Here is a 144,179-nt window from a genome sequence, read left to right as displayed (position 1 = left end):
ATCCACCTGTTAGAATGAAGCAATAGCTAATATCTAATCTACAATTTGATTTGCTAAATGAGATTCATCTAAGTGTACAAATCACCTTGCTATGATAGATGAATATTTGCTACTCCTCATACTATTGTAGCCTTTGTAATTTGTATTTCAGCTCTTTTCTTATGATTACATTACTTTCTCTTTGATTACATACATATATTGGATGTGATACAATACATTACATATATATCAATCCAATTACATAATTACAAATTTGACCACAATACAAGTTTACACAAAATATTACAAAGTCGACTAAAGTATAGAAAATCAGGCTTTGAAGATTGACTCAATGAGGTTCTGATACTTGGCATCCACTATCACTACTTTGCATCATCATGTACTTGGTATACATAGAAGCTCGATCCATACTAATCACTTCCAAGTAGTCTTGAACTTAGTCTACACTGGTGACTCAGTGAATATTGTAAAACTCATCATATAAACTAAATCACTTGGTTACCACTACATAGCTTGAAAACCACTATCACCTCAAGCTTGGTATAGACTAAATCTCTTGGTTAACACTAAGTAGCTTGGTCAATACTGGACTCGCATCACATCAACTTTCAAACTTGGTAAGCACTAAACAACTTGGTTTGCACTAGTAAATTTGACATATACTAAGATGCTTGATTTACATTCTTGATCTTCACAATAGTTGTATCTACTCAACATACACTGGAACTAGTCTAACGGAGTTGGTAGCAAACTGTAGAACTTGGTAACAATTGAAATGCTTGGTTAACACTGCTAACTATAGAATAATATTGGTATGAACTCACAATCTAAATAAGTGTATGTCACTAATAACAAACATGACTAGAATGTCAACGATCTCCCCCTTTGGCACTAGTGACAAAACACTTATCAATCAAAACTGAATGATCCATCACCTTATATCTCCAACTTGGTAGAGTATACTATTTTTGAGATTTTTCAAAATTATTTTTTTAAGATATATTCTTGTACATGGTAATGCTATATTGTATACTATACACATAATATTTATTTACACTTTCTTACAATTTTCTCCACCTATCATTTTTTACATCTTTCTCCTCTTTATATCATCTTATATCTTCTCCTTTTTATCTCCTTATAACTTCTCCAATATATTCTCTCCCTTTTTGACATTAATGCCAAAGAATTATGCTATAAGTATTAACATAAAAATGTGAAAATGAGAGAAGAACTCTGAATGAACCTTCAATATGATTGCCAAAGTCTTGTCCCAGTTCTCTTGCAAGATTTTGCATGTGTGCAATGCCACCTGCAATTTTTTTGAAAGTTCAATCATATGGTCTACAATAGAGAAATTGTTATCATGGATGAGAGTTTTTGATAAAATAATATGCTTCTACAGTGCATCCATGTTTTTGATTAAGTAAAAATAGGTTTTTAAAGGACCCAAAACCTTTACAATAATAGAAGTATAGAGATAAACAAAATAATAGAGCAACAATGAAAAGTATCCAACAAAAACATGAAAAAAAACTCCAAAAACAAAATCCAAGAGGTCACAAAACATAGAGCTAGAAAAAAATAGAAAAAGTACAGCAAAGGGACAACAACCGACCAGCTAAGAAGTATTTATTAGGTCAACAGCCTAATCCATAAGAGTTTGCATATTTTTAATAGTAGATTTCACCTCATCCTTCTTACTAATCTCGTCACATTCTTCTTAGAGTGAGTGTGGATATGTTTACTTGGTACCTATGAGTCAGCCATTGGATGGGAATCTTGACCCTTATCAGGCTCATTCCTTTTCAAGAGAATACTCACATTATTGACCAGTTTTTTGACCAATTTCTCCATGTTACCTATCCTATTATCTAGCTTGGACACCTTCCCCTAAATGCTACTAATGTCCTTATCCATGATCCTTTGTTTAGCTTTGATCATTGGGACCTTATGCATGAGATTTTTCACTTCTTTAGCATTCCCTATAACTTCTGAAAGCTTGTCAATATGTTGGCCTAGAGTCCGCTCCACTCTGGAAGTTTTGCTTAATTTTTCCATTTCCTTACCTAGCAGCTGCATTTGCTACTTGAAGATACCAATCTCCTTTAGAATAGAACCTGGGTTGCTGAATAAACCATTGAAAGACCCTCTCCCACCTTTAGCTTTATCACCCAAGTCTAACATATGCCCTTGTTCTCAATCATCCTGATTGTCTAGATCCCCATTCTTCTTTGTTTTACTAACCTCTTGTCACCTTAAGGATTTTCTTTTCCTCTCCATTTGTTGAGCTAGAGGCTCATCATTAGAAGGATCAGAGGTCTACTCATCTTGACAACCTTTTCCTTTTCCTTTACCGCCACTCTTCTTTTTGTAATAGTCTTTGTATATTTCCTCCACAAAATCACTTTCTCGATCATGATCAGAATCAACATCCTCAATAGTCTTTTTCTTCCTTTTTGAACTTCCACCCGAACCCTTTTTTGAACTAACCATACCCCCTTCAGATTTTTCTTGCATCTCAAAATCATAGCCCTTTTCCTCAATGCTCCCTTTTGTATCCTAATCGGCCCCTTACAAAGTCTTAGGTTAATAACTTTTTTGGATTTTAAAAAATTCATGATCAAAACTATGAGACCCACATGGTAGACATGCTCTCCATTTGGGTCATTTTGAATGGCCTATGTAGAAACACTTAGAAACTGCATGAGATAAAAAGAAAAATTGACCTTAATATCATGTCAAAAATGATTTGCCAACATAAAGTGATAACCATACAATTTTGTGAATCTCCCATCCAGAGTCAAATATTCCATAATCACAAAGAGAAGAAAATTCCAAGGTCAAGAAATAGAGGCCAAGTTATAATATGAGTTATCTAATTTAATCAGTCGATTCCTCTCCTATTCTATCCCCACATAGTCATCAATGGCCTTATTCGAGAGCTTTCTTTCCCTATAAAAATTAATCCCATCCATATCTAACCTTTTTGCCTCTGCAATGACCTCTTCAGTGACCTCCATGTGCTAGTTCCCAACCATCATAGAGCCATCCTTCCATGATTTAACAAACTAGTGTGTAATTGCAGGGTTATTTCCTCTGAGCCTATCCATGTAAATAGTGAAGTTGTCACACCTTAGAATGTCCCACACCTCTAATTTATTCTTCCACTCCACATAACTAGGTGGCTCCACCCTTTTCCTTCCCCCCCCCCATCCTTGCAAAGCCAAGAACATTGGTATTTTTTCTCTATAAACCCTAAAATTCTCTATGCACACCACTATCGAAAAGAGGAAGGAAATAAAAAGCCAGAATCCATGTGAGCTACCCACCTTTCTCAAAATTATAACCCACCCCACACCAAATGATTCATTCTCATAATTTGTTGATAGCATCATAATTAAAGGCTTTTTACTGAGATCTCCATTTATCATTATTGACATGATTGTAGTCACCTGGAGGTGGAGTATTATATGACTCCCAAATGATAATGTGATCATTTAAACATGCCACATTTGAAGCTCAGTCAGCTAAGCCATTAGCTTCTCTATAGTTATGAGTTATAAAGTAGTTTTGGAATGAATTAATAATGTTAAATGCCTTGGAAATAATATTACTAATAGTCCACAAAGGTGGATTAATTTTATTTAAACAATTAATGATATTAAGGGAGTCACCTTCTATCCAAATATTCTAAAAATTCATACCTTTGGCATAAATAAGACCATGAAGAGTAGTAGAAGCTTTAGCAATGTGATTAGTTTGATTCCCTAAAGGTTTATCCATACCACCAATAAAATCAACATTAGAATTTCTAATAACAACTCTGCATCCTACATTGACTGGGTTCCCTTTCAAGGCCCCATCAAAATTAATCTTAAACCAATTTAGCAGAGGACAATCCCACCTACCATTATCCCTAGGATTAGGATCCTTTATTCTCTGCAAAGAACACATTGATTAACAATAATGAAGCCTCTCTTCTTAAGATTGTCAAGAGTTAATATTTTATTTTGCAAAAGAATCAAAAAGAAGATATTAACTTTGGGAGTCAAACCTTTCACCCAATTCCTAGCCCAATAAGGTTCATCATGGTCATCAAAAGAGTTAGCAAACGTAGAGGCAATAGAGAACATACCACTGGGATCAGATTTCTAGATTAGAACATCCTCATCATAGTTAAGAAAGCAAGAATTTAGGCACATAGAAAGCTTAGCCAAATTATGATCCACCCTTAGAAGATTCACCCACAAATCATCCTTCCAATAATCACTCACAAAGGATCCATACTAATTCTTACACTACTCCATATACCCATTCCACTTTTGATCATCACAAAGAGGGTAATCCAAGATCCAAATGTCTTCCCAAAAAAGAACTTTCCTTCCATTACCCACCTTCCATTTAACCCCTCTCCTTAAAATATGTTTATATTTTTGAGCATTTTTCCATATCAAAGAACCTCCTTGGTCAACATTAGAAGAAGGTGTTGAAAATCAAAGTGGTCCCTATTATATTTATTAGCCCAAATATTCCTCCATTCCCCCTCTTCCTTGTGCCATCTTCAAATTAATTTAGCTAGTAAAAGTTCATTCATAGCTGAAATCCTATGCAAGTCAAGCCCTCCCTTACCCCTAGGCATATACACATTCTCCCAAGCAATAAGAGGAAGTCTATTTTTAGTCTCCATACCAATCCACAAGAAATTCTTCTAAATTTTCTCAATAGCAAGGGAAAACTTTCTCAGAATTTTAAAAACACTCAAAGCATAAAGTGGGACACTTTGAAGGATAGATTTCAAAACAATAACCTTCCTAGCTTGACTGAGAAGAGAACCCTTCTAACCAACAAGTTTCAAGTGAATTTTATCAATCAATGAATTCCAAAAGCTATTAGGAGGAGATAAAACCAAATAGGTTCCTAGAAAGAATCTTCTTTCACAACCAATAATCCTTTTAATCTTTAATTGTCTTGCCTCTCTGACATTGATAAAGTAAATCACACTTTTATTTTAGTTTATAGTTTGACCAATAGCCATACCATAATTAGTCAACACCTTCTTTATGTTCCTATCATTTCTCATTGAAGACTCCCCCAAAACAATAGAATCATCAACAAATTTTTGGTCTGAACACACAAGAGAAAAGTAAAAAAGGTTGAGGCGAACAAAGTCCCCTTTCACTACCATATTATTCACAAATCTCCCTAAGAATTCAGCCAAGATAACAAAAAGAATATGAGAGATCAGATCCCCCTATCTAAGGCCCCTAGAAGCCTTAAAGAAAGAAGTAGGGGATCCATTTACAAGCACCAAGAAAGAAGCCAAGGAAACTAACATGAAGATAAGGTCCCTGAATCTGTAATTAAAACCAAACACTTCCAAGCACATGTGAATGAAATTCCAGTCCACTTTTTCATAGGCTTTAGGGAGATCCAACTTAAGAAGAAACCCTTCCTTCTTAGACACCATAAGAGAATGTATATTTTCATGAACTGAGATAATGGAGTCCAAAATCTATCTACCTGGCACAAACCCATTTTGCTACCTAGAGATGATGGCTAGAAGAAGAGAAAGACCCATTTTGCTACCTAGGGATGATGGCCATAAGAAGAGTAAGAACTTTGAAAATAATCTTATAAAAAGAATTACACATACTAATAGGCCTAAACTAATCCAAGCTTTAGCACCTAAATTCTTAGGAATAAGGCTAATAAAGATCCCATTTAATTATCTTAGGATATTTCTAGTGTCAAAAAATTCCTTCACACCATTACAAACATTAGTCCCAATGACATGCCAATATTTATGAAAGAACAAAAGAAGAAACCCATCCAGACCAGGGGCTTTATCACCCTCAAAGGAGAAAGAAGACTTAGAAATCTCATTCGAAGAAGGGATGGAAGTAAGGGATAATTTTTGGGCCTCTTAGATATAGGAAGGAATGCATTCTAGAAACATATTTTTCTTTTCTAAGATCAAATCAGGGTCACATTGTAGCAATGTATCAAAGAACTCCATAGCCTCCCTTTTGAAAATCTCTTCATTATTAGTCAAACCTTCATCCATATTGAGTTTGGAGATCTTGTTAGCCATCCTATGCTTTAAGGTAGTAAGATGAAAGAACTTAGTGTTCTGATCACCTTCCTTCAAAAAGACCTTTTGGGAACGTTGTCTCCAAAAAATCTCCTCCTTGGTAATAATATCATGAAATTCAACTAGTTTTCTACTTTCCTCTTCCCTACAGACCACCTCATAACCATCAGCCTGAATCCTATCTTGAATATCTTTAAGCTCCTCCACAATCTTCTTTTTTTTCTAAAAAATGTTGCCAAATGTATTTTTATTCCATATCTTAATATTCCTCTTGATATTTTTCAGTTTGGCAGCTACTCTAAACATAGTTGTACCCTCAACTTTGATACCCCACCACTCCTTATTGAGGCTCTCCAAATTAGGATGAAGAGTCCACATTTTTTCAAATCTAAAAGGAATTTTTTTTGAAAATTAACTTTCTTAGCAGCAAAGAAAATAGGATACTAATCAGATCCCACACAAACTTGAGCATTAAGTGCACACTTATAATTTAGAAACCAATCATTACTGATAAGGGCATGATCCAAATTGACTTGAATAAGATCCTTACTAGCTCTTCTATTCATACATGTGTACTCAATCCCATGTAAATCAAGGTCATGGAGAAGATGAAGATCAATAAAGTTCAAAAGATCTAATCTATTGTCTAGATTGGTCTAATTACCTCCCCATTTTTTAGACTACTTTAAAGGGGTATTGAAATCCCCTATAATCAACCAATTATATTCAGCAAAAAGCTTTCTCTAATTAGAAATATCTTCCCACAAAACCTTCCTTCCCCATTTGGAATTGGGAGCATAAACATTTGTAGGGACCCAACTAAAATTATATTTAGAATTTAAAAAATGAGTATTCATCATATTTATACTTTGAGAATTGAGATCCCCCTGAATCCATTTGCTAGACCAAAAAATTTCCATACCACCTAACACTCCATTAGAATCACTACCAATAATATTTCCTCCCTTAATAATAGAAATGCATTCCACTTTATCCTTCAACATCTTAGTTTCTTGAATAACAAAAATGTCCAGCCTATTATCCCTAATCATATTTTTTAGAATGTTATCTTTATGAGGGTTATTGAGGCCTTGAATATTCCAAGAAATTATCTTCATAATTTAAGAAAATGTTTTGATTCAAGGATGGTTCTTTGACTACCATCAATAATGCTCCTATTAGCCTCAGCTATTGTTTTGTGCAGATTGGAAGGCCTTCCAATAGAAGATGGAGACAACCCAACATCACCTTTTTTGTGATTAACTCTAGCATTCTTAGATGAGGAACTAGTTGGGGAGTATCATATTTTAAATATCTACCAATGTAGACCTGATTATTGCTTCTTCTTTAAGCAACTTAGCCTGCATATCTATCAAAAATCTAATCTTCTTGAAATGTACAAAGCTTACACTTGGGTCAAGCTATAATTGCTAAGCACTTGCTTTGAGATCTTAATCAATCTTGGACAATTTATCCTTTATTTCTGTAGTAAATTTTGAAATGTCACATAATTTACCCAAAAGTAAAGTTACATTTGTACAAGAAGTTTCCAGAGATCCCAAAATAATAGATAACTCTACTTGGTAAATGGAAATTTGTTGAGCAATGTGCTCTAACACTTTATTTTTGAAACTTTTTCTTTGTCTTTAGTAGTAATTTATCTTGTCTATCTATATCCTCATTATGCTTCTCAACTTCTTCTACAAATTGAAACAAAACTAGCTAAGAAGAATCAATCTCTATGTCTATAGCCTCTACCAAAATATTCTTGGCATCCCCAATGATTTTAAATTCTTTATCTCTTTCTTCTCTTAGTCTCTGCCACTTGGCTTTCTTTTGGAGTAATTCTCCAAATGTTTTTATGTGATCAAGAGTGAGTTTTGAAATATCCCAATTTGGAATCACAATTTCCTCATCAAGATCAACATCCTCCTCCTTTTATTTTCCCTTTCCTAAAAATTTTGTGCTCAATTGAGGCTTGGTCTTAAATTTTCTTGCACTTATTACTTTTGTACTTGGAATGAAAACAATAGTAGCAATAGTGGAGCTTGCTACAAAAATTGATATTGCACTTATTGTAGAGATACTAGTAGAAGTACCTATTAAAGCCAAAATTGATGTACCCAAAGTTATTGAAGATGGAAGATTTTGTAGCTCAGTAAATGAAGTAGTTGATACTTTAGTCAATGATGTGTTGAGCAATATTGGTGCAAAGATTGATTGGTTGGTTGTTATCAAAGTTTTGGATACAACCAATCCTATAGAAGTTTTCTCTATGCTTGATGTTGTCAATACTTTTCTTGGAGAATGAGGAAGTGAGGCTATAACTACTACAACAATCTTAACTAGGTTAGTTTCCTCTATATCCCAAGCTTCTTCCTTGGTAGCCTCTTTCTGCCATTCTTCTTCATTATCAATGTTATCAAAATGTGTTGTCTCTTCATCATTTTCCTCTTCATCTTTTTCTTCTTTATCATCATCACCATCATCTTTGTCACTTATGCTGATTGAAAAATCACCTAGTTTATGAAGAAGATATATATTCTTCCATGTATTTGTTGCATTCTTCACAAAATGCTCTATGTTTCTCATCAATACAAGGAAAGTATTAAATTTTAAGGTTATTTTTTCTTCATTCTTATTCATGGATTCCTTCACCTCCTTATCAGTTAGAGTTGGCCTAAGTTACCTCAAAGTTTTCTCATATATATCTTTAGCAGTTTTATTTGCAAATTCCCGTCTTGGCTCAATCTTATCCATCAAAACACAAGGAATTCAAAGTGTTAGCTGATCGGGTGAGTATTTCCACTTACCCATTTTATCCATCACCAAAATTTTAGTATGCTTGTATTCTACTTTAGTCTTGATCTCATATTTCAATGCCTTGAAGTTGGTTATGCAAGCCCTTGACTACAAATCCTTCAATCCATCCCAGAAGATAGGTGGAGGATTCCTAAATATTATGTCTTCTACTTCCTCATTTGATTTCTTCCTGGAGGATCTCCTTATGAACACTATAGTGGATGGCTTAGTAGGCTTGGTGATGATTATGTTTCCCATTTTCTTTAGTGGCTCTTCCTTCTATGATTTTTCCTCATCCTGTATTTCTTCATCATCACCTTTTCCTTTGGTTAACAAAAGAGTTGAACTTGTTTTCAACTTGGAAATTTTCTTCTTGCTTTTATTTATCACTTAAGGGATTTTGATCTCTCTTTCTATCCTACCCTTGTCTTTATCATATGTACCAAAATAGGCTTCATTAGGATCAACTAGTTCATTAATCAATGCCTCAATAATATCTTTTGTTTCATCAATATTGTCCTCATATCCAAGAGATTTCACCCATGCAATTTTAGGCCTAACTACCTAAATGTATACTTTATCACTATCTACCATAAAACATATAGCATCCTTGTAATCCTCAAATAGTTTCTTGGGGATTTAGAATCTATTATTCATTTTCTCCTTGAATGCATCAAAATAATTATCCATAATACTATTATGATTTTCACCCATCTCAACAATGTACTCATTAATTTGATAGAGTATAGGCACATATTTTCTCCATATAGTAGTGCCTTTTGAAGGAAAGAATTTCTAAACATAAAAGAATAAGCATCTCAAAAAAGAGCTAAGCTTACATGGATTGTTCTTTTATGTTCTTATTTGCTCCATGTTCTTGTTGAATTGTTTCAATAGTAGCTTGGCAAGGTCAAAGGAAAGGTTGTTCTTGACTATCTTGTATGTCAAGTTTATTGCCTTGCATGGCACACCATTCAACCTATGAACTATAGATATTGTGTGCAATGATATGGATGCCAAACTTTAATTCCATATTAGTTACATTTCTTACTTTCATACCTCTTCCATCCCACTCTGCCAGGGTTTTCTTTTCTAGTTCAACCCAACCTAGGGTTTTGGTCATCTTAGCTTTTTCCAACATGGGGAGACCAATAATCTTATGAATCATCTTCTTTGTGATCAAAATTGGTTGCTCCAACCATAGCTATCTATTGTGCATCTGACTGAGAATAAACCTAATCCATTTCACTTGGAATTCATAGGGCATGTGAGGAATATGGATTAATCCTATAGCCCCGAGATGTTGATGTTCGAGTTACAAAATTCCATTCACACATAAGCTTTCTATGGTTTTGTCTATTTCTAGCATACCAATTTCTTGAATTGCATATTTGAAATGAGAATAAATGTCATTAATTAATAGTACCTTGGAAGGGATTTGAGACTGTACCCCACTCAGGTCTAGGGTTTTAGTGATTGTAGGAGTGAGCTTGAAGCCTAGTGCCTTCCATTATACACCATGAGCCAACATGTTTGAACCTCACTTTTCCCTACTACTACTGGATATCATCTTCACTTGGTAGGGTTTTGAGAGATTTCAAAAAACTTTTGGTGACAATTTGCTCAAATCACTTGAATAGCCTTGAAGATCACACTATGCAATAGTTCTTTAAAATTCACAGTAAAAATGACTTTTATTTCATTTCTTTTATCAAATTTCACCATAAATTATTGGTATGAATGTTAGATCAAATTGATAGAATGTCATCCACTTCCTTTTATTGAACACTCAATGAAGTCTTTGTGACTTGGTAACCATATGCATCTTGATTAATCTAAACCTTGCTTTGTAGAATCTGTAACCCATCCTTGCTTGGTAAGATAGTAACTTGACCTTGCTTGGTGATAAATTTCATTTTTTACTTGGTGATCTTGTTGGGACTCAAACTTGAAGCCTCGATTTGGAGTACCATTGAGAAAATTAAGCCCTATAAATGCTTTTTGATGCATGTGAACTTGACTATCCATTTGGAGCCTATGAGGTGTTTAATGTCTCTATCACCTTTCATTTAGTGTTTCTATGTGTTTCATGATGATAAATTCACATTCTGAGCTATTCTGTGGAGTCCCATTTTGAGCATTTATCAAATCTGCATTTTTGCTTAAGTGTCAAATAACGACAGGAGGCCTTGTTTGCATGTGAATATCTCATACCCAATACCTTTTCATGACTCACCACTTTGGTAGTGTTTATCATCCATATCAAAGAGCCTATGTTTCAGATTCCAAGTCATTTTGAATCAATTTGACTAGGTTTTCAATCCCTCAAAGTTGGTCATTAATTGATGTCATGCTGATGTGAATTGTTTTGAATTCTGGGAAGCCCTATTTGACTTGTTATAACTTCAACCCAGATGATCGAGATGATGAAATTTATTTTGCATTGCATTCTAGAGTTAGAGACTTGCTATGTTTTAATTTTGAGCTTATGACAAATCTGTTTGATCAATTTTTGAATGCGATTCCAAATGTAACTTGTAACTTTTCACTAGTGTCAAGAAATGTAGATTGATTAGTACCCTTGTTCATGTTGTCATATCTTGAAACCATGATAGATGAGATCAAATGGAATATGTCATTTTTTTTTCCTCAGAAAATACTTCAAGTGTGCCAATTTTCAAGTCTTGACAAATCCGTCTACACACTTTTCAAGTGTGTAGAACAAAGAATCAATGTCAACTATTTTTGCTAGGATTGACAAATTTCAAGGTAAATAGGGGGTGTTTTAAAAGGGAAAATTTGTGCACAATTAAATAAGAGGAAAGAACTTATATAAAAAGGGGCAATGTAAGGTATCCATTCTCTGAATTTCATGATATTATTACGAATTTTTAATTAATCATTCAATATCGACCTTCAGTACATCAACTTGTGTGGTCTCATCTTATTATGGAACAATATAGCTATCCACCAATAGATTATTTTCCACAAGTAAATTCCACAATATACAATACGTATAAAGGAAATTTGAAAAGGAATTTCCCTTAGAGTTAGTAGTGAATTCAAAAATATATAATGCATAATGCTCAATTACAAGCCATGGTACATCTGCTTCTAAACCTACTGATCCCATACACTTAGCCCATGATGATCCAGTGGCATCATCTTTAACCCATGATAGAAGAAGTTTGTTCAATTAATGACTCCATTTTCTGAATGTTGCCATGCAAATTAAATTAGAATTGTAGCTTGGAAAATTAGCAAAGCAAAAGTAAGGAAATTTTAAAAATTAGCAAGAGGCATCATTTTCCTTGTTGAATCCATAGTGATAGGAGAGGAGACATGTGAATTGGGAAATCCATGAGTAAAGGAGGAGGTCTCCACACAAAAGGAAAAATCACTTGCCATGGATCACACTCTCTTCTCAAGCTCTCTCCAAATCAAAACAAGATCATATTTTACATTTTTTATCTCACCCATTACAAGGAGGAGGACAAGGGATAATAGTTTCTCATGGAGATGCAATCAAATGAGATGTCAAGTAATCACTCTCCCAATTGACTTCTACTAGATATTGGGAGCTGAGACCCCTTTTTTTGGGTGATAGGATTAGATTAGCTTATAAAGCTAAATTAAGAGATGTTCCTCATGATGACTATACTAATAAAGCAATGATGGGTCATAGATAGATTCTACAAACTACTTGTGATATGTTGATATGAACACATGCCAAACTAGCATCTAAAGGCTTAGTAAAGGCAATGAAACTTATGATATCATATATTACATGAAGAATAAGAGGCATCGACATTTAGAGGAAGTTTCTAGGGTGTATATGGTAGGCACATTAAAAGTAGTCCATGCTAAAGAATAAAGCAAGCACTCCATGATAAGAAGAAGAACCACATAGTGTAGGTAGCCTGCACTAGTAGAGCAAGTCAAGGCAGCCCACATTTGAAGTTAATTTTTCATCCATGTTGCAAGGAATGGCTTACAAGAACATCAAAGTAGAGGTAGACTGTGTAAAGAGCAGAGTCCATGCATGAGAAAGAAGAGTAAGCAACTACTTAGGAAGAAAACAATGTCCATATCCAAAGGAAAATGCAAGGGAGTAGCTTTACATAATTGAGGAAGCCCATAATAGAAAAAGCCAAACCATGCTTAAAGAGGGGTAGCTTATAAGAAAGGCATGGCTCATAACAAAATAGAGCATTAACCCATGCTAAAGGGAGGAGGCCATAGTTTAAAGTAGGTGTCATCAAAGGAAACATCCATAGTAAGACAAGATTTCTACATTAAAATAAGGGTTCTCCATGTTGTTTTATAGAGTATGTTGGGGTGGTAGCATAAAGGATAAGACCCTTCACACCCACAACAAGTGGATGGAGGCAAATCCCATGAAAAACAGAGACCATCCAAATGTGGAAAGCCAACCAGCTTCTATAGCTAAGAGCAGACATTGTATGCTAAGTACCAAGGGAATTGTCTTCTTCCCTCTATACAAAGTACATTATTTTGTTGATGGACATATCCAAAAGTATTTTGTTTCCATTTTGAAGTGCTTGGGGTAGAAAAGTCTACTACCTTTTATCCCACATTGGGGGTGTTGGAGGGTTTTATTGTGTTTATATTCAAATACACTCAATATGCACAATGTCTAAAGGATGTGGGATTTTTTAAGCCATAGGCTTGTAGTGGACCTAATCCTTAAATAGCCAGCTCGTGCCTAGATGAAAATATTTTAACTGAAGTAAAAAAAAATTCTAGAAAAGTTGCATCACCGAGAAAGTTGTGAAAAAAGTGGAGATTTCTGGTGGTCGCCATGTCGCAACTGAAAAATGACAAGATTTTTTGACAAGAAACATGGTGACTTGCCAAAAAATTAAATAATCTTGCCCTAAAATGCAAAATTTTGGCAAAGTGTGAAATGCAATGAGCAAACTGATGACTTGGCATAGTGATGTGGACCTGAGAGCTAGTCACACAATGACATGTGGCAAGAGTTGGACCAAATATAATAGTTAGTGTGTAGTGATGTGGTGATCAAATTTTAGAGAGAACCAAATGGTGACATGTGGTGCATCTAACAGCTATCATCCTATCACCAAAGCAAATATGCACATTGGTTAACATAGTCACGTGGTGACTAGCCAAGTAGTGGTGAAGTATCAAGGCAAGGTGGCACTGACGTGTCATGTTGAGGTGGACTAGTGACATGGTAGGTGCATCCAAGGTGATGACATGGTAGTTCGGTGGCAATCAAGGAACCAATGAGATGCTAACACATGGCACCTCAGTCAAACAAGTTTGACCCAAATTAGAAAACAAAGCGAAGAAAATCAAACTCACAAAATTAATTACTTTTATATTCTGGTTGAACATGCTCTCAAACTTTTAAATTAAGTTTGAATTATTACATAGTTTTAAACTATAGAAGAAGTTAAATTTTTCCAATAATAAAGTGCTATGCAAATCCATGAATAGGAACTTGGATTTTTAGAGGGGCATAATTGGGGCAATTTGTATCTGAAATATGGACTTCAATATACTATTGGAACTAAGAAGAAATGAACTTTCCAAATATGGAGTTAGTTTTTGCACAATTATTCATCAGTTTAGTCTATAAGTAAATTTATAAATTCTGGGGCATTCTCAATAGAATGGGCAGTTGTCACCATTGAGCATCAAAATTGGTTAGAGGATAGATGTAAAGGCTTGTTGAAGTCCGAATGTGGAGAAAATTGACTTTAAATGGTTTTCTTGCATTCTAGAGGCCATTTAACTAATTTTTTCCTTTGCCTTGATTTGGGATCTGCCATCAAAAGCAGTTATTTTTCCATCAAAATTTTTAATCACTTTATGCTTTTGGGAGGAAAAATAATTAAGGATTTGAAATATAGTTGTAGAGAGAGATTAGAGAGATTCTTTTCACTGCTAGGAGAGGGAATTTCAAGTGGACACATGTCATCTTTAGATCAGATCTAGGAATTCAGTTCTTCCTATATCATTCTCTTTCTTTATTATTATATAGGTTCTAGTTTTTGGGGGAAGAACTAGTTTCATTGCTATAATACCATTAAGGGTTCCAATTTTTGCACTGTGAGACCATTGGTTCCAGTATTTTGATATGTTCTCATTGCAGTGACAGAACATTCTTCAGCATAATTATCTTATATGAATAGTAGTACTGAAGATAACATAGAAATTTTAGATCTATTAGGTGTTTTTATGTTTTTATTTCATGCATTTAAATGTATTGTTTCAAAGAAATGAATAAAAATTAGCAATAATGTCATTAGTTTCATTCTAATTCTCATCTCCTATCTTAGTAATTTGTAGTCTTATGTGGTCTAGGAACAAAGAGCTAAAATCCATTTGATTCCCTAAGGTTGTATGTCAGATATGTTTCGCTATTGGACCAAAGAGCCAAGAAAATGTTTGATGTGTTTGACAGGGTTGTTGGTTATTTGAGAAGGATATTTCATGAGAATGAGGTCTCAATGAATACCACTGTCTGATTCACAAAGTGATAGGATAGATCTGATGTCTTGATGTATGAAATATATCATTAATATCACAAATGCATGCATTAGATTCATGGAATTTCCCAATAGATAAGGCACTGATTAGTTATAATATCAATTTATTCTTAATGTTGCATATTTGGGTTATGTTGATAATCAACATCATTAATCGATTGTATTTCCCTTTTATGTTGATAAGCTATAATAGAATGCCTTCACTCAACTTGTGAATATCATAGAATTGCAATTTGTTACTATATATTTGTGTTATTGCATAAGTATTAGGAGATATAAGGGTTAAATCTACTTATTAGATTCAAGAATATGTTTTGCACTGGTACCATATTAATTGAATCTAAGATCCACTTGCCTAGGTTTTGTAGGGCTTGAAGTAGAAGAAGGGTCTAGCCTTATAGTTGGCCTGGTGTTTGAAATGACATGTTAAGGATGGGAGTTAGCTGCCCCTAGATGTGTCTTGTTCTCATCAAGGTAATTTTAAATCCATAACATTTCAAAACACCAATAGATACCTTTTGCATCTTGAATGCTAGTTTGGATCTTTTGCCCTACTGACTAGAATTGATATCTGATGTCTCATTTAGTATCACTATTCTAGCACTCATTTGAGAGATCAAGTAGAGATGGTGGAGTCACTCAATTCTTGAGTGACTTGATCATCATTTCTTAGACTTGTATTCTTGGTAGACTGTGGAACCCATTGTTATCTTACCTATTTTCTAATGTTATCAGCCTTTACCTTCTTTTCATCTTCAATTCTTTTAGTATTCATGTAGTTCTTAGAAAGATGACCAATTTTAGTAAAAATGAAATATCTTTTAATAGTATCTCTTTTCCTTAAATGATGCTTTACACAATTCATTCTAGTCTATGCAAATTCTCCATAGTAATGACATCTTCACTAGGTGTTGTAGTCTCAACGAAATATAGCTTTCACAATTTTTCTATTGGATTTAATATCTTGGTTTTGCATTTCAATGACTTGTGCCCATGCTTCTTACATTTGTGACATTTTCCTTCAAATTTTGGTTTTTCTTTGCATTCTTTAGCCTTAAGACCATGCCGATTGCAATTGTATAACTTTCCATTAAACTTTTCCTTCCCATTGCTCTAACATTTGTTTGATGTATGACCTATCTCATCATAGTGATTGTGAGTGCATTTTTGGTTCCTTTGAGCTCCTTGCTTGGATGATTCGCCTTCTTCTGTATATCCAATTCCTACCTTTGCCTTTTGTCTATAGATATTTTTCTGATTCAATTGATTCATGTATGCTTGGGATTTCATCATTATTTCATTGTTTTTCCTTTCAAAGTCTAGATCATTCTACAATCTTTCATTCTTTGAACTTAGATGTACAAGATTTCTTCATTTGCAATGGTGAAATAATTTATGAAGTCATCTTGCTAAAGGGATAAATGTTGAATCTCATTTTCTTTTCCTTCCATTTCTTCTTCTTCTTCTTTTTTTCTCTTCCATAACTTCACATAGTCTTACTAACTAAATTTCTTGTTCTCTTCTTAATTTTCTTACTTCTTGCAGTGAACCATTCTTTTCTAGGAGTTCCTTGATTGCTTCATTGGTTTCATTTGGGCTACTTGAATGGAGTTCTTTAATTCTCTCTTCAATCTAGAGATGATCATTTATTTAAATTGCAAGACCTTTTCTTCTTTTCAAGGATTGAGAGAGTTTCTCCTTTGCTTTTTTGAGTTGGGCAATAGCCATTTCTAAATCTAGCTTATCATTTTTGATAGCCTTGTCAAGTCTGAATATCTCCATGGCCTTTGATCTTTGATCAAACTTGTTAAACTTTTCTCTATGAACCACAATTCTCTAATACCAATTGTTGGAAATATTATGACAAGCTAAGTTACAAAGAGGGGAGGGGTAAATCAGTAACTTCTAAAGAATTCATCACAATTAGCAATTAATCCTTTTTATGAATTCTAATTTAACTCCATGCATGAGAAAATAAAAACATGAAAGCATACATAACACTTTGACACATATATTTGGTGAGCTAGAAACCTTCCACATAGAAAGTAAAATTGGGGTGGGGATGATACCCACAAGTTTTAGTATTGTAGTATAAAATTGGCTAGTTAAGGCTTACATTGATCATTTCTAATGATTTTCCCTATTAGGAGAAATAAGGACTACAAGGTCCACCTTATGAAAGGTTTTACAAACATACAATGAAGTATGCACTTGTAGGTAAAGAGATTTACATAAGACTATTAGGTCTACCTCATTAAAGGATTTGATGAATCCACCTATTAGGATGAAGTAGTAGCTAATCTCTAATCTACAACTTGATTTGTTGAATGAGATTCCTCTAAGTGTAAAAATTACCTTTTTGTGATAGATGAATCATTGCTGGTCCTTATACTATTGTAGCCTTTTTAATTCACACTTTCTGCTCTTTTCTAATGATAACATTACTTTCTCTTAAATTCCATACATACATTGGATGTGATACAATACATCACATATATATCAATCCAATTACATAATTACAAATTCAATCATAATACAAGTTTACACAAATTATTACAAAGTCAACCAAAATGTAGAAACTCATGCTTTGACAATTGAATTAGTGAGGTTTTGATACTCAACATCCATTGTCACTACTTGACAGCATCATGCACTAGGTAGACAAAGAAGCTTAGTCCATACTAATCACTTCCAAGTAGTCTTGAAGTCACTCTACATTGGTGACTTTATGAATACTATGAAACTCATCATATAAATTGAATCACTTGGTTACCACTACATAGCTCGATAAACACTATCACCTCAAGCTTGGTATAAATGAGTCACTTGGTTAACACTAAGTAGCTTCATCAACACTGGATGCACATCACATCAACTTGTGAACTTAGTAAGCACTACACAACTTGGTTTGCACTAGTAAACTCGGCATACATTGAGATGCTCAGTTTGCACTGCTAATCTTCACAATAGATGTATTTACTCAGCATATACTAGAACTTTTCCAAAGGACTTGGTAGCAATTGTAGAAATTGGTAACAACTGAAATGCTTGGTTAACACTATTAACTATACAATAAGCTTGGTATAAACTCACAATCTAAATAAGTGTATGTCATTAATATCAAACACGATTGGAATGTCAACATTGTAATATTCATATTCTTCTACATGTTTAGCTTTATTTACTTATGTATATTCATCAAATTTCACATTGTCACTTTCCACAACTTTTTTAGTGTTAGTATTTAAACACTTGTAAGCTTTTCTCCTTGTGGAATAGCCTAGGAATATACCTTCTTCCCTTTTAACATCAAGTTTTCCATTCCTATGATCTTTGAGTATATAAAACTTGATTCCAAATACCTTAAAATATTTTACATTGGGTGACTATCCATAACTTAATTCAAAATGTTTAGCATGAGTACATTTCTTGACTTGTACACGATTTAGGACATATATAGTTGTACTTACAACTTCTCTCTAGTATTTCAAATAAATATTCTTTTCCATCATAAGTGTTCTAGCACAATCCATCACAAACCTATTTCTTCTTTCAATAATTCCATTCTTTTGAGGAGTTCTAGGTGTAAATGTTTGTCTTTTGATTCCTTTGTCATTACAAAACATCTCAAATTCATTTGATATAAATTCTCCACTTTTTTTAGATCTTAGACTCTAACCAAGTACCACTAAGATATTTGAAATGCATTAGATTTTTTCTTTGAAAACATAATTGTCATCATCCTAGAATAGTCATCAACAAATAGAATAATGTATTTGTCACCTTTATAACTTTTCACATTGATTGGTCCACATAAATTAGTATGAACTAGATCAAGTATCCCTTTTGAGGTGTAAGTCTTACTTTTAAAACTTGATTTAGCCATCTTGCCTAATTGACATTGTTTTCATATCACATTCTTTGGTTTCTTTAGTTTTTGAAAACCTCTTACTTTCTTCATCTTATTGATATTGACTAAATTATCAAAATTAACATGACATAATTTTTTATACCATATCCATACATCATCAAATTAAAAAACTAGACAAGTAGCATCATTCATAGCAAGATAGAAGAGATTACCTCTAGTCTGATCACCATTACCAATTAAACCTCCATTAGCATCATAGATCTTGTTTTTCATACTTTCAAGTTCACCCTTACAACCAACACTATTCAGTTGTGATACACTTAGAAAATTATAATTCAATCCTTCAACATAATAAGAATTATCATAAATGATCTTATCTTTCAACTTAATTGATGCTTTTCCTTTGATAAGACATGGTGCATCATTCCCAAATCTAGCACTATTTCCATCATAATGTACTAGGGAATCAAATTTACTTTTATTTCCAATCATATGATAGGAACATCCACTATCAATGATCCATCTATCACTCTTATTCACATATGATACAAATGTAGTTGTCTCATCTTAATCAAATTCATCTTTCATTGCAACATAGACAACTTTATCCTCATGATCATTAGATTCTCCATTTTTTCCTTCTCCAGCAACATAGGAGGATTTCTTTCCTTTGTCCTTGTAGTCTTTGTTGTTCTCATCTCTTCTACTTTTGAATTTATCAAATTTATCTCCACTACTATGGTTCTTCTCTAGACATCTAGTATCAATATGACCAACTTCATTGTAGTTAAAACATATGCTAAGCATCTTACCTTTGTATTTTCCTTTTCCTATGTGTAATATCCTAGTCAACAATGCTTCGAGCTAGTCCATATCTTCCTCATTTGTATGACTATCACTAGAAATATATTTTACCTTTTTCTTCTTCATCACACTAGATTCTTTCAGTGACAACTTACCTTTAAAAGTATATTTAACATTTTCATATTTGAAATTATAAAAATTAGAGAGTTCAGAAGTAGTAAGCCTACCCACCAAATCTTCAAGAATTAGGTCATTTTCAGGTATACATCTCAGTTCTTGTATAACAAGAAATCTAATAGCATAGATGGGTAGCAATGTCCTCAATACTTTACTCAATATAGTATCATTCTCAATCTTACCATTAGATACACTTATGGCATTTACAACTTCTTTTATTCTAAAACTATATTGAGCTAAGTTCTCACCTTCTTCCATTCTCATATTATTAAACTTACCTCAGATAGTTTTAGATTTGGCTCTCAAAATATTTTTGTCTCCTATATAGATGGTCTGAAGAGCATCCCACATCTTATTTTTAGTGTCATATTTTGATGTCATCAAATTTTGAATAACTTAGGGTAGATTCGATCTCCAACATTGCCTAGTTGTGTTCTTTCTTGTTTTCCAAATCTTCAATAGTGAGGGTTGCAATAGGCTCAATATGTTCAACAATAATGGTAGTCTATGTATGATCTCCAAGTCCTCCTAGGTGTAACTTCATCAAACTCTTCCATCTAGGAAAGTTCCCCTTGTTGAGCTTGGGTAGCTCTCTCTTAGGCATCTTTATCTTTTACTTATAGTACCTTGAAACTATCTCTCACAAGAAACTAGGCTCTGATACCAATTGTTGAAATATTTTAGATTAATTGAGAGGGGGGTGAATCAATTACCCAAGGTCCAAAAACTCCCAATGAAACTTATCAGTGCTTAACAAAATTTATGCATATATCATCTTCTCATAAAACTTGCATGCATCCATTAGATCATTAAAAATATAAACTTGCAGGTAACTGTCCTAGGTCTAAATCACTTTGTAGAAATGTAAACATGAAACATAAAAAAATCATTCACGCATATGACACAAGGATTTTAGGTGGAAACCCCATTGGGGAAAAACCACCAGTAATATGCTACTAATTCTCACTCTTCTAAAGTGATCCCCTATGAAAGGCCCACCCTATTAAAGGTTATAATACATACTATTAAATGTGACCTAGTTAAAAGATTTACAACTGACTACTAAGTCAACCTTAATCATAAGAAATTTACCTAAACTAATACAATTATTAGAGTGTAATAGTAAGGCTTGATTCGATAAAAAAATACAACTCGCTATGTAGATTACAAATCTTTATTCAGTCCTCCATTCTGCTTAGCTTCATTCACTTTAGCTCTAATAGCTTGTTCACCCTTCAAGCATTCATCTCTTAATTCTTCTTATTGTGCATGCCAAATCCAAACTCTTTCTTTAGGCCACTGTGTGAAACAACACAATAGACCTCTTGTCCTCCTCGGGTTCTCACACATGCCAACTATTTTATCTAGCATTGCATTCTCATATAAAGAGAATATAGATCTTTTGCCACTTTATCCTAATAATCCATTCCATGGTTAGGTATGATTCATTGAATCTAACCATATTTCTATTTTTATCCCTATAGAGGTTTCCTTAAGAATCCTCTTTGAATTCATCTCAAAATATTTTACCTTGAATTTTGTGCCACTAGTTCATTAAGCTTATCTTCCATGTAGTTTGCATAATTCAAGAAATTAACCTTTTCAGCTTAGATTTATCTAATTCTCAATCAAACTCATAATCCTATCACTTGGAATCAACTAACATCTTGATGCTTGGAAAATACTATCCTACTCAACATCCACTAGAAAATCACTCGGCACATACTAAAGTTTACTGACACTAGACATCAACTAAACTTAAATTGGCTTCCACTAAGAGTTCAACTTTTCTTGGCACAATCTACAATTCACTTGGCATACACTAAAATTCAACTTTTCTTGACTCTAATAGAATTTTTTCTTGACTTACACTAACATTTCTTAGTACCTACTATGCAGATTATTTTTGATAAGATAAACAAGTTTTATAGGGACCCTCAAACCCAAAAGTAGTTACATAACCATGGTTGATAATAAGCAATTAAAGCCCAATCAAAAAAGATAGGTCTCATGGTTGATAATAAGAAAAAATCCCAGCCAAAAATAAAGGCCAATAAAAAGGCTAGAAAAAAATCCAGTCAAAAAGCCAAGACAAGAAAAAGCTAACAAAAAATACCAACATCAATCAACAAAAGACAGAACAAGAAAATTACTCTTCTATCTTTTGCTCAAGCTCCTGCATAGTTTGAGCAACTTCATAGGCTTTGTGAGTCTCCTCTACAATCTACTCATCAGTCTTCTGCACATCTTGATCCATAGTAGTGAAATTAATATCAATTTCCATATCCTCATCAGTTCTAGCTCTTCCTGTATCCTTGTCATTATCCACATCCAGCATACCTCTGGCTTTTAACACACTAGTCAAGGATAGAATATTGTTGTTGATTGAGTTAAGAATGGAGATCATTTGATTCACCAGGCTATCATTGTAGCTTTCTATATTTTGAATTCTCCACTCAGCCAAGCTAAATCTACCCTCTTGGTCCTTCTGATTATCCTAACCTAGCTCTTTCTTGTTTCTTTCCATATGCCCAATCTTCTCCCTGAAGTTATTGATCATGTTGTTACGAGCATTATTCAATAAATTCATACATATCTCCCTTGCATTATTAGTTATTGCCATAATTACAAGATCAATAAGGTCTCCAAACTAGGGTTGGTCTTGATTTTCAACTAGAATCTAAGGATTCATAATCTTTCTTACAACTCCCATTTTTGCAGTTCTAACTTTGAAGTTCTTCTAAGATTTTCACCTTTCCTTCACTATCACTTCACCACCCTCACCCCTAATATCCTCCTTATTCTGTTCCTTGGGTTGAAACTGGGGATGGACAAGGGAAAGTGGAATAGATGACACATCTGGCCCCTGGCTCAAAACTCTCTCTTCATCCATACCAATTTCCTTCTTCCATTTTTCCCTACAAGATCTTTTGATTTGTTAACCTTTTCCTCCTTTCCCTCTTCATTAGAAACCATGTCCTCCCTTTCCCCATTATAATCATTTTCATCCTGACCTAAACAAAATTTTGCATGTTGTCTAGGATTCTTCCTTCTAGGTATGGAAGAAGGTGACTTCATTTCCTTACCTTTAACTCTCTTACCTAAGGAAGTGTTTTCCTCCCCCATTGAGCTAAACTCTGGATGTCATCAAAATAGAAAGAAAAACTAGAGTTGGCAATTTCTTCAGTAGCATCTGCATCATGCGAAGGGTTATTGCTAATTATTTGAGCTTTGAAGAATTCATGAATTAACAATAATAATCCCCCATGCAGAGCAAGATTCACTAAGGGTTTCTTCTTAAAACTAGAAATAGCCTTGTAGATGTAAATAAATAGAATGGAATGGAAAATTTAATGTCATGGTAGAAGTGATTAAGAAGAATACAATGATAAGTTCTCACTCAATCAAATCTAGTATCCATTGTAATGTACTCAATAATATCTCGTAAGACATACCTCCAAAGTTTCTTGATGAGGTCCATTTCATAGTACATCTCACATTTTACTAGATCATTCTTCTCCTCTAAGCTCTTTACAAAATCCTTCACCACATTCATTGATAACTTATTGTCTCTGAAGAATTTGAAACCCTCTATTAGGATTTCAAACACTACAACAACAACTTTCTCTATGAGCTAAAAAGAAATGCCATTCACTTTCACCTTCCCATACTTCCATGAATTCACCATGCTATTTATTACATCTAGGTCAAAACCATGGAGTTTTGCAATGTAATTTGTAATACATCCCTTCTACAATTTTTCCCAAACTTTACCCCTATTTTTCCATTTTTCCACTTCCCCCACGAGCTCCTTCCTACTTCATTCACCCGCTATCTCTTCACTCTCAATTCCAACAATTCTCATAAATTCTAATCTCTACAGACCCTTCTTAGACCTATGGAAAATCTAGTTGTTGTTCCTCTAAAAAGTGCTAATTTATTTTGCATTACCCCATAAAAAGTAGCAAAATAAAATATTGACCCACAATACATTTCAAAATGACACAGATAACCTCAACTAGTTGTAGTTTCCATAAATGTCTTTATTACTCGAACTCATTCCCCAATATCCATAAATAATCATAATTGCAATTAGATCTCCACTGTACACCCCTATATTTTTTCTAGTTTGATGAGACTCTTGGCTTCTACTAGAATATTCCTTCCTAAAAGCCATGTCAACAACTTGTCTATCCTAACACCTTCATTGGTAAACCAAATTGCCATAGGGTTAGCCTCCTTAAACACATGTGTGATGTGGATACTTTCAAATTTATGAAGGAGCATGGGTCTCTTCTAATAAATTGGCAATAGACCAAGAAGGTTGAGAAATATGATTAATACAATTTATGATATTTTTAGAGTCTGCTTCTAATCAAATTTTTCTTATACCCATATCAAAGGCTAGCTTGATAGATTGGCAAGCTACACTAGCTTCAGCAAAATGATTGGTTTGGACTCCCAAAGCAAGAGAAAAAGCTACCATGTCTTCACCAAAATTATTCCTTATAACTCCTCCTCAACTCAAAGGTCTAGGGTTACCTTTAGAAGCTCCATTGAAGTTTGCTTTATGCCATCCCTCTAGAGGAAGAAGCCATTTAACTTCCTATCTTTTTGTCCTCTTGTCCTTATCTTTCTCCTTCTTTTTACCTCCATTTTCTATATCTCCCCCCTTCCTTACTTATTAATTTTCCTTGATACTCCTATAAATCTATTCCCCAATAATAAAGGTAGGATCCTCTCATTCTCTAAAAATTATATTGTTCCTTTCCTTCCATATTCCCTAGTAAAAACGAGGAAAAATCTAGATACCAAATTGCTACAAAGTAGAAAATTTGAAGATACTTTTCCACTGACTGAAGAAATCCAAAAGATTTTTTGACATGCACTAGCTAATCCCTAGGTCCTTAGTTAAAAAATCCCAAACCTCCCTTGAAAAAGGATAATGGATGAACAAGTGATTACCCATTTCCATCTAGTTTTTACATAAGATACATCTATTAGGCTTAATATGCCCTCTTTTTATTAAGTTATCCTGGGTAAGAATTTTGTTCTGAAGAGCCAATCAATAAAAGATATTGATCTTAGGTATAAGACCAAGTATCTAGGCATTCCCCCATGGGGATTTCTCCTTTAATCTCCAAAGAGAATTATAGCCCAAAGCAATAGAATAACAACCATTAGGATTATCCCCCCAAATAACCTCATCTTTTCTGTTGCTTAAAACCATGGAATTTAACATTGTCACAATTGGTTTAAGATCCTTTGAAATGAGATAAAGATCTCTCCATCCCTAGCCAACTCTATAATTAGTAACTTTTAAACTGAATTTCCTTATACAAACATTTTCCCGAATTCAAAAATAGGATTATTAATAAGGGGTCCTTGAAATAACCAATTATCATTGGAGAATTGGATATCCTCCCCATTGCCCAATTTCTAGATAACCCTAGCCTTAGCCACATCCTTGGCCTTCTGAATACCATTCCATATGACTAATCCTTTTGGAATATCCTCGTTATGAAGTACAAACTAAAGAGAAGGTCTTCTAATGTATTTATTAACCAAGATATCTCTACGTTCTCTAGTACTATTAAAAATGTGCCAAATCTGCTTTGCTAGGAGGGCCTTATTAAGATGGGTTAATTTCTTGATACCCAAGCCACCATAACACTTTGGAAGACAAACATTATCCCAAGAAACAAGAGGATACCATTTTCTCCCTTCAAGACCTATCCATAAAAAAGTCCCTCTGAATTTTTTCCATTTTCTCAACAAATTTAACTGGTATCTCAAAAAGACTCAAAGCATATGTAGGCAAGTTTTGAAGAGTAGATTTAACTAGTTGGTATTTTCAAGCATGACGAAGCAAAGCTCCTTTCCAACCCACCAGATTTTTGTTGAACCTATCAATGATCCCATTCTTGAAAGAGTTAGGAGGTTTTGTTCCCAAAGATAGCCCAAGATAAGTGGAAGGAAGCTTTCCCACTCCACAACCAAGGATCCTCGTAATTTTTCTTTGTTTTTCCTTAGGGGTTTTTAAAAAGAAGATCAAGCTCTTATCCTAATTAATTAGCTATCTCAAACCCCTTGTATACAAATCAAGGATCTTCTTCATAACCTTTTCCTCTTTAACAAAGGCCTCCCCTCCCATAATTGTATCATCCAAAAATTGTTGATGGCAAAAAGGATCACACCTAGAGGAAGGTTTTAGCCCTTTTAACCTTCCTTCATACTTATTTTTCTCAATTAACCTTCCAATACATTTAGCCATAATAATGAAAAGAATTGGTGAGAGGGGATCTCCCTATCTAAGGCCTCTTGAGGGTTTAAAAAAATTTGAAGGAGCACCATTAGCCAAAATAGCAAGAGAAGAAGTAGATATAAGCTAGGAAATAATCTTATAAACTTTCTAATCAAAACCAAAAGCCTAGAGCACCAAACGTAGAAAAGACCAGTCAACCCAATCATAGGCTTTTGAGAGATCCAGTTTTAGTAGCATACCTTCTCGTTTACTAGCTTCCAAAGAATGTATTAGTTCATGCACCATCATGATGAAGTCCAATATTTGTCTTCCAGGAACAAAGCTAGCTTGCTATTGAGAAATAATCAATGGGAGAATTTTCAGCATCCTGGAAGTAAGCTCCTTTGAAATAATCTTCTAAAAGGAATTGCATAGACTGATAGGTCTAACTTTATCCAAAGAATCAACCCCAGGAGATTTAGGAATGAGGACCAAAAAAATGAAATTTATCTCCTTCAGAACACTTTTGGCTCCAAAGAATTCCTGAATGGCCTTCACCACATCATCCATAACCAGCTACCAATAAAATTGGAAAAAGAAAGTAGGAAACCCATCTGGGCCTGGGGATTTATTAGCAAGCAAAGAGAAAATAGCTTCCCTTAGTTCCTAAACATTAGGGATTGCCTAAAGCATTTTGTTGTGATGGGATTGGATAATTTGACGAATACAAGACACAACATCATTTTGATCCATCTTAGATAACAAGGAATCCCAAGACAAAAGAGATGAGAAAAAGGAAACTACCACAATTGAGATATCTTTCTGTTGAGTCAACAAATCCTGCCCCTGCTTAATTCCTAAAATTTTGTTATTAGCTCTATGTTTGAGAGTGGATAGGTGGAAAATTTTAGTATTTTGATCCCCTTCCATTAGCCAATTAATTCTTGATCTTTGCCTCCAGAACTTCGCTTCCTTACTAATGATATTGTGCAAGTTAGATAAAATAGATAGCTCAGCCTCCTTGTTTAAATCATTATATCCTTCCTGCTAAATATTGTCTTGAGTTGAAGAAATTTTAATAGATAGATCCTCCTTTTCATGAAAATATGACCAAAATTTGTTTTATTCCATACTTAATCATTCTCTTCACATTACTCAACTTTCTAGAAACTCTAAACATAGTGGTACCTTCCACATCTATGCCCCACCAAAATGTCACTTTATTTGATAATTCAGGGTGAGAGGTCCACATCTTTTCAAACCTAAAAGGAAAATTCCTTCTTGGTTTAATAAGAGAAACTAAAAGGGAAATAGGTGAGTGATCAGAGCCAACTCTAAGGAGTAGAGATAACTTACAAGAGAAGGATTGCAACTAGTCAAGGGAGATTAAAGCTCTATCCAATCTGACCTGAATACATTCCTAACCTATTCTTTTATTTGACCAAGTAAAAGTTCCTCTTGAAAGATCCAGATCCAAAAAAGCCAAGCTATTTATAAAACTGGAGAGATTTTTTTTACTTTCCCAATCAGGTGCTAAACCTCCCATCTTCTCCTCATCCACTAATAGAGTACTAAAATCCTCCATGATAATAACTTTCTTTAAGTTACTAGTCTACACCAGCTCCCCAACTTTAGACTAGTAATTCCTCCTTTCTCTTTTATTGTTGGGAGCATATACATTCAAAAAAAACCAACTTTCATTGGAATACATATGAAACACCCTACATAAAAGTATATTGCCATCATTATATACACTATTGACTCTAAACTGCTTATTGTTGTACAAGGTTAACAGGCCCCTAGATGCACCCTCTAAATCTGAGGCTTCCCAATTCATGATATTACTAAATTTTATTTTCCCCAAACTCTCTTTCTTCATCTTAGTTTCTTGAACCAACATTATATCAGTTCTCTAATCTCTAATCATGTTCTTAATGATTTATTTTTTATGGGCACCATTAAGGCCCCTAATATTCCATGAGATTGACTTCATTTTTCACTTGCAATACATTCCAAAAGAGTCTTTTGGCACCCATCTGCCAAACTTCTTTTGGTCTCCTCCTCTCTAGCTTTTTTTTTAGATCTTTTACCTCTTCTAAATGATAGTCCCACATCTGGTTTGCTACTGCTTCTTATCTCAACTGGAAAAGCCATAGATGGCTCCCTATAGCTTTTCTTTCTTGGCTTTGGTGATAAAGAAGCTTCCCTCTCCAATTCTATATCTAGAGAGTGAGATACAGCTAAGCCTTTCCTTGGGGTCATAAGAATATCCAATGGCTCCACTTGTTTTTCCTTCACTGACTCTTCATCTATGATAGATTAAAGATCCCCCCCATCCCTTGATTGATTCTTAGTCACTGAGTCCTATAGGTTCCCAAACATTTCTATCTTGTCCTCAATATTCTCATTTGAAACCAAGACTACACCTTCTCTAGAAAAAAACATCTATGCCTTCTGAGATGCCAAGATAGATGACAAGTTCTTTCTCCCCTCTTTCAGTCTCATCTTCTTTAGTTTCAAAAACTGGCTCCTTTCCATCATCAGCAGTAGCCACTATCACTTACTTAACTGACTGGAGGGTAGCTTTCCCATCATCATCTATTAATACCACTCTCTTTAGAATCTCCATTGTCTTTGTTGGAACTAAAACCACATTTGGCTTTGGAAGAAGATCCCCCTGATCATTGATCTTTGGTCCAGACAAGACATCATTGTCTTTCCTAATAGAGGTAGTAGATGGTTTTTTATTTTCTATCATTGGGTCTTTTTGAACCCCCTCCTTCTAAGCACTCTTGATATTCTTCCTTTTCTAGATCAATTTATTCCTCTATTGAGAAGAAGAAGGAAACTTCTTCATATCCTTTTTAACCTTTGGACATTGATATGCCTTGTGCCCTATTTTTAGACAGTGAAATTAGACAAAGGGGATACTTTTGTAATCCATCTTTTGAATATGAGTACCCAACTTTGAGTGGAAACATACCACTTTTGGCATGTTATTCACTTCCCTGACACTGATGTAGATCCTTGTATAAGTTAATCTAATTTTTTAATCTATAATTGGATCAATAGATAAAAGTTCCCCAAAATAATTTGTCTCTCCTATAAAAACATCCTCATTCTAGAACTCCAATGGTAGCTCCAGAAGTCTAACCCATACTAGTGCTTGCTAAAAGAAAGATTTATTGAGATTCAGATTTGATGACCATTTCTAAAGCACCAAGGTAGATTGACCTATACTCCAAGGTCCTTTACATAGAATGTTAGCTAGGTCCTCTTTGTAGGAAAAATCAAAAGACAGAAATCCTTTTCCCACTGCCATAATGTTGACCTGGCCTTTAAGATGTCATTTCATCATTCCATAAGCCCTCACCACATATATATTTGGTCTTTTCATAATGAACTTCCCAACTAGAGTAGAGGCCATAGAAGCAATACTATAATCAACAAGCTCATTTGAAATAGCAATCGTACATAACCCCTTTTCAAAACTAGACAAGATCTTGACCGAAGGGAAAGAAGACTTACCAGATGGTTTGATACCAAAATGGGAAGACCATTTCTTCTTCAAAAGATTTCCTAACCTATCCACCTTGGATGTCGGAAGTGGCTTATCTATTCCTCTTCCATTTTCACGTGGGTTCCCATCCCCATTCTTTGCCATATCTCCACACCCTACTAGATTATCCTTCTTCGAACCTAGTTTTTGATTTCCCTCTCCCTATAGATTCTAGCCCAAGACTAGATCCAAAATTTGAATGGGTACACCCTATACTCTTCCCTAACCACTCCCACTCCCTCTCCCCATTCCAAAATATCTTAGATGACTCAATTCATTTTACGTGTTCTTCTAGACTTAATTAGTGTATCCATCTTTTACAACCTTAAGTACATAATCAATCCACTATATCATGACTGTCTCAACTAATATTTGTACTTCTTTTACATATCATAACTCAACATTTCCTCTAGCTACTCGTGTTACCTCATTTGATCTTAATCAAACAAATGATAGTACTCTAATCATCCATGCAATTTTCTTTCCAACAAATAGAAGGTTTGACATCAATGAAAAAATAATGGTTTCAAACATATTCTCAAACTTGTATCAATCTTTGATCAATAATCTCCCTATTTAGCATTGATGGAAAACCATTACCAACAACACTACCAAAAAGAGATTAATTCTTGGTGCATAAAAGAATCTCCCTCTTTTTTAAATCTCTTAACCAAGTGCATACGTCACTATATATTTGTAAATCCTTTAACTAGGTGGACCTTATAGTCCTTATTGCTCCTAACATGGCAGTCTTAGAATATATAGTCTACTGATAAATTTGAGAGGGGAGGGGTGAATTAGTTATCCAAATATTATCACAATCATCAACCTTAATAAGATTTAACCATGTGAATAATATAAACTAAAACTACAATAAGAAATTCATACATAATTAAAACAAGATATGTTAACTAGGGAAACCCTTGATCAAAGGTGAAACCCTAGTGGGGATGGTATCCATAAAATGATGTACTAATATAAATATTCCTTATTAGAGGATAGACCTTATTAGGAGTTTGTTACAAAATTCAGTACATATGAGTCCTTGTTAGGAGACTTTGAATCCTTGTTAGGAGATTACAACCCTATTAGGAGTTGTGGAAGATAGTTGGATCCACTGCCCAAATAGCTTCAAGGTTAAGACCATTGAACCCAATGTCCAAATGATCTCTTTATTATTCCTTGCAAAATAATATAATTGAATTATACTTCTTCCTCTATCTATTTCCTATCAATCAAGCTTCTTCTCCTTTAGATCTAGTAACCAGATCTAATATTGTGCATCATATGATCCCTTTAATTGCTTACAAGCATTTAATAAGCATTCTACTCCTTCTCTCTCACTGCACTAATACTTTGCATCCCACTTGGTCCTCTAATTCAAGTTACATTATTAACAAGGAAAATAACTTTCCTTTATATCATATCTTTATAACAGTTCCTTGAGTGAGCCTTAAGGATTTCCCAATTAATTAAATCACAATTACAATAGCACTGGCAGCTCACAGTCTATACAAAACTTCACACGTGTGACTCTAGGTCTTGTGCACCTATTAAATCATCACCTAACTATCTTCTATCACTAGTTGACTATGCACCACCTCATTATATCTTGGATAAAAGATATAATGCAAACATCATAACCTGCCAAATAGATGATCTATTTCTTTGATGTTCTTAATAAATCAACTATAACTTTCATACAACTTTAATTAACACTTAGTCATCTTAAGAACATCATTAGGAAAACCAAGCAAGAATATGTCCTCCACTACACGTCATCTAACTCTTCCTCAAATTCTATGCTTCATAAGATTACTAACTATTATTCTTCTAGTATCTATTAAAAACCATACTATGTGGTCATTAATGACAAACACAATCATGACTGCAACATATCAATGTTCTCCAATTCTTAGGATACTCCTGTTACAAGCTAGAGTTGATGTTGCACCAAAAGATTGACATCTTAATGGTTGATACAGCTACTAGACTTATAGAACACAAGAGGTAGTTAAGCCATTTCATGAATCCTAAAGGGGAAGGCTAGTGGTTAGTCCAACAATTCCCCCCTTAGCATTACCTAAGGAGATTCAAACCTATGACCAAACTCTGATACCACTTGTTACAAGCTAGAGTTGTTGTTGCACCAAAAGATTGACCTATTAATGCCCAATGCAACTAATATACTTATAGAAATAGGAGTTGGTTAAGCCATGTCACGAATCCAAAGGGGAAGGCTAGTGGTTAGTCCAACAACTTGCCCAATGTAGTATCATTAGCACTCATGCTAATAGGATGATCACCAAAAGTTGTCAATTGTAAGACTTAATAGTTTTACTTTATACTACAACACTAAAGCTTTTGGGTACCATCCCATCCCAATTTCACTTTCTAATTTGAAGTTTTTTGGGTCACTATATCTTGTGTCAAAGTGTTATGAATGCTTTACTACTCTTATTCTTTCATAAAACTAGATTAGATTATGTGATGATATTTTAATTGGTAAATTAAGTAGGATAGAGTTTTATTGGCTCCTAATTCACTTCTCTCCTCTTAGTAACCCTATCTTCATTATATTTCCAACAATTAGTATCAGAGCTTTTTTTTGTTCTCACATCATAATTTTAGCAGTTTGAGAAAATATCAAAGGAAATGGAGGTATATAAGCTATATAGGGCTATTGAGAATGAAAAATTAGATCCTGAATAGCCATTGGATAACTCAAGAAAGAAAAGGAGCAACTATTGCAATCATTAAAAAGAAGGAAAGATCTTGCAGTACAAATGAATGCCAATCTCTACACTAAAGAAAGAATTGAATACATATATTGAAAAAGAAATTAAGATGAAGTTGATGAAATAGTCAAAGACCTATTGGAAAAGAATTCCAATCTTCAAGAAGAAGTCACAAAGATAAAGAGAGATAAAGAAATACAATCATTAAGGATGTGTGAAATCTTGGAACAAAAGAATAAAGCAATTAAGGAGAAAATATTTATGTCTAAGAAGATAGAAAAAAGTCTAATGAAATCCATAAACTATCTCTTTAGTGAGAAAACTTCATTGATCAACTCACTAATATAAACAAAGAGGTTATGAATCTAAGATTAGAAAATGAAAGACTGGAAAATGATCTCAACATTGAAAAGAAAATCAATTTAAGAATGATGAAATATCAAGAAAGCATGAATCAATTGAATGAACAAAGTCAGTATAGACACAAAGGAAAAGTTGGAATAGGATACATAGAAAGAGGTGAATCATCTCAGCAAGGAGCTCAAAAAAATCAAAGACCTACTTGTAATCATTTTTGTAAGATAGGTCATACATCAAACAAGTTTTGGAGTAATGGTAAAGAGAAATTCAATGGAAAGTGGTATAGTTGCAATAAGCATGGTCATAGAGCAAGTGAATGTAAAGAGAAACCTGTGTTTGAAGGCAAATATCACTATTGTAAGAAACAAGGTCAGAAATCTTTAGATTGCAAAACCAAGAAGTGGAACCCAATAGAAAAAATTATGAAAGCAATATTTGGATGGGATTACAATACATGATGTAGATATCACTATTGTGGTGAATTTGGGCACATTGGAGAAAACTAAATGAAAGATCATATGAAGGAAAAGAGATACTAGAAAAAGATGTTTTATTTTTATAGAACTTGGACATCTTATCAAGAACTACATGAATATAGGTAGAATTAAAGATGAAAAGAAAGAAAAATCTGATCTATCAGAAAGAAAATGAGCAAAAATGGGTACAAAAATCTCCAAAGAATGATAACAAGGATCATGAAGTGAATGATACCTGAGTTAATGAGTTGGATTATTAAATCATTTCAACTTAGGTCCTTATGGAGATCACTAGAGTTGGGATTTAGAAGAAGCAATCCAACATCAGTTCCAACTAGCAAGAAGAAATATCCACATCAATATTCAAGATGCATAAGGATCACCAAGCATAATGGAAAGTAGAAGACCTTACTAAGCAAGGGCAGGTCACAAGACCTTACTGAGAAAGATCGGGATGTGTATTGTTGTAGATACAACTTAGTAGTTCCTACCAAGTGATGGTGATACTACTAAGCTGTAGATGTCTCTCAAGCATTAAAGAATAATCTAAGTGAAGGATAGTCTATCACTAAATGAGTATGAAGTATGAAGCATTAATGTAAATCAAATAGGGAAATTCCTTAAAAGGAAGAAAATGAAGCCGTTATTTCACCATGAATTTTTTGAGCTATTTATGAAGAGAGAATTCAAATCCCTTGATAGATCTAAGTATTTGTTGTTGAATAATTCTTGAAGTTATCATAAACCCTACTGAGCATAGAATCTTCAAGTATTAAAGTAAAGAAAGATTATAAAATGTTGACTCATGGAGTCAACTACAAGGCACCAAATTTCAAGTTGATTCTAGTGATTGTAGAGGCACTTGACCTAGCTAGTGCACAATCTCAAATTTTTCCCAAGGTATTACTTATGCATGAAATTTTTTCCTTTTATCACTATTCTATTCAACAACTCAAAACCCTAGAGATAAATGAGGCATTTAGGGAATTGTGTAAGGATGATGCATTAAAACCTAAACATCAACATTTTGGAAACCAAGGGCTTGACACGTATTACTCATATGCCAAAAAAATTCAAGTGTGTTGAGATAATGGGTGTTGTACACATTGCATAATATTGTTTTATTGTATTATTTTATTTTATGATGTAATTTTGTATCTAGGAGCACCTAGATGGACGTGCAATATTCAAAGATATTTGTGGGATATACTTGATGAGTTGTATTGTAACACTGTGATAATATTTGATGTAATTATTTAATATTAGAGAAAGGAAATTAAATTTCCAATATTAAATGCGGGGTCAATGGGTTAGGTAGCACATGGTTTATGTAATACCACTTTTTGGTTTTGTGGGACTTCTTACTATATAAGTGGCCACAAAGGTAGTTTTTATATGAGAAGGTGAGAAGAGGAAAAGAGAAAAAAAGGCAAGAGTCAAGTAGGAAAAGGCTTGACATGTTAACAAAGGGAGAGTTTGTGAAGGTTGGAAGCATGGCATGGGATGTGTGGGTTCGTGCTTGTTCACATAGATTTTTTGGTTGCAGCTATGGCTTTGAAGGCTTCCATAGGTGTATTGTAATGTTGATTTTTCTGAATAATAAATGATGATGGATACTTTTGGAGGCTAGGTATGTCGTCTATTCTCTTGCATGTAGATTTCAATTGCATATTTATTTTAGATCTATTATGGGTTATGTGGAAATGGTTATATTCTTTGTTGAAAGTTTCCTTACAAAGTGAAATGGATTAGATATATTCTAAGTTGTGTACACAATGGGCAAGTATGGTTGGACAAACCCATTCAAATTTTGAAGAAAATGATTTGTAGAATCATTAGGCTTCCAATGCTAAACAAATCCAAGACAACCAAAACCCTAAGTTAGGTCGAATTGGAAAAGAAGACTCTTTCCAAGTGGGATGAAAAAGGTATGATTATAAGTGGAGTAACAGACATGGAGCTGAAGTTTGGCATTCATATAATTGCATACAATATTTATAGATCTAGTTAGTTAACATACCATGCAAAGCTATTGACCTTGGATACAAGGTTGTGAACAATAACCTATCCTTCAAACTTGTCGAGTTGTTGTTGAACCAATTCAATGAAAACATGGAAAGAATTAGAGGATCAAAGAATAATCCATGTAAGTTTGGATATATTTTGACATGTTTATTCTTCTTTGTTAAGAAAATTTTCCCTTCCATGGTACAATAGTATGGAGGAAAGATGTTCTTGTGTTATATCAAATTAATGAGTATATAGCAGAGATGGGTGAAAATGTTGACAAAATGTTGGATAATTATTTTGAAACATTCAAAGAGAAGATGAATAATAGATGAATAATAGATTTAGGATCCCTAAGAAAATTGTAGAAGATTACAAGGATGATTTTTTTTCATGGTGGACTATGATAAAGTATACATTTAGGCATTCATACCTAGAGTGGCATGGGTTAAGCCTCTAATGTATGAGGTTAACATTGATGACACCAAGGATATCATAGAGGCTCTCTTGAAGGATCTTGTGGATCCTAAATCCACATACTTTAGAATGTATGATGAGGAAAAGAAAAGAATAGGGCTTGAGATTAAACTATCTCAGGTAGTAAATAAAGGAAGGAAAATAGTACAAAAGTTACTAAAAAGCACAAAGAAAGAAAACTCTCTTCTAATACTTACCAAGGGAAAATGTGATGATTTAGAAGATGATGATTTAGAGGATGAAGAATAATAATCCAAATCTAAGGAAGAAGAGCCTCTAATGAAGAAAGGTAAGGTTATCATAACTAGAGCTACTAAGTCATCCACTATTGTATTCATAAGAAGGCCAACCAAGTCAAGGAAGAAATTGATGTTCGGTGAAGACGAAGCCAAGAAGATTATTTTCAAGAGACTTACACCTAGACTTCAAGAAAGATTGAAAAAAATGGAAGAAGGAACTAGCATTTCATGTTTCAAATTTCTTGATTATGAAACAAAGATTGCAAAAGAGAAAAGGTAGATTGAAGATACCATTATGACCAAATTGGGAAAATGTAAGTAATTTCCAGATGATCTTACATTGAAAATACCTAATGCACTTATGAAGGAAATAAAGCCTAGATGAGACCATTCAAGGAAGAATACCAAGGAAATCTTTGAATAGACCTTGAAGCAAGTCATGCCAAATATTAGTAAGAAGGATGTAAAGGAATCCTTGAAGAAAAATGAAAAGAAGTTCACTTTCAAGATGAACACGTGTATGATACTACTTAAGGACATTGAATATGTAGTGAAGGAAGCTACAAATACATGGAAGAACATCTATAAGTTGCATCAACCTAGTGACTTTGTTGTTCATGTTGATGACAATGATAACGAAGATGAGGAAGAGGATTTAGAAATAAAAGATGATGAGCTAGATGATAAGGAAAATGAATAAGAAGCTACAAGAGGAAGTCTTTTAGAGGTGCAAGGTATTGAGGAAACTAATATAGAGAAAATTGTAGCAGGTAGTCATGGTCTCATTCCGTCACTCTCTGAGAAAAGTCTTAGTGCAACTTGACTTAGAGATAGCTTCTACCAAGTTGGCTGTGGATACAACTTCTATACTAAGCACGCAACCAATCTCTAAATCTATTCATCTAAAAGTTACACTGACTAAAGTTCCCAACACTTCATCTACTGAGTAATGAGGTCCTCCATCATCAAGCTTGACCAAGCAACAAAAAGGTATTATTATTTCTAGTGCCATTTCAACATTTGTTTCTTGTCCATCAATTTCTATACTTGTTTCCTTTCCAAATTTATCCATAGCTAGTAGAATGACAATTGAAAACTAGTCTCAACTAAGTACCAAAGTCCGAGACAAGGGAAAGCAAACTATTTCTACTATTTTGAAAGAAAAGGATACTGAAGAATAAATTTATATAGATGAGGAAATAGTTATTCCAAATTGGGACATCTCTACCCTCACCCCTAATCAAATGAACACCCTAGGAGAATTATTGCATTAGAAAGCTAAGAAATAGAATCTTAGAGAAGAAAAGAGAAAGAAAACTCAAGTTCTTGAAGACATAAAAGATATATTTGTAAATGTATTGAGTATTGAGGCTGATAGTACAAAACCTATTCTTGATTAGCTCACTAAGATTGTCTAGAAATTAAATGAAGTTTTGAATGGATGGGATAGGCTACTGTAAAGAGTAGAGAGGAAATTTGAAAATAGGGTATTGGAACAAGTGGTATAGAAAATCACAATAAACCAATTAGTAGAATTGTCTACTATTCCTGTTTCATTGGAAACATCTGTTAATAATGTCATTTCATTATTTGTTAAGTTGTCTGACACATCTATCTTCACTCAAGGAATCAAAGATAAATTCTTAAAGATAGATGAAGATATGAAGGCAAGTGCACACTAGCTATCACTTGACCCAAGCTATAGTTTTGCACATTATTCAAAGATTAGACATATGACAAATTTGTAGAAAGAATTATTAAAGGAAGAAACTAGGATCAGAGCCACACTTGCAAAAATCCAAGACGTGATCCTTCCAAACATGGATGCATTGTAGAAACACATTGCACATGCAAAGACACTTGTCCATGATAACAACTTCTCCATATCTGATTACATGATGGAATTATCAGTAGAAGTTCATATTGCATTGCATGCAAGCAAGGTACTATCATAAAATTAAGACAAGACAATGGTACTTATTCTAAAAGTACATTATGATTTCTTGTCACATTTTGGTATTAACATATAGATATTATACACCTTTGGCATTTATGTCAAAAAGGGGGAGAAGTGAATATGTAGTAATATGTAAATGAGATGAGTATGGGGAGATGTAAATTATAAAGGAGATAAGTATACTATGCTCCATTTTGTATGTATATAGAAAAGATATATGTATGGGGGAGTAGTATGAATAAGAAAAAAAATACCTTTACAAAAGGAATTTTGAAAAAAAATTAAAAAATAGAGTATGTTACCAAACCATAGCAGATAGTCAAAATTGAGTTAAAGACACAGAATAATGACAAAGGAAGTTTTCACCTATTATTTTGAATCATCATATTTTTATGTTGATAAGTGTCTTTGTTAGTAATGCAAAATAGGGAGATTGTTGAGATTAAGTTCAATATGTCTATCAGTGACTCAACACTTAGTTAATTAGTTACATTGCTACCAAGCTCTATAGTTGCTACCAAGCTTATCATTCAATTTGTAGTGTTAACTAAGTGATTTAGTTGTTCCCAAGCCAAGTAGTTAGAATATAGTGTCTATCAAGTACCTCAATTAGTTTGTAGTGTTTTCTAAGCTACAAAGTGTTTACTGAGGTTCAATGACAAGGTTCAGTGCAAACTTAGCATAGTAGAGGCTACTAAGATAGTCAATAGAAAAGAAGAAGATAATAGTGTTAACTATGGTATGGTATGTTAACCAAGTTATACTATGTCTACTAATCTCACAATGTAAGTAAAGTGGATGTAGTGTTGACTGAGTCATGTAGTGTTAGCTGAATATTCCAATTGCTACTAATTTTCTTAGTATTTATTGATTCATGCAGTATTGACTGAGTTCAAGCTACTTGGAAGTATGGACCATGCTTCAAGTTCAACCGAGTGAAAAACATTTTTGAGTGTTGATAGTGTTTTCCATGTATCAGAATATCATTGAGTTTTTCTTTAGAACCCAAATTATAGCAGTTGGACTGACTTTTTGAATTATGATGAAATGGTATTTTAGCTTACTCCAATAAGTTGTGTTTTGAATTGGTATATATGTAATGTATTATATCATATCTCTATGTGTGTGTGTGTGTGTGTGTGTGTGTGTGTGTGTGTGTGTGTGTGTGTGTGTGTGTGTGTGATGAGAAGAAATGTGAATTAAGAAGGCTACAAGAAGTATGAGGGATGACATAGATTTATCTATCACAGTTAGGTGACCATTACAATACAAGGAATCTCAAAAACATATCAAAGTTCTAGATAAGATATTAGCCACTAATTCATCATAGCAACTGCATCAATCAAATCCTTTAATAGGGTAGACTTAAGAGTCTTTGCTAAATCTCTTAACTGAGTGCATACTTCACTATAAATCCTCTAACAAGGTGGACCTCATAGTCCTTATTGCTTCTAATAGGGTAGATCACTAGAAGTGGTCAATTATAGCCTTAAAAGGTTAACTTTATACTACAATACTAAAGATTGTGGGTATTATCCCCACCCTAGTTTTACTTTCCAATTGGAAGGTTTTTGGGTCACCATATCTTGTGTAAAGTTTTATGAATGTTTACTACTTTCATTCTTTCATACAACTATACTAGATTATGCGATGATAGTTTAATTGGTGAATTAAGTGAGATAGAGTTGTATTTTCTCCTGTTTCACCTTTCCCTTCTTAGTAACCCTTTCTACATTATATTTCCAACACCTAGAACTCGGTATGAAAGGTTGGACAAAATTTTGGCAAAGCTTGGATTTGCTAAAGGTATGGTAGATAGTAATTTGTATCTGAAAGCGATAGGGAATGGTTTTTTGATAATAGTAATATTTGTTGATGACATTATATTTGGAGGTAATGACAAAGCTAGTGATGAACTTTTTGATGAGATGAAGAATGAGTTTGAAATGAGCATGAAAGGAGAAATACAAATTTTTCCAGTATTATAGATTGTGTAAAATAGTAATAGTATTTTCATTTCAAAAGCTAAGTATCTAAAATACTTGTTGAAGAGGTTAGAATTAGAAAGATGTAAACATGTTGGTACAACTATTATAATTTGTCATGAGTTATCCAAGGATGAGACACCTACAGTTGAGAAAAGGAAGTACAAATCCATGATTGGAGGTTTGTAGTATTTGACTCACACCACACTAGATATAGAAAATGTAGTTGGGATTATAGCTAGATTCCAAGCTGATCCTAAGGAGTATCATTATGCAACAAAAGAGGATATTCAAATATTTGAAGGGAACATCTAATTATTGAATTTGATATGATAGATCAAGTGATTTCACTTTATGTGCATATAATTTTATGGATTGGGTAGGTAGTATGAATGAAAGAAAGAAAAATAGTGGTGAATAATTCTTTCTTGGAGGAATATTGGTTTCTTGGCTACATAAGATACAAGATTGCATCTCTCAAAGTAGAATTAAGGAAAGTATGTTGTAGTAGGAAATAACTATAAGCAAGGGTAAAAGCAAAAACCTGTGTCACCTTTTATAAAGAAAAGTGATATCAGAATGTGACAGTTCAACATTAATGACAAAAAAAATGGTATTTGCATTTAAAATATGAAGATGATGTAAACTGATGAAATGTGTAGAATTGTATGAATTTTATGCCTATAATTTTTATTTTTATTTTGACTAAGAATTTATTCATTTTATTTTATTTTGAAGTCCCTTTTTTAACTTAAAAAAATATAGGATGTAGTTCCCGTCAAACAAGTATGTGCAAATCATCTTTTTTTGTTATGATTTGAAAATATTTTATAGATGACATCTATAGCTAGTGCACAAAAAAAGAAATAATTATTTTTTATGTATATTTTCTTTGTTATAAGTACTCAAGTTCGACCTTGTCAAAATCCAACAGTTTTTTTTTCCCGTCAAAACTTCCCTATCAAATCTATACCTTCTTGAAAAAATTTACATAGTCATGAAGAGGATTCTCTCCTCTAGTGATAAATATATTTTTTTTATTTTTTTGATATGATTTACTATTTTTTTTCATTTTTTGAGAGAGCATCTTCTGAAATGTTGAAATATCGACTTATAATATTTTTAGATTATAGCATATTATAACTAATCAAAACACTCAAAATTTTATATAATGATGATATTGAATCTGAAATCTATAAAAGGGTATTTTTATTTTTATTTTAAAATTGAGTTTTGATAGAGAAATGAGATTTGACCAAAATAGGTTTTTGTATCACAAACGATGACACAGATCTATGCTTTTACTCGCAAGTTATGTGGTTGAAGAAAATTTTGAAGGATGTCAAAATTGAGCTTGAAGAACATGTTATCATTTAATGTGATAAGACAAGTATGGTGATTATGTCTAAGAATCTTGTATTACATTCTAAGATTAAGCATATATCTATTAAGGATCATGTATTGAGAGAAAAGATAGCTAAAAAAGAGATTAGATTGGAGTATGTGACTACCAAAGATTAGATTGCATATATATTTACAAATCCTTTGCCTAAAGATACATTTGAGTACCTAAGAGGTATGTTAAGGGTTATGCCCCTACCTACTTTAGATAATATGATGTAGAGAGCACATCAGTCTAGTGGTATAGAGCACTATTGTTAGACTAGATTGAATGCTTATGCTTCCTATATGGGGAGTATCTGTGATTTCCTGAGTCATAGAGGACTCTTAGCATTTGGTATTGAATAGTGTCTTTGGACACTTGAGATATTTATAAATTTGAATCAAGCAAAGTAACAATTGGTATTTTAGAATTGGTATGCAATATTCAGACCTTTGACATTGATGTCAATGGGGAAGAGGTATGCACATGAAAAACATCCTCTAGTTGAAGGAGGAGAGAAAATGAGAAACACATATTGAGATGTCAATGGAGGAGAGATATCCATTAGGGAGATTTAGATTGTCTCTATGGGGGAGACATGCAACTAGAAGGTATTATGAGTTCTTTCCTATGAACAACTATTGCCAATCCTAAAGAAGATGAGGAGCAACAACAACAACAATTCTATTTGGTATTCTTGGAACTTAGATGTTTTTCATCTATTTTTCCAGAAATGAGAAGGGGGAGATTGTTACCATGAATGTTGAAGATACTAAATTAGGGGAGTATCCTAAGCATTGGAGAGTATTGACCTATTGTATTCATGACTATATTTGTCATTGATAGATCAACATAGTAGTGTTTTTGTAAAGACTAGAAGAACATGTGAGGCCTCGTCCCGACCCATCATAGCATAGTTGATACATTATTATTTTGATACTCATGACTCGATATGTCGAGATACTATCAGATATACTTAACATATTATATTATTTCATGTTATGTGATGTTTTACTTTCAGATATTTGATTTTGTCATTTAATGTTCTATGAACATGTGTATTGAGAAAGTAAGTGAATGCAGAATTAACACTTTGATTATGCAATTTTAATGTTTCAGAATATGAGTAGAATGAGAAAAATAACTGATTATTTGAAAAATAGATGTTTTAATTTATGTGATTTTCCTGATACATTATATACATATGTGCATTTGATTTTCTTGAGCTACTGATGTGTGCAATGAGTGTATAGAATATTTTAGCTAAGAAATCTAACTTAGAAATGAAACTGAACCCTATGTACCATTTGTAGAAAACATCGTTGTTCATATTTTATTCGTATTGTGAGATGTATGAAGGTATCATTCTGTAATCAATAAATGTTAATGTTTCATAACAGTGCTTTTATAATGTCACTTGACACTTGTGAATTGTATATGCATTCCAACATGGTAATTAGGGTTAATTGAGTAACCTAAAAATCTAAGTTAGGCTAAATTATTGACCTTTTTTCTAATCAACTTAAAATTGAGATTAATTACCCCTAATCTGGATTAGTGTTTAATCTGCATTTTGAAAGTTGTTAGATAGTCCTAAAATTTCTAGCATTTGTTAAGTCCCAAATTAATCCCTAAGGCCTAAAATCATGAAATCTAAGTACCCAAGGGGTATGGGTATGGGTTGGGGGCATTTTCCACTCCCCAGCCCCTTTTGTTGACTTTTATGGTCCCTCAAAAATCCAATTGTTGCTCTATTGCGAAAATTGATTGATCCCATCATGAGTTGGATGACCTTAATTCCACCTTGAGGTTAGCCTTAGGTCTAGTTGTGTTAGAAGCCTCTAGAAATTTTGGACAAAGTGGGGGAGTTATAGCTTTTAGAGGTGGTTGAGTTTAAGATCTTATTTAGAGGCAATTTTGAGGGGGTTTGAGTTGTTCACCTAACCTCTAGTTTTAGAGGGATTTTTAGAATTGAAGGGAAGGAGAGGAAACAAAGCTCATCTCAAACTTGTTCATTTTCCATAACCTATTTTTTGAAGGTAGGAATACTTTACCTCATTTTGGTTTCATGTTGTGCTTCATGTTTTAGTTTCATTGTTTATGTATGTATGTGTGTGTGTTGAGTATGTTGGGAAGGATTGAAAAAAGGTTTTCTTAAATGTCTTTCCTTTGTGTTTTGTTTTGAATTTTGAAGTTTTTTATATGGGTGTTTTGGCATTACTCACTCTCAAATAGGAAAAAAGTGGCCATTTTCAATGGAAGGTCTTCAATTGGACTCCAACAGTGTAGAGTCTCTTCTCAAGATGAAAAGAGAGAGAGAGGGTAGGGTGTTATGGATCCCTCCCTGTCAGCACAAACCACGTATGAGTTTTGGCATGTAAGAATGGAAGAAGGGAAGTTCTTGAGTTATAGTCCTAATAAGGCATCTTTTTTGGTGTTGTGTCTAACATCTCCTATTGGAAAAATCCACCTTCTCCCTAGTCTAGTTCAAAGTTGGATCTGTTGTGAAAACCTGGTATGGAAATGAATGTCTGATTTTGTCATTATGTTATGATTGGTTGTCTCCTAGTTAGTATTCATTCTCTCCACAATCATCGTGATGTATTAACGAATTCAAAATGGATCCCTTGTTAAGGGCCAAGAAGGAAATTCAACTTGTTATTGAAATTACTTATGTTGAGGAGATTTCTCCTCGGGTTTGAAATCCTATGTAAAATGTATTTAAATTTATTTTTGAAATGGCAACGATTTTAGGTTTTCTTCCTGGTTTTTTCCTAGTGGAGCTTTTGAATCAGGTGGTCAATAAAATAATGATTGCATAATATCCTTGCTTATGAGATTTTAGTATTTTCAATTATATGTATGTGTATCAAAAATGATGATGTTCAATTATGCAAATTTCAAATTCAAATATGTTAAGGCAAAAAAATTACGTTATGTTTTGAACTTGATTCATTTTCGAACTTAATAGGAGATAAAATTGCTCTTGGATTATTGTAAAAAAAATAAACTATTAAACTCTAAGTTATAAACTCATTTAAAAAAATATACCCCTTGTTGTAAAAGAAAAAAATTGTTTGGAAAATTCTACTTAGACAAAATAAGGACTTAAATTTTTTTTTTAAAAACATTTCCATGAGCCAAAATAGCCTCTAGATTTTGTATTTTGTATGGGAGAAAGATTTATTACTTTCTTATAATAAAACATCAAAGAATTCCTTGAAATATTCCCTTTTTGATATTTTTGTTAAATTATATAATAAAATAAAAGAAACAAAACAAAAATATATACATATTAAACAAAAACAAATATCCTACCAAATAAACTTTAACATGTAACTACACTACCCATAAATCTAGGCGTAGCAAATGGAAATAAAATTAGCCATTAATGGTACGGATGACGTCACCTCTCTATCTTGTCATTTTTTAACACTTAAATGTTATTGGTTGCTATGTATGCTTTTGAAGTGGGGGCAGTTTGAAAAGTTTGATTTTTAAACTATTAAAAGACTTAATTCTTTCCTTCCTCCTTTCTAGCATGCGAAATTTGTTGCCCAATGTACTTTTCTTTGGGGATATGGTGACGTGGGGTAGTTTAGGAATTAAATTAGTTTAAGTTTGTTTTTTATTGTTGTTTTGTTTGTTTTTATTAAGTGTAAAGTTTTCTTAATGTTTTAGTGTGTTTTTATTTAAAGTTTTAAATTAAGTTAGTTTAATTTTAATTTAGTTTAAGTTTTAAGTAATATTAGTTTTATTAAAAGATGGTAATCATAGGATGTTTTGTTTTTAGTTAGTAATAAAGTTGTTTTATTAAATAATATTAGTTTTAGTTTAAAAGTTAGTTAGTTATTTAAAATAAGTTTTTATTTTTGTTTTGTTTAGTTAAGTATTTTGTAAATTGTAATTTAAATTAATATATTTTTTTTATATTAAGTAATTAATATGTTTTAAATTATTAGCTTACTTTAATATTAGAATTTAAATTTGGTTTTAGAATACTTTAGTATTCTTTTTTAAATGTTAAACAATTATAATCTTTTTAAAATTGTAGTTAGTGTAAATGTAGATTAATTTAGTGTTAAGTGTAGTGATTATTACTTTTAATGTCAAATTAGTAGAAAATGTTATTTTGTTTTATTTTATTATCTAGTCATATTTAATTTAATATATATTGTTATTATCTTTAGAAATGTTTTATTTCTAATAGATTTATAGATTTAAATAAAATTGAGATTTGAATAAATTTTAATTATGGTGGATGTAATGTTATTTTAATTAGAAGTTCTTTTTATTTCAAATGTTTCAAAATAATTAGTTCGGTAATTATTTAAATGGCTATTCGAATTATTTAAATATTTTAAAGGTAAATAAAGGTGTTAATGAGTTAAACCTTATAACTTACTAAAATTAGATTGTTTAATTAATTAATAAATTTAATTATCATTAAAAAAAAATTAAAAATTATTACGTGTTTTTGCCCTCGGTATTTTCGGCATGATATTTTGGTATCAGAGCCTGTATTTCAACACTAAGAACCTATAACCATTATGCTTCTAAAACTTAAACTAAACTTTAAATTATGTAGGATGCCTCTTGTTACTTGAAGCAACTGATGAGGCAGAGGTCATAGGGCAAGAGGTGGTAGAGCAGGATAGGAGGATGAACCACCACCACCTCCATCACCACCAAACTTAAATCAGGATATTTTGGATGCCCTTTTGACATTAATTAGTGTAGTCCAATAGAGGGTACTACTTGTAGTATAGCTAGGGCAACATATTCCCATAGTGGAAGCAGAGGGACCCGAAGGAGGTAGGGTCAGAGACAGAGAGAGGAGTAGGAGTCCCTCATCGAGGTAGGTAGAGGGATAGAGCAAGCATGAGGGTGAGTCAATACACTAGAGAGGACCACCACTTGATAGACCTCCTAGACATATAGTAGATGATATCAGGGAGTTGATACAACTGGGGCCACCATTCTTTATTGATTCCATAGAGGGAATAGTAGTAGAGGCCTAGTTACAGAGCTTTCAGCGGTGCTTTGGATTACATCCTTATGGGAGTAATCTGAAGGCATGTCTAGTGGTCAATCAATTGAGAGGAGATGCCTCCAATTGGTGGCATCAAGAGGAGACTATAGGAGGAGTGAGGATAGATACCCTCACATGGGAAGTCATTCTTTGAAAGATTTTAGGAGAGGTACCTATTCGAGCACTTCAGACAGAAGCAAATAGAGGAATTTCATTCTCTATATCAGAGGGGCCTCATAGTAGCTCAGTATGAGAGTAGGTTTCTCAAGCTCCTTCTTTACATTGAATACATGAAGGACAAGAAACTGCGAGTACATCACTTCATCATGGACCTAAATTTCTCACTTCAGGGTCTAGTCCATTTGGCCTTCCCTACTACATTTAGATAGGTAGTTGAGATAGCATTAGTTGTTGAGGATACTCAGGGTAGATAGGAGTCACAAGATCGATCTCAGAACTGAAACTCTACCTAGAAAAAACCCCCTTGGAAAGGGAATCAGAACTATATAGTAGGGTCCTGTAAGGGCCAACAGTCTCATAAGCAGAAACCACAACAGTAGTAGTAGAAGAAACCCTCACAAGGTTATCATGGCTTCAAGCCCAAGTAGTGGCAGTCACAAGGACCCAAACAAGATCAGAAGGTGTAGGCCCAATAGTCTCAGTCAATGAAGACTTAATAGTCTTCCAAGGGTGGATACAATGGATCTAGCAGGTCAGGAGGCCCACAGTAGTCTAGATCATAGGGTGCATGATCTTATACCTGAGGACCATGCTACACTTGTGGTGGCATGGGTCATATAGCTACAAAATGTCTGTAGGGATAGGAATTCGGTGGTCAAAGAGGACCTTTTTCAGAGTTGACAATTGGTCACATGGGTAGATCCCGCAGATTTTTTGCAACGGTTGAAAACTGCCAGGCTGAGCATCAAGCCACAATTATAGAGGCTACAGATATTATAGAGGGTCATATGGTTGCAATTTTATTTGATTCTAGAGCTACTAACTCATTTATTTCTCCATATGTAACAGAGTGAAGTGGGCTAGTGGCAGTTAGACACGATGTCAGTTGGGAAGTAGAGTTAGCCTCAAAAGCTAGAGTGTCAGTTAGTTCCATAGTGCATAATTGTCAAATGTAGATTGGAGACATGTATGTCCACGATGTCTAATTTATGCATTATCCCTCTAGGTTCTTATGATGTAGTCCTTGGCATGGATTGGCTTTATGCCCATAATGCCAAGATGAATTGTCAACAGAGGAGGGTGGAATGTGTGGATGAAGATGGTATCTCTAGGGTGATCTTTGGAGTAAAGAGATTAGTATCCCTTCATATGATTTCTACTATGCAGCTTAGGTGGTGCATGCAAAAGGGGTGTCAATTGTTCGCTATCACCATTAGTGATAGAGAGAAAGATTAAGAGGGAGAACCATCCCTCAATGATTTTCCAATCTTGTAGGAGTTTTCAGATGTGTTTCCTTTAGAGCTCCCTTATATGCCTTCACCTAGAACAGTAGATTTTCATATGAATCTTGTGCCAAGAGCCAAGCTAGTATCGAGAGCACCATACAGGATGACTACTTATGAGCTCAGTAAACTAAATACTTAGTTGGAGGAACTCTTATAGAAGGGGCAAATTTGATCTAGTGTGTCACCTTGGGGTGCACTAGTGATCTTCGTAAAGAAGAAGGACAGATCACTTAGGTTGTGTATTGATTATCAGTAGTTGAACAAAGTAACCATCAAGAATTGATATCCTCTTCTTAGAATTGATGATCTCTTCGATCAGTTGCAGGGTGCCTGAGTATTTTCAAAGATTGATCTGAAGTTGAGTTATCATCAATTGAGGATTGTGGATAGTGATATCCCCAAACCTGCTTTTTGTATGAGGTATGGTCACTACAAGTTCATCGTGGTACCATTTGGCCTCACGAATGCTCTAGTTGTATTCATGAGCCTGATAAATGGAGCATTTCATACCTTTTTGGATAAGTTTGTGGTTGTTTTCATTGATGACATCCTAATATATTCTCGGGATGAGAAGGAGCATGAGGAGCACCTAAGGCAAGTATTGCAAAAGTTGAGAGAGAATCAGTTGTTTGGTAGCTTGTTGAAGTGTGCATTCTACAGACTTGAGATATATTATTTGGGTCATGTCATATTAGGCAATGGTGTCTCAGTAGATGCATTGAAGATTAGGGCCATCATGGATTTTCTAGCACCCACTAGTGCCACTAAAGTGAGGAGCTTTATGGGACTAGCAGGATATTACTGATGCTTCATTTCAAGATTCTCTAGATTGGCACACCCAATCATATCTCTTCAAAAAAAGGGGAAGAAGTATGAGTGGACAGAGAAGTGTGATAGAGCTTTTCAAGAGCTCAAGAGAGCCCTCATGAGTGCATTGATTCTTGTAGTGACAGATCTTTCTACAGATTTTGTGGTGTGCATAGATGCATCTTTAGATGGTATAGGAGCAGTCCTTATGTAGGATGTACGACCTATTTCCTTCAAGTTTAGAAAGTTGAAGACTCATGAACTCAATTATCTTACTCATGACCTAGAGCTTGTGGTAGTGGTTCATGCTTTAATAAGGTGGTGACACTTCCTTCTAGGTCATAGATTTGAACTTCATTCTAACCACTAGAGCTTGTAGTACATATTTAGGCAGCCAAACCTTCATGCTAGGCAAAGAAGGTGGATGGAGTTTCTTTGTGAGTATGATTTTGATGTTCATTACATCAAGGGAAAGGAGAATGTGGTTGTAGATGCCCTAAGTAGAAGGCACCATGAGCTTTCATCTATGACTACTTGCACTGACTTGAGGGAGAGGATCCTACAACACTTGCTAGAAGATGAGCTTTATGTAGAAGTAAGTCAAATAGTGCATTCTTAGAGACCATTGGTGTAGTGCCTACCCCTACATTACATTTTGCTATAATTGTCGAACTCTTTTAGGACAATTTTATGGTTGATGATTAGTAACATTATTTTGAGATTATCAGATATTTTTTTAGATTTAGTTGATATATGATGAAATTACTTTGTACTTTATATTTCATGTATGTATGATGATTATTACAGTGTTTGCAGTTATTAATGATGATTAGTAAGATGATTTATTATCATATGTGTTTTCTTATGGATACTTACCCCACACTTGCATGTGTATGGTGTGCGTGTTTGTTTTCTTTTTGTATGGCATTTCTGATGTGGTTAAGGAAGGGAGTCATAGTCACTTGCTAGTCGGGATCTACATGATGCACCACTTCCTACCATTGCCTGTTTAGCTTAGTATATATTGTGTATGTACATGTGTGGATTTTATGCAGGTTGTAGGTACCAGGTATCGACTTCCCTGAATTGCCAAGATGAGCATACCTTATCACATTATCTCAATGGTAAGAAAAGGGAGATAAATTCTCAAGTCCAAATCCCAACCCTTTAAGCCATTTGTTCTAATTGAAAATTAGGACAAGTATCTAAGTTGAGTACCCTTTGTATATGTCAAATGACATAATTTGTGATATTAACCCTTTTGGTTTGATTTTGTATGTGTTTTGCTATGATGGGTTTTTGTATTTTACTTTATGAGTCTTTGGTGTATTTTCTATTAATTAAGTCTAATTAAAAGATTTAATTAATGATTTAATTTAATGGAAAATTAATATGATATTTTAATACTTATTTTATTTAATTAATTGAGAAATTAATTAAATAAAATAATTAAATTTGAAGATAAAAGTTATAATTTTAAAGTTAAAATGTGATAATATTTATTTAATTTAATAATAATATATTTAGAGTTCATTTTTAAATAAATGCTAAATAATATTATTATTATTTAAGTTTATAAATATTTTATCAATTAAGTTTCAAAAATAAATTTAAAAGTGGAAAAGATATTAAAATTATTAAAAGATTCTAGATCACGTAATGCATGCATGTGATTAAAATATATTAAGATAAAACAAGTGGATTTAATAAAGTGAGTGCATCAGATTTAAAATTAATAAATTAATTTTATAAAGGAGTAAAGTGAATATTGAATTAATTAATGTGCATTATTTTAATATTTATTCACATAGGAGTATGTGAACTCTCAAGAGTTGTCATGTAGACAACACAAGAGTTTGCACTCTAATTATGCACATGTTGTCTACACTTAGGAGTTAGCACATTATTTGAGCACATGTTATCTACAACATTTTAGACACCTCATCATGTTTATCTTCTTATTGTGGAAGTTATGTGCTTAGTTGTCATGCTTATCTCCTAGTTCTTTCTAGACACATTCTAGATGCATCTTAGAGGCCTTTATATAAAGGCTCTCCTAGTGTGTTTGGACAAGCTACATGCATTCGAGAAGCTCATATGCTTCTACATCCTCATATACTTCTACAAGAACTTCTAGTCATTGGGGGGGGGGGGGGGGGGCGTGTTGGTTCTTGGAAGAATTGTGAATGTTGGAGAAGGAAGGAATTTTTGAAAAGGAGAAGGTTCTAAGAGGAGGAGTTTTTCTACAATTTTCTAAGGCGTAGTGAATTAGCATCAGTGTCCAAGTAGGCACTCATGATTATTTTGCATATTTTATTACGCTCTTTCTCTTCCTATCTTCATCGTGTCTGTTATGTGTGTCTGAATAATTCTCTATGAATGAATCTTCAATTTTGTAATTTGAAATTTAGGCATGCATATTGTTTCATCCAGTTATGGGAATTAAAAATATTATTGCAACCTTCCCTTAGTAGAATCAAGATTTGGAAATTGATTTGGGTTTGGATTCGAATTAAAATAGAATCTTATTATTATGCATTATTTTTATATGATTTATTAACTAGTCTAATTTAATTTAATTTAATTAAGATTAGTTAATAGTAGAAAAGTGTAATTATTTATTAGTCAATTTAAGTAAATGGATTTTTAAATGAGGGAAAATTAAAAGAGATATTAATAAGTGTTTAGTGGAATTAAATAATTGAATTATTAATGAAATTGATTTTACTTAAAATCAACAAAGATTATTTTAAATAAATGATTGTCCTTGAAGTGTTTTAAGGAAATTGTAAACTATTTATTTGAAAGTTGATAAGTATTATTTTTATGATTTGAATAATGGGAGATGCTCTTGGAATTAAGAGAGTTTCATTTAATTATTAGTAACATTGATTTTAGTAAATAATGTAATGATTTTATTAAAAGTCAATGGGAATTAGTTTAATGATTTAAATAAGTAAATAATTATCTTTTGACTATTTTAGAAAATTATTTTAAAATAATGGAAGGATAATTCTATCCTTTATTCAAAGAAATAAATGGGTTGACTTGTAGAAGAATCTTATACTCTTGAAATATACTTGAAACAAAATTGGAAACCTCATATTTGGCTTAATCATGGGATTGCAAATGCAAACCAAAACATGTGTTTGTATCTTGCTTCTCTATGCTATATGTGTTTTGGGGTGTGTCCTAGCTTTGACTAGTCTTAGGTTGTTACTAGAGGATCAAGGGTTATGTGAATGTGATGGCATGTTGATGTTATTTGGTCTCGATTCTTTTAAAACCCAACCATGGTAATGTGATGGTATGCTCTATGAGATGTTTGTATTTACTGTTTGTTGATGCTTTCCATTCTTCTTATGTGAAGCTGAAGTGTATGTATTTGAGACACTTGACTTAACCACTTTTGAGTCACCAATTAGTTATCCTTGGATTACTTTCCATTCACCATGATGGGACTGAAGTGTTGATTTATTTCTTGATGTTGTTATGTCGTGACATGTTTTGACTTGACCATTTTGGAGTCTTCAATCAATATTATTTTGGATGCTTTTCAGTTGCTCATGGAGATTTGATACTATTATTGTGGATTATCTTTTCGTATTTTTTCGAATCACTTGTATAGGATTGTGGTGGTTTTTTGATTTATGATTCCATGAGCCTAGGGTAGGTTATCTACTTGTAGTGTCAGGAAGTGGCTTGCAATGGGGGCCGGGGCCATAAGTGGCTGCCAGGGTAACTCATTGTAAGTTATTTAATAAGTAAAAATATTTACACTAAATGGAGATTAAATGAACCTAATAAGATAATTGTATGTTCTTGCCCATGCCTCGAGTGCTAGTACAAACTAGGATGGGAGTAGAGAGAATGCTTGGTTTCAACCTTGCATTCCGTAGTATGCCTCATTAGTATGAGAGGATACTAGCGGCTACATAGGGATCACTAGGGGGCTGGGTTCTATTGAGAGACTACCAGGGTAACTCTAGCATGATCTGTGTGATGACACTTTCCCACTTGCATAGTAGATTTCCTACATGTCTTTGTTGTGCCTCTGGAAGTAGATGTCAATCTATGTATTGGATCCTTTGAGTTAGTATACTTTTAGGATTTCTGGACTTAGAAAGTATTTTTGTTATGTGATTTGATATTTTGTTTGGGACTTGAGATTATCTCCTCAGCGCGATGGGAGTGGACCATTTAGGTTCCATGCAATCGGGTGGTAGTGCTTTTTCACTCTTACCATTTGAGATCTGTTCGTAGATGTCATGGCTGGAACATTCTTTGTTGGTATTTATCTTCATTTTGTTCTTTGATCTTATGATGGATGTTATTTACTGGTACATTTCTTTATATTGATGATTAGCATGTGATAGATGATGTTATCTACTTGTAGGATCATCTTATGCTTATTTCTTGCATGTTAGATTTCTTTCTGCATATGATGAAGTATTTTTTAGGAGTGACATTCCTACTATGTTAATACCGATGATCTCTTCTGTGATTTGGGATGTTATGCACAGAGGGATGGCTAGAGCCCACAATGGTCTAATTATGCTATTTACGGTTGGGAGGAACCATGCACTTAGATAATTATGTGTTATGATTTATGGTTATATTTTACAATAGATGTTTATATCTTCTATGATGATGTAGCATGTATGACATGCAGTTTCATTTACTTTATTGCACTTGCATCATAAATTAAAATAGGATGATGTACTTCATTTTCACACATGTATATTCTTTTAAGCCTTTCGTACCCTATGTCATGTACAGTGGATGATTGAGCATTCCCAATTTAATTTCCAAGAGGTATTCAAAACAAATGTGTATTATGGACATTGGACTTCTTAAATTATTCTTTCATGTGGATGTGGTAGTTGTTAGACTTAGTACTAGTTAGATTAAATGTGACTTAACATCTTGGGATCCTTAAGGAATGTAACATATTATGTATGCTTATAGTTTATTGTATGTTATTACGTTTACTACTATGTGTTAGATGTGAATGAGTTATCTTTCATGTTTAAAAAAAAAAATTGTTTGGCAAACTTAGTAAAATTTTAGGTTAATTCTTTTGGTTCCCTTGGCGGGGAGTTACATCTGGTATCAGAGCCTGAGTTTCAACATTGGGAGCTCTGGGTATATTTGAATGTCACTAGTTGTTAACTAGTTGAAAAAAATGAAAACTTTGAACTATCATTTGTATCTCTTTCAAACTAAAACTTGAAACTAGGTGAGTTGAAACACGACTTAAACTGTTACTTGCGTATTTTTCATATTTCAACACTTAGGCTTCAAACCTAAAATTATAGTGAAACCTAAACATGGGCAAAACTGAAAATTGAAACTTATTCTATCTTCAAAACATGTATCTTTCATCTATGATTTAAGGTAGTATGCCTTTGATCATCTTTGCGAGCATTATGTTGATCCTTTGTTTGGAGTGTTTAGGGAATCTATTTCATTATTTGTTAAAAGGATGAATGTTGGATCAATGTGGTTTTTGGTTTACTATTAAACCAAAATCATATTGCTCTAAGTTTATTATAGTGTTCTCAGTGGAGTCATATCCTCTTACGGGGGGAAAGGGTTCAATGGGACCTGCACAGTGAGTTCTTTAGTATTACTATTCTTGTAGGCTTCTAGGAGTAAGTCTAATTCTAGGGGGGGTGGATGTAGTGCCTACCCCTATGTTACATTTTGCTATCATTGTCGAACTCTTTTAGGAAAGTTTTATGGTTGATGATTAGTAACATTATTTTGAGATTATCAGATATTGTTTTAGATTCAGTTGATATATGATGAGATTACTTGGTACTTTATATTTCATGTATGTATGATGATTATTACAATTTTTTTAGTTATTAATGATGATTAGTAAGATGATTTATTATCATATGTATTTTCTTATGGATACTTGCCCCACACTTGCATGTGTATGGTGTGTGTGTTTGTTTTCTTTCTGTATGGCATTTTTGATGTGGTTAAGGAAGGGAGTCGTAGTCACCTACTAGTCGGGATCTACACTATGCACCACTTCCTGCCATTGCCTATTTAGCTTAGTATATATTGTGTATGTACATGCATGGATTTTATGCAGGTTGCAGGTACCGAGTATTGACTTCCCTGAATTGCCAAGATGAGCGTACCCTATTGCATTATCTCAATGGTAAGAGAGGGGAGATAAATTCTCAAGTCCAAATCCCAACCTTTTAAGCCATTTGTTCTAATTGAAAATTAGGACAAGTATCTAAGTTGAGTACCCTTTGAATACGTCGAATGACGTAATTCGTGATATTAACCCTTTTGGTTTGATTTTGTATGTGTTTTGGTATGATGGGTTTTTGAATTTTACTTTATGAGTCTTTGGTGTATTTTCTATTAATTAAGTCTGATTAAAAGATTTAATTTAATAGAAAATTAATATGATATTTTAACACTTATTTTATTTAATTAATTGAGAAATTAATTAAATAAAATAATTAAGTTTGAAGATAAAAGTTATAATTTTAAAGTTAGAATGTGATAACATTTATTTAATTTTTTAATAATATATTTAGAGTTCATTTTTAATGTTATTTTGTTTTATTTTATTATCTAGTCATATTTAATTTTTAGAAATATTTTATTTCTGATAGATTTATAGATTTAAATAAAATTGAGATTTGAATAAATTTTAATTAAAGTTTAATGGTGGATGTAATGTTATTTTAATTAGAATTTCTTTTTATTTCAAATATTTCAAAATAATTAGTTTGGTAATTATTTAAATGGCTTTTCAAATTATTTAAATATTTTAAAAGTAAATAAAGGTGTTAATGAGTTAAACCTTTTAACTTACTAAAATTAGTTTGTTTAATTAATTAATCAATTTAATTATCATTAAATTTTAGAAAAAAATTATTATGTGTGTTTTTGCCCTCGGTATTTTGGGCATGACAGAACAATAGTCAGAGATCTTACTGGTACAGATAATGATTGGATTATCTAGTGATATGAAGTGGATGACATGTTCTAGAAGATATCCTAATGGCATGGTTAAGTGCACAGAGTCTAAGTTGATGATTTATGACATATATGTTTTATTTATTGAGAGCAGTATAGAAATAAAGCATTGGAGAACAACATTCTAATTTTTTATGGCTATCTTACATCTAAGATGCAATAAAGAGTTGCACAACCAACTAGTGATAGAGGAGAGTCAGATGGTGACATTAGTGAGTGTGCAAGCCCTAAAGTTACATATGTGACATTTTGCATTAGACTATTAGCTGAGAGTACTATTATAATTGTGATTAATTAATTATGTTATTATAATTAATTGGAAAAGCTTCAAGCCCAACTCAAGGAATTATATGAAGATATGGTATAAAGAAAAGATGTTTTCTTTGATTATAAAGTGTATCGAGTATCTATTCTATTTGTGAAGAGCAAGAAGGAACATAGTATTTGGTAAATGTGTGTAAGAGATTCAAGGGATTATTGGATTTGAGATTGATGATGTGGTTAAAAGATCAAAAGGAGTAGAAGTATGGTTAATAGGACAGAGAGTGAGAGGAAGGAAGTACATTTTACATCTATTATTCTACAAGGAATAATACATATAGATCATTTGGACTATTATTTCATTGGTCTTTCCCTAAAGCTATTTGGGTAGTGAGTCTACATATCTTTGATAACTCCTAATAGGATTGGCACAACTCCTAACATGGTTGGAATCTCCTAATAGAGATTCAATGTCTCCTAATAGGGAGTCATATGTACTGAATTTTGTAATAGATTCCTAATAGGGTCCATCCTCTAACAAAAAACATTTATATTAGTACATCATCTTGTGGGTACCATCCCCACCAAAGTTTTCCCTTTAATCAAGGGTTTCCCTAGTTAACATATTTGATGTTATTGTGTATGAGTTTATTTCTATGGTTTATGTTTATGTTGTTCACATGGTTAAGAATTATCCAGGTTGATAATTGTGATAATAGTTATATAATTGATTCACCCCCCCTCTTAGTTATATTAGTGGAATATATATTCTAACAATAAATAAGTATGAACCAAATTCAATATATCATCAAAAGAATAGTTCTTTCTCTTGAAACAAGACCTTTTCATTTTACCCATTTGACATTATTTCCATATCACTTTATCACATTTTCTTAATCTTGGTAATCCTCTTACTCTCTTCATTTTACTAATGCTTATCAAATTATCAAGATTCACCTTACATAGCCTCTTATTCCTTAACTAAATATCTTCAAATTGTGCAAATAGTCAAGTATCTTTAGATAGGTCTAGATAGAACAAATTACCTCTTATTTTCTCTCTAATTCCAATTAGTTCACTAGTAGCATCATATAACTTTTCCTTATTATTTTGGAAGTCAACTCGGTAGCTAGAACTGATAAAGTATGAAACACTCAAAAATTTATATTTCAAACCATCAACCCAATATGCATTGTGATATTTGATCTCATAATTTAATTTAATTGGATTTTTACATTTTACATAACTTGGTGCATCATTTCCAAAATTAACACTACTTCTACTATAATGGTCTAGATTCTCAAACTTTCTTTTATCACCAATTCTATGATGTGAGAAACCACTATAAATTATACATTTATCATTATTAATCTCATTTTAAATCAATGCTATTTTCTCATCTTCATTAGCATCATCTCTCATTGCAACATACATAACTTCTTCATCTTGATCACCAGAATTACTATTAGAATCATTTTCTTTGGCAATGTAGCAAGATTTGTTACCTTTATCCTTGTAGCCTTTATGATCTTTTTTATCTTGATTTTATCTATTATATCTCCTTCTCATGTACTTGGAATCTTTCCTATCATTCTTGTCATCTTTGTTAGGACACCTTGTAGCAATATAACCAATTTTTTTGTGTGTAAAATAGATAATATGAAGTTTGTAACTTTTTATTTTCCTTTTCCTCTAGGACTTCTTCTAGCCAATAATTCTTCAAGTTCATCAAAGACCATTATTGGATTTATTTCAATTGTCTACATACTTACTCTTCTCCTTTTTCTTAGATCCATCAAGGATATGTTGAGCTTTAAAAGTAAATTCAACACTAGAAGGGGAATAATTATCAAAATTTGACAACTCAAAAGTAGTGAGTCTACCAATTAGACTATCCAAGGTTAGATTATTACTAGCTGTACATCTCAATCCTTCAATTGCAAATACTCTAGTTACATAGATCTAAAGTAAAGTCTTGAATACATTACTTATCATAGACTCATCAAATATAATTCCTCTAGCTCCTCTAATAACATTCACCACCTCTTTGATTTGGTCACAATACTATTCAATAGTCTCACCTTCTTTCACTCTCAATATTAAAATTTTCTTCTCAATCTTTCTACCTTATCTCTTAATACATTTTTTTCTCCACCATGGATTTTTTCAAAATTATCCCATATCTTCTTTGTAGTAGTGTAATCCTTCACATCATCAAATTTAACATAAATTAGGGTTATTGCAAGTTCAATCATCATTTTGTTGTACTCCTACTTCTCTTGCATTTGTTTAATTCTCATAGATCTAAGAACCTCAATGTATTCATCGTCCAAGTAGTATGATGTAGAATCTACAAGACAAGATAAGTGTAATCTCATCAAGTGTTTCCATGTTAGGAAGTTCTCCTTGTTCAACTTTGGTATTTCTTTGTTGTACATATATATCATTAGCTATAAGTCCTTCAAACATTTCTCTTGCAAATTATTGTACTAAAGGCACCCATGTGGGTTAGCATATTGTACTTATTAATTCTATAACACTGCATTCACAGTGTAAATAAGAAATCCATATTTTGTTCTCATATTTTCTATTGTTTCTATGTTTTTGTTACGAGTTTATGGTATTAACAGGAGCACCTTGTATTAAGTGGTATCAGAGCTAGAGTTCTTGAGTATGTGGACACATCACTAATTATGAGGTAGTTTACACTAGGACTATGGTTTGGTTTGAGTGTGTAGATAGATTACCAATTATGAGGTAGTTTGTATTAGGGTTTCAGGGAAAGCAAGAAAATGCTTCCACAAAGAGAGAATGGTAGAAGAGATGTAGGTGTTGCACCTAAGGATTTTTGAGCCCTCCAAAAGAAAATGCAAACATAGGAAGAGAAAATGTGAAGAGTAAATTTTCCTATAAGAGATAAAAGAGAGGATTAGGACAAAGTAGAAGAAAATTTTGAAGGAGAGGTAGTTCTAAATCTAGAGGAAGAGAGGATTTTTAGGGCCATCTCCAAGATTGGAAAAAGGCCTAAGTTTGAGGTTTCCACATTTTTGAGAAATCTTAACCCAAAGGAGCTGATCAATTGGTTCAATAAACTGGAGTAGTACTTTGGCTATAAAGATATTGAAGATTCTAATAGGTTCAAGTTTGCAAAGACAAAATTGAAGGGACATGGGAAGATCGAGTGGCAAGAGGTTCAGTTGGAGAAAAATTGAAGGGGAAAGGACAAAATCACCAGATGGGATCAGATGAAAGATAAACTCAACTGAAAATTTATTCATGTGGATTATGAGCTTGATCTATTGAAGAATATGCAAGATTTAAAGCAAGTAAGAAAATCTATTCATGAGTATACCAAAAAGTTCTACTGAGTTCTCATTAGAACCAACCATGTAGAAGCTGATAAGGAGAAAGCCAACCATTATCTTAATGGGTTAAGGCCCAACATTTAGGATGAGCTAAGCCTGATTTGAATGAAAAGTATTGAGGAGGCATACCAATTTTCCTTAAGAGTTGGGGAGAAACTAAGCAATAAATTTGACAATAAAAATAATGGAAAAGGTTACATGGAAGATCTGGTGGACAATCTTATGGTGGTTGTAATGATGATCAAAAGAACAAATATGAGGCTAGAAGTAGTAGTTAGAACTAGAGGGGAAATAATTTCAATCATTTCCATGTTCAGAACAATAGAGAACAAAGAGGAAGAGGCAAAGGACAAGGATCTAGAAGAGGAGGCTTCTGTAGAAAATGTTTTCATTGTGGTGAAGATGAGCATAGAGCATTTGAATGTACCAAGTGTCAAGGAAGGACAGATGAAAGAATAGAAGGTCAGGTGAGAGTTGCATATTTTGATAAACATCTTAGATCCCCACATTCTGAAGATTCTAAAAGAGGATAAGTCCTAGTTAATTGAAGAGTCCTATTGAGTGGTGAGAATGAACTTGAGCAAAGAACGATTTTGTTTTGCACAAGGTATAGATGTGAAGATATGTGTTTTGATGTGATCATTGATGGTTGAAGTATTAAAAATCTAGTGTTAGAAATAATGGTCACCAAGTTGAAGCTAAATAAGTAGAAATACTTGTATCCATATCGTATTGCTTGGGTGCAAGACAACCACAAGGTCATGGTCAATGAGTAGTGATCAGTGAAGTTCAAGTGTGGAAGCTACCAGGATGAGATATTATGTGATATCATACCTTTGGACATATGTCATATGTTTTTGGGTAGGCTATGGGAGTTTGATAGGCATGTTGTACATGATGGGCAAGAAAATACCTACACTCTAACTAAGGATGGAGTGAAACATATGTTGAAGCCATTGAGGGATAAAGAAGAAAATGTATGTAGTGCTACCAAAATATGTTTTGTTAATGGAAAAAGGTTTCTTAAAGGTATAAAACATGATCATATGTGTTTTTCTATAATTCCTAAAGATGGTAAAGAAGAAGTAGAGGAGGTACCTATAGAAGTTACAGATATGTTGGAAGAGTTTTCTGATATTGTATCAGATAATATACTTGATGGATTGCCCCTACTAAGGAACACCAGTCACCAGATGGATTTGGTTCTAGGAGCCAGTTTTCCAAACAAGGTACTGCATAGAATGAAACTAGTAGAAAGTGAAAAGTTTAATACACAAGTTCATGATTTGTTGCAAAAGTGGTTTATTCAAGAGAGTTTATGAGTCCATGAGTTGTACCAATAGTATTAGCACCAAAGAAGAATGGAGAATGGAGGATGTGCACAAATTCTTGCACTATCAACAAGATCATAATAAAGTATAGATTTTCATTGCCAAGAATGGATGATATTATGGATTTTTTGAGTGGAGCTAATTATTTCACAAAGATAGATATGAAGGTTGGGTACCATCAGATTAGTATCAGAGAAGGTGATGAATGGAATACTACTTTCAAGACAAGGGAAGGACTATAATAGTGGTTAGTCATGCCTTTTGAGCTAACCAATGCACCAAGTACTTTCATGAGGCTCATGAATGAGGTACTGAAGGAGTTTTAGGTAAGTTTGTCATTGTTTACCTAGATGATATATTGATCTTTAGTAAGACATTGACGGAGCATTTTATTCTTATTTACAAGGTGTTTGATAAGTTGAGGGAAGAAAAATTGTTGATAAACCAAAAGAAGTGTAGTTTTATAAAGAAAGAGTTGGTGTATCTAGGATTTTTAGGAGAAAGTCTAAAAATGGACCCAGAGAAAGTGAAGGCTATCCTTAAATGGCCTACTCAAAGGAGTGTGATAGAGGTAAGATCTTTTTATGGACTGACTACATTTTACAAAAAGTTCATAAGAAGTTTTAGCAGTATTTGTGGACCCTTGATTGAAACAATGATAGGATATAAGAAAGAGTTGAAGTGGACTATAGGAGTAGATAAGAGTTTTAATCTATTGAAATAGTAAGTTATTGAGCAACCTATTTTAGAACTTCTTGATTTTAACAAGGTGTTTCAAGTAGACTATGATGCTAGTGGCATTGCAATAGGAGCTATTTTGAGTCAACAAGGTAGACCTATTGCTTATTTCAGTGAGAAGTTAAATGATGCAAAAAGAAAATATTTTATTTATGATCAAGAATTTTATGCTATAGTTCAAGCATTGAAGAAGTGGAGACACTATGTCTTCCTAAGGAGCTTCTTTTTATATTGATCATCAAGCTTTGCAATATTTGAATAGTCAAGGAAAATTGAACTAAATGCATTTAAAGTGGGTTGAGTTTTTATAGAGTTATACATTTTTTTTGAAACATAAGAGTAGGAAGTCTAAAAAAGTCACAGATGCTCTTAGTAGAACATAACTTTTGTTGACACAAATGTAGATAGAGGTGGTTGGGTTCAAGGAACTCAGTACATTGTATCCAAATGATCCTAATTTTGGTGAAGTGTGGAAGGCTTGTATAGAACCTATTATACTTGATAGAACAAAGTGGTTGGATTTTATGATCCAAGATAGTATGTTTTTCAAAGGAAGCTAGTTGTGCATTCCCAAAAGCTCAATGCGAGAGAATCTCATCAATGAGAAGCATAGTGGAGGGTTGGCTGGACATTATGGTAGAGATAAAACTATAGCTTTGGTTGCAAAAAATTATTACTGGCCACAATTATAGCAAGATGTGATGAAGTTTGTACAAAGTTGTCAAGTATGTTAGATGGCAAAAGGAGTGAAAGAATACATGGTTGTATTGGCCATTACCTGTACTAGACAAGTTGTGGGAGGATGTCAATATGGATTTTTTTTTGGGATTACCAAGGACATAGAATGGGCATGATTCTATTTTTGGGGTGGTTGACACGTTTTCAAAGATGGCACATTTTATTCCTTGCCAGAAGACTAGTGATGTTGTTCATGTAGAAAAGTTGTTTTTTAAAGAAGTGGTGAGATTACATGGTCTGCCAAAGAGTATAGTTTTAGATAGAGATACTAAATTTATCATTTTCTAGTGGGTACATGTAATAAGTTGAAGATGAAGAAGTTTGGCCCATGCAAGATAGTAAAAAGGCATGATTCTAGAAATGCTTATGAAGTGGAGTTGCCTACTAAATTGAATATAGCACCAATATTTAATATTTTAGATTTGAAAAAGTACTATGAAGGAGGTAATGAAGATGAAGTTGCTCAACAATGGAGTATTCTAGCAGCTAGTTTGGCTACAATGAAGATTGAGGAGATACTAGAGAGTCGTGTTGACAAAAGTACTAGAAATGGAACTTATGAGGAATATATTGTCAAATGGAAAGGGAGACTAGTAGAGAATTCATCATGGCTAGCAAGGGAGGAGGTTAACCATCTTGGTTTTCCTCTAAACACCTAAAACATGATAGGGTCACTTCTCAAATTACCCTGAGTGTTTGATGTAAGAGCATCCTAGGTGTAAGAGCAATCTTGCATCACCCAAAAATATTTTATCTTTAGTCTTTTATATTTTAATAAGGACTAGTAGATAGGGTGGTTACTATTTATGGAAACTTAGTATTTTTAGTAAGTTTTTCATATGAGCTCAGAATGTTCTCATTTTCTAAACAAAGGTTCATTTTAGAGTTATAAGCCTACCATAAATATCTCATTGCTCAAGCATTAGTATCAAAGAAGTTATTGCAGATTTCTGGTGGAAAAATTTGCAAAAAAATATTTAGGCTCATTGTTGGAGGTCTTAGAGTGCCTGGATGAGGTCTAAAAACTCGATGAAAGAGCACTAGCACAATTTTGAGCATGTAAATCAGGAGCTGGCATTTCCAAAAAGTGGTTATAATAGCCAATCATAGCAATGGTTCATGAGTTATGGCCTTCAAAAGTTGGGCTACCAAAATTTCTAAAATAATTTGTCAAAGATGTATTTGGTTGATTCTATGTGTATTGTTAGGGTTTGTTAGCCCTAGGGATTAAGTTTGAGCATCTAGAACCTTCCTAGGTGGCATAAAATTGCCTATTTAAAAAAAGGCTCAAACATTGTCTAAGATGGCTCTGGGTGATAGTTTGTAGCTTGTCTTGTAAATTATTGTACTAAAGGTGCCCATGTGGGTTAGCATATTGTACTTATGAATTTTGTAACTCCACATTTGTGGTGCAAATAAAAGTACATATTTTATTCTAACATTTTCTATTGTTTCTATGTTTCTGTTATGGGTTTATGGTATTAAGGGGAGCACCCTATATTAGTACCATAGTCCAAAATCTTTTGTTCCTTTCAGCTATCTTAGTATCATTTTCATTGTCATCATATGATTTTCTCTAAGATTAGCAGAAAATCTAGCAACAATACCAACTGATAATGCAATGTTAGGTCTTCTATGTATAACATATTGTACTTTTCTAATCATTTACCTATATAATCTTTAGTTTATGTTAGTTGAATTATCATTCTTTGATAATTTATGTCTAGTCACCATAGGTGTTCCAACTAGTCTTTAGTCTTTGATTCCAAAAGTCTTCAAAATACCCTTGATATACTTGGATCATGTAATGTAAATTCCTTTATTCATTTAATAAGCTTGCAATTCAATAAATAATTTTATCACTCCAAACATTTACATCTCAAATTCCTTCTTCATTTAATTAGAAAAATATTTTCTCAATGAATCCTTTCCTTCAAATATGATATCATCAACAAATATTTCAGAAAGCAATATCTTACTTTCAAATTCACTTTTCAAGTATAGATTTTTATTGTCATTAGTTCTTACAAACAAACTGTAGGATCCCTCCTCATACGTACTCATTTCAATAAAAATATATTTATTGAATGGTTTATATGAAATTTGAATGAATACATATGCATGACAAGGCAATGGTATGGGGAAATATCGTTGTTCTTGCTAGAAAGCATGTAGAGGACAATATGGTAAATTATGGTTATCTTAGGTATAATGATTTAATGATTGTTGCAATTATATAATTTCATACTTACCCTCTTATGAAACATTAGATATTTGAAGAAAATGATTATCAACTCACTAGAAGTGTGCTTAAGTAGCTTAATTCTAAATATTAAAAGTACATTACAATGTCTTAAGGTTGTTAGGGTATTATCTACAAGAGGATATACTTTTGTATTGGGATGAGTTATTCAGTTACTCAAAATTATGGTGTAAATAATAAACATTGCATTTGTTTTCTAGGATACATCTCCATAACTAGGTGATAGGTAGTTATGGACTTGGATGACTATGATGATGATGGATATGAAATAACATTTTATGGTTTATGTGTGCTAATAGAAATTGTGATCAGTTGATATGTTCATGTTTTGATACCTTGTGATTAGAGACTTACTACATTGCTTGATTGTTTAAACATTAATTTGTACTAACAATTCTATGTTGTGCTTCACCTTATGATAATGATGTTTATTTTGGATACCTTGATGATTAGGTTATATGCATGAATAGTTTAATATGTTCTATTGATGATGTTATGATTTTTTAGGTATATACATATATTATGATGATTATATCAGTATTCTAATTCAAATTGATGAATATGTTATGGTGTTTTGATTATGTAATTAGTTATGTTTATTAGCTACAATAATGGAAAAGTTACTACAAAGAGAATGTAGAATATTTAGTTAATTTACTACACAATTTTATTTATATATACATGCAATTTTATCAAGCTACAGATATTCAAATTGTTGAGATCATATTGTTAAGAGAAATATTCTTGAGAAAAGAGATTAATGATGAGGGAGATTGTTGAGATCAAATTGATGGAACCTATTTTGGAACAACCATTAATTTTTCATTGATGTCAAACCTACTACATTTTGGTGAGACAATTGCTAATTTTATCTTAATTCTATCATTTGGGTTTATTGACGAAGAGGGTTTGAAAAGAAATGATAATAAGATAACCTAAGGAAATGTTGAGTTTTTTGGTGTATGAAAGGAGCACTAAGACCAAGTAAGACATTAATACTATAGTGAATTGTTTATCTACTTAAGTCTCTAATGAAAGATTACTCATGGAAAGACTAGAAGAAGATCAAGTAAAGAAAAGTGTTTTCCAAGCCCAATCGAGTGAATAGTGTAAGTTGAGAAAATTCAGTGGAGGCTAAGAAGAAAATAGTAGAAGTCAAGTGAAAGGTAATAGGTTTCAAGAAAAGAATAAATTAAGTTTGATTGAATGAAAGTTAGCATTTTCCAAGTAAATTTAAGTTGACACTGAGCATCAACAAACTTTAGTGTGTGCCCAATGATCTAGTATTGGCTAAGTAAAAAACTACTATGAGTGTCGAGTGACAACATGTTAATGTCAAGTGATAGTAGAAAGAGTTTGATTGAATATTCATCAAATCTAAACTAACACAATTGATTTCTTGAATTATGTGATGCATGTAGAAGATAAGTTTGATGAGATAGTGGCACATAATTCAAGGTAAACCATTTTGGGGTGAATCCAAATAAGATTGTAAAAGAAGTTTCTAGAAGAAGAATAAAATAGAAAGATAGTTAGATTCAATGAATCCTACCTAACCCTAAGATGGAAATTGTGATGAATTGGAAAAAGACATAAATTATCTATTTAAGGGATAACAAGCCAAAAAAAAAGTGTGGAGCAGAGGAGAAGAGTGCAAATCTATGAAATATAGAAAGCCTAGGTATTGCTTCATATGGTGGCTAAGTGAATAGATCTACAATTGGAAAACTAAGCAAGGAAGCTTAAGGAATTGAGAGCTTGAAGGGTAAACAAGCTAAGGAGAAGAAGGAAATGAATGCCAAGTAGAATGAAGGACTAAATATGAGATCTAAAATCTACAAGTGAGTTGTTTTATTATCAGCTCAAAGTTCTACTATTACTTTCTAGAAATTGTATCAGTTGGGATAAACCTTTGGATCAAGGCTGACCTAATAGTCATTTATAAATTCTTTAACTAGGTGACATTTTAAGGGTATGTTCTAAAGTCCTCTAATAATGCTCACTCGTAAGAGGGTGATTGAAATATTTAACCAAGTCACATTTAACAGTGTGTATTATAACCTTTAATAGGGTTTTCCTTTAATAGGGCATCACTTCAAAAGAGTGAAAATTGGTAAGATGTTATTGGTGGTTTTTCTCAAATTGAGTTTTCATATAAAATCCTTGTGTCAAGTGTGTATCTGAATATGTTATGTTTCATGTTTTCATTTCTACAAAGTATTTTTGACCCAAGATAGTAGCCTACAAATTTTTAAGGTATTTGATGATCTAATGGGTGCATGCATGATATGGATATATAGATACGAATCTATTAAGTGATGAAAAGTTGTATTTGTACATTTGGACATTAGATAACTGATTCACACCACCCCTCCACCTGTATTATTCTAAAAATTCCAACACAAATTGAGTGTGTAGGAAAGTTACCATGGAAATTATTGGAGGATCAATAACCAACCATATGTGAAAACTGTAAAGCCAAGGTTGAATCTAAAGAAGAGATTTGAACTTCATTATCAATTGAATTAATTTGTGATTGTAATTTGTATGTATGTATTTGGTGATTTCACTATGTAATTAGTCACATGTCAATGTTGTGTGATATGATTTTACAGTGTCAATTGACACCTAAAATGTATATATGTAATGACATCTCTATTAAATATGGCAACTGACTTATTAGGAACCTAACTAAATATTTCACTTCTAGAGGCCAAAATGTAGCTCTAAGGGCTAATTTTAGTAAAATCAAAGTAATTAGATATTAGGTATATGGGTTAGGGAAATTTTTAACACTACTAGAACCCCCTAGTGGCCTTGGTGACCCTTTTAATATCTCATTTCCCATAAATTTTGAAAATAAAATGCATTTTTGACCTTTCCACAAACCCACACTCCATTCCAATTTCACATTTATGATAGGAGATAAGGGAATTAGGGTCAATTTTTGAATTTATTTCTATCAGGTGGGTTAGATTTAGAGGCATTTTTAGAGGCCCTTGGAGAAGATATAGGATGTTCACCTACTCTCTACTTTTAGAGACATTAGGGTTTTTTAATGAAGGAAGTAAAGAGGGATTGAGATCTTCTCAAATGGTATTTTACCATGAAACTTGTAAAGGTTGGTTGCCTCCATTGCCACAAAATTCTTGTTCTTTTTTGCAAATAGATTAGTATATTATTTCATTCTCTTGGATATGTGCTTCATGTAGTTTGTATTTTTGTAATGTAAGGGAATGCAATTTTGATTTTAGTTTCATTCTTATTCTTATCTCTTCACATTGGGAGAAGGGGGAAGAATGCAAGGTGTATGAAGCCTTTCATGCCAATGTTATTGATCTTTCTTTGGTGGAGATAAGGAGAAGAAAGTATGGAAATTGTATATGAATTCTAGCCTTGGAAGAGGCTCAATTCTTACATGTTTTACATTTGGAAATCTCGTACATGGTAGTCTACCTTTACCCATTTTTTATGATTTCAAGGTGAATCCCATTATGTAAGACTTGGATGGGTGTTAATTATTGTGATTGTGTTATTGTGGATTGGAGTTTATTATCACTTGGTTAGATACCAGTTCTCCTAGCTCAGTCAGTGGTCTCCTTGAGACCTAGGATGGGAGGTGAGCTTTCCATGGTTGGTTTTATATGTATTTGAATATTTGGATAGGCTCTTATGATGGAGAAAACTACGATTTGGAGCATTGATGGTATTCTTCGGTCATTTGAGTTGAAGACTTCTCCATTGTGAATTCCTCATATTAAATTTTGCATTCATGTAGTGAAGATAAACTCGTAACTTGATGTAGACCTAAGGAATCGATCTAATGTTGTAAATTTCATAGTTTATAATAGGAATGAAGTTTTATTGTATGAAATGATGTATATTATGTGATAGTGTTTCATTCATTTTAAATATACTTTCTCATTTTTAAATGCATTGATTTAAATATAGTTATCAAAAACTGGTTAATCTATACTATACCTCATGAAAATTTGTATTCCAATAATGAAAGAAAGGTGATTTGATTTTTAAAAAGTCATGAAGTTGGATGAAGAAATTATAATGATATGTGTATAGACTTCCTTAAGTTTTTTATTAAAATTCAATGTACAAATTGGTATATTTATCCCATATTGCATCATATCCTTATCTATCTATTTCATTGGTTAATCCATGCACTAAAATCTAAATTGTAACATATATAGATTACCTATTAAAATACCCTTAACTCATTTGAAGCCTAATAGTGCTACCAAGAAATATAGAAATTTTGAATCTACACATGTGTATTTGAAAATCACTTTCCATTTTCTTTCTGAAAGAGACCCTACAGGTCTCTAGAAATTGTATGGAAAGAAATTATCTTATTTCCATACAAACTTCCACTTTACAATAGCTATAAGAATAATCATATTTATGCCCCACTTGATTGAATAATATAAAACTAACACAAATCATACACACGCGCGTGCACATGTGTGTGTGCTTGCGCGCGCGCGCGCGCGCGCGTGTGTGTGTGTGTGTGTGTGTGTGTGTGTGTGTGTGTGTGTGTGTGTGTGTGTGTGTGTGTGTGTGTGTGTGTGTTTGTGTGTGTGTGTGTGTGTGTGAAACTTACAATTGGAACAATTTTTGTTTGTTCATTGATATCAAATCAATAGATGAGACATATTGTTACCTAGTCTATATGTTATTTATATTGATTGATGAAGAGGATTTGAGATTTATAACTATAACACTTAGAGGAAAGGTTGAAGTTATGGAAAGGACATTATAATGGACATTTTATTAAATAGCTTTTGATAAAGAAAAGTAATTGTTTATGTCAAGAAAGCTAATCTAGGCCAAGAAAAAGAGTAAATACTAAGGAGTATCAAGTAATTCTAGTGTTAAAGCCATAGTTAGTGTTAAGAAAATCTAGTGTTGACCAAGCATTAGCATTGACCAAGAAGGTTAGTTAATATTGAGCTAGTAAGCTTATATAATTATTGAGTATTTCATTATTGACTAAGTCTTAGAATATAGTGATTTTCAAGTGATCGTAAAAGACCTAATTCAAAGGAATCATACGATCAATCTGACTTAGTTGATTTCTTGAGAGATATAAAATGTGTTGAAGATAAGATTGATGAGTTGGATCATTTAATTTAAGGTGATGGTTAGGTAAAGACCTAATAGAAGGATTCTAGAAAAGTTTCTAAAAGATGATCAAGAAGATGTATAGATACAATGAATTGTATTGAACCTAATCACAAACTCTAAGACCTTCAGTGGATGTAGAAAATGGTAAAGTGCATATTGACTATTTAATGTGATATAGAGAAAAAAATCTAGTGCCTTCTTTATGCCTTAATGGAGCCCTATCTAGCTAGTGTGTATGTGAGTTTGTATGTGAAGGAAGTCATACAGAGAAAGGTTGGTTAGAAGTCATATGAGTGAGTGAATGCAAAGCTAGAAGAAAAAGGCTTGCAGATGTGATATTGTTGTTGATAAGTGATTTTGAGAAAAAGGCTTAAGTGTTGATGAGAAGAGTGAACAAATTACTTGTGTTGGTCATGTTTTTTTCCCTATGCCCTCATGAACATATCCTACTATGAATTACTAGTTTTGTATGAAAATTAGTGTATGGTCTTATCAAATATTGGTTAACCCTAAGAAAGAACCCTATCCTAAATAAAAAAATTTCCTTAAATGAACCCTTTAGGTCATAAGATTATCACCTTTTAGTTGAGTAGGAGAAAATCATTTGAAAAACCTTATAATTTGTGGGAACCCTTTAAGATTTTTGTTTTGACTCCATTATTCCCCAAAAAATCTAGCACCGTCAGATCTTTTTAAGATCTATGGTGGTTTCTATACCACAATGAAAATTTTTGGTCACTTTATCTCATGCAACATAGCAACCAAGTATAATGTTACACCTAGGACCTAGTTGATATTTAATATAATTTTAATGTGTTTCACTCGAGCTGTTGGATCTTCTGAAATCAGTGATGGTTTCTATGTCATGACCAAAAAATGGGAAGGTTTTGTTGGTAACGACATGTTGACCTCCTGCCAAAGTGAAACATGATAGGCCCAAAAGTGGATATAGTGTCAGGATCTTGCCTATTGTAAATAAGCTTTGACAGCATGGTGGGTTGTCATATGTGTCAAGCACAGTAAAGAAGGAACCAAAATAGGAACATGTTATTTTTCTCTTAACAATGATGGTTTTCTACAGAATCATAGTGGTTGTTATGTCACGACTAAGAAATTCATCATTTTTGCTGGTAATGACATAGTGCCTTCTCATTAAAGTAAAAAATGGTGTAATTAACACATAAGACAAGTGTCATAAAAATTATTTATCATCAGTGAGCCATGTGATCATTATGGAATGTCTAAAGAAATGAATGCAACAACAATAATGAGAACATGTGTATTCTACATGCCAGATTCTTTCAAATAATATGGTGGTCACTATGTCATGACCGAAAAACTCATGTTTTTTGCTAGTAATGATATAGCACCTTCCCGTTAAAATAAAACATGGTGGAACCTAAAGAAAAAGTAGTGCCAAAATGCTAATTAATATAAATTCCTTGCAAGCATGTCAAAGTGGTGTTGTGTCATATGCTATGTGGATTTGCACTCAGAGGAAAGACAAATGATTAGTTGGAACTATCAGATAAAAAATGCATCGATGGTGGGCACCAAGTTGCTATAAGAAGTTGCTTGATCTTTAGTGGTAGTGACGTGGTGATCAAAGGGAAAACATAAGGAACCACCACAATTTGATTAAAGTCATCATAGAATACTCATCATCTGATTAGAAGTGCATCAATGATGGTCACTATGTCACATGCTAAAGTTTCTTGATGTTTATGCATAGTAACATAGTGAGAGTGTGGCATGTTTCTGTGAGCACTAGTGGGTCCTAATCAAGTTTCTAGTAGTAGAGGGAAATTCTTACATGGAGATATTTTACCGGCCTAACTACCAACCTAACAAGTGGAAAATGAATCATCCGTGATTTTGTTCCTAGATCATAAGATTTTTTGGAATTGATAGTGTGTTTTAAAAAGAGAAGGTGATGCCACCCTATTTTTCCTTACGATTAATTTATGAATATTAAAGGCTCTCCATGCAAATCAGAAATAGAGTATGTTGTAAAGATTTTTCCATTTCTTCTCTATGCAAATTTTTTTTAGACTTTTAGAGAGCCTAGAGCCATTGAAGAATTGTGCCTTGTGTGATTAAAATGCAAGAGAAATTATAGTATTCATAGTGCATTGTAGAATTATAGTGAAAGAGTAGCGAAGAGCCAAGTAAGTTTCTTAGTTCACCATATATATCAAAATTTTCTAGTATTCTACAAATTCTATCCATAATGTATCCAAAGAAAGTATTCTTGAGATAAGTAGATTATGCTAATAGACACATACATGATGACCTTCTTGAATTATTGGTTGAGTCTACAAATGAGTGTGTCTAGATGAAGAAGTTAATTTCTATAAACCCTAGGCTCAAGATTGTAGATAGTTTATATGATAGAGGAAATTGGATTAGGGATGCTACTACTACCAAACTAGGGTTTTTTTCTTTTTAAGAAATGGTTTTCAAAGAGAAATTTGTTTTCTCCTCATGCTAACATTTGGAATTTTGATTTAGGAAAACTAATGGTCCCTAGTGTATTCATAGATGTTGACCTACTCATGGCCATTGCCCAAAATTATGAACCTATGACCAGAGTATTAAGAAGATTAGATAAGTGCTAAAGAAATTTGAAAGGTCTTTGGTTTGGAACCCTTTTCAGATTACCATACACACATTGGCCTACTAGGACTAGAAAAGGAATTCTTATCAAAGAAGGATAAGGTCAAGCAAGGTGCATTGAGAACACATTTGGCCTCAATTGGAAATCTACCATTGGTCTTAACTTCTACAAAAGAACCTTTTAAGAAGGAATTTTTTACTTCCAGAGCCCTAGAAATATATATCACTTTAAAGTTTTTGGCAAGGATGAGTAGAATTTTATGCTAGTCAAATTTATATATATGATGGCTTAGATTTCTTCTTTTGGTGTGGATATTATTTTTGATTTTGCATCCTATATAGAAAAAAAAATCAATATAAGACTAGTTGGAGTTGCCAAGATAAAAGTAGAAATGACTTCTGGCCATTACTCATTGTTGATACATATGTTCTTGTTTAAAGGAGTAACATATTTTTGGAAGGGGATGGTTTTGAATAGAGAACATGAAGAAGAGGCTCTGCCAATCTAGTTATGGAGTGCAGATATGACTGAGGATGTAGAAAAGGCCAGTTTTGTTAGGTTTGATAAATATTTTTGCCTCTAAATTGAGAAGCATCTTATTAAGGGAAAATCTTAGAATCCCTAGGGCATTGATGAATTTTATTAGACCAATGGATAATCCATCTAATTTAAAAGTGTCACATAATTGGGCTGATATCATACCATACCCTATTTCAACAATTTTTAGGGTTTATGGTTTCAAAGGGACTCCCCATGTATTGCCCTACAAAGTGCCTTTGAAAGTAGAGATAGCTAAGATATTGTGGCAGCTAGGAGGATTGGAGGAAACTCATTTGGTTAGAAGAAATGGAGACTCAATTTTCCCCACTTGTACTATAGCCCACCATTTCATAATTACAAAAGGTAGATGGTTCTTTTTGTATAAATTCCTAGATAAGTACAAGATGGTTGTGTCTCATCTCCATTTTTGTGGTCTTGAGGGGTTTTTTGATATTTTTAAATTAACGGCTAAAGTTGGTTCCAAAAAATGTGAACCTTATTTTCCTAAGTATATAATAATGAATGAGTTTTCTTTGTAAGGGCAAGAAATCAAGAAAGAAAAATGGAGTGTTTTTTATAGATTTTTGGAATTTATTCATTTTTTTCATAAAGATTACAAGCCTCTAGATAATGCAAAAATAGAGGCAGATAAAATAAATAAATGCATGATTACTTTTCCTAAAATTATGGAGGCCATGAGTGAAAAGAAATATTTTTTTATCAATTCTTATCTAGGAAAAGCTAGAGAGGTTATGAGGAGATTCCTATTTACTCCTACAATAGGAATGGGGAAGTTGATTGTCTAAAAAAGACCTCGCTATAATGTGATTCAGAATAAAAGGGCCACTATGGATAAAGGAAAACAGATAGTAGGATCAACCAGTGTTGTCCTATAAGAAAAACCTAACGAGATCTTTCCTAAGTGGCAAAAAATATTAAGGGAAAAAAGAACCTCACATTGAGGAATATTAACCTACAAAATACCCATTACAAATTGGAGATGAATAGCTCACTAGGGAGCAGATGGAGTAGTTGGGATCACAAGGGGGAGTATTCATCACACATGCTGAATTAGAAGAGGGAAATCCCTAGGAACTTCAAATGCCAAGCTTAGAGTTAATAGTGGTAGATTACAATGGAAGGGAATTAGACCCTGTGATGGAACATGATTTCCATGAGTTTATTTCTAATGATGATTTTGTTAAATCTAGAGCCTTCTATCAATTTTCTTGGAGAAAAAAATGAGAATGTTTGAAGAAAGATGTAGCAAACTAAGAATAGAGCATCCAAGCATGGAGGAATTAGATGTACAATATTAGGTCAAAGAAGAAATAATGTAGGAATTTAAAAACCTAACCCCAAAAGAGGGGAGAAAAATGGTAAAAATACCCAATTTTTTGTTGCTACCCAATAAGGATGTAGTAGATGCTTTGATTTTCACTTCTAGTCCAAACAAGATGAGTTTAGAGAACCAAGGGAAGAAAGAAATAAAAGGTGCCAAATTTAGTGAGAACCAAGCTACATTAGTTATTTGGTTAGTGAGGAAAGGATCTAGGACTGGCTCTTCCTAGCTTGATGATGTTGGATTAATAGGCAACCTAATTGTAAAAAGAGTTGAACAAATCACTGGTGTAGAAGTTGCACATCTAGGTGTTAGAACAACCCACTTTACTTTACCCACTATTGAAAAAGATGAAAAGGCGAGGTTGGAATTGTAGGATCAATATGAGAAAATTTTGGTTGCATACAATGAAGAAGTTCAAAGAAGGATTGAACTAGAGAATAAAGTGATGGCACCATCCACTAGGCCATAAATCACTTGTCCTTGCCCATCAGTGGAATCGTCTAGATCCACTCCCTTCATTAAGATCCCTGATACTCCACAAAGGCCAAAATTTTATGCTGCTAAGGAATTGGAGGAAGAAAATAATAAGTTGAGGTCCTTGCAAGATGAATTAACCTATCAGTATGGAGAAAAACTTAGAAAAGCAATCTTATATCTAGTAGATAAGATATATTGGCCAGAATTCTATTAACAATTAATGAACATATTGGATATGTGGAGAGAAATCAAAGATACTGAGGAGGTTTTGAAACCTATAATAATTAAATGGGATGGAAGAGATAAGGATCACCCATTTATGCATTTTAGTTATTGACTTATCTTGTGATCAGATAGAAAAAACTTTCGATATAACTAGTAATCTATCTAATTTTTAAAATAATTTGTTTCTCAAAATATTTAGGTGATAAATTTGATCTCTTTCCCTAGGCACTCAAAAATATTGACATAATAAAGTGGAAAAAGAGTGGGGGAAGGAATTAAATGATTTATTGTGCAAAAGAATAAATGAAGTCAATAATGAAGAAGGACATGTGCTATATGCAAGAAAAAATGAAGAATTTTTTTAAGTGAAACTATTTTTCAATTCCCTTAGAAAGGAATTTTTTGAAATAAATGAATTAGGGGATTGGATGGTTACAAAGAAATGAGAAATCTTGAGCTTTCATTGGCATGACAATATAGTCTGGAACAAATGGATGGATGACTTTTTCCATTCAAAAAATAATGGAAATATAAAAAGATGATGTGGATAGGGATGAGGACCAAATAGAAGACACATCAATGCATGGAGAAGAAGACAAAGAAGAACAACCAGCCATAGTGGAAAGCACAATGGTCCCAATTGATGATGTGGTAGAAGCAAACTCAAACATTACTATTATTTTAATAGTACATGATGATGCAAGTGGAGATCCTTAAGTTTAAGTTTACTTGCAGAGATCGGAGCCAAACACATTATTAACAAACTTGATGGCAACACATTTTGAGGATTCAGAATAGTAAAAAAGCCAATCATGAAATTTATAGCATTTGAAAGTGTAATAGAAAATAAACCCACCAAAAGGAATATTATGATATAAAGTTTTTCTATTGCACAAAATTTTATCTTCTATGATAGTAAAAAATGTAAATATCTTTTCTCTAAAGGACAACTGCTAGCTCTCTATGTTTCAAGCTTGTTGCATCTCACCCTATATAAGTGAGATTCCAGGGCTAGAGAAAAGACGGTCCAAATTATTTTATAATTTTAGTTTTTACTAAGTTTTTTTAGTCCAGTTTCTTGATGTAAAATTTATGATGTCTTTCTCTATAGATATCTTAGAATAAATTATTCATAAGGATCTTGAGGTCTTATCTTGATTCATTCTAAATTTTATTTCAATTGTATACAATTTTCAAAGGAAATTAACACAAAGATGAACTATCCCCATATCTATTCTTGTTAAATCTTGTCTCCATTTTTATTACCTTGTCATTTTGAAGTTGTAGGAGAAAAGCTTGTTCAATTGAATGCAATTAAATTAGGTTGCATGCCAGTTCACTATTGCTTTTAATTCAATGAATTAAGTAAATGCTTCAGTGAGGTTGATAAGGTTTCTATGGTAATATGAAGGATATCTATGAGAATGATTTTCAATGAGAATTGCTGATAGTATTGATTGTAATGTAGTCAATTAGATCTAGAAATTGAATGGACTCTGAATCCCAATGGATGAGGCACTGAACTATTTATTCAGTCTATAGATGGAAAGATCATGAACAAGTATCAAGATTAAATTCAAAATCAATTTTACTTTACTATTTGAAGAATGTCAATGCTGGTCAACACTTGTTTTTATTTAATTATTATGTTGTAGTTAGCTTCTATTGCCTAGAAATATTTGTAAGTCTAAGAAGAATCGTGACCAAATCTTCTATAAGGGATTGTGTTGTTGTGAAATTTCATGGGATCAATAAAATGTGTATGTAATATCAGTTTAAAAATCTTTCATCTCTTAGGTGCACCTGCCTTGGTTTTGTAGAGTGTAAAGAGTAGAAAATCTCTTCCGATTTTGTTGAAGTTGGGCTCAAACTTGAAGAACAAGTAACTGTTTATGGGAAGTAGTTGATCCATAGGTTATCATATTCTTCATTATCTTGATATTAAGTATTTTGTTACTTAATAGTTGAAAAACCCCAACAACTTGAAGGGTGTCCAAGTGGATCAAGATCAAAGATGACAATGAAAGGCTTATTAGTAAACTAACATAAGGATTGAATAAAAATAAAAAATAGAAAATGAGAGTTTTAATCACACAAATCAAACCCTAGTGTTTCCTTTCTTATCATTCTAAACTATTTTTATTGAAATTATTTTAACAAAGGTAGGCCTAATAGTCATTTGAAGACATAATAGACTATGGAAATCCTTTAACTATGTGACATTGTAAATGAAATGATCAAATGCTTCTTACAATGCCACTCTAAACAAGGTTATTGAATTCTATAACTAGGTCACATTTAATAGTGTGTATTGTAACCTTGAAGAAGGTTGGCTCATAATAGAGCTCACTTTGAAAGAGTGAGAAAGAGTGACATGTTGCTAAAGGATTTTCCCAAATTTGGTTTCCACATAAAATCCTAGTGTCAAATTGTGATGAATGTCTTATGAATTCTTTACATGTGTATCATATTAAAATTGAAGCACTTTCATGTTAAGAGTGTTTAACCCCCTAAGTAAGTGGTTTGGTATCATGTCAAGTGCCTTAAATGGGTCTTTGCATGTATTTGGTTGTTTTCCCTTCTTCCTCCTCTCTCTCTCTCTCTCTCTCTCTCTCTCTCTCTCTCTCTAGTCTCTTTTTAAAAAAAATCTTTGTGAAACTAAGGATTTTGACTTTCTAGGTCAAGGATGGCTTGAAGGGTCAAGGTCAACCTTAACCCTAAGCTAGGTAAAGGACAACGTAAACCCTAACCTAGGGCAGGGTTGACCTCATCCCTAACCCCAAGTCAAATTTTCAATTTTTGGGTGTTTTGGGATATCAAGCTTCAAAATTTTAAAATTTCCTACTTTTGGGTTGACTATTTCAAGTTTCAAAATGGAAAACTCTTAAATTAAAATTAATCTACATCCATTTCTAAGGGTTGTGATTAATTAGGGTTTAATTCTCTAATGTCAACTTCTATAGAAGCTTATGCCCTAGATCAATCTATAAGGAAGCCTCCTCTCATTTTCTCTAAGACTTAAGAAAGGTGAACAAACAAGGAGATATCAGATGATCCATTATTTCAAGAAAGATTTCCATTAAGAATTTTCAGGTGAGAAAGCATTATTTTATTTAAGAATTCAAATTTTCCATGAAAGATCAAGGATTAAAGCATTCAAGCCTTTGAATGGATTTGGTTCAATTATTCAAGATTCATCATTCAAAACCCTAGATCTAGCCATCATGGTGGTGTAATCTTTAGGTTTAAGATACTTTGTTCATCTTCAAGATATATTCATTCTTCTCTCAAGGTGGATTCCAAGCATACAATTATGGAGGTTTTAATTTACATTTGCTAATGTTATGTTCAAGCTTTCATGTCATATACTTGTTTACATTTCAAATACAATTGAATATCTATTGAATACCATAGCTTCATTGTTAGATTTACTTCTACTACTTGCAAGCATTCCTTATTTAAATTGCATTATTAAGGTTAATTCCAAATCAGGTTTAACCAAGGCAAACCCATTATCGGAAAAAAAAACCTATTTTTCTTGTAGATACAGGTGTGGAGCAAAAAATTAAAATGCACATTTAGATACCCCTTTTCTTTAATTTGTGGGAACTATAAACAAAAATTTTTTCATAATAGTGTAGGTCAAGATTGAATTTTTGGGGTATAATTTTGCCCAGGGTAAGATTGTTCCCCACCACTTGGTTCAAATTCAACCTACTTGATATCACAAAATCTTCCACCATTGTCCAAAGTTTTTACCTAGGGACAACCTTGTTACACATGGAAACAACCTCATAGTTGTAGGACTTTAACAATGAGGTTGAGTCTCCAAAGAAGGTTGGCTTTCTAATCTATCAAGAAGCACCAAACTACTCTTGAGAGGAAAAGGGGAAGAAGGAAATGTGTTTAACAAAGACCTAAACTATCCTAAGGAGGTGATGCACCAAAATAGAGTTTTCAAACCAATATCTACCCATACATGCACTTTTTGAACTATCATGACATCAAAAGATATACAAACTTAGACTTGCTTAACTCCACAATCACATGCAGATCAAAAAACCAAATGAGTGACACAAGGAAAGAGGATTTCACTTATATATCATCCATAGGTAAAAGAGATACAATCATGTAAGTTGTAGATATTCATAATACACTAATGAGAGGCAAATGGAGTTGACACACTACATTAATGGTTCAAAGGGATAATATAGAGAGTCATATAGTTTAGAGGCAAAGGGAATTTATAGTAACATGATAGAGAAATGCTAGAGAAATAGAGAGGGTCCAACCTTAACAAATATTACAAACTCTTCCTTTATAGCTTAGGCATAACTAGGATATCTTCCCCTAGAAGCCAAGCTCAACCACTACATCTCACCATTACTAAAAATCTAGAGGGAAATCTGATTAGGATACACATCAGGCATATGAAAATCATCAAAAGCCTACTTGGAAGGACCTTAGAAATGATATAAATGATGCCAACCAATAGAACTCCCAAAATGGATATTCAAGTGGTGGAAGGAATGCCTCTATATTATTTCTAGCACAACAATAATTGTGGAGTGGTTGGGATTCATAAGATCATGCAAGAAAAACTAGCTTCATTCATTGGTAGCTAACAAATCAAAAAAGTTAGTAGTCAAACTGAGTCCTACAACCAAAAAGAACCACATGGACTAATAGTTTTATTTTATTTTGTAGCTTGCAAGGTCTTCATTTGTTTGACCACATTATTACTTAACTATGCTAACTTTTCCACTTAACCATAATCTCACATAAAACTACCAGCCTTTAATTGTTGTGTTAACTCTTAACTGCACCTATCTTCCTCTCAAATCAATCCCACAAGGACACACAACAACTTGGTGTATGCTTGTATTGAGTAAATATTGGGAAACTCTAGGATGTGGTTATATGCCTGTCATAGATCATCATTAATCCAACAACTATGCAATGCTTGGAATCTTGCTACTGGATTTAGAACCCTAAACAATGAGATACTTCCACCTATAGATTTTAATTCACTTCTTTCAAATTTGTGACCCACAAATAGACCTAGCCCCACCATGGACATGCGTCACTACCTCACTTCCTTGCAAAGTTTAAAATTCTTACAACTTCAAAAATCAGGGAAGTGCTAACCATAGATTCACTAAGATCCAATGATCATAATCAAAGGATCAAGATGTATGTTCAAAATGCTTTTGGTCAACAAAGTACTGCCACATTCCACCCTCTAAAACACTTCAAAATTATGGTTGCTATCTTTAGTTGGTCCTACTATCCATGTATTTGAACCTTTCTTCCTTGCATTGCATTAAAATATTATTATATCAATATGTGGGCAAGCGACAACTATCAATCTAAGAAGATGGATAGCATAAATATTATATTGATACAAAGCATTGGGAGGGGACCATTAGTTATATATGTCACAAAGTTGCTTCCCCACATCATACATTTTTCTAAAAATTCTCAAGATATGACTAAGCACCAGTTGTTGATCTATCAAGATTGGATGATGCATAAGAGACTAATAATGATTGTACAAAATGAAAGGAGAAAAGGGGGACCGTGGACATGTGGCATGTTGTCACTTTCCCACATCATACAATTTTCACACAATGTTCAAAATGTGGGGATACAACAATCATAAATCTACCTTAGATCAACAAATAGGATGATGTAGGCTCATTCGATATAAAATGCATAGCAAAAATAAAATAAGGTTTTTAATATAAAGTATTTTCATGCCTATTATTTGAATATTTGAAAATATGTAAATGTTACTATATTTGAATTCAAATATTGTAATTTTGGCAGGAAGGTGAATTTGGCCAACAATTATGGTGACTCAGGGTATATGCAAGCTAGCTATGTAGAGACTAGTAGCTTGTGCATATATTTTGAAATGGTCATAGAAAACATAAATAACTTCCTATTAAAACCTTAAGATCATTGAAAACATGCCCTCTACAACCAAAAAATAGGAACTCTATAACTAAAACTAGGAACTAGCACCTTATGCAACCTCTACAAAACACATGTGCTCATGCACTTCTTAGAAAATAGGGACAAATAGAAAGAAAGCTAAAAAAATATGTACACGAAGCATTCACCCTTCATCAAAAACATGGTTTAAGGTGTTTTCCACTGACTATAATAGGCAAGATCTCACCATCAAGTTTTCTTAATTGAAAAGCATTGGCCTGCTTGCAACTAATAATCACATAGTGACCACTCTATAGTGGATCAAATTTTGAGTGCCTCCTTGGCTTTTCCCTGTCTATATCCCACTTAAGTACAAGGTTACCTTCTCTAAAAATTCTAACCTTAGCCTTCCTATCAAAATATTTTTTGACCTTTTGATGATTTCTTTCCAAGGTCTACATGGTCTAATTTATTTATCTTCCAACTTCATCAACTCTGCAATTCTTACTATCATGGTATCATCTTCCATTAGTTCCAACTAATGAGCCAACTCTAGGGATGGTAATTCTAATGAAATTAGAAGCCTTTCTTCCCTACTATATATTAACATAAAAGGTGAGTTCCCAATTTCCCTTTTAGTTATTATTCTATTAATGCACAATATTGTCTTCAATTTTTGATGCCAACACCTCTAGTTATCCTCTATAGTCCTTTTCATGACTCTAATCAAATTCTTGTTGGATGACTCAGCCAACCTATTGCCTTGAGGATAGCAATTTGAGGATGTGCTCAAGTACATACTATGATCAACTACCCATGCACAAATCTAAGCCACTAAAAATGACTTTATATTATCTAAAATAATGGTAGAAGGGGCACTAAACCTAGTTACAATTCCATTGAGTAGTTCAATGACTAATGATTCTATAGCATCTTTCAATGCAACTGTCTCTATCCATCTAGTGAAGTGTTATGTAGCACCTAGGATCCATCTATGACTAGAGCTAGAGGGTGGATTAATGGGACCTATAAAATCTAATCCCCTTTAGGCAAAAGGCTACTCTACTTGAATTGAATGAACTAGAAGAGCTGCAAGCCTCTACTTACCAGAAAAGAAAGAACATTTCTCACACTTCCTCACATACCTATGGTAGTCATTGAACAAAGATGGGAAGTAGTAACCAAATCTCATTATCTTCATGGAAGTGGTTCTTGCTATGAAGTGACCACCATCAAGACTATCATGAAGCTCTTTTATCATTCTTTTAACTTGGTCTATATCAATACATCTCAATAAGACTCAATTGAAATCCTTCCTAAAATGTTTATCATCCACTATGGCATATGGAATTATCTATAGCTTGAACTATATTCTTTTAACTTTGACCAATCCTTGAGGATATCCATGTCCTGAGAAAAAGGTCACCATGTCATCCATCTAACTCATTGGGTTATCATTTCTTGTTTCTTGCTATTTTGTCAATACCAAAGCAACTTCCTCATTTCACTCTTGAGATGATACCATCTTTTGGCATAATCATTTCCCTCTTACCAACTTGGTGATCTGGATGTCCTTCACACTTGCATGTGGCACTAACAAATGGATCTTGTTGTGAGTTAGAAGATGTCTAAACTTCTTTAAAGCTCTTATAATTGCAAGAGCTTTCTTCTCCAGATTACAATATTTGTCTTCATATTCTTTAAGACCTTTACTAAAGAAGGTTATGGGTTGTTCTTCATTTTTTTCATTTTCTTGAGTCAAGATAGTAGAAATACTTGATTTACCTCCTAAGGTATAAAGGATAATTTCCTTATCAAAATTGTGGTTGAAAAGGGTATGGGTTGAGGCTATGGCTACCTTGATCTCTTCAAAAGTTGTCTTCTCTTCCTTGGTTAATGAAAAAACCATATTATTCTTGAGCATAGTTTTAAGGAGTTTCACAATGGTAGCTAAATTAGGAATGATCCTTCTCACAAAATTTCTTCTACCAAGGAAACTTTGTGGCCCTTTGAGAGAGAGAAAGTGTTTCTTTTGTTCTCTCTAGATCAATAGTTAGACCATCCTTAGATACAATGTGTCCTAAAAATTTCCCTTGATTGGAGAAAAAGACACACTTGCTTGGATTTAAAGACACTCCATACTCTCTACATTTGATAAACATTTGTTTGAGATGACCAAAATGTTCTACTACATTCTTTGAATACACTATGATTTCATCAAGGTAGACCAATACAAATATCTCAAGCATGCCCTTAAGAGTTTTCCCCATTTTTTTCTAAAATGTGGAACTTGTAATTGTTAGGTCAAATGAAATCTTACTATAAGCCTATATGCCCCATTTAGTGGTAAATGTAGTCTAATATCTATTGGACTCTTTGACCAACACTTGGTTATAACCAAAGAATCCATCAAGAAATGAGAAACTCATTGAACTACTAACCTTTGATAGGATCTACTCCATGGAAGGAAGGTGATGATGATCTTTAAGGGAGGCTTGATTAAGATCCTTGAAGTTTACAAACAATCTGATTTCTCCATTCTTATTCCTAACAAGGACTAGGTTTGCTACCCATGATGAATGATCAATAGGGAAAATGGTGTTGAGCTCAATAAACTTGGATAGTTCTTTCCTCATTAATGGCTCAATCTTAGGATTCAATGGCCTTTTCTTTTGCCTAGCAGGTTTGACATCATCATTTAAATCTATGGTGTGCTCAAATAGACTTTGGTCAAAACCCATAAAATCATCATATGCCCATGCAATCATATCACTAAATTCTTGACATAGATGAATGCCATTTCCTTTCTTAGTTTTAGAACATACCTTTCCCATATTTAAGGTGTTTAAATCAACAACCACAATTGGTAAGTAATAATCTTTGTCTATAGCCAAATTCAGACCTTTGTTCCTTGCTTAATCATCAGTATTCAAGACACTTTCTAAGGTGATTAAATGCTTATCTAGATTGGTTGAACTAATATTTATGATCTGATCACCATACTAACTATGCCACTAGGAATGGTTTCTCTCTAAAAGTTCTGCATCATTCTATAAAAAACTTATAATTTGTGCATTAGGTTCAAACACTTAGTAATTTATATTATTATCATGGAGAAGAAGCCTAACCACCACTTTGATTTGTTGCTTCTTCTCTTCTTCAAGGCTCTTTGGCACATCATAATATGCACCCATCACTGCAAGTCTATTAGCATGTCTATTTTCTTTCCTAGGAATGATTTGAATATTAAATGCATTGAAACCTTCAAGAAAATCCCACACTCTATGTTTATAAGATTTGAGAAACTTATTCTTGGTAACATTCAGATATAGGGAGGGTTATGAATAGCTAGGGCCAAAGGTGTACCCAACTATCCAAACCATCTACAAGAGTAAACATAGCAAAAACACAACATACAAAGAGAACAATGCCAAGGCGAGAGAACAAAACAATTCTATTGATTGTCAAATTTCAACATACATGCCTAGCTATAAAGCCTTTTGGGTTACAACTAGATACAACATACAACTTCTATATTCATGATCCAGCTTCAAATCACACTTTTAGGCACATCTACTCTAACTTCTCTACCTGCACTTCTACCTCTAACTAAACATAAACACCCTATTTATGCTTGCCAAAAGATCTTATAGAAGACTCTAGAACATTAGAAAAGCCACAAGTCAGCCCTCAAAAAGTACCTATCACAAAATTAAATGCAAAAGTTAGCCTCAATAAGAAACTATATATAGACAACTTAGTAAATGAGGACTCCACAAAATACTAACACTTAGCATCCAAACACATGAACTTGATATTTGAAAGAACTTTACCAAAAACACAAACTCAAGATCCAAAGGAACTCGGAAAATACAGGAACCTAGCATCCAAAGAATGAATCAACAACTAAAGAATACTTGGTAGTAAAGGCACTTGACAATGAAAGACACTAGCAAAAACTACAAACTTGACATCAATAAGGAAGCTTGGCATCCATTAAATGCTTGGCAAAAACTAAGGACTTAGCAATTGAAGATATTACATCTCGACAACAACTAGGAAAACTAGAGAACATGCAGGATAGAAGAGAAACCAAGGATCCTCCTACATTAGACAAATAGGGTAGAAAGAAATAATTCTCCTAAATCATGAAAGTATCACAACTTGAGGCACATCTACTCTAACTTCTCTACCCACACTTCTACCTCTAACTAAACATAAACACCCTATTTATGCTTGCCAAAAGATCTTATAGAAGACTCAAGAACATTAGAAAAGCCACAAGTCAGCCCTCAAAAAGTACCTATCACAAAATTAAATGCAAAAGTTAGCCTCAATAAGAAACTATATATAGACAACTTAGTAAATGAGGACTCCAATAAATACTAACACTTAGCATCCAAACACATGAACTTGATATCTGAAAGAACTTTAGCAAAAACACAAACTCAAGATCCAAAAAAACTCGGCAAACATAGGAACCTAGCATCCAAAGGATGACTCAACAAGTAAAGAATACTTGGTAGTAAAGGCACTTGATAATGAAAGACACTAGCACAAACTACAAACTTGACATCGATAAGGATGCTTGGCATCCATTAAATGCTTGGCAACAACTAAGGACTTAGCAATTGAAGATATTACAACTTGACAACAACTAGGAAAACTAGAAAACATGCATGATAGAAGAGAAACCTAGGATCCTCCTACATTAGACAACTAGGGTAGAAAGAAATAATTCTCCTCAATCATGCAAGTATCACAGCTTGAGGTGAATCCAACGCAATTTGAGAAATCCATATAGCATCTTCACTAGGTCTATTTTTTCATTTCACCAAATATTCATAGTAGAATTTTTCTCTGGTGTTCTTACCAACTCTCTGCTCCAATATTTGTTCAATTTCTTAAATCTTTTTCTTAAGATAATCATCAAGTATAGAAAATTCATCGTCTAACTCATGATAATTATACAAATTAGTAACATTGAATATAAGAGATATATCCATGTCATTAGATAACTCAATTTCATAAGCATTACCACTATCAAACTTTCTCAAGATCTTACAATGTCTAAACTTCATCTTCAACTTACTTTATTATCAACAAGAAATCTTCCTTTCTTCAAATGAACCATTACCTCATTACCAACTTCAAAAACATGATTTCTCCTAGACATATGACCATTCTCCTTATACTTTTGACTACTTTGTTCTACCTCAACTTTACTTCATTATGAAAAGACTCCATAAAATCAGCCAATGCTTCCCCTATGTCACTTCTCTTCTCTTTACCAGAAATGTCCCTCAAATATAATACTCCTCTAGGTTGGATTCATGTTGCAATCTCAAAAGGTGTCTTCCTTGGACTCTTATTCACAAAATTATAATATGCAAACTTAGCTTGTGCCTATACCATCTCCCAATTACTTGGTGTGAGGTTTAAACCTTAAACAAAAATAACAATTACATGCAAATATAAACAATATCAAAAAATAATAGATCACATAGAAAAGAACACAAGACACCAAGCTTTAACATGGTTCACCCAAACCTTGGGCTATGTCCACCAAACAACAAGTCCAATATTATTATGATCTAGAAATTACAACCTGATTACAATCTGGTAATCCCCTACAACTTAATACTACCACAAGAACCATTTTTCACATCACCTTATGGAATAATCCCTAACCCTAAGCCCTTTTATACAAGTATTTTTTTCCACTTTAAGGTTAAAATTAGTTACAACATGTTGGCCATACATTGATAAATATAAACAATAGCCAATTGGCAAATAGTAGCCCAAAATTTTGTGCCATTGGCAAATAGTAGCCCAAATTTTTTGTGTCATTAGCAAATAGTAGCCCAATTTTATTTTTTTGAGGTGATGCCCCAAGCCCCAAAGAATTTATGAAGTATGTATAGTGCTTTCCTAATCAGTCACCACAAACTAACACTTGGCTTGTATCCAACTAAATATCTCTAAAAATTACCCAAGCTTCTCTTCACAACTTCTATTTGTCCATCTATCTTTGGATGGAATGTAGAACTAAACTTCAACTCAGTACCCATCTTTTCCCACAAAGTCTTCCAGAAATAACCAACAAGCTTACTATCTCTGTGAAAAATAATACTTCTTGGTAATCCATCCAATCTGACAATCTCTTTAAAGAAAAGTTTAGCAGCATGCTCAACATCTGATGTCTTGTTACAAGGTATGAAATCAACCATCTTAGAGAATCTATCCACAACAACAAATTAGAATCATGCCCCTTCATTGTCTTAGGCAATCCAAGAACAAAATCCATACTAATGTCACTCTAAGGTTTTTCAAGAACAATAATAGGTGTATACAAACCAATATTCTAACCTACTTCTTTTGCAACTTGAAAAACTCCACAACTCACAAATTTCTAAACATCCTTATTCATCTATGGCCAATAATACTTCTCTTTCAAGAAAACTCAATGTCTTATCAATTCTAAAATGTCTAGTCAATCCACCACTATGCTTTTCCTTAATCAAATTCAACCTCATAGAACTCCTAGGGATACACAACTGAATTCCTCTAAACAATACACCTTCTTGAATAAAATATTCATCATACTTACTTATGTGATCTATCAGATTTGGTGCTCTACACTCAGTCCATGCCTTAGAAAAATTGGGGTTAGTATCATACAACTCCTTCATGTCATCAAAAGTAATAACTTCAACATTCATCTTAATCAATAAAGAATGTCTTATGCTCAATGTATAACAACTCTATTCATAACACTACTCTTATGCTTGATAAAAAATGCAAAACTCTATAAGTATTCAACCCACTTCATATCTCTTTGATTCAATTTATGTTGACTTTACAAGTATCGTAAAGATTTATGATCAATATAAAACACAAACTCCTTAGGAATCAAATAATGTCTCCATTTCTTCAATGCTTGAATAATAGCATAAAAGATTTAATCATACACAGAGTACTTCCTTTTAGCATCATTCAAATTTTTACTAAAGAAAGAAATAGTTTTACCTTCTTTACTTTAAACAACCCCTATTGCACTACCACTTTCATCACATTCAATTTGAAATACCTTATTGAAATCAAGTAAAGCTAATACAGGTAACTCAGTAACCTGTTGATTCAAAGTCTCAAAACTCTTATCAACTCCATGGGTCCACTTGAATTCCGTTTTATCTCCCCTCATTCTCTCAATCATAACATTATAAATAGAACTAAATTTCCTTATAAACTTCTTGTAGGAACTAGCCAAACCATGAAATGATCTCACGTCACCCACATTCTCAAGTGTATGCCATTTCAAAATTGCTCCAACCTTCTCAAAATCCATTATCAAACCATTGGATAAGATTAAAAAAATCCCAAATACACAATCTCTTATTGAATAAAAGAACTCTTTTTCAAATTAATCATCAACTTCTCCTCTTTCAATCTTAGCATTACTTGTCTAACATGCTCAATATGTTCTTCCTTAGTCTTACTGAATATCAAAATGTCATCCAAATAAATAATCCCAAACTTACCTAAGAATCTCCTTAGAAATTCATTCATCAACCTCATGAAAGTACTAGGCATATTAGTCAAACCAAAAGGCATTACCAACCATTCATACAAACCATTTTTTATCTTAAAAGAAATCTTCCATTCATTACCTTCTTTATTCTAATTTGATGATAGCCACTATTCAAATCAATCTTGGTAAAATACTTTCCTCCACTCAAGATGTCCATTATGTCATCCATCCTTAGCATAGGAAACTTATATTTCAGTATGATCTTGTTAATAGCTTTGGAATCAATATACATTCTCCATTCTTCTTATGTGCTAATACAATAGGTAAAACACATAGACTCAAACATTCTCTTATCAAACCTTTCTATATCAAGTCATGCACTTGTCTATTAAGTTCTTCATTCTTTGTAGGTGTAAATATATATGGTGCTTTATTCAAAAAACTAGCTCCAAGAATCAAATTGATACAATGAATTATACTTCTCACTGGAGGCAAGCCATTGGGTCTATCTTTGACAACAATTTCCTTATATTCATTTAGCAAACTTTCAATTTCTTTTGGTACTTAGTCAATACTACCAGTTTCTATTGTCATTCAGTCACCACTATCTAGTACTTGGCTACTATTAGCACAACTCAATCCTCTAGGAATTATAGAAAAATAAAGTTGGTTCTTCTTTAATTATTTTTCAAATTTCTTCCCATTAACCATGCAAATTCTCATAGTAGTACACTTAATCCCATTTGGACTCTCAATCCCATTAAACCAAAGAGTATATTGATTCAATATTCTATTATGTGCATCATATCTATCATATTGCCAAGGTCTACTCAAAAAAATATGACAACAATCCATAGGCATAATATTACATAGAACTTCACCAAAGTAATGTCCAATCTTGAATTTCACAAAGCATTGTTCACTTACCATTATCTTATTCTTCTCCTTGATCTATGAAACATGGTAAGGTTTAGGATGCTTCAGGCTCTACAACTGCAACTTTATAACTAGCTCTTATAATGCCAAATTTGTAGAACTTCCACTGTCAATGATCACCTTCCAGTATTTTATAGTCATCTTAAATCTGGCTTTGAAAAGACTTCTCCTTAGGATAGGTTCTTCATCACTTCCCTTATTACTCACCTTGCAGTATTTTATAGTCATCTTAGATATGGCTTTGAAAAGACTTCTCATTAGGATAGGTTCTTCATCACTTCCCTTATTACATTAGGTTCTTCTCATCATTAGATTTTCTCTAGTCTCATGTTCACTTGATGAACCCTCAATATCTCCTTGAATCACAACATTTTTGTTACCTTGCCCACTTTTAGAGGATCAACATTTAAAGGACCTATATCCCTCTTTACCACATTTAAAACAATTACCATGAAAACCAAATCTAGAATAAGAATTACTTTTTCCTTGGTAAGAACCAGTTCCTCCTCAGTAAGAATTACCACCTCTCCATTTAGTCTATTTTTTTCATCATTTTTTCATTTAGATAATACCCTTATCTTGCATAGAATTGTCAAATCTACCACCTTTCCATAAGATTTACCTTTGCCTCTTTAGAATCTACCACCTCTAACTCTTTGTCTTTGTTCATGCTTCTTTGTCAAAATCTCCTTAACTTTTAGGGCATATTGGTATGCTTCTTCCACACTTTCCAATTTAATGAAACTTATTTCATCTTGAGTCCTAGATCTCAATCCATTTAGATATCTTACAATTTTCTCGACATCATCATATACATGTCTAGATCTAATGTCCAATCTGTAGATTTCCTTAGTATACTCCTTTATACTCATTTCTCTTTGTCTCAAATTTTCAATCTTTCTCAACAAGCTAACTTAGTAATCATCAGGAAGGAATTTTTTCTTGACTTTGTTCACCATCTTCTCGTAAGTTCTAATCTTATCCTTTCCTCTTCTTTGTCTATCATTTTTCAAATGCTCTCGTTATAGTGAGGCATGACCTTTCAATGTAGTAACCACAATTTTAGCTTTTCTATTATCAGGAGTATTTTCATGCTCAAAAAACTTCTCCACATCAGAGATCCAACCCAACACAAAATTGGCATCTAGTTTTCCATCATAAGGAACAACTTCCATAGAAAGCTTTGAATTTTCCCTAGAAAACACTCTCAACATCCTTGACTCATCTTTATCTTCTTTAGGTTCTAGATTAGAGTTTGTTGCTACTACTTCATCATCAATTACATCATCAAGACAAACTCCTCTCCTCTAGGCTATCTCCACAACATCTAATCTAGCTATAATTTGTATCAATGTATCCAATATTTCATTATAAGAATTTCCTATACCCTAAACCATCTTTAAAAATTAGGTTCCTACAAGATTGTAACCCCCTTAAAATAATAGGTCAAATCCACAAATCTATAACCCTACAACTAAATTTGAATCAAGGTTCTGTTAGAAATAGATAATACTGAGAAGGGTGGTGAATTAGTATTTTCAATCTTTTTGCCCACAACTAGATATTATTAATTACTTCTTCACATGCATAAGAAAGTAAACCAATAATTTTGAACAATATAAAAAAACTATAGATAAAGAGAGCTCATAACACCATATTTTGTTAAGTGGGAAAACCCTAGCCAAGGGAAAACCCCAGTGGGGATGAAACCCACAAGACGATTCACTATATAAAAAATCCAATTAAGGATATTGAACCTATTAGAAGTCTTATAAAGAATGTATACCATCTTGAGTCCCTGTTAGGAGACTAGGCCTTGTAAGAAGCCTCAACCCTATTAGGAGTTGGTGGATCATATACAAATGTGTGCAAGAAGAGCCCACTGCCCTAACATGCAACTATACAATTAAGTTCTTCAAGAGAATAGATATACCTACAATACTAGAGTTCTTGTTGTACTTTGCAATTCTTCATATTTTCAGTTCTTCATCTAAGCCTTTGATAGATTGTAGACAATCTTCTTTTCTATTCACTCAATGTCATAAACAAGGAGTAACTACGCATATATAAGCTTACACCATAACTTCGTATTACATATCTCACATCTAACATCAAAAATGAAGATCTTTACTAATATCAATCATATTAATAAATCAATTCTTAGTTGGCTCACATATCATCCTTAGAGTCAACTCATCAAGAAATAATAATCAAAATAATTCTTTATGTCATACAATTCAATCTGATAACTTTCTCTATTCTGTTCAATTTAGTATCTACATTGATAATTCCTTCGTTACTTGAACTATCTTGGTTGTATGGACATGCTATTGGAAATTTTCAAGATATGACAAGTTACTAAGAGGGGAGGGGTGAATCAATAACTTTAAAATTTTTCTTTAAATTTACCACACATCCATCTATGCTACTGCAGTCATTAGTATTGAAAGATAAAAAATTCATCACACAAAAGAACACAATATTTTGATGACCCAGAAACCTTCCAAATAGGAAGTAAAACTGGGGTGGGGATGATACCCACAAAACTTCACTACTGTAGTATAAATTTGGCATGTTAATGCTTACATTGACCACTTCTTGTGATCTACCCTATTGGGAGCACAAAGGACAACTATGTCCACCTTGTTAGAGCATTTACAGACATACATTGAAGTATGCACTCAGTTAAGAGATTTATACAAAGATTGTAAAGTTTACCCTGTTAAAGGATTTAGAAAACTAATTCACCTATTAAGATGAAGTAATGGATCTACTTGCAACTGATTGTTGATAAGATTCTTTACACACTGATCACCGTATGTGATGGATATAAATTTTCTATCTCTATATTGACCTTTTTGTATTTCTTGAGCTGCTACTAAAAAATCCTTCGCAAGCACTTCTCAAAATTACTTCACATTAGTTTGTTATTTTCTTCATACATATGATATCTTATAATACACCTTACATATATACCTTTCAAATTTATAAAATTGCAAGGTTGGCTAAAATACAAGTGAACAAATACATTACAAAGTTAGCCCAATAGTAAACAACTCAGGTTCACTGAATTGACTTGGTGACCTTTTGATGCACGATGTCCATTGCATTTTTTAACATCATCATGTACTCGTAGAAGTGAAGTCTCGGTCCATACTAATCACTTGATTTATTTCTAAACTTGGTAACCACTAGTGACTCAATAGATGTAGTGTCACTTGGTAGATACTTCACACTGAGTTTACCTTGCTTCACTCAGTAAACACTACTTCTTTCAATGCTCAGTTTACACTGAATCTCCATGATACAAACGTACTGCTCAGTAGACACTATGAAGTATGATAGACACTGAGAAGCTCGGTAGACACTACTGGTCTTCACATTTTCTATATTCACTCGGTAGCTTCATGAATGCTTGGTGTGAATTACTTAACTACTAAGCTTACAAGGTAACCACTGAATGCTTGGTATAAACTGCAGACTGAGTGATAAGTTTGATAAACATTCATAATCGAATAAGCATTGTCACTAATGACAAATACAACATAATACCAAAAATCTCCCCCTTTGGAATTAGTGACAAAAACACTTATGAACCAAAACTTATGTTTATTGACATTCTGATTTTGATTTTTCAAATTTGATCTTTGTAAAGCTGTTGTATATACATATCTTACATATCTCCCCCACACATATGACATAATATATACATAGCTTTTATCTATACATATATTAATTTATTTTCTTTCTTATTTCTCCACAAGTCTCTTTTACTCCCCTATTCTCTTCCCGTGTTCATCTCATACTCCCCCTTTTTGACAATAATGCCAAAGAGTATATACAATAAATTCAAATAGAGACACTAAAATGTGAGAGAAATTTGGAGTGTACCTTGAGAATAAGAGACAATATCTTATCCCAATTATCTTGCAAAATTTTACAAGTGGAGAGTGCCACTTGAACTTCTGTAGAAAGTTCAATCATATGATCTGCTCTAGAAAAATTGTTGTCTTGGATCAATGTTTTTGAATAAGCAATGTGTTTTTGCATTTGGTCCATGATTGGAAGGATCATATTTTGGATGTCAATCAGTGTAGACCTAATCTTGGCTTCTTCTCTAAGTATCTCTACCTACATTTCTAAATAAAATTTCACCTTCATGTGATGTGATGAGATTGAACTATGGTCAAGCTGTAACTTTTGAGCACTAGCCTTCATGTCCACACAATCTTATATAATTTTTGTTTAACATCCTTGGTATACTTGGTAACATCACAAATCTTGCCAAAAATTAATGTTACATTAGTAAAAGATTGCTCAAGGTTGCTCAAAATTATGGATAATTCTACTTGCTTTATTGCAATGTGCTCAAGCACCTTAGTGTCAAATCTCTTCTCTTCCTTTTCAATGAGCTTCTATTGGCCAGAAGTGTCCTCATTGAACTTATTTATAACCTCTTCTAATTGTAACAAAATGTGTTGAGATGGATCAACATCAACACCTATAGCTTTAGTAATTATGTTTTTGGCATTCTCAATTATTGTGAATTCTTTGTCCGTCTCTTCTCTTAGCTACTTCTGCCTTACCTTTTGCTCTAAAAGTTGACTAACCAATCTTATTTTGTTGGCCAAATCCAACTCTATATCTTCATCAATTTCCTCACTAGTAAGAAGAATTTTTACAGAAGTCTTTGGTTTTACTTCAGTGCTTACTTCCTTGGATTTAGAAATAGAAACAATAGTTGATATAGATGGACTAGCAGAAAAATCTTGAATTGGTCCAATTAGAGGAAAACTAAGAGAAGTACCAACCGTATCCAAAATTGATGTGCTTCCCAAGAATGATGTACCAATAGGTAATGTACAAGTTGGAATATTTACAATTGAAGAACTAACAAAAATTGATGTAGTTAGAGCTGTGGTAGACAAAATTGTAGAATGGGCTAGTAGACTTACTATACATGAAGTAGAAGATGTTGAGATAGTTGTAGAACTAATAGTTGTGTACATTGCTGTGATGGATTTTGCAGGTGCTAATGAAGAGGGTTGCAGGTTGGTAGATGAAGTAACTGATACTTCCATAGAAGATACTTGGAGCTGTGAGGTGGCATGAGTAGATGATATTTCTAATGTAGATGCAATCAATCCTATTGAAGCTAACTCCAACCCTAATGATGTTGCTGGCTTAGGTGGAGAGTGAGGAAGGGAAGCAATGACTTCTACTACAATATTCATTGGATCATCTTCTTCATCCACTTCCTCCTTGTCTTCCTCTTCAGGTTCTTCCCCTTTCTCTTCATCATTAGCCCTTAGTGCCTAATAATCTTAAACATCAATAGTAGCACATGGAGTGTTGTCATCTTCTTCATCATCACTATCACCACCATCATCTTTGATCTCAACTGGATCATTACTAGGCTTATGCAAATGATAGATATTCTTCCACATGTTTGTTGAATCTCTTACAACATGCTCAATGTCCTTAATTAGAATCAAAGTTGTGTGAAATCTGATCATCATTTTGCCTTCATTATTCTTCATGGCTGCCTTTACTTCTGCCTCAGTAGGATTTGGCAATAGCTTATTCAAGGATTATTCATAGATGTCCTTAGCTATCTATATGGTTGACTCCCACCTTGGTTGCAATCTTACTAACCATTCTTTTGAGATCTGAGGAGCAAACTAGTCTGGGGAATACTTCCACTTTCCCATTTTGGTGAGTACCAGCTCCTCAATTTGCATCTTCTTGAAATCAATTCTATTTTCAAACTTTAAAGCCTTGAATTTTGTGATGCTAGCTCCTTCTTCCATCTATTTTAGTCTTTCTTGGAAGGTAAGTTGAGGCTTATTGACTATTACTTCACCTTTATTTTTGCCTTTGCCTCTCCTGGTGAAAATAGTTGTGGAGGCCTTTAGAGGTTTAGTAATGATAACCCTCCCTTTCTTCTTTGCTGGCTCTACCTCCTTTTCTAATTCTTTCTCTTCATCTTCTTGTTCTTGATCCTCTTCTTTGTCCTCTCCTTTTCCCTTGGTAAACATTAAGGGACCAATGGTAGTTTTCATCTTTGCAATCTTCCTCTTATCTTTGTTGATTGCTTGAGGTAGCTTAATTTCCAATTCAATTCTAGCTTTTGCCTCATCATATCTGCCAAAGACTAGTTGCTTGGGATCTATAGGCTCATTTACCATTGCTTCAATGATGTCCCTGGTTTCATCAATATTGACCTCATAAATGAGAGGTTTTACCCATGCAACATAGGGCCTAACTACCTGAATGTATACTCAGTTTACCATGAAACATACATCATCTTTATAATCCTCAACAAGTTTAGGAGGAATCCTAAACCTATTGTTCATTCTTTCTTTGAAGTCTTCAAAATAATTATCCATTATACTATCAAAGTTTATGCCCATTTCTTCTATAAACTCATTTATCTAATACAAAATGGGAACATCCTTTCTCCATATGACAGAACCTTTGGATGGAAATAATTTTTGCACATAAAAGAAGAGACATGTTAATAAAGAACCAAATTTGTAGGGATTGTTCTTTGATGACCTAATGCTATCCATATTCTTGTTTAGTTGCTTCAGTAGTAGCTCTGATAGGTCAAATTCCAAGTTTTTCTTCACAAATTTGAATGCTAAGTCTACTGCCTTACATGGCACACTATTTAAATGATTGGAACTGTAAATTTTGTGGGCAATTACAAAAGCACCAGGTATTGTAGTCCCATCCAAATATTGCCTGTGCAAATTGTTCAGCTGGATTGATTAATTTGAATCTGCATTGAGATGCCTTGTGACCATGCTTTTTGCATTTGTGATATTTACCTTCAAATTTTGGTTTCTCCTTGCATTCATTGGCTTTGTGACCATGCTAATTTCAATTGTAGCACTTTCCATTGAATTTTTCTTTTCCATTGCTCTAGCTTTTGTTTGATGTATGACCAATTTTCCCACAATGATTGCATGAGGGTTTTTTATTCCTTTATGCACCTTTCTTGGAAGATTCACCTTGTTCTTCATTGTATCCAAGTCCTACTTTATCTTTTTTCCTGTGAAGATTCTACTCATTTTGTTGATTCAATTGATTCATGTCTTCTTGTGATTTCAACATTCTTTCATTGATTTGTTTTTTCAGCATTTAGGTCATTCTTCAATTTTTCAATGATTTTCTTTTCACATCTTAGTTCATTGATTTCCCTTTCATAGTTTAGATCACTTCTTATTATTTCATTCTATGCTTTGAGAATTCTGATTTCTTAATTTTCTCCGATGATTTGATCAATGAGGTCTTCATGCTGATTAGATTGATTTTGTTCTTCATTTTTTCTTGCCTCCAAGTCTTCATTTTCCTTGTTTCTTTATTCCAAAATTTCATGTAGTCTGACTGATTGGATTTATTGTTCTCTTTTGAGTTTCCTTACTTCTTCTTGAAAAGAGCCATTCTTTCCTAGGAGTTCTTTGGTTGCCTCATTAGCTTCATCTGAGCTACTTGATGGGAAAAATTCTTCAATCTTTTCAATCTTTTCTTCAACATACTGATGGTCATCCATTTGTCTTGCAAGTCCCTTCCTTCTTTTTAGGGATTGGGAAAGATGCTCCTTTTCTTCTTTGAGTTGAGCTATGGCCATCTCTAGATCTAGCTTTTCATTTTCAATTTCCTTGTCAACTCTAAATATCTCCATTTGTCCTTAGATCTTTGCACAAGATACCAAACTTTTATCCTAAGAACCACAAAGCTCTAATACCAATTGTTGGAAATATTCAAGATATGACAAGATACTGAGAGGGGAGGGATGAATTAGTAACTTTAAAACTTTCCTTTAAATTTACCACACATTCATCTATGCAACTGTATTCATTAGTATTAAAAGACAAAACATTCATCCCACAAAAGAACACAATATTTTGATGACCTAGAAACCTTCCAAATAGAAAGTAAAATTAGGGTGTGCATGATACCCATAAAAGTTCACTACTATAGTATAAATTTGGCTTGTTAAGGTTTACATTGAACACTTCTAGTGGTCTACCCTATTAGGAGCACAAAGGACTGCTAGGTCCACCTTGTTAGAGGATTTGTAAACATACAATGAAGTATGCACTCGGTTGAGAGATTTATACAAAGAATGTTAAGTCTACCCTATTAAAGGATTTAGAAAACTAATTCACCTTCCTAAGATGAAGTAGTGGATCTACTTACAACTAATTTCTAATAATATGCTTTACACATTGATCACCTTATGTGATGGATATAAATTTTCTATCTTTGTGTTGACCTTGCTATATTCCTTGAACTGCTACTGAAAAATCCTTCGCATGCACTACTCAAAATTACTTCACATTAGTTTTCTATTTTCTTCATACATACAATTTCTTACAATACACCTTACATATATACCTTTCAAATTTACAAAATTGCAAGGTTGGCCAAAATACAAGTGAACAAATACATTACAAAGTCAACCCAATAGTAAATAAATTGGGTTCATTGAACTGGCTTGGTGACCTTCTAATACATGGTGTCCACTGCATTACTCAACATCATCATGCACTCAATAGAAGTGAAGGCTCAGTCCATAAAAATCACTCAATGTAGTTCTAAACTTGGTAACCACTATGACTCGGTAGATGTAGCGTCACTCGGTAGATACTACACACTGATTTTACCTTGCTTCACTTGGTAAACACTACTTATTTCAATGTTCAATTTACACTGAATCTCCATGATACAAACTTACTGCTTGGTAGACACTATGAAGCATGGTAGATGCTAACAAGCTCTGTAGACATTGTTGGTCTTCACATTTTCTATATTCACTTGGTAGCTTCATGAATGCTCAGTGTGAATTGCTTAACTGCTAAGCTTACAAGGTAACCACTGAATGCTTGGTTTAAATTGTAGACTGAGTGATAAGCTCAGTAAGTATTCAGAATCAAATAAGTGTTGTCACTAATGAAAAATACAACATAATGCCAAGACATGCACAGTGGCATACATCATTGGGATGACATCATTCATCTATAGTCAACTATGCAAGAGAATATTATAAAGGAATATTCCACTATCAGTAAATCTCATCGTGTTAATATAATGTAGTCTAATACTTAGACAATTTTTTGTCACAAACAATCATAGTTGTACTGTAAAACATATGTTTCCATAAATGACAAGCACATATCTCATCTTATTTGACTAATTGGTAATATTGCCAACAATCTCCCCCTTTGGCATTAATGGTAACATTTTTGGGAAATTTGGCTAAGTCCCCAAAAAAGAAATGTCATCATACCAATCAAAGTAAATAAACATACATAACATAGTAAAAACATTATAGTCATATTTTGAGAAAAATATTACATCCCTTATAACTTTGATTACAAAGCTTGTTTGTGTATATGAGCAATGTTAGTATGCTAATAGAAGCCAAATTTAAATAAAGCTTCTACAAACTAAACAAAATTCATAAACTTCAAGATAGACTAAGATGAGATCTCAATTGAAAATATGAGCCATTAATGGGCTCTCTTGTTGAGTGGCTTTATCTAAATGGATAGGATGTATGCTCAATATGCTTCCAAAGCCTTCAATGGATGATTGTGGATTTTTGGTGTGGATAGATGGCTTTAGTATAGATTTGGCTCTCAAAATAGCATTATATCATGGATTGTGTTAAAATGGCTTGGGAGGGGATCCAATTTATAGGCTAAGGGCTTGAGGAATTGAGGGCTAAGATGCAAGGATGGGAAAAACTCATGGAGGGCTTAAATTGCATGAGAGGAGACCACATGGATTGTGCTTCCTTAAAACTAATCAAGGAGTGACACATGTCACAGGGTGAGAGGATGGAGGAAAGGGCAAGGATGAATCAACAAAGGAGGCTCAAGAGATAAAATCTTCATAAAGACCCTTCATAAGTGCTTTGTAAGAACATTTATGACTTTGTGGGCTTTATAAAGTTTTGTGATTGAGGATATTTGTGAGAGATACCATGAAATTCGAATTTGAGGGTTTAGGGGGGTTTTGAGCTTGCTTAGGGTTGTAAAAATGATTAGAGGAAGGGTTAGAGATGGCTTAGGACTAGGCAAGTGGATGGAAAGTGGATTGCAATTAATGAGGGTGGGTGAAGGAGGAGATATTTGTTAACTTTGGCTTGAGTTAGCAAGTCTTAACCCATGTTTAGGGAATGTGACAAGGTTAGGAGGGGATTAGGATTAGGGTTAAAGACATCTTCTAGAAGAGTCTAGGCTTTGGATGAGGATGAAGACTTTCTAGAAGAGTCTAGAACTTCCTAGGATAAGATTTTATGAAATAAATAAAGTTTTATTTATTTCAAGGGTTTGGATTGAGGAGATATTTATTAAAATATTTTTAATAAACATGAGGATTAATATTTAATCTTGATTAAATATTTTGAGTTGGGATTAGGGGTAGCAAATGATGAGATTAGCCTTTAATCAAAATTAAAGAAAGATTAGAAGATTTTGGAAGAGGTTATTGGTCTCAAGAAGATTGGCCAAGTTTTGGGCAAAAAATAAATTTTTTATTTATTTTAGGATTTTTGGTCAATTTATTAATTAAATAATTAATAAATAAGAAAATAAGATTTAAACATTTTTGGGAGGGATTCCTTAATTAAATATTTTTAATTAAGATAAAGGGATTTAATGGCATAAAAATTAATTAATTAATTAATGATGATGTCATCAAGAAATTTTTAGAAAATAAAAATAAAAATACTTTATTTTCTAAAGGTTTTTAGGTGTCTACATTTTGCCCCTCTTTGATGTGATGCCGCAAGTGGCATGGCATCAAAGATAAGAAAATAAAATGCCCAAGGCTAGAGCAGAAGAGGAGAGAATGGACTGTGAGATGCCCCCTCAAGAAGGCAGTGGGGAGAGAAAGTGAGGCTCGATGGCTTCTTGAAAAATACATGAATCTAGGATGAGCAAGGAGACTCAGATTGGCTTATGAGAAGAGGTTTAGTTAGCTCAAACTCTCACTATGGGAGAATGATAAAGGGAGAATCAGAGGCACAAGAGGAAGCAAGCTTAAGATCTCAGGGATTGCAGAGGATGAAGGAAAAGAGCGCTATAAAAGGAATCTAGGATGGGGAGATGGATGATAGGATTATAAAGCTGATGCAATAGGATTTCAAAGAGTCAGATTGGCGGAAGATGGGTTTTAGAGATCCCTAGGACTAGGATTGTGGATCTCGAAAGATGAGGCTTGGTGGATTGATTGGATTGGTGGATCCCTAAGACTAGGATTGTGGATCCCTAAAGCTAAAAGTGCAGATTGATTCAAAAAGATACTGATGCATAAGCTGGGGTAGGAGAGACAGATGCTGGATATGGATGGGGGGTAATGGAGATGAAGGAAAACCATTGAAGCTTTTTGAGCAGGGGGATACTTCAAAGAGAAGTACCACCATGTAGTTGAGCACTAGATTTGCTATAGGATTTTTGGTTAATTTCCAAGGTTACCAAGAACATCAAGGCCTTTTCACCAACTTTCCAGAGGACTGACTCAAAACAAACACACAAGGATTGCCCCAGCATCACACATGAAACCTAGAGGAAACAATGTGGAACTGACACTTGGTAACCCACAAGCAGAAAAGAAACAAATGAAAGACTTTATCAAAACCTTACGATTAGATTGCCCCATTCACAGCATACCATGATATGGAAGATCGTGGCAACCTTGAGGAGGGAACAAAAAGATTGCTTGGAAAACATACTTCAAGACCCAAAAGGGAAGATTCCAAATCAAAAGAAAGTGAAAATCCAAAAGAGAAACATTTGCCAATGAGATGGGTAGGACGAGGTACTAACGGACCAAGATCAGACATGAGGAAAGCTATATCCTACAAGGATTTATAGGAGAGCACCTAAGCTAGTGGATCTAGATGAGTGATGCGTCTGGCAAGATGAACTAAGAAGGATAACACTTTGGTGATAGGAGATCTAGCTAAATGATGCATTGGAATAGCTAACCAAGGGTTGTGTGATGTGTGCAAGATGCTGATCAAGGAGGAACTATCATAGAAGCTAGATAGATACAATGGTACTAAGCTAAAGAGGATGTACAAGTTTGTTCATGTTTTGGTTTTTGTGAGATGAAAATGTTTGTGGAGGATGGGATGTCTATAATAGGTGATAGGTGGATAGGTAGATGGTTTGCAAAAAGCTTAAGTGAAAATGGGGTTTTGTGTGTGCATGTGATAGTATACAAGCTAGGATACAAGATTATTTATAGGCTAGAATATGGTACAAACTTTGGACAAGATTTGGATATACAAGGTATGGTACAAGATTTACAAGGTATAATACAAGCTTTGGTACAAGACTTTACAAGCTGAGGTACAAGATTTTACAAGTTGTACAGGAGGTATTTACAAGCTCCATTAGATTTTGGATATTTGGTTGGAACACCAAGGGAACAAGCAGGTGTTTTATGGGATAGTAGGTGAATGGATGAGGCATAGGATAGTGATAGATAATGGATTAGTCTTAGTACACAAGGCACTTGAATTACCAGGTTTTCACCAAGGTACCTATCCAAGGTGCTTGAATTGCCAAGTTTTCACCGTTGGACGCCTATTTCTCTTTACTATTTCTTTTTTTGTATTTTTCAAAAGCTAGGTATACCAAGGATCTTCAAGCATAGAACTTCTTGAGATGAATGATATTAGTAGGATCATTCAAGAGTTCTCCTTCCGGTGTAGATAGCTAATAGGCTTCGGAGCCAAAGGAAGTAGTTACAACATAAGGACCAAGCCATGTAGGTTCAAACTTGCCTTTCTTTTCTTGATCTACTTGGACTTTCATGTTTTCTTTGAGGACCATGTCACCTGGCTGAAAGTGCCATGGAAGCAACTTCTTGTTGAAATTCCTTTTGAGATGAGTTTGATAGACTGTGAGATGATCATAGGCTTGTTGTTACTTCTCATCTAAGAGATCTAGCTGGGTGAGTTGAGCTACTCTATATTCTTCATCTGATATTTGCCCTTGCAAAGATATGCACAAGGAGGGAAGTTCAACCTCTATAGGTAGTACCGCTTCGGCACCATAGACTAGGGAGTATGGAGTTGTGCATGTGGATGTACGGAAGGAAGTTCAATAGGTCCATAGGGCTAGATTTATTTGTAGGTTCCAATCATGGCCAAAATCATTGAAAACTTTCTTTAGGATTTTGAGGAGGGTTTTGTTAGTTGCCTCTTCCTGGCCGTTACCTTGTGGGAAATATGGGCTAGAAAAGTGGTGATGGATGCAGAGAGAAGTGCATAATTCTTCCATGTTGAGATTTTCAAAGTTCCCACCGTAGTCGATGAAGATGGTGGATGGGATGCCAAAGCGGCAAACAATGTGGTACAAGATGAACTTGGAGACCTGAACTCCTGTAGCTGAGACTAGGGGGACTGCTTCCACCCATTTAGTGAAATAGTCTATAGCTGTTATTATCCATTTATGTCCATCAGATAAGAGGGGTGTGATAGTTTCAACTAGATCAAGGCCCCAACAAGCGAAAGGCCAAGGTGGTACAAGAGGTTGTAGATCCTGTGCTAGAGTGTGCACAAGATTTGCATGCTGCTGACATGGGAGACATGGTTTGAATCCTCATTCGCATAGGCAGGTGTGAGGAGCTGCTCCACTAAAAACTCATACTGTGTAGCTTCTTGGGGAATTTCCAAGAGTGAGCCTATAGTAGCCATAGCATCTGCTGCTTTGTTCTGTATTCGAGGCACTTGTGTAAATTGAAGCCTTGTAAAATGCTGGGTTAGCTGATCAACTAGCTCTTTGTAGGGTAATAGCTTTTCATCTTTGGTTTGATATTCATTTAGGGCTTGCTTGATGATGAGTTGAGAATCACCAAAGATTTGTAACTCAGCAATGTTCCATTCTGCAGCTATCTTTAATCCTGCTATGAGGGCCTCATATTCAGCTATATTGTTGGTGCTATGGAATTGTAGCTTGAAGGCTTTTAGAATGTAATCTCCTTGAGGTGTGACCAACAATATTCTTGCCCCTGATCCATGAGATGTGTATGAGCCATCAAAATAAAGTTTCCATGGGGGCTATTCTTCAATTAGACAGATATGCTCATCTAGAAATTTTGTGATCAACGGATAAGCATCTATTAGAGGTGCATCAGCTAGGTGATCTGCTATAGCTTGCCCTTTGATTGCCTTTTTGTTCACATAGTGGATGTCAAATTTGCTAAGGAGCATAACCCATTTGGCCAAACAGCCTGTAAGTGCTATTCTGGAGAGCATATACTTGAGAGGGTCTATCTTGGAGACTAGTTGGATGGTATGACTTAGCATGTAATGGCGAAGCTTTTGAGTTGAGAAAACAACTGCCAAACAAGCTTTTTCCATAGGAGTGTAATTGAGTTCATAACCAACTAGGGTTCTACTGATGTAGTAGATGGCTCTTTCTCTGCTGTAGTCATCGAGCTATGCTAGAAGTACCGCTAGAGCAGTAGGTGTTGCTGATATGTAGAAAATTAGGGGACGACCAGGAACTAGTGGAACCAAGATAGGGGGATTGATGAGATACTGCTTGAGCTGATCGAAGCTGCGCTGACATAAAGGATCCCACTTGAAGTTCTCATCCTTCTTTAGTAAATGTGAAAATGGTGTACACTTATCTGCAAGTTGGGAGATGAAGCGCCGAACAGATTGAAGCTTTCCCTGAAGAGAACGAAGTTGTCGCAATGTCTGGGGAGGAGGCATGTCTAAGATAGCCTTGGACCTTCTTGGGGTCGATCTCTATACCTTGTTTAGAAACTATAAAGCCTAGAAGCTTGCCAGATGTGACCCCAAAGACACATTTCTTGGGATTTAGCATGAGATGATATTTGGCTAACCTATCAAAGACTTTCTCTAGGTCAGCAAGATGATCCATGAAGGTATGAGACTTGACCAAGATATCATCCACATAATCCTCCAAAATGCTATGGATGAGATCATGAAAAATGGCTGTCATAGCTCTTTGATAGGTAGCCCCTGCATTCTTTAAGCCAAAAGGCATCATGGTGTAGCAAAAGGTTCCCCAAGGGGTAGTGAATGATGTCTTATGTTGATCCTCTTTTGCAATCTTGATTTGATTATACCTAGAAAATCCATCCATGAGGGACAAAATTTCATGTCCAGCTGTAAGATCTAAAATCATATCTATGTTAGGCAAGGGAAAATCATCTTTTGGACAAGCTTTGTTAAGATCTCTGAAATTAGTGCAAATTCTGATGTCACTAGAAGGCTTAGTGATGGGGACCATGTTGGAGATCCACTCTAAATAGTCGATAGGTCGGATAACCTTAGCAGCTAACATTCTTTCTAACGCAGCTTTGACGAGTAATGCCATCTTCGGGTGCATTTTTCTAAGCTTTTGTCTGACGGGATTCATCTTGGGATTGACTGCAAGATGATGAACTACAAGCTTTGGATCAAGTCCTGGCATGTCCTGATATGACCATGCAAATTGGCCAATGTTCTCTCTTAAGACCTCAAAGAGGAGATCAGCTTGGTCTTGTGATACGGATGCAGCAATGTGAACAAGCCTAGGGATGTCTGAAGAACCGATGTTGACTTCCCTAGTATCCTCAATTAGAATAGAAGATATCTTTGGTCAATTATCTTGAGGAGGTAATGTTAAATCCTCATGTTCTTCTTGTGGCTCTAGATGTTCTTGCTGAGGGGTTCTCTTCGCTACCTTAGCTAGTCTCAAATTCACCCTAGTTCCAATTTTGGGTGTATCGAAACTAAGTTGGGGATTTTCTCCAAAATACCCCTTGGGATCTAGCTTGTAGATATAGGCAGAATCTGGCTTTGTTTTCTTGTGAGGTGTTTCAGCTCCCATGAATCTCAGAAGTGCTTCCTCTGATGTGAACTCATCAATGTGTATGATGCTTGGTTGGTCCCAATCTATGAGTTGTGGATGGGCGAGTGGTAGGTCAATGAGGTGGATGGATAGTTCTTGGAGAATAGAGTTTCCGAGGGAGATTTGGTCTAGGATATCGTCGTAGGCTCTCTTTTCAACTTCCTAAGGAATGTCTTCAATTTTGACAAGGTCGTGGTGAATGTTCGAAAAAGCATGACCATTCTCATTGGTGCCCCCAGTTGTGGATATGCCAAAGCCAAGACCTAAATTTGTTTCCCACTTGTGTGCTTTGATGGGCCATTGCATGCCTCTTTATTCTAGTCCTAGACCACCACCTTGATAGTTCCATTTGTCAATGATGAGCTTATGTTCTTGGGGGTACTTTTGTTTGAAGTGATCAAGGCATGCTTGATTTCTTGGAGGTGCATCCTTATGTAGCCAATTATTGATATCTGGAGTGAGCTCCTCATGAAGAGGGATTTTTAAGGATACAAAGGTTGTTGGGCCAAACTGTTTGTGTCGAGGAGGTGGAATCTCCTTAGCTTTGTGATATGTCAATCGTCCATGGGCATGTGGATCAAGTGGGAGTGCTCCAACTGCAAATGCATCTGACAGACTATACTCTCCACAACCTTTGTTGTTGATCTTTACGGTAGATAATGTGGAGGCGAGAATGGTTTCTGGGTTATTACAAGTGTGGGATGAGCTGGCAATGGATGTGTCAATATCAATTCCAGGGCAATGGTTTGTATATGAAGCTTTAACCGCATTGCAGTAAACAAAGGGTTATGGATCAGCATGGATGGTTACCTCGGTGCCTTGAAGTGAAAATTTGATGCACTGATGGTAAGTGGATGGAACGACCTTCATGGCATGAATCCATGGGCGATCGAGGAGGATGTTGAATGGTAGGTTTTGATCAATAACATGGCAGAGTGTTTCTTGGATGGCTGGCCCAACCTTGATTGGCAGCAAAATAGTTCCTTCTGTGGTTCTTTCCAAGTTGTCATAAGCTTTGATGGTGATAACCTCACTGATGATATCTTCCTTAGTATACCCAGCTTGTTTTATGAATTTTAAAGTGAAAATATTCAAGGCTGATCCATTATCTATCATTACTCTTTTTATGGTAAAGTTGGATACCATGATGGCTATGCAAAGTAGAAGAATGTGATCTGGCTCAACCACGATATGTCGGTGGGTTTGAAGGATAGGGCACATGAGGATGAAAGGTGTCCAACTAGATTACAAAAATTAGTAGTGTTGATATCTGAAGGGACATGGGATTCTATGAGAGCACTGTCAAGGATGTTCTTGTATACAGGACTAGTGCGGAGAAGGTCTAAAATGGAGATTTGGGCTGGCATGTTCCCAAGGTGTTCCAAGATATTGTATTGACTTTTTGATGGAACTGATGGTGCTGGTGAAACTGGTGGGCCTACAATGTTAAATCGCGCTTTTCAAGTGGTGACTCCACACTCATTGTTTGGTCCTTGGATAATGATAACATTGACAAAAGGCTCTTTCTTGGATATACAACCTATGAGGCTACCATAGTCTATATAGGATGAAGTGTGGTCATTGTTCTTCCCATGCTGTTGGTTTGGCTAACGGTTGTTGGTGTTGTTGTTGTTGGTTTGGATAGGTGCTTTTCCAGGATTTTGATTGTTGTGAGGAGGAAAAGCATTTTGATAGATCTGTAAGCCTGCATTGGGAGAGGTTTGGGCACCAACAGTGATTTCCTTCTGATGAATGAGGTCTTGCACATAGTCTTTCAGTTTCATGCATCTGAGGGTAGTGTGACCTTTTACCCTATGAAATTTGCAGTACTCATTGTCTTTGTACCATGCAGCTTTGGATTGGCTTGGGTCAATTTGCTAGGTAAGAGGAAATTTGATGAGGTTTTCCTTGACTAATTTCTCAAAAATGACATCCAATGGCTCACCAAGGGGTGTATAGTTTCTAGGTGTAGGTTGGAATCTGGGCTTTTGTCCTGGAGCTACATTGATGGCATTAGCCTGATTGCTAGACCCTTGGAAGTTGGGTCTTGGATTGTGGTTTTGATAGCTTTAGTTATTTTGTTGTTGGTAGTTGATAACTTGTTGATTGTTTGGTTGATATGGTGGGTTGGACTAGTTGTGAGAAAGACCAACAATATTCACATGTCTGGTGTCAGTGACACCATCTGCTGCAACGTGCTTGTTTTTGTTCCAATATCTAGACTTGTCATTGGAATGTGATTGATTTTGGTTGGCCTGTTTGTAAATCTTGACCACACCATCTTTAATGAGTCCATGCTCAAGGATCATTCCTTTCTCTTTGATATCTTTGTAGGTCTACAAACAATTCATGGTCATGTGGTGAGCTAAGCTGGGATGGGCATTATCAATAAACATTTTCACCACATGGCGCTCTGGCAAGGTGTAGGATATGCTAGTGGTAATGGTTTTCCATCTTTGCAGGTATTCAGCAAGGCTTTCTCCACCTTTTTGCTTAGTGTGGACAAGGTCAACTATTGATAGCTCTGTTTCAACAAGATGGGCATATTGGGCTACGAATGCCTTAGATAATTTAGCAAAGTTTTTAATTGTTCCATAGGGGATTCTGTAAAACCATTCAAGAGCTGGTCTAGCCAAGCTTTTGGGAAAAAGGCACAAGAGGAAGACATCATTGTATGCCACGTCCTGGCAGTGCATGTAAAATTCTTTGATATGTTTGACAGGGTCTCCTTTTCCTCTAAATTTGTCAAATTTGGGTACCTCAAAGTGTTTGAGAAATGGTGTCATGGTAATGGCTCTGTCAAATGGGTAAGGACACACATTCTCAAACTTGAATTTCTTTGGATCATTCCCTTCTTGGATGGCTTTCAGAGCTGTCTTCATTTGCTCCCATTATGAATTGATAGGTGATGGCTGGGGTGCCCCCAATGTAGGAGTGCCTTGAGGTAGGTATGTGCTAGATGGGGCCACTAAATACTGATGGTTGTGAGGGATTTTCTGATAAGGATTGTACATTGTTTGGGTAGCTGCATGGTGGATGACGAGTTGTTGAGGGGGATGTGGCGCATATTGATGCATGTGCTGCGAGGCTTGTTGTTGATATGGGATTTGAGGTTGGGATTGAGGAACATAAGCTAGATGTGGGATAAATGAATTGCTTTGTGGAGGTAAGGTATAAGATGGTTGTGAAGCTTGGGGAAAGGATTGGGGGGCTTGTGGGGTTTGACCAAGGTATGTGGGTTGCGCCCCCATTTGGGATGGTACCTGCAAATAATTGGTGGTTGGCTGGATTGGTGGGTTACCTCCTAGAAGTGACATTGAAAAGTAGTTGGTAATAGGAGGTAATGGATTAGTTGGTGGTGGAGGTGGTGGGATTTGAAAGCTAGAAAATGGAATTGATGGGGTTTGATAGCTTGGCAGCTGGATTTGGAAGCTTGGTAGAGTGGTGGTGGGAGCTTGGGTCACTTGAGAGCTAGGCAGAACATTGGTAGTAGCTTGTGGGGTTTGTTAGCTTTGTGGAGTGAGGGTAGTAGCTTGTGGATTTGTGGCTGATGGCACTAAGCTTCCAAGACCTAATGGAAATGATGGGATTGTGCTTTGGGTTGTGGTGAACAAGCTGGGGGTGATGAAAGGTTGATTACTTGGCCCCATGGGCGGCATCCCTGTTGTATATTGCTGAGGTTGGCCAAAGATGCTAGCATTGATTTGGGAGATAGGTGGATTTGGAAGGATGGGTTGGGGAGCAGTAGTAGCAATAGTGAAGGGCGTGAACGGTGAGGTGTTTTGGGTAAAGGGGGTTTGGAGAGGAGAGGTATGAACCAAGGATGGAGTGGTGGTGGCTGGGTTGGCTTGCATCATGGAGATTTCAACTTGGGTGGATGATGGTATGTTTGGGTCTGTTGGATCATATGGATTGGCTGGAGGCTCTTCTTTTGGCATATATTGAGGATAATTTGGATCATAAGAGCCTATGGGTGGTGGCAGTTGCCCAAAAAATGGGTGAGATGGATCTGATAATGGAGGGGGTCTTCCAAAGTCAAAGGTTCCTACATTGTCCCTTAGAAAATTAGCCATGATTGTCTCTTTGTTCTTGTCTATAATGGTGTTTACCAATACTGCATTTCCTGGTTGGTTCATGAAAGCTTCAATGTTAGTAGATGATGGCATAGCTTTCTCTGGGCTAAAGGATGGCTGAGTGCTCAAGGGGGGTGAGGTTTTTCGATACAAATGATAGGGCTCCATTGTTTCTTTCTTCTTGGCTAAGCGAATGATAGGTGGCATGAAAAATGTTCCTAGGGATGAGATGCAACAAATGCTAGTGGATGCAAAAGGGAGGAATGCTTTTCTATGCAAATGATTTTCTAGGTTGAGGCAAAGCTATATGACAAAACCTAAGGAGGATTGGGTTTGGGATTCTAACTTCAAAGATATGTTGCCAAAGCACAAAAGGTCTGCTTTCCTATGTGCAAGCTTGGTGGTGATTGTGTCAACTTAAGGATAGACTGATGATCCTTTAGGAAGAACACGAGATTGACCACTTGTGGATCCCAACCTTTAGCTCAAGGTGATGAGGGATAACAAGTGGAAAAGCTAGATTGCCCTAGACAACGCTTTTTCAAAAGGGATAACCTTGGTGAGATTGGTGGTTTTGAAAGTTTTTAGGAATGGAAAACTTTTAGCAAGGTGACAACAATTTTGAAAGCTTAGATGTGCAGTTTTTGGATTGCTGGCTAGATGGTTTGATTCTAAATGAGATGGATGAGCTAATAATGCTTAAGGGGATAACCTAAGATGGCTGGCTTTTCTACAAATATGACTCTAAAGTGAAGCTTATCCAAGAAGATGTGGAGAAACAAGGGTGTCTAATCATAGAAATCATGCCTAGTTGGTAAGGCATAAGCAGGATTAACTCCTGGATGTTGGCTAAATTTGATGGTGCGCTCTAACCAAGCCTCTTGAAGTGCTTCGTCAGCAACTTTGTCCTCTTCTTTGTGGAGTTTGGCAATTCATAGGCTTGGTGTTATTTCTTTTTTTTTGGCTGAAAGTTCTTGGTATGCCTGAGATGGCTTGAGTTTAACTTTGTGAAACTTTTGTTTGGGTTTGAGTTGCTGTGACATGAATTCTTGAATCTGCTTGGCTTTGAGAGACCTTGATTGTTTTGCTTCAACTTGTTCAACTTCTAGAATAGGCAATGACTATGCTAAGTGTACCCTAAGCTAGGATTGACCAAGTTTGGAAAACATTCATTCAATAAGTAAAAGACCAAGCAATAGATAGAAACAACCAGATAGAAGTTTTGATTCCTAGAATGTGATACTTCGGCCAAGGAGTGTGTGTGTTCTACAAATGTTTTGATTAGTCACTTCAAGCACATTAATATCCTAGATGGTTGTCTACAAGGTTGATAGTTGATTTATTTAGGGAGTCCTTGATATACCCAAGGTACGTGAGGCCCAAATCCATAGATGAAACCAAAAAGATGTCACACAGCCAAGAGGAGCAGTAACCCACTTCTCCTCTTTCAGTTCTCAAGGGTATAAAGTTCCTTGAGGCTTAGCCCAAGTGACAAAATCTTGATCCCAAGAGAGGTGTCTTTTGATTCACCTCTCGATTCTTATACTCCGCCGAAACGCGGGAGTTGAGGTCATCCAAGGGGTGATAAAATCCCCAAGTAGGCTGCCTAAGAAGAAACAAGGTTTTGGATCCTAGTCTTATGCACCCAAGATGGCCTTGAAAGACAACAAGGGGAGAGAAGACTTGGATGACCTTGGGCTAAAAAAAACATCCTAGTTCTTTTACCAACTTACTCTAATGTGTGCTAATCTAGACTTTGCAAGCACTCATGTTTAAGAGACAATTTTCAATTCCAACTTGAAGCGCCAACAAAAGTAAATCGATCGAAAAATGCAAAAAAGAAGAAGAGTTAGGGTCAACAAAAGAAAACTCGCGCACCCAGAGGCCCTCCATGTCAAGTATCGATTAATTTCCTTTAAAGCATTTAAGAGTTGGTGTGATTTTGTTTTAATCCCAAAGCAAAGATGTGTGAGACTCGATTTGTCAAGCACACGCCCAGAGGCCCTCCACGTCAATAGTTGTTCAATTTTAGTACCCAAATGAAGTGTGATCGATTTAATCTAGATTTTTGGTCATTTAAGAATTTTGATAAAGTTAAAGCAAACATTCAAAGACCAAGTGAGTGAGTTAGATTGTGGAACATTTAACACTTTTTTCAAGTAGACCCATCCCCATGAATGGCGCTGAGATTGCAACCAATGGTTAATATTTGATGGGTGATTAGAAAAGAGGCGAGTCCAAGGAACTACTCAAATTGATTTTTGAAAATTTGTGTTTAACTTAACAAAGTTTCTTAAATGTCCAAAAATCAAACTTTGCCTAAATTGCATGTGGAAAAGAGATTTGTTTTGTTCAATTTTAAAAGCTCCAAATGAAGTGTTTGATATTGCAATGGTTAATTGATCCTTGGAATTCAAGATTGGATTTTTTATTTTAATCATGCATTCAAGGAAAATTTGATTTTAATCCATGGCATTCAAGAGTGTGTTTAGCAACATGCATTCAAAGACAAGTGATTAAACATTCAAGTTTTTTTCCTTTGAGCATTCAAGATTGAGATTTTGTGTGTTGTTCTAAGAACTTTGAAGTGCTTTGTTTTAACCTTAGATCATTCAAGATTGTTTTTGGACTCAAAAATGAAAATGACTCTTTGGACTTTGCTTTTCATTCAAGATTTTGTGTTCTAGCTTTCATGTTTTAAGCCCAAAAATGATATTCCTAGATTGTTTTGATGCATGAAAAACCTAAGAAACATTCAAGATTTTGCAACAAGATATTTGTTTGGAACAAATAACAAAAATTTTAGGACAATTTTTGGCAACCATTTAGGACTCTTAGTTTTCATGAGATTTTTAAAAGAACTTTATAATATTTGCAAATGAGGTTCATTTTATCCTTGATTGATGCTTTGAGTTTTATTTAGATTTTAGTGTGCACTTAGTGTTGATTTTGAACCTTTTGAAATGGAAACTTGAAGTTCTTTTTAAATTCTCAAAAATGAAGTGTTCCTAACTTTGCATGAATGCATCTAAAACCTTGATGTTGAAAGGATGCAAATGATTAGATTGGTTTAGTTTCATTTGTTAAAAGAGTTTTTCTTTTTTGCAAATTTTTAATTTTTTAATGGATTTAAGTATGATTTGGGGGTTCATTTTAAGCACTAAAAAGAAGTGTGTATGATTTTTCTTCCTTAAAAAAAAAATTGCCAAGATCTCCCACAAGAAGAAGAAGAAGAAGTAGATTGAATAAGAAGAATATAGACAAGAAGAGGAAGAAGAATTCCAAGTGCTTTGTCCACTTATAAGCTTGAAAAATCTGAAAATACTATGAGATAGACTATGAGTTCCTTTGTCTTCTTCATGCTCATGTGGACCTACAAAACAATATTATACAATTCTACCAATCACAAAAACAAGCAAAATTAGCCAAAATCAGCAAATGACATACAAAACTTGACTAAAAAAGCTAATGAAGGCGACCCATGCAGGGTCCCACTGGGCGTGCCAAAATGTATATGAGCAATGTTAGTATGCTCAAGAGATAAAATCTTCATAAGTGCTTTGTAAGAACATTTATGACTTTGTGGGCTTTATAAAGTTTTGTGGTTGAGGATATTTGTGAGAGATACCATGAAATTCGAATTTGAGGGTTTAGGGGGGTTTTAAGCTTGCTTAGGGTTGTAAAAATGATTAGAGGAAGGGTTAGAGATGGCTTAGGACTAGGCAAGTGGATGGCAAGTGGATTGCAATTAATGAGGGTGGGTGAAGGAGGAAATATTTGTTAACTTTGGCTTGAGTTAGAAAGTCTTAACCCATGTTAAGGGAATGTGACAAGGTTAGGAGGGGATTAGGATTAGGGTTAAAGACATCTTCTAGAAAAGTCTAGGCTTTGGATGAGGATGAAGACTTTCTAGAAGAGTCTAGAACTTCCTAGGATAAGATTTTATGAAATAAATAAAGTTTTATTTATTTCAAGGGTTTGGGTTGAGGAGATATTTATTAAAATATTTTTAATAAACATGAGGATTAATATTTAATCTTGATTAAATATTTTGAGTTGGGATTAGGGATAGGAAATGATGAGATTAGCCTTTAATCAAAATTAAAGAAGGATTAGAAGATTTTGGAAGAGGTTATTGGTCTCAAGAAGATTGGCCAAGTTTTGGGCAAAAAATATTTTTTTAATTTATTTTAGGATTTTTGGTCAATTTATTAATTAAATAATTAATAAATAAGGAAATAATGTTTAAATAAGATTTAAACATTTTTGGGAGGGATTCCTTAATTAAATATTTTTAATTAAGATAAAGGGATTTAATGGCATAAAAATTAATTAATTAATTAATGATGATGTCATCAAGAATTTTTCAGAAAATAAAAGTAAAAATACTTTATTTTCTAAAGGTTTTTAGGTGTCTACAGTTTGAAGTAAGGCTTACTACTATACTTCAAAATACAACTATATAAATTATAGTTAAAATTTTCTTTATTTCTCCCCCTTTGACATCAATGACAAAGGTGTCAACAAAAAGAAAATCCTATCAAAATCTAAAGGCTACATCAAAATCTAGAGAAACAATCACTGAAGTTAGCATTCAACTACATAAGGTGTTTCTTCCAACTATCTTTTAGTGCATCTAAAAAACTTATTAGCATACATAAGGCATATATAGCTAACTCTGTTGCATTCAATTCTATAGCCACAAACTTGTCATATGAGTTTTTAGCTACCAATCATTCCTCCAACTGATTTTGTAACAATGTAATTTGTGCTAATAAATGATCTTTCAGAAGAGAAAATATTTTTACGGCTTTCTCTATTTCTACTTGTATATCCCAGATACTATCATGAATTTCTTTCATTGAATGCTCAAAGTTTTCTAACTTTTGATCTTGTTTCAAAAATTTTTCTATAAGCATCTAAAGCTCAATTACCTTTCTTTTGATTTCATCAAAACTATGAAGGTGAATGTATGTCATGTAGCATTTGGCATATATTTTATTCCCTTCCTCCATACTCTACCTTAATATGTTAATGCATATATTAAATGTTTCTATACCATTCCTTATATTTATACACATAGTATTAAGAAGATTACGATGATGCTCAGTCTATGCTTGCATTGTAGCAACATTAGTAAGTGTTGTAAACTCATTGTCAAATGTTTTGCACACAATTGCTACTCTCTACTAAATGTTTGTAGATGTATTAATAGAACTTATTGCCTTTTCTAATATGTCCAAAGCTGAAGTTAAATTCTTCTCAATTGACTTAACTGATTTCTTCTTTTTATGAAACTTACTTAAAGAAGATATAAGATTTAGTGCTTCATCTTCATCATTTGACTATACTATTGTGGTGATCAGTGCCACTTGTGTAGGTGGTGTAGAGGGTTTTATTGTTTCTATAGGTGCACTTGTAGTAGCTTCCTTAGTGTTAGATTACATAGTTTCCACTTTCCACATAGAAGATACATCTTCTTTCATTTTCTCCTACTCTTCTTCTTCATCAAAAGAACTATTGTAGTCAACAATATTCCCAACAATGATAGAGCCAAAAATCTTTTAATGGATCTTTAGTTCTATCCACTATTACATTTGTGTTATCTACATGCATGGATTCACTATCAAAGGTAATGTGTGGAATTGAAGCTTCAGTTGGTTGCTTAGAACCATGAGTTGGAATAATTGTTGCCATAGTAGGGCTTGTCTCCTCTGACTATGCACTCTTCTCAATCTCCTTAGGCATAGTAGACATGTATGTGACTATTTCCTTTTAATTTTTCATATTTACCTCATCATAATTTTCTCCCATAAGAAGAATGGATCTCTTCTTATTCTATAGCAAGGGTGCTATACCTTTTTGTATTTCCTTTAACTCTTCTTGATTGTTTACTATACATAGCTTTTTCACCATATTAATCCTTGTTTTTTTATCTTCCTCAATTACACTATTCTTTATGTTTCGTAGTCTATTATACAAATCTTTAGGAATTTGACCTTTTATTCTATCAAACCTTTATCTTTTAGAATCATGTTTCTAACTATAACATTTTCTAGTTGTCATGTTTCTAACTACAACATTTTCTAGTTGTCTCCTATCCTTATTATTGTACAAGTCATAATAGTTATTCAATTGTGAAAAATTATTGTCATTAATAATTTGCATATTAAGATTTTCTACCTTTCGCTTCCATGCTTTCCTTCCTGTTAAAGACTTTGCTTCTTGATCTACAAGCTCTATTGGTTTGTCACTAGTCTCTTCTTCTTATTTTGAGGAACTCATCTATAGGTTTTTTTCTCCTCTTACTCAGTCCACTTCTTTCTTGCTTAGTTCTTTTTCTAGAAGAGGGGATCTACACAGGTTTTCTTTTGGTTCCTCAAGAGTTAATGTTGTGCAACTACTGCATATGAAAATACAGATGTTTGCACACTTGTCTATGCAACTATGACCTCTACAGTAGGCCCAACCATTGCAATAGGTTTAAGAGTTAATAATTTAGTTTGACCACTATCCTTCATCTCCAAGGCTATCCCTTTCACCTCTACAAATTCTTTTCTTGTCATCCTTGAATCTTTTAAGATAGAATCAATTATTTTATTCACTTTCTTCTTGATGTCCTTGTCCATTAGAATTGTTTGGACCTCTTTCACTTTTTAGTATATGTACCCCATCTAGGGCATTCAAAATCTACTTTAGAGTGTACAATTATCTATGCATAGCCTTCAATTAGTTCAATACTCATTTCATAACCCATAGGTTCAATGAACTTTACTCAAGGAACTACTACCTCCATGCATGTGAAATCTATTTCTACCATGAAATAAAGTTCATCCTTATATTTCTCTATCAGTGTAGGTGGTATCCTATACCTCTACTTCATTTCAACTTTGAATGATTTCATCATTCTATAAATATCATTGTCCCTAACTATTTTTTATTTATATTTCTATGCTCAAGTGATAGTTTTCATTGTGGACTTCCTTCCATCCCACTTAGAAATACCAAAAAACTCCTTTGTTATATAGAAAAATAGATGACTTAATAGGGATTCGAACCTAAAGACTATGTTCTTACACTTCTTGATCCTTGATATGTTATCCAACAACTTAGTTTAGATAATGTCACATAGATTAACTTTTTCACCCTTTACTACCATCACATAAGTTACATGAAGAAATCCAGCTAGGACTAAATCTATCCTAAATCCATGGTTGAAATTATAACCCAAAATTTTACTTAGGATTCTTACTCCATCATCCTAAATGGTGTTAATCTTCATGTTTCTTCCATCAAAACTTGTGTTGAGATTTGTTTCAACTATTCTACACACATTCTTTTTGTTCATGGGATTACATCCTTCATTGCTCAAACTAGTGACCTTGTGAATTGGGTCATTATCAATTCATATAAGTGAATCTCCTAACCATAGAGGTCATCATGAACTCTACTCAAAATGATTCTTGTCCATTTGTGGTTTTCAAAGTCTGTGTAGAACATGTACTTAACTAGGTTATGTTGTCCTAGGTATGCATATTCTAGTTTCAATGATAAATAATTTTTGCACATTTTCTCCAATTCTTTATGGATCTCAGTAACTCCTATGATTTCTATCTTATAGTGAATATAACTTCTTATGTCCTTGAAATGAAGAACATTTTCCAGCACTTGCAAAAATGCTCCAATGGGATCATCAAGAAGATAAACAAATGGGTGCTTCTTGAAGTTATATCTGAGTCTATTACTAATATCAAACACTTCTTGTGATGCTATTACTGAAAATATGCTCAAAAAATTTGAAAAATACCTCAATTTTGTAGTTTAGGGCTTTCATCAATCATGTGTATCGGCAAAATTCTTCAACACTTCAATTAACTATCAAATCACTCTTCAATATTGCATTTAAGATTTCACACAAGAAAATGATGTTTGCAAATCAATTTTCTTCCTTTAAATATTTCACAATCTAAACTTTACATTAAATGCACTTCTATCAAAAATTCAAAATACTATCTCTATGTAATAGAGAGTATATTATTTTTTGCATAACATTATACTAATCATATCAAGCAATGCACACTTTACTGTAGACTTCTCTCAGTGTCTAGTATATACTACTAACTGTGCAACTTCTATTATTTCTTCTAACATTAGTTTTCATTAAATGATATGTTGTAGACTAAGAATTCTTAATTTAGGTAGCATGAGTCACAGACAATAAGTGACTTTACTATCTTATCAAGTACACTAGAATGTACTTCTTTAGGTATTGTATGAGAACTTCTAGGTTCTTTTGCCTTTGCAAATTTTTCCTTGAATTCTTCCGTCAACTCTTTCATTTCTTCCTTTAGAGTATCATCATTTCTTCTATTGTTCCTTCTATAGTTTTGATTCCTATTTAGGTTTTTTCTATCCATTCTACAAAACATTTTTTTGTGTCCAAAGTTATTACATAATTAACATATAGGTACATTCCTTCTTTTTTCACTATGTTTGTTATCAGGTGCTCTGCAATTCCTTGCAATGTGTCCAAGATTTATTACATTATAAAAAACAACTTTTCTTCTTTCTCCACTTTCAATGCTATGAGATCTTCTTCTATTACCTACATGGTTAGTGTTCCTAAACTATCTACTATTTGCATTATCATTATCAAATTTAAATGTCTAACAATCTACTATATAATGTCCATATACATGACAATTATGACAATAAATTTTTTAAATAGGTTTAAAATACTTACCTTTGTAATCATCCCCAATAAGTTTAGGTTTATCACATTTGACATGAGATTTCTTTCTTCTATTTTCCTCATCTTTATTAGATTATTTAGATTTCTCAAAGTGAGTAATATTCTCTTTGTCTTTAGATATATCATCAGATTTGCTCATGTTTAGGTCTTTCTTGACTTTAGTAGTATTAGAGTCTCTTCTCCCAATAGATTTCTTGGTGGATTGTCCAAGAAAGAATCCAAGCCTAGTCTTGTCATAACTAGGTCTTTGTACAAATATTTATTCTTCAATCTTATCATTTCTAGTATATAATTTCTCAAGTTGTTGTTTAGTTTGCACAAATTCACCTTTCACAATATTAATGTATTTCTCTAATTCTACATGTTCCATCTTAATAGATTCTAACTCAAATGTCACTTTTGTTAATTGGGATCTTAGATCTACATTTTCAACTTTTATTTCAGTATCATTCTTTCCTCCATTTTTCTTAAGGCTTAGTTTGAGTTATACTATTTTAAACTCATGTTTTAAGATCTCATTTCTTTCTTTAGATATTTAATATCATCATCACAAGTTTTCTCACTAGGTCATTTTTCTTTAGGTTATCTATCGTGTCCTTTATTTTACCAATGTAAACTTTTACATCTTCATATCTATCCTTAAGGCCATCTCTTTCATTAGTAAGGAGATCAGTTTGCTCAAGAGCTTATTCAAGGTTCTTCTTCAACTATTCTATATCCATAGGGATTGTATTCAAGCTATTAATCCTCTTCTAAATAACTAAGCTCTAATACCAATTGTTAGAAATATATAATACTAAGATGGTGAGGTGAATCAATATTTTTAATCCTCTTGCTAACAATTAGATATTACTAATTATTTTGTCACATGCACAAGAAATTAAACCATTAATGATGAATAGTATAAACAATAATACATAAAGAGAGCTCATAACACCATATTTTGTTAATTAGGGAAATCCTAGCCAAAGGAAAACCCTAGTGGGGATGAAACCCACAAGATGATTCACTGTATAAAGAATTTGGTTAAGGATATTAACCCTGTTAGAAGTCTTATGAAGAATGCATAGTGTCTTGAGTCTCTTTTAGGAGACTAGGCCTTGTTAGAAGCCTCAACCCTATTAGGATTTGGTGGATCACATACAAATGTGTGCAAGAAGAGCCCACTACCCTAACATGCAACTATACAATTAAGTTCTTTAAGAGAATAGATATACACACAATACTAGATCACTTGCTATACTTTGCAATTCTTTTGATTGTCAATTCTTCATACTAGCCTGTGGTAGACTCTAGAAAAACTTCTCTTCTATTCACTCAATTTCATAAATAAAAAATAACTACGGATATAATAGCTTGAATCATAACTTTGCATTACATATCTCACATCTAACTTCACAAATGAAGTTCTTTACTTATATTAATCATATTAATAAATCCTTTCTTATTCAGCTCACATAGCATCCTTAGAGTTGGCTCATCAAGAAATAATAATCAAAATAATTCTACAAGTCATACAACTCAATTTTCTGACTTGCTCTATTATATTTAGTGAAGTATCTGCATCGATGTTTTCTTCATAACTTGAACTAGGTTTACTATACAAATATGTGCACTGGTATACATCATTAGGATGATATCATGCATTTATAATCAACTACATAAGATAATATTCTAAAGGAATATTCCACTATCAATAAATCTCATCATGCTACTATAACATTGTCCAATACTTAGACAATTTTCCATCACAACTAATCATAGCTATATAGTAAAACATATGTTGCCATAAATTAAAAACACATACCTCATCTTATTTGACTAATTGGTCATATTTCTAGTAGGTTCTACATGATCTACTCTCCACAAAGAAAAACCTCAAGCTCTAATACCACCTAACACAAGGAGGGTTACGAATAGCTAGGGGCAAAGTCACACCCAAATTTCTAGACCACCTACAAGAGTAAACACAATGGAAACACAACACACAAAGAGAATAATAAAAAAGAGAGAGAATAAATCACTTCTATTAATTATTAAATTTTAGCATACATGCCCAGTTGTAAGGCCTTCTGGGTTATGACTAGATATAATATACAAATTCTAGATTGATGATCTAGCTTCAAATAGCACTTCTAGGCACATCTACTCTAACTTCTATTCTAACTTCTCTACTTAATCTTCTACCTCTAACCTAAGACTGAAAACCCTATTTATGCTTGTCAAAATGGCTTACGGAAGACTCTAGACCATTAGAAAAGCCACAAGTTGGCCCTCAACAAGTACCTATCACCAAATTAAATGAAAAGGTTGGCCTCAATAGGAAACTGCATACAGACAACTTGGTAAATGAAGACTCTACAAAATACTAACACTTGGCATCCAAATACATGAACTTGGCATCTAAAGGAACTTTGGCAAACACACAAACTTAGTATCCAAAGAAACTCAAAAAAAAAAGAAAACTCAACATCCAAAGGATGAATTGGTAACCAAAGAATACTCAACAACAAAGACTCAACAACAAGAGACACTAGGTAGCAATTGTGAACTCAACATCAACTAGGAAGCTCAGCATCCATTAAATGCTTGACAATAAATAAGGACTCAACAATGCAAGACATTGCAACTCAAAAGCAACAAGGAAAACTAAAAAATATGTAGGATAGCAGAGAAACCAATAATGCTCCTATATCACATTTTGATTTCTTACCTAATTGACAATCAACTTACTATCTCCATATACACTTAAACTTGAATTCCTCTATTTTGATCAAGCTGTAGACTTTGGATCAATGCCTCATACTCAACCGTGTTACCCATGCAACTAAATTAAATTTTAAAGGAGAAGTAATACCTTTCTAATGCAAGAGAAGTCAACATCCCACCATCCCCTAATCCATTTTTGTTTCTTGACCCATAAAAGTACATACTCTATATCTTCCTTATATCTTCTTTAGTCTTCATCAAGTCAAGGATAAGAGCATCCTTTTCTAATATACAATAAGTACCAAGGCCCATCTCCAAGGATTCTAATATAGGATCAAACCGATATGCATTAGCCCACTCATACAAAAGAAAATTAAGAACCTCTACCATTGAAGTATTAGGTTCATTTTTTATGTCCTTATCCTCTATTTCATGGATGGTACAATTCATATTGATGAGGTTAAGATTTTAGGGCTCAATATTTTTTAGGGCTAAGGGTTATACTCTAATTGAAGCTTTGATCACATATCTTGTTCTAAAAAATATATATGACTATTCAAAGGATATGTAACCACCTATTTGGGGAGTAAAGTCTCTTGAAAGACAAATGACAAAATGTGGCTTGACTTTAGCAATTGATATATCTTGGATTACAATACAACCAAGGCATGTATGTAGGGCCATTTCAACATTCCTAAGGACTCCTATAGTCTTAACAATGCTACCATCCAAATGTTATACATCCTTAACAATGGGCCCATACTTCATTTCTAGAGCATCAGCTACACACTTAGGCATCATTGAACTACTAGCCCTTAAATCAATCATGAAATTATGGACTAGTTTATACCCTATAATTAGAGAAAAATAAAATGGAGGGTGTATAATATTTTTACTTGTTTCTACCTCCTTTGATGGTTGTACAAGACTTGTGGCACTCTCCATGCTAGATGACTAATACTTTGGCTCAATGCTCGCTAGTTCTTGCTGATGCAAGCTTTTTTGCATGGGTATAGTAGCAATAGCATCCCACTTTGAAATATTCACATTAGTCTTGTTCATCTAATCTACCACATTTAATGATGCATTAGGTGCTCTAGCAAAAACTTTGAGAGCTACATGTATAGAGATTGAGATGGAATAACTTGGCAACGCTTCACATCTCTACTATTATTATCTTACATTTTTTACTAGGGAGAATTAGATTTATCATTTACTTCTTATACATGAGGTACTACATTTGATGTTAAGGCTTAAATAGGAGGAGGAGGGGTAGCATCTTCAATATCTCTTCTCTTGCTCCTAGTGTTGTGAACTATGGAATCCGAGTTTACATTACAATGTTCCTTCACTTGATGATTCATGTAGGAGCAATCACCTTGTTTTTGTAGATGTGGGGCATTATTGGATTGGCTTAGATTATATGATTTCCCTACTGCAAGGTCTTGAGTGGTCAAGGCTAACTAAGATTTAGTCTTCTGGCACATACAATATGCATAGGAGTAATTGTAGGAGGGAAAAAATCTTGATCTTGAGCCATATTATTTTGAGGGACTAAGGCCCTACTCTAATTTACACTTGAAGTACAAGCATGATTATTCTTCCTACTCTGATCAAAAGGAGTATTACCATGATTATGATTTAGATTCCTACACCATGAAGGAGTTTGGTATTGTATTTGGGGAGCCTTAATACTTTAAGCTTGTTGTCTCTCAAAAGTCATCGCCTTATTGTGTACCTTCTACATCATTGAGAGACCATCTTATAGCTTCCTCTTTTGACCTTGCAATCTCTTATCTATGTTTTGCATCATAGAATAAACCATCTCTTTAATTTCATCAATTCCATTTGAAGTAGTGGAATATTGTGGGGCTAGAGCAAGGGGTTGTGATGAGGGAGGTGTGGGAATAGGGGTTACTATTGGCTAATAATTTGGCATATCTAGGAAGAAAAGCATAGAAGGCCTTGGGACTAGCTTTCCTCCTTGTATTAGGATTTTTTTTCTTTTATTGCTATCTCATAAGCATTAGGAAATGTATCTCCTCCCATAGTTTGGATTATAGAGGAAATATCACTATTTAATGCTCTTAGTTAATGCAAGAAGGTATTACTAGGGGTAGGCTTCATTAGAGTTTGTATTCCATCCCATATTGTTTGGAATCTATAATTGAAACTTGTCATACATTCATGGGGTGGTCTTTTGATAGTAGTCAACTACTTTAAAAGTGACATATGGTTACTTTTATCCTCAAAATACTTACATAATCCAACTCCCAACCCATCCAAATCTATTTTAGAACTATGTGGTAGACCCCTGTACCATTATAAAGCTTTTCCTTTCAAATATAAAGCTAGGAATCTAACATCAACATCATCTTGTGTGACACCATGGATATTGTAGACATTTGCAACTTCTTAAATGTGTTCTTAGGGAGAGATGGAAGTTTCACCAATAAACTTAGGTATACATTTAAGTGCAACTACTAGTATATCATGTCTTTGGACTAACAAAAGAGGACTTCCACCATTAAATGTGGCAAAAGTATGAGCTCTAGGTTGTGCCATATAAGCAAGTGACTTATATATATTAGCAAATGGTATTCTAGGTTAAGATCTTAAAATAGGAGGAGTGGAGTTGGATCATCTAGGTGTATGTATTTCCTCTATACTCCTAATTGGTGATAAAGATACTCTAGCTTTTCTTCTTCTAGGATTTGAAAATGAGAGCTATTTGTATTGAAAATTACCTCTAGAAGATACCATTGTTTTAGCTTTGGGCATGAATCACTACAACTTGGTTTGAAACTAGATATAAAGGATGTAGAGTCACCAAGTGCTTTGTGGAATGAGCCTCTTGAAGGCATGAAATGCTAAGAGAAGAATTATTTCCTTAGCATGAATGAGTTCCTTCTTCTTTGACACCAATAAACATGAAATCTTATTAATATGATGTCCCATCGAGCATGCCAAAAGCTATTGTCACAAAAGCTTGCACCCTTTTCCTAAGTTTTTACCTAAGGAAAACCTTGTGAAACATGGAAACAAACTCCAATTTGTGGGACTTGAACAATTAGGTTGAGCCTCTTGAGAAGGCTAGCTTCCTTACCTATCAGGATGCACCTAACTATGCTTGAGAGGAAAAGAGGGAGAAGGCAATGCATAAAAAAAAGACCTAATCTATCCTAAGGAAGTGATGCACCAAAATAGAGTGTTTAAACTAGTCTGTGCCCATACATGCACTTTTTGAACTATCATGACATCCAAAGATATGCAAATTTAGACTTACTTAACTCCATAATCACATGTAGATCAGAAAACCAAATGAGTGACACAAGGAATGAGGACATCACTTATGTATTATTCATTGGAAAAAGAGATACAATCATGTAAGATGTGGACATTCACAATAAATTGATGATAGGTAAATGGAGTTTATAGAGTACATCAATGGCTGAAAGGGATAAGATAGAGTGTCATATAGTTCAAGGGAAAAGGGAATTTCTAGTAGCATGTTAGAGAAATGTTAGAGAAATAGAGAGGGTTTGACCTTAGCAAAGATTAAAAAGTCTTCCTTTATAGCTCAAGCATAACTAGGATACCTTCCCCAAGAAACCAAGCTGAACCACTACATCTCACTATTACTACAAATTTGGAGGGAGATTTGATTACGGTACACATCAGGCATATGGAAATCATTAAATCCTAGTTGGAAGGACCTTGGAAATGATAGAAATGATGAAAATCAATGCCAGAACTCCCCAAATGGACAATTAGGTAGTGGAAGGAATGTTGCTAGACTAAATTATTAATTATTAATTATTTATTCTATTTACTTAAGTTTACTTAGGTTAATGCATTTATTTAGTAGTTAATTGTTGTAGTGATGAGTTGTTGACAACACAGAAGTTTGTTCCCTTCTAGCATGTTCCACCTTTTTTTGGATGCTTAGTTGTCAACCTTATCTTCTACCACTTTCCAGCTTGTTTTACAAGCTTCCATGAGGCCTTTATATTCGGGCTCTCTCATTGTATTTTCTCAACTCATTGTAAATAAATTTTCATTGTTTTGTAATATGTTCTCTCTCATGTTTGTTTAGGATTTTTCCAAGCTCCACCTCTTCCTTCCTTGGTTTCCCTTCGACAGGTTATTTGCATGTAGGTGATCTTGGTGAGCTGTGGAGTTGGATATCTTGGGTGTTTTATGTTTGAGGATCATTTTCAAGGCATGGGATCCTTTGTTTTGGGCTATACTACCTTTTGTATCAAATTTTTTCCTTTTATAATCATTGTAGCTATCATTTGTAAGAATTTTTATGTATACACACTAAGATAAAGTGCCAGTCTTGCATTTTGGGTTCATGAACATTATTTTGAGATAGTTGTATTTACACTATTTTTATACAGCACCATGGGGGGATAGTTTTTTGTTATTTTTGTCCTTCTCCCTTTTGTTTTCCCATGCAACATCAATGTGGTTGTGTCTTTATACGTGTTTGTACCTCTTTCCCTCTCTCATCATTCTTGGTTCTATCTATAGAGGATATTGGCCTACCTTCTTAGTTGCCTATCATCTCACCCCATCTGCATTAAGGGGAGGTTATTTTTTTGTTCTAATGCATCTTTGGTTCAATGTTTTGATAGTGTGAGCTATGTATTTAGTGGTTGATCCTATATATGAGGTATTGCAGTAGCTAGCTACCTATGCATTTTGGTGAGATGGATGATCTACTATATAGACATGCTCAGTTTGTGCCTTCTTCTTCCATGGAGGTTCTTTATATCAACAATTTCCTTTTGATGGAAAAATTTGTGGCTTCTTCATGCTTCAATGATTCTCTTCATGATCACTCTTTGTTCTTATTTTATAGGACATTTCTCTAGTTGGAGGCTTCTTCAATCCTTCACTAGATTACCTCTTTTTGGGGGAGGGTCTTTCCCATGTGGTTTTCTCTCTTTCCCCACTTTTAGAGGTTTCATTTCTTTTCATTATACATGGGTACCTAACATGGCCTCATTGTCAGGACCCATTCTACGTTTCATCTTAGTTTTGTGAGCTTAAGGCATTCCCATAAGTTGCACTTGGGGGTGTTAGAGTAAATAATTCATTATTTATTATTCATTCTATTTACTTAAGTTACTTAGGTTAATGCATTTATTTAGCAGTTAATTGTTGTAGTGATGAGTTTTTGACAACACAGGAGTGTGTTCCCTTCTAGCATGTTCCAACTTTTTGTGGATGCTTAGTTGTCAACCTTATTTTCTACCACTTTCCAGCTTGTTCTATAAGCTTCCATGAGGCCTTTATATTCAGGCTCTCTCATTGTATTTTCTCGACTCATTGTAAATACATTTTTATTGTTTTCCAATATGTTCTCTCTTATGTTAATTTAGGGTTTTTCCAAGCTCCACCTCTTCCTTCCTTGGTTTCCCTTCTACAAGTTATTTGCATGTAGGTGATCTTGGTGAGTTGTGGAGTTGGATATCTTAGGTGTTCCAAGTTTGAGGATCATTTTCAAGGCATGAGATCATTTATTTCTGGCTATAATACATTTTGTATCACCTTTTTTCATTTTTTGATCATTGTAGCTAGCATTTCTAAGCATTTTTATGTATACACACTGAGATAAAGTGACACTCTTGCATTTCAAGTTCATGAACATTATTTTGAGACAGTTGTATTTGCTCTATTTTTATAAAGCACCATGGGGGGATAACTATTTGTTGTTTTTGTCCTTCTTCCTTTTTCTTTTTCATACAGCGTCAGTGTGATTGTGTCTTTATATGTGTTTGTACCTCTTCCCCTCTCTCATCATTCTTGGTCCTGTCTACAGAGGATATTGGCCCACCTTCTTAGTTTCCTATCATCTCACCCCATCTACATTAAGGGGGGTTATTCTATTGTTCTAATACATCCTTGGTTTGATGGTGTGATAGTCTGAGCTATGTATTTAGTGGTTGATCCTATATATGAGGTGATTGCAGTACCTGGCTACCTATGCATTTTAGTAAGATGGATCATCTACCATATAGACATGCTCAATTTGTGCCTTCTTTCATGGAGGTTCCTCAGACCAGTCAAAAAATTTGTGACTTCTTCATGCTTTAGTGATGCTATTCATGATCACTCTTTGTTCCTATTATATGGGACATTTCTCTAGTTGGAGGCTTCTTTAGTACTTCACTAGATTACCTCTTTTTGGGGAAGGATTTTTCCCATGTGGTTTTCTCTCTTTCCCCATTTTCAAAGGTTGTATTTCTTTGCACTATACATGGGTACCTAACATGGCCTCATTACTAGGACCCATTCTACATTTCATCTTAGTTTTGTGAGTTTAAGGAATTCCCCTAAGTTGCACTTAAGGGGGGGTGTTAGAGTAAATAATTAATTATTAATTATTTATTCTATTTACCTAAGTTTACTTAGGTTAATGCATTTATTTAGTATTTAATTGTTGTAGTGATGAGTTGTTGACAACACAAAAGTTTGTTCCTTTCTAGCATGTTCCACCTTTTTGTGGATGCTTAGTTGTCAACCTTATCTTCTACCACTTTCCAACTTGTTCTACAAGCTTCCATGAGGCCTTTATATTCAAGATCTCTCATTGTATTTTCTCAACTCATTGTAAATACATTTTCATTATTTTGCAATATGTTCTCTCTCATGTCCATTTAGGGTTTTTCCAAGCTCCATCTCTTCCTTCCTTGGTTTCTCTTTGAAAGGTTATTTGTATGTAGGCAATCTTGGTGAGCTGTAGGGTTGGATTTCATCAACTCCTTCAAATGCCTCTATATTATTACTAGCATAGCAATAACCCTAGAGTGGTTGGGATCAATCATAACGATCATATCAGATAAGAGAATCTAGTTTCCTTCATTGTTGGCTAAAAAATCAACAACGTCAGTAGTCAAACTAAATCCTGTAACCAAAAAGTACCATGTGGACCAATAATTTTATTTCATTTTCAAACTTGTGAGGCCTTCATCTATTTGACCACTTTATTACTTAACCATGCCAACTTTATCACTTAACCATGATGTTGCATGAAACTACTAGCCTTTGGTGTTAATTATTAACTATGTCTATCTTCCTTACAAACTAGGCCCATAAGGACACATGACGACATGGTGTATACCTACATTAAGTAAATATCATGTAACTCAAGGATGTGGGAATACATCTACCATAGATCACACTTGATCCAACCATTATGCAATTCTTGGAATCCTACTAATGCATCTAAAACCCTGACCAATGAGATATTACCACCTGTAGATTTTAATTCCCTATCTTTAACTTTGTATCCCACAAAGAGACCTAGCCCCACCTAGGGTATGTGTCACTTCCTCACTTCCCCATAAAGCTTAAACTTCTTGCATCTTTAGAAAGTGGGGAAGCACCAAAATCCAATGGTCATGATCAAAGGAGCCAGATGCATGTTCAAAACCATTTTGGTCAACCAAGTAGTGTCATGTGCCACCCTCTAAAACACTTCAAAACTATGACTACTACCCTAAGTTGGTCCTACCATCCACACGCCTAAACCTTGCTTCTCTAGATTGCATTAAAATACTATTATCTCAAAATATGGGCAAGTGACAACCATCGATCTGGGAAAATTGATGATGGAAATATGATATCGATACAAAGCACTAGGATGGGCTCACTAGTTCCATGTGTCATGGAGTTTCTCCCCCATATCATACATTTTTTGACAATTCTTAGGATGTAGGTAAGCACTAGTCACTGATTTGTCAAGATGGGACGATGGACAAGAAACCATTGATGACTGCACAAAATCAAAGGAGCAAAGGGGGCCCATGGACATGTGGCATGTTGTCACTTCCCCATATCATACAATTTTTTGACAATGTTTTGAATGCAGGGATGTGACAATCATTGATCTACCTTAGATTAATGGATAGGATAATGTTGGCCCATTTGAGGTTTTTACTATAATGTATTTTCATGCCTATTATTTGAATATTTAGAAATATGTGAACATTACTATATTTGAATTCAAATATTGCAATTTTGGTAGGAAGGTGAAGTTGGCCAACACTACCTTTAGAAGGATTAAAAAATTTTGTGTTTTCTCTATCTTCACATTTCCAATCCAAAATAAGTTGCAAAATTCCTTGAAATTATATATACACATTAGAAATCAGCATTTTCCAAATTTTCCCTACTTTGAGGTTAGTATTTGTCTTCTATTCATTTTAGATTTCAAGCACATACATTCAATAGCAAGATTATAGGATCTCCTCCTTTCTTTATATCCCTCATTGCTTGATTCATTTGTGAATTGATCACTTCCTTGTGATTGATCAATTTGGATCATTCCTTTTGAAAATTTGGGTTGAGGATAGATCCTATTTTCTCCCTATTCATTTTGATGAACTCGACATGCTTACCTCCTATCTTTCATATGTGCCCTATTGTGCTTTGTGGTGTTAAATTTAATATTTTTTAGGTCTTTTCTTGCATTAAGATTTGATTTAGTTTATGCTCATGCATTTTAAAATTCTAAAATATGAAAAAATCTACATATTCAATAAAATACAAAAACATTTCTTGCATTTCATTTACTATGAAATTTTTTAAGATGCTTTGGTGTATGGTTATGCTCCTTATTACCCTTATTTTAGCATTTCTTGACCATAATTATGATTTTTATGAGAGTACTATTCATTTTATTATGTTCATGATCCTTCATTTATTATTGCTTATGCTTTTATGAATTTGACTGATACTAGTCTTCCTACATGCAAAAATTTCATTAAAGATTCATGTGGTAGAATGATTATTCTCTTGGATAATGCAAAGAATTTGGTAGATAATATACCATCTCCTAATCTTCTTGATCCTAATCCTATCATTCATAATCTGATGCCTACATCTCCATCTTCTAATCCTTGTTCTTCCCATACTTATGATGAAATTTAAGTTAAATTTTTGGATACATATGTGCAAGAATTCTTTGATTTACCTTCTCCTTTAATTTATGATGATATTAAAGGAAAGGGTAAATAAAATTCTTCAAAACCTATTATTCTACCTTAGGCAACCTTTACTCATCAGCATGAAAAACAATCGCCTCATGTAGTAGCTTTACATGATAGGTAAACTATAGGATATGATATGATAACAAGGTTATAGAGGTTTAGGACTTGGAGTTAATGAACATGGTATTAAGTATCTTGTTCATATACCCTCTAAACTAGATTTTAATGGTGTTGGATATTTTAAATCTCAAATTAAGGTAGGTGATGCTAATCATCATCCTCCTCTTCATAAACTTCTCCCTACACCCACCTTGCATAACTCTTATAATTTTCAAAATATAGATAAAGAGGTTTATATTGAATTAATAAATTTGAAAAAGAAATTTTTAAACCTATAACAAAAGATTCCTTATCCAAGTATAAATTTCCTTTTCATTATAGTAATAGACATTTACTTTTTGATTGTATACATTTTTAATTGTATGTTCATGAACTAGTTGCTTTAGGAATTATATCTCACTCTCATGCAATTTTTCAATTCCTTCATAATTTTGATATAGGTGATTCCCCTCCTTTTGATATAATATAGATCTCTTTTCCTCTTGTCTCTAGATTGGGGAGAAAGAGGTGTATTTTTATCCAATCTCTTAGGATTCATTAGGCTTTTAGAATATATTGTACCTTGAGCTTAATTGGTATTCTTTAAATCCTATCTCTCTATGGTTTTGGTATTATGTTTGTAATCATCCATAGATTCTATTCAAGATATATATTCTAAAGATATTATTTTTAGGGTATACCTTGTCTTCTTCCTTGTGGGGAAAGGTTCTTCTTTCTCTCTCTATGTCTAGGGAACTGCTTTCCTTGGCTTAGTGGCATTTTTATATAGTGCAATAGTATTTCTTCACACTAATGTATGTTTTAACTATGGATAATATTTTTATATGAGAGGTTTTTCTCCTAGGTCATGACCTCTTCTCTATGTTGCAAATTATGTTCTTTATAAACCCTTACCCCTTCTTTGGTTTTAGAGTTGATTTTCTCATTTCAAATATTTCTCTTCCTCTTTTTTATAGGAGGCTTGATGAGTGAATATTTTTTCTTTTTGGGATTACTTTTGAAAGATGATATATTATCTAAAAGAACTCCTCTATGGTAGGGGTCTTGTTGATAAGATATCTTTCTTGGAGGATCCTTTCTCCATAAGTGACATATTCTTTTTATGATTATTTATACTCTTTGATGTAGGGGTTAATATCCCTCACTAAGAATATGGTATATATTTTTGTTAAATAGGATATCTCCTCACATTTTAAGGTAGGTCTCATGTTCCTTTTCCTCATCATGTCTAGTAGGCAACCATGATAAGGAGGGGGGCATATATAGGGTCTCTCTTTGATCTCCCTTGTACTATAGCTTCTTTTTTTTAAAATTATGCTTAATCTCATAAGGTAACACACATAAGTTTCTAAATCCGAAAGAGAAACATTTTTCAAATTTTAAATATGCTAAATCCTAGAAAGTAATGCACATACATTGCTAAATCTAGAAGAGAGACACATTTTTCAAATTTTCAATATGCTAAATCTTGGAAGATAATGTACACAAGTCGCTAAATCTAGAAGAGATACACATTTTTCAAATTTTTCAATATGCTAAATCTTCCAAAGGTAACACACATAAGTTCCTAAATCCTAAGGAGACACAAATTTCATATTCATAATGATATAAGAAGGTGGATCTATGGGTATTCTAGGATCTGTCAGAAGACACATTATAATTGCAAGCATAATTTATGGGTGAACTATTAGGTTTGGCAACCTATTTGAATTTTCCTCTCCTTTAGTGATTCATGGTAAGGGTGGTATCTTATTGGGCAAGGTAATCACTTCTTCTTTTCTTTCTTTTTTCTTTCATACTTGTAGGACTAGATCATGAAGCTATATTATTTATAGTGTTGCTCTTGTCTTTCTTATGTAATCACTAATGTTTTAATGTTGCTTTACAAATATGATATTACTATGAGAAGTATTTCGTACCAATGTTTCTTGTGCTATTTGATTTGGGTTTACTTTAGTACTAACCCCTCTTTTTGTGTCTTTTAGCTTTGTTTTTGTTTTTCTTTGTTTTCACACCCTCATGTGTATATGTTGAGTTAGAATCTTTAGCCTAGTGGCTTGTGTCCTTAGCTAAGTGTTATTTTATCTCATGGTTACTCCACTTGGATCTCTCCTTCTCCTTCATCAAGAGTTCACATCTCATCCATACTCTTGCTAAAGTGGGGGCTAAATGTATAATGTTAAAATGAAAGTGATTTCATGTTAAGAGTATTTTGCTCTCTAAGTAAGTGCTCTAGGGTCATGTCAAGTACCTTGATTGGGTCTTTGCATGGATCTCTCTCTCTCTCTCTCTCTCTCTCTCTCTATTGTCAATTGGCTAACAGTGATATGTAATTATTGTCATTTATGGAAACACATGATATACATGCTAATAGGAAACCTTAGAAATAAAGATACTTAGTGTTTGGTAATCAAAAAATTGTCTAAGTATAGAATTTGGTTTACAAGAGTGTATTTTTTTGTTTATAACTTGTTATTGATGTCATATTATGACTAGCAAAGTTATATGGAGATAGTATGCATGTTAGTGATGATGTGTATAACCTCAGAAGTTAGTACAGACTGTATAGAATAGAGATAATCATGTTTTAGTGAAATAGGACAATGGAATTGAAGGAAAGGATTTTTTTTTACAATATAATTACTTGTCCAACTAGGGCTAACATCCTAGATGTTTACTATAAGTTGGAAAAGTGGATTATGGTCTTAGCCAACCTAGTAGAAATTTGTATAAGAGCATGGTATTTATTCAAAGGACATTTTGTGATAATATGTGTGCTATCATGCCATCTTTTACTTATGATTGTATGTAAACTTTTGTGAAAGTGATATATTTGAAGTTTTCTAAAAGCTATTTTGTGATCCGAGATCGCGCTAGAGATTAGAGACCAGCCAAGGAAGAAGATACATCATCTATAGTTGAGAAGTTTGAATACTTGTCTAGGAAGTGAGCTCTTCTTGTAATTGGAAATGCATGTTTGGGCAATTGGATCATCTTGCATCTATTGTACTACAACTCCTAATAGGGCTAGAATCTCTTAACAAGGATTCAATATCTCCTAATAGGAACTCCTTATACTGAATTTTCTTATTGAATCCTAAAAAGGTATGTTCTCTAATAAGGAATTTATAAATTAGTATGTTATCAAGTGGGTATCATCCCCACTAGGGTTTTCTCCTTGCCAAGATTTCCCTAGTTAACAAAATATGGTGTTATGAGTCATCTTTGTGCATTATTATTGTTACTGTTCAACATTACTTTATTGATTTTTTATGCATGGTTTAAAGTAAGAAATAATATCTAATTCGTGACTAAAGTTTGTAGATTACTAATTTATTCCCCACCCACACCCCCCCCCCCCCCCTGCACCCCCCAATAATTCCTATTTCTAACAATTGGTATCAAAGCATAGTTACTTTGAAGAGGCTTAATAGCTTCAGTAAGATCCATGTGGATTTGGAACAACTAATGAAGAACCTTGAAGAAGCTCTTGAACAAATTGATCTCCTTACTAAAGAATGAGGTAAGTTGAAGGACAGATATGAAGACTCCCAAGTATACATTCGTCAATCGAAGGAAAAGATTGAACATCTCAAATCCAAGCCTCAATCTACTGAATCTAGAACTAATGATGATGATTATTCAAAACTAAAAATAGAGTACAAAATCTTGAAGCATGAATTGAAGATTATGAATCTGAAGTTAACTTTTAGAAATGATACTACCAAAGTTGAATCTGATTTGAAGAATAAAAATGTAGATTTAAGAGTAAGTCTAGCAAAGACAACATCTAAGTTTGACACATTGAAAGAAGATCATGAAGAACTTCATAAGTATAATACTATTGTGAAAGGCCAATTAACTAAGTGCAAGGAGTAGCTTGAGAAACTTTATTCTAGCAGAGAAAGTATTGGTGATTCAATATCAATATAGAGACTTAATTATGATAAGACTAGTCTTGGTTATCTAATTAACATTTTTGTGGTGAAACCTGAGATTAGATCAAATTTGAAAGAAAAAGACAAATCTAATGACAAGATTGAATCTAATCAATCTTCTAATAAATCCAAAGAAATTGAGCAAAACAAGGAAGTTGAAATTTTGGATGAACCAAAGTAAGTGGAATCTTCTAAGGAAACTAGGTATAAATTTAGAGGTAAGTGTTTTTCATGTAATGAAATAGGTCATATGAAAAAATATTGTATTAACAAGTCATTTAATCATATTAAGGACTTTTACTTTCATAATTGTCATGGTATGGGTCATAATGCAATTGATTGTAGGAAACCTATGTATGATAATGATAGAAGAAATAGTAGAATGTCAGAAATACTAACCCTATAGATAAAAGAAGATCTAATGAATTGAAATTGAAAGAAGGAAGATCTCATGAAGACAGAAGATAGATCATGTGTTATAATTGTAACAACTTAGGAAACATTACTTAGAATTTTCATGTACCTAATGATTAGTAGAATCCTAGAAGCAAAGGACCAGTATGTCAATTATGCATGAAATTTGTCCACATATAGAAAAATATTGTAGAATGGAAAAAGCCTCAGAGATATAAGGAATAATGGAAGAAACTTCAATAATAGAAGGAATGCTAGAAATAACCTCTGAAATGACAGAAGGAACCATGAAAGGAACTCTAAAACTAACAGAGACAATGAGGAGCATAGAATTCGTTGTTAGTGAACTTCAAGAAGAACATAATGAGGCATTTGTGAAAGGAGTAGATATCTAAAAAGAAAGTCTAGATGATGATGAGATAGAAGATCAAAGTCAATTTTCAAGTTTAATTCAATTAAGTTGAATTAAGTTTGTTTACAACATCAAAATTTGAGAACTTCATCCAGAAACTAAATTAGAGGTAGTGAAGTTAGTAAAATGTGTAATGTGATATATTTAGATGGTTGCTAAGCTCGCTTGAAATTTGGAGCTTATCTAAACAAGTTATGAAGCAATTTAGACTTATTGGTATTACAGTAAAGGTTAATTCTATAACAAAAGATGAAAAGTATGTTTTACAAAGGATTTCATGGAATGAAGTCTTGTAGAGTTTTTTCATGATGGAATATAGTTATGGAAAATTTGAGGTGGTATTTGAAGATTAGATAGATGATCTTGACCAATTATTTGATTATAGAATGTAATTGATAGCTTTTTTGTTTTTATAAAGTACACAACTAATCCAAGTTCAAGTTGATGGAATAAATAGAGTATAGAATTAATTTTCACTTCATTGTGAATACATCCAAAGAAAAAATCACTTAGAAGCAACTTGCCAAAGAGATTTTGAAGAAAACCCTATTTTTGGAAAGAGGTATTTTATCCGTTTTCTATAAATTTGTTTAGTAAAAGTAAAATGTTTGATAAGATCATGGATATGCCTTTTAGTGTACAATGTTGAGAATGAGCATAGAGCTAAGTAGAAGGTTTTTCTATAAAACCTACTGAAGGAAACACTAACTTAGTGTTATTTATCACTCCAAACAATGTAGTATATCTTGAAGATGTAGAAAGTTATCTAAATAGTAAGTTTGAGTCTATTGGTAGTAAATACATGATGGAAAATTATGGATGCAATATAATGGAATCGATATTTCTACAAGCCTTATTCATGAGGTAGCTAGTCTTAGTAAACAAGGTAGTGTACTTGTAGGAGAGAAAATGGTCAAGAAGAAGGTTAAGAGTTATACTAAAATAGTATATAATGGAAAATCTATGGTGATCAACACCATAAAGAAAGATGATGTAAGATATTTGAGTAGAATCATTGCCTATTTTGTATGTGCAAGCTCAAACATTGATGAAGTATGTGCTAGATTCATCTATGTAGCTTATTAGATATGTGTAGAGAAGGAACAAGTAAATCTTAGTGAAATTGTGAGCATGCAACTCTTAGAGAACCTAGAAAAGATCAAGATGACAAAGAATGGTGTGTTTAGATTCTAGTCATTGATAAATCATATATTCTTTCATGTACTTAAAACATATCCTTATTTTTCAGTCATAGAAATAATGAGCAGTGATAGATGTACAATGGAGAAGATTACTGAAGTATGCAAAAGGCATCCTATAGATATGATATTGGATAGTGGCAACTTGATAATGAAAACATTTTAGAATGAAATGAAATAAAGATTCAGAATTGCACCTGCAATTATAGATAGATTTAAGGAAGGCATTTGCATCATGACTTGTACAAATTTTACCTATATTCAAGTAGCGGGACCTTAGGAAACATTTCTTGATCCCTTGGGTTATGAACTAAATGATGATACAATAGTCAGTTATATTGATTTATTATTGAAATCAAAGAAAGACAAAGTAGAATATAGATTTGATACCTATGATGAGATTACCTAGTCAACTCATCAGGAAACCTTGAGGAAGGCATCACACAAGAAAATAGAATCTATTATGTAGAAAGCACTATCAAAGGCCAGTATCATAGAAAGTGAGTTTGACACTATAAGACAAACTATGAATAAGGGATACTAAATGTGTAACCTTTGTCAGTATCTATTGCAAAAACATCTTTGGAGAAAAGCATTCCATATGCGATAGTGTCAGATGTCCAGCCTAGTGAGCCTAAGAGAAAATATGAAAGATTGGTGGAAGTAGTGACTACTAAGACAAAGAGGGTAAAACAACAAGCCATTAGACTAGGAAAAAGATAGAAAACATTGTTGATAGTTATTGAGTCTAGTTATGAAGAGGAAGAAGAACAAGAAATCAAGAAAGTAGAGAAAGTGACAATGAAAAAGAAATCAATAGGAAAAGCTCAACAACTATTGAAGCTAAAAATAGAGAAGATAAACACAACTATTTCTAATGAGGGTATTTATGTTTAGATGAAGAAATTTTATTATTTGTATAGCAATTTTGTGAAGGATAAAATTGATATCTCTAATGTCAGATATATCATAGAAAATAATTTGAAATTGAAGGATATTGAGGGTATAATAAACTAGAAAGTCTATGAAAGACTCATTGAGAAAAAGACACCTACAAGAGAAGAAGATCTAGAACTTTGGAATTCTATGCTTAGAACTATTTACAAAATTGATGACGAAGGAAAGATTAAAAGATTATTGAATAATCTCACACTATATTTGAGAAATAAAGTGAGACCATTTCTATTTATGGTTGGTGAAAAAGATAAACTAAGAAGTGAGACCATGAAAACTATCAGTCAAATATTGACAAAGTCAAAGTTAGCATGTCCTCTACCACCCAAAACCTCAAAAGTATTAGTAAGCAATGAAATTATGCAAATTGATCAAACCAATGTTACCATTAACATTGATGATACAAATCCATTTGAAGGATCAAAACTTAATGAACCAAATATCGAGGATATTGAAGATAAACTGAGATAGATTGCAGAAGAAAAGAGGCTACTTGAAGAAGAGAAGAAGAAAATAGAGGGGGCCAAGAAGAAATTTCTTGAGGATGAGAACAAAAGAAAGGAAGAGGAGGAAAAGAATAGAATGACAAAAGAAGATAAGAAGAAGAGATTGGAAGAAGAAGAGAAGAGAGAAAAATATAAGAAAGAAAAATAAAAGAAAGAGGAAGAAGAGAGAAGAATGAAAGAGGTTGCTAAGAAACAAAGGGAGGATGATACTAAACCATCTAGTTCTTTCACTCCACTCTCTCTTGCTAGTTTAGCTACTGATGATGATAAAATAGATTTAATCTCATCCTTATCAAAGCTTATTTAGAAAAATAGGATAGTAAAGAGTTTATAGAAAATCTTCATGGAGGTTACTGACAGACTGTACAATACTTTGGTAGTGCAACACAATGAATTAGATCTTGAATAGAGGGCACAAGTAGTGTTGAAATCATTTCATGTAGAGTTTACTAACTTCTGGAAAAAGCTACAAGATAGATTTCACATGATGCTAACTTGTTTAGCACTATCTATTAAAATGTTAAGAATGATCTGGTTAATCTTGATACTTGTATCAAGGAACTTCAAAAATGTCAATAGGATGGGAAAAATTTGTATATCAAGTGTACCTTATCATACAAGCTAACCAAGGAAATCAATAGTTAGATAGAAGGAAAGATAAGTGAGCTAGAGTCTTTATCTAGCTAGATCCAACATCCACCTTGCAAAGTTGATGATTTTGAAGAACAAGTGGCTAGTATTCACAATGATATTAGAAAAATGGAACTTTGTAGGGAACAAATTTTAGAGAGTCTATTAATTTGAAAAATATCTTTTATTGAGAAATAGTTGGAAGAATGTGTTAAGGCCAAGGACACCTATTCTAATTTTTTATACTTAGATCTTAATGCAATTGAGATTGCATCATATTATTTATGTGCAATTCTCACCTTAGTTAAATCCACCAATGAAACATGGACTAAGGGTATAGATAGTCTGAAGGAAAACTTTTATGATTGCATGAAGATCATATTAGCTTAGGGAAGGACAACATGTTTGAACAATTTTTGATAGTTTCAGATACCTTAACCTTTGTCATTGATGTCAAAGGGGGAGTAGTTGCAAAAAATTGGAAGAAAATTGGAAATTACTTAAAGGCAAGAATATTCTAAGTACATAATGTCAAACATATTGTAAGGGGGAGCATATATCAAAGTTGGAAAAATTGTAATTGTAATAGATGTAATGTAATATGTTGCTTATTTTTGTTGTGTTAAGTGTTGTTACTTAGCCAATCTTTCCTATTTGTTGTCATCAATACAAAAGGGGGAGATTGTTGACAATTAGCCAATAATGATATGTAATTCTTGTCATTTATAGAAATACATGATGTACATGCTAATAAGATACCTCAAAAATAAAGATACTTAGTGTTTGGTAACCAAAAAATTGTCTAAGTATAGAATTTGGTTTATAGAAGTGTATTTTTTTGTTTATAACTTTTTACTAACACCATATCATGACTAGAAAAGTTAGATAGAGATAGTATACATGTTTTTGATGATGTTTATAACCTTAGAAGTAAATATAAACTATATTGAATGTAGATAATCATGTTTTAGTAAAATAGGATAGTGGAATTGAAGGAAAGAATTATTTTTCCTACAAGATAATTACTTGTCCAATTAGGGCCAACATCCTAGATGTTTACTCTAAGTTGGAAAAGTGGATTATGGTCTTAGCTAACCCAAAAATAATTTATGTAAAAGCATGGTAATTATGCAAAGGACATTTGGTGATAAGAGGTGTGCTATCGTGCTATCTTGTAATTGTGATTGTATGTGAACTTTTATGACTGTGATATATTTAAAGTTTTGTGAAAGCTATTTTGTGATCCAAGATTGAGCCAAAAATAAGATATTAGTCAAGGAAGAAGATACAACACATATATTCTAGAAGTTTGATTCCTTGTTTGGGCAATGAGCTTTTCTTGTAATTGGAAATGCATGTTTGGGCAGTGGGCTCATCTTGCATGTACTATACTACAACTCCTAACAAGGTTGGAATCTCCTAAGAGGGACTCCTTATATTGAATTTTCTCATTGAATCCTACTAGGGTCCATCCTCTAAAAGATAACTTATATATTAGTATATTATCTAGAGGGTATCATCCCCATCGAAGCTTTACCTTGGCCAGGGTTTCCCTCGTTAACAAAATATGGTGTTATGATTTATTTTTGTACATTGTTACTATCACTATTCAACATTACTTTAATCCTTTTCTATGCATGGTTTAAAAGAAGAAATAATATCTAGTTAGAAATTAAAGTTTTTATATTATTGATTCACCCCCCTCTCAGTAATCTATATTTCTAACTCTCTCTCTCTCTCTCTCTCTCTCTCTCTCTCTCTCTCTCTCTCTCTCTCTCTCTCTCTCTCTCTCTCTCTCTCTCTCTCTCTCTCTCTCTAATCTCTTCATTTTCTCTATCAAACTGAGGATTTTGACTTTTTGGGTCAAGGATGACCTAAAGGGTTAAGGTTGACCTTCACCCTAACATAGTTCAAGGAATACCTCAACCTTGAACTAGGGTAGGGTTGATCTCATCCTTGACCCCAAGTCAAACTTTCAATTTTTGGGAGTTTTGGGATATCAGGCTTTCAAAAGTTGCATTTTCTTGCTTATTTGTCAGCTATTTCAGGATTTGGAATAGTAAACTTTTAAATTACATTTAATATAGGCATATTTCTATGGGTTATGATTAATCAAGGTTTAATTCTCCAATGTCAAATTCTCTAGAAGTTTGTGCCCTATATCACTATATAAGGAAGGCTCCTCCTCTCATTTTCTCTAAGACTTAAGAAAGAAAATTGAGTAAGGAGATATTGGATGATCCATTATTTCAAATAAGCATTACATTATAATTTTCAAGTGAGAAAGAATTATTTCATTCAATCATTCAAGTTTTCCATTGAAGATCAAGGATTGAAGCATTCAAGCCTTTGAAGGGATTTGGTTCAAGCATTCAAGATTCATCATTCAAAACCCTAGATCTAGCCATCATAGTTGTTGGGATGAAAAATTGCATGCTTCAATTTTAGCCCCATTTCAAATTTTGAGTCAAATCAAGCCCTATAAATGCCCTTTTGATGAGATTGTACCTGACTGTCAGTGTGAGGCCTACATGGTGTTCAATGTTTCTAACACCTTCCATTCAGCCCGTCTACCTATTCCATGATGATAAACTGATATTTTGAGCTGTTTGGCGAAGTCCTATTTTGAGCCAATGTCTAATTTGCATTTTCACCTAAGTGTCAAATAGCGACAGGAGGCTATGTTTACCATTGAATATCTTGCACCCAGAAATGTTTCATGACTTACCACTTTTGGAGTACCTAATATCCATACCTAAGAGCCTATGTTTCAGATTTCAAGTTATTTCGAGTTCATTTGACTAGGTTTTGAATCCCTCAAAGTTAGTCAATTATTGTTTTCATGCTGATGCACTTTGCACCTAATTCTGGGAAGCTGTGTTTGACGTGTTGTAATTTTGACCCAGTTGACCAAAATCTTGAAATTCTTTTTGCATTGCATTGTAGACATCAAAAACTTGTTATGTTTCAAGTTTTAGCTCATGATGAATCTGTTTGATTAGTTTTCAAACATGATTCCAAACACAAATTCTATCCTTTTACTGGTGTCAACATTTGTAGATTTGTTGGAACCCCTGTTTGGGATGTTGTAACTTGAGATCTGTGATTGGTCAAGCCAAATGGATTGTACTCTTGTGTTTTCCTTTCAAAATACTCCAAGTTTGTCAGTTTGTAAGTCATGAAAAATCCATATGCAAACTTTTTCGGGTCAATTCTATTTCCAAAGAATCACTTTCTGTCATTGTTTACAATCAGCAAATCTAGGTAGCCCACTTTGAACGCTCACCATTTGTGTCTTGTTATTCATCATGAGCTCAAATCCTAGATCCATATTCTCCTCATGATAGTGAACCAATGTCCCAATTTTTGTCTCTCGAAGTGTCAATTTTCCTAGTTTTCAAAGCCAAATCCAAACCTAGTTTGTTGTTTTCTGACATGTTTTCTTGTAGGTAAATCCGAGAAGGCAGCTTTGACAATGAATATCTTTTCATTGGAAATTTTTCATGAGACAAGATTTGACAGGCTGAAACTATGTGGGACAGAGATTCAGTGTGTCAATTTTCAGGGCTTGGTTAGTTGTTCGGGTCAGTTTTTAAAGGTAGTCAACAGACCTCATGACATCAAATTTACAGTTTGATAGGGATTGGTAAAATGAGTTTCAAATCAATTATTCAGCAGTCAAATTTGATGTGAATTAGTATCAGGTGATTGATGGATCAGTTTTTATATCAATTGTTCAGAAACAAATTTTTTTTAGCTAGACCCACTTTGGGGCCCGACTGATTCCATCGGATTAATAGTTTGTTGTGAAGGACAAACTGTCTCGAAGGGTTATTTTGATTATGATCACCAAGTGTTCTTTCATTTTACACATGTTACCATTAATTGGGATCTAATGAATGTGTGGAATGAGGCATGAGAATTTCTGAAGTAGAGGTGAAGGATTGAAGAATTGTTTAAATAAATCAAAATATTAAAGGATTAGAAAGAAAATATTCTTTGAAGGATCTGAGCAATGCTTTAAAGTTACACCAAAAGATATCAATGAAAAGTAATGGATTGCAATTTTAATTGTTCTAAACTTAAAATTTATGAGAGCTCCAGTCAATGAAGGAAGGAATCTACATCTAACAACTATATAAGTCATTCGTCCATGTTTGCAGCCCCAACTCCATGGCATTGCAAAGATGGAAGACAACCATAGAGAGAAAAAGCGCCATTAGATGAAGCCAACTAGCATTTGCAAAAACATGGCATTCACAAGAAATAGAAGCCACAAACAAATATGGATGAATCCTATGGCTAGTTTGAAATGGATTCCCTCACCTTAATGTGTTTATGTGTAAGAAAAGTGTCACCATGGACAGGTTTCCTTGGTGCTAAAAGATTATATGCATATATCATTATCATTAACGGTAGGGCAAGCTAATGAAGAGAAGGGGGCCTTCCATACTTTCAAAGAAGAAAGTTGCAGATCTAGCAAGAAATGCCATAGCATTCATGCCACCCATGTATCCATAACCTCCATGGCAAAGCAAGGAAAATGACTTCCACACTTATAAAAAGATAGCTAGCAGCATAGAAGAAATCTAATACAACAACCCACGTAGGCAAAAAGAAGCATTTGGGATGGAGAAAAAGAGCAAGCTTCACACATAATTAGAAGCATCGATAGAGAACAAAGCAAGTGGAGCCATTGTTTTAATAGGAGGCACTGTGATATAAAGGAGGCACATGTTTGAAACCAGTAAGAAGCCATGCCATAAGAGAGCAACCCACAACAGATCCAAAGTCAATGCCAATTGAAACAGGGCAAACAAATTTGCATGCAATCATAAGCAATAGACAGGAAAGTCTATGGCAAAAAGGAAGAGATCCAGTAATTTGAACATAATAAAAATGGTCAAAAGTTAAAGCTTTTCCCATGTTAAATAAAAAAGGAAATATGCCAGCAAAAATGGAGAAGTCAATGCCTGGAGCAAGGACAACTCATGCAAGGGAGCTTCAACAGAATGCGTACAAGAAACACAGGGTCATCTGCTAGTTTTAAAGATGGAGGAATAGTTTAAGAACTTAGTCCCACATTGTCTATGGGTTAAATTTTTTAAACCTTTAAATACACTTCCATGCAATATGGAATGTGTCTTAAGGACACACAAACTTTTGAAGCGCCAGTTCATTAGGGTGGACCCGTGCACGTGAACAGTTGGCAGGGTTGAACATATTTTGACTTACCAAATTGCTAATCCTTAAACGTATGTCTGGAGATCAGTTGGAAAAGCCCTACAGGCTTACACTCATGTAAAAGTGGAGGTTAATATATAGAAGGTCTATGGTCTTATTAAGATTAGAAGTGGTAAGTGCCAAGCTTCCCGACACTACGAAATTGAGGCTCCTGTATAGGTGTAAACAAATTTTTTGAGGTCTCTGATGCTACGTTTGGGCTGTGAGAATGTAATAGGAAGTTTTAAGCATATGGACGGGAAGCAAAATTTGGAGATTTATGGGGTTATGGGATATGGGGGATGTTAATGAAATATTAGTATGTCATTCTCGTGAGAACGTAAAGGGAGATTGAAGTGAAGGAATTAAGGATATTAATGAATATTAAAATATTAATTAAGTGAGATCAACACATGATTTGTCAAATGAAAAATTTAAATGATTTAAATTTTTTATATAGTCCAAGCTATGTAATTTTAAAAAAATTTCATTTTAATTGCCAAAGTTTAGTCCAGGGGCCTGTTTTTCAAACTGCCATAACAGGGGCATTTTTTATCAGAATTAGGTACTTCAATATATCGTTAGAATCGAGAAGAGCTAAATTTTCTGATTCTGTAGTCAAATTTTGCATAGGTAGCAATGTGTTTGAGCTATACCAAGTTTTCTCCCAAGTTCCTAGATTGTAACTGTATTCAGGTAATCAAAGATCAGAACTAATTTCTAACATAGTAGTGACTTGAATATGGTTAAAAGGTAGTGAGAATACAGTTTGGGTTGAAATTTGAACACATTCATTCAGTAAAATTCAAATTTTACCAAGCATTTTAGTGAAAACCAGATATTTTGGTGACTCAAAGGATTTCATCATTCAGTAGGAGATGT

The sequence above is a fragment of the Cupressus sempervirens genome, chromosome 7 (assembly GCF_028749045.1).
Source record: "Cupressus sempervirens isolate cs-2001-9-10 chromosome 7, ASM2874904v1, whole genome shotgun sequence".
Classification (NCBI taxonomy): Eukaryota; Viridiplantae; Streptophyta; class Pinopsida; order Cupressales; family Cupressaceae; genus Cupressus; species Cupressus sempervirens.
Note: the sequence above shows the minus strand (reverse complement) of the source record.